Genomic DNA, 144179 nt, shown 5'->3' on the forward strand with positions numbered 1-144179 from the left:
AAAAAAAAATCAATGTAAGTAACCATATACACATAATAAAGAAGAAAAATTATATAATTATTTTAATAAGTGAAGAAAAGTATCTGACAAAATTTAACACTCATTCATGATAAAAACTCAGCAAACTGGGAATAAGAAATTTTATCTTTCTGATAAACAGCATTTACAAAAAAGCCTTCAGTTCATATAACTAATGATGAAAGACTAATACTGAGATGCTTGCCCTCACCATTTTTCTTAAACATTGTACTCTAAGTCCTAGCCATTGGAATATGTCAAGAAAAAGAAAAAGGAAGAAAAGGCATACAAATTGGAAAGGAAAAGTAAAATGTCTATTGTTGTTCATACAATTGTTAATGTAGAAAACTTTAATGAATCTACCAAACAGCTACTAGAACTAGTAAGTAAAGTTAACAAGGTCACAGATTACAAAGTTGTAATTAGTGAAATTGAAATTAAACATATTAATAGTTTGGTATTGGTGAAAACATACACAAATATCTAAATGGATGGAAAGAAGTATCCATAAATAGACCCATCTATGTGATTTTTTTTTTATGTGATTGATTTTTGACAAAGCTGTCAAGGCTATAGAAAGGAGACAGGAAAGTCTTCTAAACGGCATTGAAAATACTCCAAGTTGTTGTGGGTTTTTTTGTTGCTGTTTATTTCTGAGAGAGAGAAAGAGTGTGACAGGGGCAGAGACAGGAAAAGACACAGAATCCGAAGCAGACTCCAGGCTCTGAGCCATCAGCACAGAGCCCTACATGGGGCTCGAACCCACGAACCGCGAGATCATGACCTGAGCCAAAGTCGGACTCTTAACTGAGCCACCCAGGCACCCCTACTGCAAGTTTTATATGTAAAAAAAAATTAGCATCAATTCTTATCTCTCACAGTGTATAATTAACATGAAATAGACACTATACCTAAATGTAAAACGAAACTAAAATTTCTAGCAGAAAACACAGTCTCTTTGCAACGCTTTGCAACCTTTGTGTTTAGTACACAAAGAACACAAACCATAAAAGAAAAAAAATTGATGATTGAACATTAAAATTCAAATATTGTGCTCTTTGAAAGACACCACTAAACAAATTTTAAAAAGCAACCTACAGAATGGGTGAAAATATTCACATGTATAGGATTTGTATTCAGAATATATAAAGAACTTTTAAAACAATGAGAAAGCAAACCAATAAACATATGGACAAAAATGTTCAGAGAGTCACTTCTTAAAACAAGATAGACAAATTACAAATACACATATGAAAAGATGCCTCATCCGTTGCCTATCAGGGGAATGCCAATGAAAACCACTAAGAAATAAATACCAAACACCCACTAAAACAGCTAAAATACAAACACCAGCCTTATTGAGCACGTGGAGAAACAAAATCATGTGCTAAAGGCGAGAATGCAAAAATGGTACCAGTACTTTGGAAACCAGGCTGTTTCTTTAAAAGTTAAATATACACCTGCCATATGACCTAGTTGTTCCATTCTTTGTTTTTTGTTTTTGTTTTACCCAGCAGAAACAACAGCTTCTGTCCACAAGAAATGTGTATCTGAATTTTCATGGCACCTTTGGTTGTGATAGCCAAGAACTAAATACAAATGTCCATTAACAGGTGATACAAAACATAGTACATCCATACTTTGGAAGAGAACTTGACGATAAAAAGAAACAAAGCATAAATATATACAACAGTGGATAAACTTCAAATCATTATACTTAGTGAAAGAATCTAGAGGAAAAAAAGAGGACATACTATGTGATTCCACAGTGAAAGAGAGCAAATCAGTATTTTCCTGGGGAAGGGAGTAGAGGGAAAGTGCGAATAGCAATACAGAGAAATATATGGGGGTAGTAGAAATGTCCAGTGTGTAGATAATGGTTATGTTTTCATGGATGTCTTCCATGCCCAGAACCAATATATTGTACAATTTAAATATTAATTTCAATAAAGTAGTAAAAAATTTTAAGTTAATGCTACGTTATTCTATACCTACTCAGTCAGGTTCTCTATTTGGTGAAAGAAGTGTCCAGGAAGGGGCAAGCCAGGTGCACTAGCTCCAGAGGACAGGCAGACCAGGTGTGTCCCAGAATAGCTGGGACATCAGTGCAGCTGGACTGGCAGGTCAAGAGTGAGTCCTAACATTGTCTCAATCATTTTCCATGCAATATAGTCTTTCATGTTTCCTTTGTATAAATCATTCCTTTTATTTGAAAAGTAAATTATCCTTCTAGTTCTTTGAATTCTGAGCAGTGGTAAACTAACAGTTTTTAGGAATCTGTATCTTAATTCTTGGTTGTCTGTGTTTTCCTAACATACTGAGAAAACCCATGTTTTCTGGAAGGCGCAGTGAAGGGAAAATTGCTCTTGAGAGGCTCAGTTGAGTGGTCTTATTTGGACTTTACACTCTGCCTAGAGGAACTCATGAGGAACTGCTTTTGGAAGTCAGGGGAGGAGAAGAGTGTCCATGAAGCCAGATGATGCGTGTTCACAATCCAATATGCTAACTAGCATGACTCCAAATCATCTTTCTGTTTCATTATTTTTCATCAGTGAATGAGTCACGATACAAATTTCTCTGGAGAATCAAGCAAACAGATTGAAGTTGTTGGCTATTAACCTTGCTGGTGCTTTAATTTTTTAAATTTATTTATTTTGAGGGAGAGAAAGAGAGAGAAAGCCCAAGCAGGCCCCACGCTGTCAGTACACTTAAAGGTAGACTGTCCAACGCGGGGCTCAAACTCGCGAACCGTGAGATCGTGACCTGAAAGAAAACCAAGAGTCAAACATCTAACCAACTGAGCCACCCAGGTGCCCCTATGATATAGCCTTCGTCAAATTGTAATTGTTCTTGGTATAAAGAGCACTGAATAATCCAAACACCTTACATACAGGTTCTAAAAGGTTTTCCCTTTCCGCATTAAAGACATTGAAGGTCAAGATGGTCTTCCCCCACCCCACCCCCAATACGGAGCATGCTATAACTATTTAAAAATCCTATAAAGCCATTAGGGAAAGCAAGTTCCTAATGACGTGTCATGAATTATTTAAGACGAACCCAGGGGCGAAAGATTCTGCCTATGTGAAACAGCATTACTGCTACCAGGGAGTAAAGTTGAAAGAACAGTGCCAAGGATTTATTTTGCTTGCAGTGGGAGAGTTGTTTATCTCTAAATTAAAAACTCATCATTATCTTGGCAAAAACTGACTAAGTAACATATGGAATGAGAGCAACTCTGGGAACAAGGCAGCCTTTGCAAATGAACATTTAAAAGGAAGCTCTTTGGTTGTGGTCTTGAATTGGTCCTTTCACCAGTCTGGGACTAAGGAAGTCACTACCTCCTGCCTCAGCATTTTATTATGGGGAAGAAAAAGGTTGTAATATGTCGAGGTGCTTACGTACCATGGAATACTTCAACACGTTAACTGCTAATTTCACACATGTATAATTCAAAATTATTAGAAAATTTCCCTTGCAAAGCCCAGTCTTTAAACAAATCGTAAATGAAAAAGTTTAGAGAGATGGATAAAAATCACTTGGCTAAATCCAAATCACTTCTTTTTTCCTAGTTCCCAATGGATACCATTTCAAATATGATACAAGTTCCATGTTGATACTGATTTAATGTTCCTCATGCACCACACATTCAGCTGCAACACAGAAATAAGTTTGCTTTGAGTACACAAGATTACTGATAAAAATGCATTTTTATTTGAAAAAATGTGCAGAAACAATCACTGAATACAGTTCTCCACCATAGTATTCAAACCCAGACACCACAAAATCATTGGATGCTATGATTTCTGAAGCCACTAGAACTTTGATACAACAAAATTATGATCTAACAGTGTTTGTCAGGCACCACAGTCTACTCAGGGGTGCATAAAATAAAAACACCGTGTTTAAGGTTTTCATTTACATTCATAGCACTAGACAAAACAGTGGTCTGTGTAGATGACAGACAAAACAATCAAAAGTGCTTAGCCTAACAATGAGAATAATATCACTTAAAGGTAGACTGTCGGAATACAGTGAAGCACTTCAGTGTTATGTTGAACATTATCTATTTTTAATACATTAAGCAGGATAACTTATTTCTCTTAGATAATTTCAGATGCAGTCAGTACCTTTTGCAAGGCTATGGACACAAAAGCCCTATTTGTACAAGGAGGATCTGACCAAGTTGTAATATACTATCTAGAATGTAATTGGACTCCTTGAAAGAAACACAAGATGACATACAAAATGAAATAGAGCTCATAGTTTTTTCAAGAACTCGAGATATATTAAACATTTCCAATCAAATACAATGACTTCAAGTTGCTAACATTTTATGCCTTCCAATACCCACTACTAAAATTGGTGTTTTGTCCCTGCTATGACACTTCTTTTCACAAGTGGTTTAAATTATTACTGTAATTTTTATTACTCTTAGCTTATGATAATAGTGCCTGTTTACGAAAGGGAACATAATTTACAAACCAATTTCTTAGATGTAGTTTCCTTTGATACTGACATGAACTCTATGAGGGACACAGGGTTTATAAGTTCCATATGAAGAGAAGCCACTAAGATATTTAATGGCACACTCATGAGCCCCAAATTGTTCTTTCTGACGAGTCTCCTTTCTACAATACTAGGTTTCCTCTCAAAGAGGATTTAAAAAAATAACCTGGAGAACAGAAAATTATAAGAATACGTTTACTAGGGACAGACACTATTTTGATATTCCAACAGATATAAGGACAAGAGCCTTTGGTTAAATAAGGGATCCATTAGGTTAAGGACAGACATGCCCACTTCTACAAAATTTGCTAATGATTCTTAAAGACTAAGTTAGTTGAGGGAAATTAGCCATGATTTCCGTGACCTGTTGGAAAGAAAAGGAGCCATTAAACAAGTTTGATCGACTCAAAGATGATTTCTTTGTAAGTTTTTTTCTTCAAAAGCTGACACCCTTTTAAATGACCCCACTATTTTGTTACTAATGTTTTTTGCTTGTTTTTTGTTCTATCTATGTATGAAGCTAGAAAATATCTCAACCATACACTGTTGGTAAAAGGAGATCTGCAGAGAAGCATCTTTTTGATTCTATTCCTTGAAAAATTAATCAAAATGCAACTTATGAGAAAATTAAGTTCGGATAGAGCAAACAAAATGTTTCAAAGTTCCCACATTTTGATGCCACTAATGAAACATTTGGCGTTTGAATGTTTTTATTAGCTTAGTTCTAAAGCCATAAACTACTTGGTAGATAAAAATGATGGTTAAATATTTGCCATGGATCTAGTTACAAAAACTCTACCTGTTACTAATTCTCCTTTTGTTTTCTACCTAAAAATCAAACTCAAAGTATGGCCTTCTGTGTGTTCTGCAATATTTAAGAACACTATTCAGACAACATTTAACTCTAACCTCCCTTTACAGCTTTTCCCCAACAATGTCATCACGTTTGGGTCTCCACCTAAGAATTCTAAGGCAACAAATTTATAAAACTCCTTAGACTTCTAACAATGATTTTATCAGTTCTACTTTGAGACAAATATCGTCATGGGTTTATAAAGCATTGAGACAACATTCATCTCAGATAATACTCTATTTCTGCTTTCCATGTCTAAGAGCTCAGCGCTCTCCCCGGAAACAAGTTTATATCATATTGGTCGAGGATCAAGAAGAAAATATAGTGTTTGGTGAATTCTCTGACAACTTTCTCAAGCATCTTGGCATCTTTAAAGATAACAAAGCGTTCCCTAAAATACTCACAGGCACCAGCCTTCTTTTAATGTTTTAAAGCTTGGTGGTACAGGGTGAAAGACAACTTTTCCATCCCTTTGGCTCACACCAGCTCTCAGTTCTCTCTTTTAAAGAGTTCATTCTCTTAGGAAACCAGAAATTTCAATATTATCTCTTTACAGTTTGAGTTGGAGATGATAACCCCAAAATTCTTCATGGATGAGAATTTTCCTTCAGTGTTTTAGTATAATAGACACTGAAGAAAGCATATGTAACCTTTTTAAAAGTGAGCAGAGATACAGAGCAGTGAATAATTTTGTGTCATGGACATAGGTTCCAGGTTCCTACTATACTTAGCTATTCACTATTACACATATTGCTTCTCTTTCTGGCTGATGAGTATGTAGATGAGCTTCATCAAACTTATTGATTTCCACTGGATTCAATTAACACTTTATAGGATATTTTGGCTGTTATTAAATTATTCTTAATGTAGTCATGTAATTCCCTATGGTCAAACTTCTCCCTCTTACAGTGGAGACAAGAAAGATCGGATTAAAACTCTTACCCAGTTCATTTTATTTTATGTGTGCAGGTTGGCAGAGAATAATTTACGCTAGAAGCATAACAAAGACATCCGCTGATACATGGACCGGACTGGCCCATCTGGTTAAGAACAACAGATGAAATGTTTACTTTGCTTTAGAAAATGCTGGTTTTGAATTTTTTTGCAGTGTATAGCTGATAACATGGAAATGATAGCAAATCACTCGAGCGGTTTCAAGAATTCTAAAACTTACGTAGAGACCCACAAGCTCAATTCCTAGCGTTTCGCATTTTCTCTGCCAATTTATGACTTGTGACACCCGTCATACCAAGACGACATGTTTTCTCAGCTATTTTTTGACACGGTTTTCAAAGGATTTTTCTTTTTGTGTATTAGAAGGTAACCTCGTACCTACTCACAGTTGAATCTCAAGCAATGCCCTTTCCGTGAGAAGCTTGGGAGAAAGAGATGGTGGTAATCATCTCCAGATTCCAGTAACATCCTGTACGCTTTGCTGAAGATACCAGGATATCTTTCACTGTATTAGTGTCTCTGTGAGGCCCTCTTCTTTTATGACATCATAGGAACTGTGAGCTATGTGGTTGGAGACAAATTTGGTCACGGAAGTATTCGAGGCACTGTGTTAGAGCAATGTAAACATCAAACTAGTGTAAGCACTCCAGAAGTGGTTTCTATATCAGAAAGAAGTTTCATCTACATTTTAAATATTTCCCCAAAATACAGTATGGGGGTTTACCAAAGCATTTGGGAGATAACAATAACAGGATACATCTGGGCTAAAAATACATGCTGTTTTGGGTTAAAGGAGGTATGCAATTCTTTAAAGCAGTCTGTATACTAACAAGAAATTTCAAACCAATTTGAAATTATAAAACAGATTATACATAATTATTAATTCTGAAATAATTAAGTGAAGGAATTTCCAGTAATGGTGACATAGAATTTGGGATCAGATGTCAAACTTGTCAGAGAAAATATTTTTTTAGATCAAGTACTTATTTATAAGTAGGATGCTATTTTAGTTTCCTTGTCTTCTTTAGATTTCCTTCCTCTTGAGAATGCTACCCAATAATTGTTATTTTTATAGGCATAGTTCTATAATTATGGGCATCATCGCCCTCTGCTTCATGCTACATCTATCAAATAATGATCTTAAAATAGACTCCGAAGAAATTCTTGTGAAATAACTGACAATGACAGAATCTTGGCAAAAATAAGTCAATCATATAACTGGAAAAAGAATAGAAACCAAAAACAAACAGCAAACAAAAACAAAAACAAAAAACCAAATCCAAAATAGAATACCTTTAGGATTTTATAAAGGCTAAACATTCCCTATTACGGAGATGCAGGGGACATCACAATTCGAATCCAAAGAAGAGTTGATAAAATGACCGTAGGAAGTTTGCCAAATTTTGCCACAGCAATGATTATATTGCTTCTTCTCACTTTACTCTCAGTTAAAACATCTTTGAGCTTGGCTAATAGCTTCCTATCCCCATGGCTCAGGCACTGAGGTCACGAAGAGCATCGTAGAGAAAAACACCATTGGAAGGAACACCCAAGCATGATGGATCTTAGAAGCTGGCCTTATGCTGCAGAAGTCAGAGGAACTGAGCAATTAACACTGAAAATTTTGCAAGAACATCTTAGACAATCCTTTGGATCTGTGTTCCTAAAACTGAGTCAATACCAGATGTAGACCTTAGAGAGAGGCTCAAGGGGAGAATGGGGGACTTGGATTTAGGGTTCCTAATGTTTGTAATTTAAAAATATACAGAGTATGGCAAAATGAAATTTAATTAGCAAATTTTATAGGAAGAGGAACCATCCTATCAAAATTATATACTCATGATAAAAAGAGAAAACTTGAAGCGTGATGCCTTTGTTATAGGTAAAACTGACAAGTATTTATTTATTTTTTTTTTAATTTTTTTTTCAACATTTATTTATTTTTGGGACAGAGAGAGACAGAGCATGAACAGGGGAGGGGCAGAGAGAGAGGGAGACACAGAATCAGAAGCAGGCTCCAGGCTCTGAGCCATCAGCCCAGAGCCTGACGCGGGGCTCGAACTCACGGAGCGCGAGATCGTGACCTGGCTGAAGTCGGACGCTTAACCGACTGCGCCACCCAGGCGCCCCAAAACTGACAAGTATTTAAATAATCGTTTAATAGGAGTTCCTTAGGCTTACCATAAAGATAAAAAAAAAACAATGTAATATCAGTTTAGACACAATACTAAGAATAGGACAATGGAAAATATGTTTGTGATGATTTTTTTTTAAAAAAGGCAGTTTTATGTGAAAAAATAAAATGATTAACCAACTTTTTAGAGATAAGATTATAGCTCCACTCTTTCCCTACCCCCAAATATACCTCAAAGGTGGGTAGTTTGCCTGAGGCGAAATGAAAACAAATGTTAAATATATTGTTTTATGGCATGAGGTATCATCAATTGTTATGTGATGAATGACATGAAAATTCAGAGCAAGCATAAAACCATCCATCATTCTGACTTTGTTGCTCTACAAAGTGATACACCTGTATTTTTACAATTGATTCAAAGCCAGGGGTGGGTGTGGAGGGTAGAAAAGTGATTCCAAGTTTCCATTGTTTTTGTAAATTAAAAAGAAACGCACAACTATTAGTCACTTTTTGTTTTCATATTGCTGACATATTTTATCTAAAAAAACCAAGTAAGGCTAAATAGTTTTTCTTGACTGCATTTCTAAAGAAATAAAGAAATTTGGCAACCTTTAATTTCTCCTCATGACCATTTGCTAAGAAAAATGAAACGTGAGACTGAACAATGAACTGATTTCCAAAATTTTGTTTGAAAGGGAAACCTCTGGAGATTCTCTTAATCCCAAGTGATAATGTCAGCTTCTAATTGGCTTGGGTGAAATTTGGCTAAATGACTCTTCCAGACATCTGTAACAGACACATTTAATTTCATTTGTCCAAATGCCATGTTATCATACGTTCATTTTTCTTCCAGGGCATTTCTTTTGTACTTTGTCATTCACAGTCCTGTTCTTGTCTATTTGCCATTTATTAAGAATATAAAAAGGACATTAATATACAATCTCCCATATTTTAGCAGAAGTCTGACTTTCACACTCTCATCAACTTATCAGCAATTAAGCCATCCTAGGAGAGCTTATTGGGTGTACATAGCCATGTCATTCTTAACGGTCGATTTAGATTTCTTTATTGAGTACCCATTTTTAGCTAAATATGTCCCCCCAATGCAAAATTGAAAGGACAAATCAAATTCTATATGAGAAGTAAATCCAGTCTTTAAGAAAAAAATTGTCTTTCTATATTTTCCCTTTACTGGCCTATCCCTTTCCCCCATGTGACATGGTAATTTTTGTTCTGATTTAAAACTCACAGATAATCATCTTGAATACTTTCTAATCTACTCATCTTCTTTATAAAAACACACACACACACAAATTGAGCATCCATCATAGTGAGACCACATTAGGAAATCTCTGATCTTGTCTGGAGGGGCCTCAGAGACAACTGGTCAATCCTTTGAACACTGTTGACTATTCTGGTTTCTTAAAATAGATTTTTCAGGCAGAAAAGCAAGATATGCCAGTATGCATGGTCTACTCAACAACAATTTTGTGGTTTGCCGCTGTTTTGGGAAGTAATATTTGGGTGGGGTTTTTGATGATCAGTTCCTATGCAGGGACTAGCAGCCACATTTCTTCTCTGCTGGTTTCTCCCCATCTAGCTTTCCCGAGTTTCCACCGTTGACGGTGTCAGGGACTTGTGTCTTCTCTACACACTGTTCCATTCGCTTCATTATTAAGTCCAGAAGGGTCTCCACGGCTTTCTCCACATTCTGGCCAGTTGCTGCACTTGTTTCAAAATATGGTATGCTTGAATAGAAGAGATGACAAATATTTTTGAGAGGAAGAAATCAGAAAAGACACAACAAGATATACAAATGAGTCACACATGCAAAAGCATGGCTGGCTGAGAGACTGTGAAATAATCAAGATTTTGCCGGCTGAGTTGGAAAGCATCCTTGTTTTTTCTCAGTGAGTAAAAGCTGGTGGGCTGCTTTTTCCTATGGGTGTCACCAATTTTATGGACAAGGAAATGGATACAGGAGGTACTCAGGAATTTGAAGCTAATGCATTACCACTGTTTCAAAAAAAAATTAAGAGGGTAGAAATACCTAAACTAGTGGTAAATATTACCATTAAAATATCATTTCCCTTTTAATCAATTATCTGGAAATAGGACTTAGAAATTAAGCAGGCACTGAATAGGATATACATGTAAATAAATAAGTCTATATTTATTCGGAATCAAAAGTTTCAAGAAGACATATTTTCAAAGCCCTCAAGGAGAATTAATTCTTCAGTAAAAAATTGGCAGAGAAGATGAAACTGTTTTAAATTTGAAGTCTGTGGTGGAACTCAATTTATAATCACAGGGGGGTATTGAACATTTTTATAATCTGCCATTTAAGCTCAGCTTCGATGAGGATTACATTATGTCCATGTTAGGTATTATTTCTTAGAGTTTTACAACTATTAGTTGAAAGGCAGTAGAATATAGTGTTGAAGATCATGAGCTCTGATCTCAGACTGCCTGAGTCGAATTCAAACTCTGCTACTTAGCAGCTACCGGACCGTCCATTGGTTACTTAATCTTTCCATGCCTCGATTCTTTGTATCTAAAATGGGATGACTCCAGATCTCCTACATATGGTTATGAAGGGTTAAATGAGTTAAAGTCTAGGGACAGTTGTTAGCACATAATAATTACCCAGCAAATGTTAGCTGCTATTACTATTAAGTAATTGGTTTGAAAGATCCCATACATTCCCCTGAAAGATCTTTTTCATTCATGTGCCAGTATTGATTCAAGGAGCGTCCTCCTAGTATCAGCCTCATATCCCTGCTCCATTGCTAAGCAGCAGTGTGCAAGATTAGATGACATCTCCACGTAAGTGACTCACCCGTATTTGTCAGCCAGGTCCCGGGCTTGCCTTTCATTGACTTCCCTCTGGTCTGGCAGGTCTGCCTTGTTGCCAATTAATACTATATCTGGATTTTCACAATAAGCATTTGCTTGCAGTTGGCCTTAGGAAGAAAGCAGATGGACCCAGCACGTTAGTTATAAACAAGTGATGTCTAATGACTGCTCATACTTCAAATTCCTTTTTTTTCTCATACTTCAAATTCCTAAACTAATTGTTCACCTCCAGCTTGGCTGCCTACTGGTTATATTAGCCAAGTTACTCAATGCTTCTCAACTGCAGCTTCCTCGTTGGTAAAATGAATGAAGATAACGTCTCACAAATCGCAGATTGTGATCATTAATAATAATTTATATGAAGCAACTATATGATCACGTATCAGTGCTCTTCTACATCTGGGGAAATGGACACACCACTTCATACTATTTGTTCCTCAAGTAAAAGTAGAGATGACAGAACAGGATTTTTTTAAGTTTATTTATTTATTTTGAGGGGGGTGGTGGGGAGGGACAGAAAGAGAGGGAGAGAGATAATCCCAAGCAGGCTCCATGCTGACAGTGCAGAACCTGACATGGGGCTCGCGCTCACAGTGAGATTATGGCCTAAGCCCAGATGAAGAGTCGGACACTCAGTTGACTGAACCACTCAGGTAAACAGGATTTTTAAATGTGTAAGTTTACTCTTTCCTTTAAGAGACTGCTACATTTCTATCTCCTGAAGTCCAAGGTGATGATCTGTAAGCATAGAATGTTTCTGAACCACCACAAGTTCAAGTTCATGGAGAAATAATTTTAAGACAGGTTTTTCTCTTTTCTCTTTTCTCTGATCAAAAGAGAGAAGAGAGAAGGAGGGAAGGAAAAAAGGATGGACTGGAGGGTTGGGGGAGGAAGGGAGGGAACAAGGAAGAAAGAAGGAAGGAAATAAGAAATCTATCAATCTATGTTTTTAAAATTACAGGGATTACTTTAATTTCTATCTCAAGAGATGCTGTATGAAACTTTGCCAAGGAAGAAGACAAGGCTTACCCTGTAACACTAATTATTTGGGTGATAAAAATTAAAGTGTTACGAGACATGCCAATTAATTATCTTAAATCCCAACAGTATCCTTCAGGATTTTTTTTTTAAATAAGGAAGAATTTTATCTGCCTTGAAAAGGGATGAATAAGTCATTCTCTGAAAAAAATCTAATCTTATTGTTTATCTCCTCAGAATCTAATAATACCATGAAAATTTGGATAAAGAAATACAATAATAAACAGAAACAGAGACAGATTCTAAGATAAACACTCAACTGGAAAAGCAACTAACTAAGTCAGAATTTGTTGGTATTTTCCCCCATGGTAGCAAGTGCATTATTGAATTTGCATTTAAAGCAGTTACATATATTAATTATAAATCATATATAATAAGAAGAAATAGATATTTTTCGAGCATCTATTCTGTACCAAACACTATTCCAGGTTTTGGACTACCGCAATGGAACAGAGCAGACGAAGCACTTTTATAGAGCTCCCATTCTAGTGGAAGAGAGTCAAAATGACAAGTAAAGAAATATATAATATAATGTCGGGTGGTGGAAGTGACAAAAGAAAATAAAACGTACATTGGGGAGATACAAAGTAAGGAGGAGTACTAGTGTAGACGGTGGTCAGGGAAGGCTTCCTCCAAGAGATAAATTAGGTTTGAACAAAACCTTGAAGGTGATGAGAGAGCTAGCACACCCCATAAACAGGAGATGAGAAATCAAGGCAGAAAAAAATCAGAAAGTTCAAAAGCCACAGGTAGGAATGTGCCTTTTGTCCCTGTCAGCAAGAGAGACTTTTGGCTGGAGGCCAACGACCTGGGGGAGAATGAGAGTAAATTACACAGGAATCCAAGGCCTGATATCCATGGCCTTGCAGGTGAGTGAAGGAGTCTGGATTTTATTCTAAGTGATTTGGGAGGTCCCAGAAAAACTTTGAGCAGGGAAATAACATGATCCAATTTTTTAAAAAATATCACTCTGGCCATAGACGGCCCTGACAAATCTAGAAATGATAAGACTATCACTAGTCCCATAGGACAACTTATATATATATATATATATATATATATATATATATATATATATATATATATAAAATATATATATACATTAGGATCAAAATTCATGTTTGTAATAAAAATGCAAATGAAATATTCTCTTTAGTGCTATATCAATTTTTAAAAAAGGAAATCAAATGCTATTTTCCTGGGCTGACATATGTCAATCTGTCTTTAATAACTGATTAGGCTACTTTTAACTTAATGTTATACCTAACTTTCTATTTTTCTATTCAAAGCTTCCTTACATTTGAACATTTTTTCCAAAAATGTAAAATTCCCATGTGAGATGATTGATACACTGTATCTTATCTTCACATGGCTGGTCTGCTCTGGAGCAGTTTCTCACCAAATTCATCCATTGGTTAATTAATCCATTAGTTAACCCATGCACAAGGGCACACATTTTTAGGTGTCAGTGAACCCTCTCAGAAAACATGGCTGCTTTTCCCTGTCTCCTTTCCAGATTAGATGTGGTAGCTTACATAGTTGTAAGAAGTCTTTTAAGACTCATTGGATAAGTGGAATTAATAGCCTTTCAATTGCAATTATAATGACCTTGAATATAGGTGGTGATAGAGCTACATAGGTTTCTTCTAAGATACAATTCCAAGTCACCTTAGGTGAGCCACATTAAGGCCATCACTTTGAAGGTAAGACAGGAAATGCTAAACTCATGAATTCTCAAAGTTAATCTGTGGAACCCAATCTGGTTTCATGTCGCGAAGCAAAGAAGCCGGGGCCCAAAGTGGCCAATGCAAGTTAGTTGACCCCACTTACTCATCCAGTTTCTGACATTCAAGAAGCTCTGTTGACTGGTGAGGTCAAACATTAATAAGAAACCCATGGCATCTCTGAAAAATGCAGTTGTGAGGCTCCGGAATCTGCCAAGAAAACACAGTGGATAGTTCTGGAAGTTAGCCCACAAACATATTACGATGACAATACACACAACACTATTTTCCTTTGAAATGTGAAATCTCCATGGCATCCCTTATGGATTCTCCTACAGAAGGAGAAAGTGGGTAGAAAGAATGCTAAAGGGTCAGGGGAAGGCATCTGGTTGTAGACATTTTTTTAGGACCACATCCTGGCTTTATGGTCTAGAACACTTATATACACTGAGTTTGTAACATTCAATCACATACTGACTTACACAGCCCCTTGGACTTGTTGGGCCCCTTGTTGGCTCATGGATATCTTATGGTCCACAGGTAAAATAGAAGCCACTCGCAAATGGGGACTTTAACTTAAACTTTTCAATCTCCCTTGTCTGCGCCTAGAAGAAAGTTTGGCGCTTGGTAACCTAAAAATGAATGCCCATGATTACATGCAGAAAACCACAACTTGTTAGCAGCCGGAGATGAGGTTCTTTTTCAGGGAAAAAACAATGTTGGTGAGAAAACTCTTTTAGAAGCATTCTGGGGGTAGAGCTGATTTTGAGTCTGACATCCATGTCTCAGGAAGAAGAGGGGAAAAACCACTGAAGAAAGGAGAAAGAGAAAGATGATTAGGGGAAGAAAGGCAAGGTCAGAGGGACATAGTAGGTGGAGACAGAAAGCAAGAACACTCATCTCTAGTAGAGGATTTTGAAGAATATACTCTGTCACGTACAGTATAAAGACTTTTTTCCTCGGCTCCTACCTCCTCCACCCCAAAGCCTTCAGTGAAATTGAAGGTGTGCTGAGATACACTTCAATGTTAAAAATGGGCAAAACCAGAGACCACACAGACGGAGCAGAGAAGGTTTGGGCTATATTGATACAGAATTGAATTTGGAAATAGGGTTTTAGAAAGGCACATAACTTTAAAATACAGAACACCACTTCCTATCCTAAATGTCCTCCTAATTTTTGGACTCCTATGTTAGCCTATTTGTAGATTCTTTAGTTTCCCTGGAGTTCCATTCTCAACCCCTTCCCGCTCTACATACACTCACTGAGTAATCTCATCCATTTCCCTGGCTCAATTACCACCTATGTGTTGGACCCCAAATGAATAGGTCTAGATTTGTCCTGCCCTTCATGCTGCATGCCCAATTACCTGTTGTATGTTTCCAGTTGGAGGAAACTGAGGCAACTCTAACTTCCCATGTCTAAACCCAAACTGGCCCCTCCTCCTGATTTCTTCTTCTGTCGATGCATCATGATCCTTGGTGATGCCACAGCTGTTCTTTCTCCTTCACCCACTGTATACAATCACTAAGCATCTCCTGACCTTCTCATTTCTGTCCACCTGCCCTAGTTTTGAACCTATTATCTTTCCCGTGAATAACTTCAACAGCCTTCTTAACAGGCTTCCTGTCTCCAGTTTTGTTTGGGACCCTCCCCTTCACTGATTCCTTCCCCCTGGTTATATAAATCCTCTGCTGAAAACATCTAAACAATGATGCAATGCTCTTAAGATAATGACTGAACTCTTTCATAAGCTGTCAGGCTCTGCATGAACTGATCCTCGCTCATCTACCCTGCTTCATCTCCTGACTACCCACAGGCATACCAATCTTCTTTTAGTCCTTAGAAAGTTCACTCTCTCCCCTGGGCTCCCACACACGCTGTTCTTCCTGTGGGTAACCTTGCCTTAATGCTTCCTCGATCTCCCACCTCTTTAACCTGCTAAGACTCCCTCACTCATACATTATGTATGAGTGTGTGTATGTGTGTGTGTGTGTGTGTGTGTGTGTGTGTGTGTGTATATGTGTGTATATGTATATATATCTATATATCTATATCTGTATATCTATATATCCATATATATATCAGAAGACGTATCCCTTTTCCAAGCAGCCTTCCTAACACCCACATCTGGCTAATGGGTTTCTCCTGGTGCACCTGCTTATCACCCTTTGTTTTCCTGACACTGCCCTAAGGCTATATTGCAATTGCTCCTTATCTATTCAAATGCTACCCTAGCCTTGTAAGCCCCAACAGGAAAGAAGTCGTATTTCTAACTTGTTATCCATTACATTTTCATGGTCTTGAACATAGTATTTGCTCATAAAATGTTTGTCAAATTAAGAGAAAAGTAAGTAAATAAAGAGAATAGTAAAGGATATAAAATTATTAACGATTTCAATGACTTCAACAGACAACAATCCTTTTAATACCAAAGCAAGGAGAATAGGTATTTTAATGACTTTATTCCCAAATTTGATTTCTTTAATAAGGCATTAATCATGACAACTATGAAATACTAAAAATTTTACTCAATTTTTTTTCTTGTGGAATTGCTCCTACCAGTTGCTGGAAGCTCAGAGATTATAGAGCTTTTATAAAAGTTTTCTTTCTCTTTGGTGACTAGCTGTATTCATAAAATTGTCTCCTACTCAGCCACAATAGTGTGGCTAAGACAACTGCTTTCTGTTCTCTTTGAGAGAGAGAAAGAGAGAGAGAAAGAGTTGTGTATGTGTGTCTCATTTAAGGACAAGACTGTGCCATATCCCCCTCTCATTGCCCATACCACATGACAAAGTTAATTTTAAAACATGTTTGCTGTACAGATTTCATTGGGACAAACATTTCTGCATCCACAGCAACATGGACAGGACACTGTTATTCTGCCACAGGCTCATATCCTGGACCATTCTGCCCAGCACCCTTGTTATTCCCCCCCCCCCATTCTTCCCAGGGTTACTCCAGGGGAAAGGTAATTGACTTCCAGTTTTACTCACCAATCTCATTTTGTCCAGTGAGTCAGTAGGGTGGGGAAAGCTAGACCCACATAAAAAAACAAACAAAAGAAACCGATCCCAGAGTCACATTATTACTCTCTCCCTCACTGGGAACTAAGGCTGTGTCCTGTATCCTTGAGGTTTACATAAGGGGTATGATATTTTCCCTTGTTCCCAGGATACCACTTTTATCAATAAGCATTATCTTATATGTATTATACTGCCAGATGTTTTTAGGCACAGGGTTGAGGTGTGAGACACTGTTTATCTTGTTGTGTAGCTACACCTTATATATATACAGAATGCAACATTCAAGGGATGAAAAACCCCAGTGCTACTAAGACTATCCCTGGTATTCCTCCCTTCCCTCATAGAGCAGCTGTCTTAAGGGGGCAGAGGAGAGAAGCCTACCATCATGCGAGGCTGACATATCATGTGTGAGGACATATGGGAACCACATTTTCTCATAGTACTTCTTCAAAAATGAATTAAATTGGTCTATAAAACATACATCTTTGTGACAACAAAACTGACATATGAACAGAGATTCTTGTGAGGAACGACTTCAGAAGAACTAGCAGTGTTGAAGAATGTGTGTAAATGGAATTCACAGTCAAAAGAGCTAACAGAGAGGGCCCAGCACCTCTCCTGGCGTTTACACCCACGGAAAGCGAGAACACTTTGGACGCATTTCAAAAACGAAAGTGTTTACAAGCATAAACATTCTAAGACATGTGATGCCGGATTTGGAGGTATGTGCCTTCTAAATATCTTCTCTGACAATCCACAGCCATTTTTTATTTAGTCTGATATTGAAAAGCTTCATTAGCTTGTGGTCTTTACCACGTGGAAACCTTGGGTCCCAAAGAAATATATTTTCATCAAATAACGGAACAGTACCTCCAGCTCTAACTAAACAACACTCCTGTCTACTGAGCTTCTCTTGTCTTGGACATTGTACCAGAGAATATGCTAGAAAACCAAGCATGGTCTCTGCCCCGGTAATGCTGACAATTTTGTTGGGGTAAGAAGGCCACAGGTGAATCAATAAAAGATTTACCTTACTACAAGGTGGTGTATAATTAATTAACTTAAGGGACAAAAGGATCAGTGTCAGAGGAGTTCATAACAAGAGGGGATTTGTTTCAAGTGAGTGTTTAGAAAGGCTCCCACAAAGGAGGTGGTACATGAGACAGGCCTGGTGAAAAGAGAGGATCAGGGAAGGTGGGAAGGGAGGAAAATATTCTAGCTAGAGAGCAATGGTGTGACCCAAATTTTAGAAAACTAAGCCAGTCAAGTGGTACAGGACAGAGGAGCTGTGCAGAAGAATGGAAAGAAATGAGAAAGGTCTTACCCCCCTTTCCTTAATTCCCTCTTTAGGTTGCACTTATAATAATGTCAATTGCCCACCTTAATTTAATTAAATGCTAAAGAAGATTTTTTTTTCCTATTAGAAAGTACAAAGACAACACAAGGATCTTCAGAGATTTTTGAAGATCTGATTTTTGAAATCATACCAAATACACAATGCTAGCTATGGCCAAGTAACTATAAACAATTTATTCTCATTTCGTGATATAAATGTCTATTTTGAAACCAGGAGAAGAGTTGTAGATCATCTGACTTTCAAGATCACGTATGGCATTCACTTTAAAGTAAGTTTTCTAAGCTGTTTGTAGCTAGAAACAAAGTAATTTACTATTACCGTTCTTGTCCTGCAGTGTCCCACAGCTGAAGATGCACCTTAAATGCTTTCCCTGATGATCCATTGGGTCCCTGTGCATTATAAACCTAAAAGATACAATTTTCATCAGTTGATATTACTTTGGATTTTGTCAACATTCAAATTCTCTGGGTTCACGCAGTATGTTTTTTCTCAATTACTATAATCAAAGTTCAGAGTGCAGAATAAATATTTGCTCTGTTTTTTTCCAGAAGTATCACATAGACTCTCACTTTTAAATGTCAAGTACAAGTATGATTTTCAACACAATTTAGGCATACTGCAAACTTAAATTAGACACCTTCTGTCACTTCCTCATGGAGGCAGCAAACATTAGATTGAGGACCCAAGTTCTAGGTTCAAGTATCAACTCTTCATTTCACTTCTTTGAATTTTATTGTCTTAGGGCAAATTGAGACCCACAATCTCTTCCTACTTTACAGAGTTCCTGCAAACCTAAATAGCAGATGTAAATGCACTTCTAAAACAGTGAAATGCTTTACAAATACCTGAATATCTTTTACTGTTATGTGGACTTTCAAAATGACCTACCCACAAAATAGGCACAGAATTTCTTAGTAAGTTTACACAAGATATTTCAAGTCTTCCTTTAGTAGCCATTTTTCCAAAGGCCCTTTTTATTAATGTTTAAATTTTCAAAATTATGGCCTTTTGACTTCTTATTTCAGCAAAGCATAACAACTTTAACACCTAATCAGCTCTCCTAAGTATGTGTTAGTAAAAATGTTTAAAGGGAAAACTTTGTAAGGACTTCTACCTATATCAGTGGAGGCATTTGGGAGCGGTGAAGCCACAGGAAGGGAGGGGTTAGAAGCAAGGTTAGAAGCCAAGACTACACTAAAATGTATTGACTTTCAGATCAGGCACAAGATTTATAAGGAACCATGAATTTAACTTCTCAACCACTATTTCCTTCCCCCCACCCCAGTTCTCAAAGAAAAGAGTAGACTTGTGACATCAATTGGAAGCCGCAGCCATGTTGGCAATCACAAATACCTTGGGTGGCAGTAAATCTGGCTAAGCTTATGTGTCTATGCTACATGTCTCACATGTCACAATATCTTTATTCCTGTCATTAGTGTCTAGCATAGGAGCAGAAAGCAGTTGTAATTCTCACTTAAACTCCCTTATCTTGTAAAATAGCATGGACTGGTCTCACATTCTGTTCATAATAAGCTAGTGATTGATAGCTGAGTCTACACATAAATACAAATGCAGCAAGAACTTACAAAGCTCATATTCCAGCTATTTGCCAATCATCCTTTTATTAACTTCTCTCTTAAGAGTGGATAAATGAACATCACTGGTTCTTATTGAGAAACTTAACTCAGATCAAGAGTGAATGCTTTGGCAACCTGGATAGTTCGGGTTTTGAAAGATTCCTAGAGAATTCATAGAATTCACATAGACCCATAAAATATTTATTTGTCCTGTATACTTTTGGAGACAAGTGATAGTGTCACTCAACATTTTTCTTAGCAAAAATGTGATTTATGGTTGACAAAATTAAAAATATTCTAAATTGAATTAAAGTGACAGGTTATGAATTTCCTGCAAAAAAAGACAGACTCCTTGCAATGCAGTAACCATAGCTCCTTAATTCTATTTAATCTGAGAAGGATCAACAACAAGGTTAACATAACAGTATGGGTCAAGACTCACCACACGTTTTTCCCGGAAGTCTATCCCTACAGTGGTGATAAACTTGGGATTGAATTTATTGTCTGTGTATCGGTAAAGAAATGTCGTCTTCCCCACCCCCGAATCTCCAAGGGCCAGGAGTTTGATCAGATAGTCATAGTCCCCATCGGTCATAGTGATGGACTCGGCAGGCCTGCATAGAAGAGGAAAAACAGTAGGTTACGGGAAAAATTGGTTCCCCTTTGCCTTCCTTCAAAACACAACATAAATTTACATTGCAAGCTTAAAATAGTTGATTACTTCCATTCTGCCAATTCTGAATGAGCTTGCACAGAGCAGCTTCAGGAGGAAAAGCACACCTACTACTATCTCACTCAGTGCAAAGCTTTTTACGTCATGTCAGCTAATATGGAACAAAAGGCTATATGATTATATGACACCCACAGTAGCCACTGCCCCAGTGATAGTACAACTTAAAGAGCCACAGCCCTTGTTTTAAAGCCAGTGCCCTTTGGGACCAGGAGTATGGTGCTAGGAAGAGAAGAAGGTCACAGGAAACAGAAAACCCTGCCCAAAATGATGCAGGTAGGCTAGGAAGAGATTGAAATTATATATGGGTAGTGGAAGAGAAAAGCCTAGGGGAACATTTTGCATCTAATCATGCATAATGAGCTTTCTATTATGTGCATGCAAAATATTCCTTTTTAATTTAAAAAATTTAACAACTGAGATGACAACCTTTAAAAACATTGATTTGAAATCATTTCAAAAGCAGCATCTAACAATCTTCTGTTTTGAAATACCAAAGCCTCTGTTCTCCAATGGCAAATCTGTTGTATTTGGCAAATCTGCTGAATGTTTTCCAGACTTTGGAAAAGGAGAAAATCTAGGAAGAAGAATAGCTGTGGTAATTCTGCTAGTATCTCACCTACCTGAAGGAATGTCATTTGCCATTTTTTTCTATTGCCCTAACCTCCTTTGCCTCAGTCTTAATTTCTTCTGTTACAATGGCTATGGGTGATGCCATGAGTAAATGCCAAGAACACCCGTGCTGGTAATACCTTTGAATTACACTACCACCTACCACATACTTACCGACATTTCCACTCCTGAGGTCAGCAAAACGATTTGACATTTATTTGGTAAAACTCTGATTCATGAGTTGCAGAAGGGGTTTATTATAGCCCATGTAAAGGAAGGCCTATAAAGATATTCCTAGAAAAGTATCTCTCCTATTATATGAGACAGAAGAATATTTTCCCACCTTTACAGATCCAGAAAACATACTCTTCAGTTATGGGGTGATTAAAATTAACTTCCAACAACAGGTTACCCCATAGACAAATCTGAAAATTGCTAGATAATTTTAATCATTTCCTACCTGTAAGAAAATGGTGCACATGTTCATCAATTCAAACAAAACTTTATTTTTTGATGGTGTCACTTTAGTTAGTCATCAAAACTAAAAGGTTTCATGTCTTTGGATAAATAATGATAAAGATGATAATTAGGTACTTAGCAAATCAGTATCGTTACATCATTTGGAAGATCGGCAAATTTTTTACATTAGAGTTTTCTAAAATTTGAACCTTACTGCTGCAAAATCCTGCTAAATTTATTATTGATGGATGTTTCTTTAATTAACAAACTGTTTTTGAGTTAAAGTGTTTTGAGAGCTGCCAGCACCTACTTCTATGCTAAAGCTCTCCTCCTCTATAATATGCTTTCTTCACTGAATAGGACTCTCACGGTGAATGTTGGCTGATGGTAAATGTTCTCTCTTTTTTGTTGTTGCTTTTGTTTAGTATCTATACAAAGTATAATCATGGCTCTGGAAGAAATGCTTAGCTTCCATCAACAGCCAGCCTTCCTTAATAAAAGGATACGGGCATCTCAAGTATTGACATGAAATTCTTCATGGGAAAATGTTTTCAGTGACGGTCTATAAAGCAGGGGTTAGTTCTGAGTTTTGTTTTGTTTTTTTTTTTAATTTTTTTTTTCAACGTTTATTTATTTTTGGGACAGAGAGAGACAGAGCACGAATGGGGGAGGGGCAGAGAGAGAGGGAGACACAGAACCGGAAACAGGCTCCAGGCTCTGAGCCATCAGCCCAGAGCCCGACGCGGGGCTCGAACTCACGGACCGCGAGATCGTGACCTGGCTGAAGTCGGACGCTTAACCAACTGCGCCACCCAGGCGCCCCTAGTTCTGAGTTTTGATGGTACTGAATATCTTACCAGGACTTTACAGTTGAAGATGTTGCTGTTCCTAGTCTGAGCCAAATGGGTTGCTAGAGGAGATTGCTGCGAGAGTAGTATAATTTCCCCCTATTTGGGAATATCAACGCCACCATCTCTCTGCGTTCTTCTCTCTTTCTCTCCCAAACTTGCTCATGTGAAACTCCTCTGAAGGATGAAAAAGTCTATCATTTCACCAGTATTACTGGGTGAAACGGTTAATTCTCTTGGGAAAGGTTAAATTTATTCTAACTGAGATATAAGTGACCAATGCTAAATTCTTCCCTGAGCACAAGTCTTGATCAGGGGGAACAAGTTAGAGCTACTGGCTGCCTAAATGCAAGATAAAGTTGGGGGATACTGAAGCTCCTGGAGAAATGAAAATAATAGAGTCAAGAAGATTTAGCAGCATACTATAAAATTTTGCTTAAAGTTAGCTATGTTTTTTTGTAATATTTTCTGTGACACTGTTAGGACAAGCTTCATCTTGAGCAAATCTATCTAAATATATTCAATATACAGTATCAGGCCCAAAGATGAAAACTTCTTCAATGTAATTTATCATCTAGTTTCTGATAAGGCACATGTATACTTAAAACTTAAAGAAGAAACTACAACATAATTTTACAAGATGGGGAACATGCTTAATTGATAAATGAGTCAAATAGTTGTGCTTTTAGTTCACACAAAATGGTAATCTTCATGGATTGCAGTGGTCTGCAAAGATTTTGTAGAGGAAGATGAACTTGTATTTAATCTTATAACAACGGGAGGACCTAGATATAAGGAAGAAGATACCGGAGCACTGCATGGGAGATGCCTTTCCACCTGTAGAATGGGGCTATCATCAGTAGCCAGCTACATGACCTACCACATATTCCTGATATGCAGTCAATTTGTCTCTGTTGTTGGTACATAAACTCACTTGGGGCAATACTGGAGTTGCCTCTCAGCCAGGTTCTAGTCCAGAGTGAACTGGCTAACCATGGATCAATTTCACTGTGGCCTACACTGGCTGTTTTCTATAAGTGAAGGGTTGTGCATATTTTGTGGCATTTAACAAAAATTCCACCCAAAATGAGTGCAAAGCTTGGCACTATGGAAAACCTTTATTTAGTGTCTCCAGCAGACCAGTTAAAGAAACTGACAAAGTAAACTCGGCATGAGATAGTTTGCCTCTTAAGGTTCTTTCGAAAATGAATTTTATTTCTCGTTTTTATATCACTACTCATATATAGTTTGGTTCCTCTTTTATTACCATGTGATTTTCTGAGTCTTAAAATCATATGACCTCAATATTCTATCCTTGGCATGGCAAATATGACACCACAAAGAAAAATTAAAGCCTTGGCAAGGTTTCCTTTTCCAAGAACTGAGCTAAAAAAAAATGATCTGGGAAGGATCAAAAAGCTGACAAGTTTAGCAGTATTTATTCCTGCACAATGATTGATGGTCTTGTCAGTTTTTGGTTCTATGGATCTAAAAGGAAAGAAAAAGCCAGAAGATTGCTGTGCTTCAGGAAACATGTGGACTCTCTACCATTATCACTACATCCCCAGCTATACCACAAGAACCAGGAGGTCTTTTCAGATATAGGAACTGAGGCATCATCCTCAGAGCCCTTCGTGGGATGGTAAGGGGATGGGAAGAGTAGGAAAAAGAATTCAAAACATTTGTGAGGCTCTGCTTAATGAAGAGTCTCAAAGGAAGAGGGAAACCTACCTAAGTAATCCTGTGGTCTAGTCCTCAGTTTACAGATGAGAAGTCACATGCACAGAAGTTAGATGATTTGTGGGATGACAGTTTCTAAAAAGGAAACCCAAGACTGTTTTTTGTTATAATTTGAAATGAAAAGTGAGTTATATAGGTAGAAAGTAGAAATATTTTCATCCTATGGGGGAAGGGAATTTTCTCTGGTTATTGACAGGAACATGATTTTCAGATTTTGACTATCTCAAATGAGGCTGCCCCTAGTTTCTTTCTCTCTTTCTTCCCCTCCATCCCCCAATATGCATCATTCTTGTTCAACATAAATTCCATTTGCTCAGGAACTTAATATTCTTTGTCCACTGCTGGAGCCACAGGGTCCAGTACCATGGTCGGCATGTATTGGGAGCTCAATACATATGTGTTGAGTATCAGAGCCATGCAAATGCCATAATTAATGTAATTAATCTTTGAGCAGTTGGTGGACGTGGTGTCCCTCCAAGTTCAGGACATATTCTCCCTGCTTCCTCAACTGTGAGGTGAATATTTCGATTAAATAATAACTATGGTACCTTCCGGGTCTCACTTCCTGAGCTCATTTTTCTATTTTAACTTGCACAAGAATATAAAAACTTTATCAAAATAGAATATTTATATCTTCAAAGAAGCAGTTTCAAAGAACCCCAGGAAAACAGAAAATACACAGGGACTGTAATTTTTGGAAGTGAGATTTGTATTGGCAGAGAACGTCTAAACTTGTCAGTTGAAGACGTCACAGCTCAGAACTAGGCTTCTCTGTGAATGCATCCATTCACCCATCTGACACACTCCCATTGGCACCTCTTATTTTGCATGATAGTCTATGTGGCTCTGAGGATATACTCTCTTTTCTCTAGAGGGGAGTTTACCAAATGCTACAGAGATGTATGGATGACTATCACACAGACAGACTTACCCATGCAAACTTTGATGTTCTCTGCATGTGTACTGTTCTCTGTACTTCTCCATGTAACAATCTTAAAAATGCCATGACAACCTATGACCCTGTGATTTGAACTTACTAATGAAAACCAACTTAATAGTCTTAAGACACTTTGGAAAGCTTAAAATAGTAGACAAAGTATCAGTGATATCACTTTGTAGGTGCTTTAAATAAAATAATGCTGTCAAACATAAAATGGACAGATGTTTAATATTTCCTCATTCATCTTTATTTGACTGGCTTATATTGGGCTCCAGAAGGAACATCTTGAGATCTGGAATTCTCATAGCAAAAATTTCATTGTGTGAGTGATAGCCCATGGGTGGTTCTCATTGACTGACCTTGAAATTCTGCTTTCCATAACCACACTCCTGTCCTACAGGTTAAATTATAGACGATACTCAAGGACCTATGTATAGCATCTATGCATCAGTAAAACAGAACACATTTTCTGGAGGAAAGAAAGGTAGGGGTAATTTAAAACAAACAAACAAACAGAAAGTTTTCTTTAGTGTATTCTTTAGCATTTTGTTCTTTTAGGAAGGTTTTAATTTTCATTTTGATTCTTCTTAATGACTATTTATAATTAATGGATGTGAGCCTATATGGAAAATTCAAACCCAATTATAAATATAAATCAATATCAACTTGATCAAACTGCCTTTACTTAAGCTGACAATGTGTTTTTTGGAGCAATCACATCTATTTTAAAAGATAAAAGTATCCATTTTTATGATTAAGGGATTCAGTGAAATAGAGATAAACCAAGAAGCTATTGAACTCTGAAGTTCAGCTTACTTACCCTGAAAATAAGGGATAAAAATTCTAACATAAGTCAGCTTTAACTTGATTTGTCTCTATTGATAATATTGATATATTATTCTCACATTCTTTATTATTCTCATATATTAAACCCACTTCTGGGGCAATAAATATTTTATTTGTCTAAATGGTTTTTTTTCTCAAAAGTCACATTTTTTGCCTGTTAGCTTCATTTTGTGGGAACTTTTGAAACTGTGTGGGGTTTTTTTCCCTTTTATTTTCTTTACTTCTTATTACAAGAAATTTCAAACATATATACAATTTGAGGGAATAGTAGTATACCCCCATTTATTGATCAGCCAGCTTAAAAATTACCAATATTCTTAGGTCTATACCCAAAAGAAATGCAAACAGATATCCACACAAAAACTTGTACACAAATGCTCATAATAGTCCTGAACTGGAAACAACCCAAATGTCCATTAATGGGTGACTACATAAACAAAATGTGGCATGGCCACACAGTGGAATATCACTCAGTCACAGAAAGGATGAAGTATGAACACATGCTATGACATGGATGAACCTTGACAATATGCTAGATAGAAGAAGCCAGATGTAAAAGGTCACATAATCCGCGATTCAATACATATGTAATGTCCAGGATAGGCAAACTCATGGAGACAGAATTTCAGTTAGTGTTTGCCAGGGGACAGAGAGGAAGGATGGAGAGTGACTGCTGATGGGAAAGGGATAATGAAAATGTTCTGGATTTAGATAATAGTGGTAGCATATCTTTGTGAATGTGCTAGAAACCACTGAATTGTATATGTTAAAAGGGTAGATTTTATGGTATATGAATTATACTCAGTGGAGTTGTTTTGAAAGCCCAACAAAGTAAGAATGTCGTATTTTAATTTACAAGTCTTATTTTAAATTGGGGTGCCTGGGTGGCTCTATTGGTTGAGCATCTGACTCTTGATTTTGGCTCAAGTCGTGATCCCAGGATCTTGGGATCAAGTCCTGCACTGGGCTCTTCACTGAGCGTGGAGCCTGCTCTCTCTCTCTCTCTCTCTCTCTCTCTCTCTCTCTCTCTCTCCCCCTCTGCCCCTATACCCTACTTGCGTGCTCTCTCTCTAAAAAAAAAAAAAAAAAAATTTAAAAAGATTAATTTAATTAATTTTAAAATCTATTTATTTAATTACATAACACTTATTTAATTTATTTTTAAAATATTTTTTTTAGCCGAGCTCCACTAGCCGGGTGTTAATGAATCCTTGTTTACAATAAAGTCACTTACTAGTAAGAATCATGTGTATTTGGATAATAACATCCTTCTGAATGGAAAGGGCCTGATATGCACTCTATGAGCCTAATTCTCACGTTTACATTAATTTCTTATTTATAAAAATCTTCCTTATTTGACAGGGTCCTGCTAGCCAATCTACTGAGCAAATGTGCTCACAAATCAGGAATGAGTAATCGAGAATCCCCGGGACACAGCAGGGCAGACTGGTTGTCAGGAGCCTGTGAAACAGCACCGCAACAGAAGTTGGGTGTGCAGAGAACCCAGTGGGTCCCAATGCTGGCTGAGCAACAATATGCCCTGGGGTGTTTACAAGTACAAACTCTTAAGGACTTTCCGGAAAGGCTCAATCGGAATCTCTGTAGGCAGGGCCTGGAACTCAGAATTTACATAATCCATTTCGGTATGACAGAAGAGCAGCCAGATCTGGAAACTGTGTTTCTCCCTCTTTTTTCACCCTGAGGTACACCCACAGGAAACTATTCCAGAAGTCTGAGACTCTTAACCTCCTTCAGCAACTCAGTCTAGAGTAGAAAAACCCATTGGTCAAGAAAAGAGTCCGTTTATCTAATTTGATCTTGTTACAGTTGAGAGCAATTTCCTCCTATTGATTGCCATCTGTAAAGCTTGGCACAGAGCTAGCGGATTCCTTCTTCTGCTGATACACACTATTACATGCCCTTACCATGCTTTTCTAGCTACATGTCATTTTGTTCCCTCACATACTGTACAAACTGCTCCCCTGACAATTAGGAGGAGTCCTCAAAACATTATTTACTCACTCAAAACACATATACTACATGCACTGAAGACAATGTATAAATGTTTGAATTAAGTAAATTAAGCTTTACAAATGTTTTGGAAGATTTAGTATTTGACCTGAAAGGGTTTTACGTTTGTCTTCATAAGGGAGCCATAGGGCTTACTTTTTATTAGAGAGTCCTACTTAAAAAAAAAAAAAAAAAAAAATGCTTTTGTGGGTCCTTTCACCCAGGACTTTAACTAGGGGGAAAAAATGTAAATTTCTTGAAATTCAGCAAAGACATTTCATGGAAAGAATCTTTGACCTATATCTCTTCCAGGACTGAGAAAAGCCTTTGAGGCAATACAGCACATTAGGAAGTGTACAAACAGAGGTTGACATCTTCCCTGAAGCCATTCAGTGACACCCAAAAATGGGTTTTCCCAACTTAATGGTCCTCAAACTTGGCTGCCTTTAAAACTCCATGATGACCACACCCTATTTCACGTAAATCTGACTTCTGATGGTGAGACAAAAGCATTAGCCTTTTTTTAATGCTCTCCAGATGATTCCAATGTACAATCAAGTTTGAGAACCACCACACCATCTGTTAGCACTGAGACTCCTCACTGCCAGTGAATGATTCCTAATTTGAACAGCGCGTGTAACCCCTAGTTTCACACTATAGCTAACAGGAGAGCAGAGTGGACCCCATTCATGAAGACATATCATCTCCTGAGACAGTGGCTGGTTGGGAAGATGGTTCCTTTCCCACCATAGGTGCCTGCCTCAGTGGACCCACCAGCTGCAGCCACGGGACAGTTGCTTTCCCTTATTACAAAAAGGGCACACCATCCTCTATGACAGCAGTCAATCTATCTTTTTTCTTTGTAAAGTTATGTGACATATGGAAAACGTTGAGTGTATATATGTAAATTGAAGCTTCAACCCTTCATGTCTCCACATGGAAAAAAGATATGGGTTTAAGCTAAAGAGATGAGCATTTAATAAGACGTTTTCCTAAGTTTTCAGACACTGGCCTAATAATCTTGCAAAATTGTGATCATTTTCCAGCTGGCTGCTGATTTGATGAAGTCTTGCCAAACTTGTACTGCTTTGCTTCATTATCTGAGAAAGGGCATACTAATCAAAATATCTACCCACAAATTCTGCATCTCTGAAATGTGAGGAAGCCAAGTTAGATAGCATCTATGGGCTCACATATCTATAAGAAAGAATGAGTTTCATATTAACACAATTTTCTACTTAAACCTAATGCTAGGTAACTCAGAACCATGTAGTTCCAAAAGTAAAAAAAAAGATTAAAAAATCCAAGGCTTCTTTAGGAAAAGAATGTTGGCTGGTTGTTGTTTTAAATTATATTTAACTGGAAGCATTTTTATGAGCTTAATAAATGCTCAAAAAGATTATATCTACAAAGAATGGAATTAGTCCAAAGAAAGTGCTTATTTATGTCAAACGTTCTTTCTGTATTATGTACCTGGTTATGTTAATTGAAATTTCTAGATTAGAATTTTATTTCTGCAATGTGTATAAAACTTCCATGTGTATAAAGCTTCAATGTGTATAAAGTAGAAAATACAGAATGCTATTACATGTGGTTCTTAACCCTTATGTGGTTGGAAAGAAAACAAATAACTGTTAAGTCTTTATATCTGGTAAGTTATTTGAAATGAGCTCTACAATAGAAAATCTATGGCTCTAAATTTAAAAGGTATTCAGGGGAGAGTGAAAAGCTCAGATAGCCCCCAAAATAAATAATCCAGTTAAAAATGGGTGAAGGCATGAATAGACATTTTTCCAAAGACATACAGATGTCCAGCAGACACATGAAAAGATGCTCATCATCACTCATCATCAGGGAAATACAAATCAAAACCACAATGAGGTATCACCTGACACCTGTAAGAATGGCTAAAATTAACACAGGAAACAACAGGTATTGGCAAGGATACAGAGAAAGAGGAACCCTCTTACACTGTTGTTGGGAATGAAAACTGGTGCAGCCATTCTGGAAAACAGTATGCAGTTTCCTCAAAAAGTTAAAAATAGAACACCCTATGACCCAGAAATTGCATAACTAGGTATTTACCCAGTGGATACAAACATACCAATTCGAAGGGATACATGCACCTCGATTTCTATAGCAGCACTATCTCTGAGAGCCCAGTTATGGAAAGAGCCCAAATGTCCATCGACTGAAGAATGGATAAAGAAGATGTGGTGTGTGTGTGTGTATGTGTGAATGTGTGTGTGTGTGTGTGTATATATATATATATATATATATATATATATATACCAAGCCATCAGAAAGAATGAAATCTTAACCATTTGCAAAGACACGGATGGAGCTCGAGAGTATTATGCTAAGCAAAATAAGTCAGAGAAAGACAAATACCATACGATTTCACTCATATCTGGAATTTAAGAAACAAAGCAAATAAACAGAGGGGGTGAAAAAGAGGCAAATCAAGAAACAGACTCTTAAGTATAGAGAACAAATGAGGGTTACTAGAGGGGAGGTAGGTGGGGGGATGGGTGAAATAAGTGATGGAGATTAAGGAGGGCATTTGTTGTGATGAGCACTGGGTGCTGTAAGTGATGCACCACTAAATTCCACACCCAAAGCTAATATTATACTCTATGTTAACTGACTGGAATTTAAATAAAAATTTGGAGGAAAAAAAAAAGAAAAATTCATAAAGAGATGCAGGAGTGGGGACAGAAATAACCAGGAGGGCTTCGTGGAGGAGAGGAGATGTGGGCTGGACTCTGATGTGGGAAGGGAAGAGACAAAGACTGGGCTGAGCAGGGTGCTCACGTCCTGGAGGCAGCAAGTTTACCCCAAGCCACTGAATCCAGCAAACGTGGCTTAGGTGGAAGCAGAAGCAGCATTCTGGGGGCCTTGGCTGATCAAGTTGGATCCGCAGATCAAGTGTTGACCGTGATGGGATGTAGGACACAGCTGTTGGAGTCCACAGCCCTGTGTTTAGAAGTTCAGTTTCAGCCATTTAGCCACCACGTGGCCGTGAGCAAATTACTTAACCCTGGATTGTTAGGGTCTGTACCCGCAGTTGGTTAAGTATGTAAAAATACCTGGCTTAACGCAGTCAGTCATCACAAATTCCCCTTCTACTCTTGCCAAGAACTAGAGAACTACAAAAAGAAAAAAAGCATTCTGACCAATGACACAGTATAACACAACCACAACGTAATTCATCAATTCATGTAGGTTACTTTGTAACTTAAAATGAAGTCCCCAAATTTCTCAGAACAAAGGTGGTGTAGAAATCTCAGGAAAAAGGCACAGCTACATTTTAAAGAGCTGGTTTTACTTTTACTTGACAAAGCACAAGATTATTTCAGCTACTTTATCCCCTGCTGGAGCTCTGATTAAAAATACAATATGTCAACAATGACTAATTACGGCTTTAATAAGCCTATTGTTTACTTCTTGGCAGTAGCCTAATCAATTGACCACTGTTTTAAACCCACCTAGCATTTTCCGATATAAAACATTTATAATTTTGTCTTTGACAACTTTCACCCCCAGCTGCTCCCAGTGAGAAAAGTCATCATTAGCACAAAGATGTTTACAGCTATGTCCCCCCCCCCCCCCCCCGCCCCGTCCCTGCTATCTGCTATTTAGGTGAATATTCAGGCCTCGTCAGAGCAGAGTAACAGGCAATTCAGTGCCTTGCTCAGAGCCCAGCAGGACAGAGTAGTTCTCCATTCGATAATCCTCTTTAACTTTAGGGCTGGTGAACATTTTTTGGATAATAACAATTTGGGGCTGAAAAAAGTCATGAAATATTCAACAGTGTGAGTGGTTTACCAAAATTATACTTATAAAAAGATTGCTACTCAGAATTCTGCATTCTGCGTTTGCCCATTTTTTTTAACCGAGAAAGGGACTTTCATGTGGGAATATCCTCTCTTGCCTGTTCATATCCATAGTGACTGTTCTCACTGAGAAAGAATCATGACCTCAGCAAAGAAATGCCATGAGTTGGAGTTTTTTTTTTTTTATAAACTAAGAATTGTTATAAGACAGTTCTTATGAAATTAGCTTTGCCTAAGTTTCCCAGATTTGTTCTAAGATGAGAGGAAACCATGCAGCAAGCTGCAGGAACACAGATTGGGTTATGCGATCTCTGCAAAATCACCACCCTGGGTGCCCCCCCCACCCGCCCCCGCCCGAGGAAAAACATGATCACGTTTTCCATTACAGATTGACATTTTACTTTCTGGTATTTTTTAACGAAAGGACAAATATCATAATTCACTACATTAAGTCCAAATACGGAAAGGAAAATGTTAACATTTTAGTGGGAAAAATAATCACAGTAAGCTATCTGTCACCAAGAATACATTTGCTATATCTGACACTTTCCAGTTTATGGAAGGTCTGTGTGTGTCTCAAAGAAATTTGGGGAAATCAATCTACTTCCATAACATCAAAGAATGCTCTTCCTCTAACATTTCTACCAAATTTTAAAAAGGAAAATCCAAATATCTTTCTTTACTGTCTTGTTTCCTGAGGTTCCAGTAACAAGCAAAGGGTTTCTTTTAGCCAGCTATATTATTACGGCTAAAGTGAAAGTTTTCCTGCTGAACTCTGAGCCTATATGGGTAGGTATTATTATTATTACAATAAGGGAAAAATTATGAAAGCTAAGTGCTTTGCATATTAAATTTCAGAAAGCTTCCAGTTACACTTAATAACAAAATAGAGAAGTTTCAGATTTGTTCTATCTCTATATTTCTGTTGACTTCATTAAGGTGAATATACCACTATATATGACTATTAGGGGGTTTATATTTCAGCATAAAGCTGGCTCTGCTCTTCTCTGATAATGGGACTCAGCAGCTAATCTTCTCACTCATATTTACACAATGACAAACACAGACTAGCATTAAGTCCATTGTCTTTCCCCTAATTAAGCCAAAGGTGGGACTAGAATATTATTCACCTTAAAATCCTTCAACATCATGTGAAAGAGTAGACTTTTCCTAGGGTCTAAAACAGAAACTAGTTTCATAAATCCAACTATAGGTAAGGTTTACTTATTGAAGAATCACAAAGATTAGCAAAAATATACTATATCTCATAGCAGATAGGTTTACATTGTCTTAAGCAAAACAAATGAGTAGGATAAAATACGAGGAATGAGTATAAGAATGCAGGCTGGAACATTTTTCTCCAGCATAACAACACTGACTGGGTTGCATCCGTTATTAATTATAAAGGATCAGCAGGGTCATAATGAGCACAAATGTATGCATGCACACATGCACACGCTTGTGCACGCACGCACGCGCACACACACACAGAGGCACACAAGCTCATCAAGCGTGAAAAGATCATGAGGCCTGTGCATACCACTCCCTAAAAGTCAGTCTTACATTTAACCTGATCTCGTCAGAAGATACGTCTGCTTTGAATGTTTATGGAGTAAGCCAGAAATATGTACAATTTACAATACAGATTACATAAAATCACATATTTGCATTTTTCAATACCCATAATTCAAAGCAGGAGAGTGAAGTCATCTTTTTTGTTGAGAGTTTGGTGCAATTTATCCAACATGAAAATCTCCTCTGTCTGTAAAGAGCATGCTGAATACTTTGGAAAGGATTCCTAGGTCTCCTCACCTGGAAGTAAGGTGGTACTGATTTCCTGGAAGGACAGAAGAGGACAGAGGAGGGAGATCTTTGCACAAGGAGCCCGTGGAATATTAAGGCACAGCCTGTCATCAGTCTTGTTAAATCAACCCTGACAGATTCCCCAGGTGAGGGCTTCATGAGCCCAGGCATTAAATGTGACCCAGGGCGCTTCAAAGAAAAGATCAAAAAATTGCCTGGGGACCTGACATGTCAATGGCCTCTCTGATTCCTGCCTTTGATAAAAACTGGGACAGCAAACACATTTACAGAACCTCTGTATGGAGAACACTAAACCCAGAAGAAAGAAGGAAATAAAGGAAGAAAATGGAAATATATATGAGATGATTTAGATACACTGAAAAAGCAACACTGAGGCATGAGGTGAAAATTTGAGAAAAGAATATGGGTTTTATAGTAAAAAACTGGCTTCACCATATATTTGAAGCACAGCTCCATTTATAAAGCAAGGATACTCATCTCCCCCAGGTTCATGCATTCACTCGCCCAACAAACATTTATTGGGCACCTGTCATGTGCTGGGCACACAGAGTTTATTGCAGGAATTAAACAAAACGGCATAAAGGCTCTGCTATGTTACCAAGACAACTATAACGGATCAAGCCACCCCACGTTCTCACCATAGGCCCAGTTGCCACTCCTATTCTGTTAACAGTGGCCCCCTTCACTCTTGAAAGGGTCTCCATTTGAACCAACCGCATGGTCACTACAGCTAATAAGAGTCTCCTAACTTGTCTTCACGCCTCCAGCTTTGCCTTTCCCCCATCCTTCTCCATATAACAAGCAAAATTTCCCTCAAAATTATAGTCAGACATCATTTTCCTGCTTCACATTTTCCAATGGGATTCATCAAACTGAAAATAAAACCCAGAGTTCTTTTTCCTGCCTTACAATGCTGTATGACCTGGATGACTGTTCTCTATTCTCTCTTCTTTCAAGGAGCCACATTTCATCCTGTCTTAGGGTCTTTGCACTGGCTGTTTCCTCTGCCTATACCCTTCCCCACCCCTGTCTCACAAACCGATTTCTTACTATCATTCGGTTCTCAGTTTAAATGCTGCTTCTTCAGAGGGATCTTTAGGGCCCCCAAAACTAAAGAAGGCTCCCATTCACTTTCTGTGGCATCACTCTATTTTAATTTTTTTTTCTAGCCCTTCTTCCCAGCTGGTATCTGTCTTCTTATTATCACTCACTTTCCCATCTAGATTGCAAGCTCTGCGTGGGGAGAATCTGTGCATGCTTTGTTCACTTCGGAGCCTGGCTAAAAATAGGTGTTCAACAAATGTATGCTGGAGACACGAATAAATGCCCTGTTAGATCTAATTTGTGTGGTTCTGTAATAAAGACAGCTGGTCTTGGAGAACTTTGGGTTGTGCAATAAAAACTCTGAACACTCTGTATAAGAAACAGTGTCTTTACCATCAGAGTTACCTTACATGTTGAGTCAAAGAAGAAACAAATCTAAAACTCCTAAGTACAAAGCTATAAAATTAAAGAACGCTGTGGGTGAGTATACAGTTTCCAACTCTACTAATAGTGGTTTTTAAGATAGCAAAGGCCGGGGCGCCTGGGTGGCGCAGTCGGTTAAGCGTCCGACTTCAGCCAGGTCACGATCTCGCGGTCCGTGAGTTCGAGCCCCGCGTCGGGCTCTGGGCTGATGGCTCAGAGCCTGGAGCCTGTTTCCGATTCTGTGTCTCCCTCTCTCTCTGCCCCTCCCCCGTTCATGCTCTGTCTCTCTCTGTCCCAAAAAATAAATAAACGTTGAAAAAAAAAAAAAAAGATAGCAAAGGCCTTAATACCTACCTCTGCTTCGTTGGTTTCAGACCATGTCCAGTTAAAATACATAAGATTTTGAAGAGCTGATAGAAAGGGCTTTATTTAAGTGCTTCAGGGTAAGATTACTGAAGAGGGAACCTCTTTTGGGATCCTGGACCAAGTCCAACGTGTGTGTGTGTGTGTGTGTGTGTAGGTTTCCCCATACCAACAAGCAATTCTCTGACACCAGTAGGGTATCTGAGATTTCAACTCGATTCTGACATTATACCTAGATTCACAGGTAAAGAGCTCAGCCCCACTAGATAGTCCTCTACTTCCGACACCAACTGAAAGCCAAGGTTACCTGTGCTTCTAACTGCCCAGCTACAAACTGGAGGTTCCAATGACCACCCCCTCCCCGGTACAGATGCCAATTGCAAGCTCTCATTGTTACCTGTAGTTCCAGCCAAGTGGCTATAACCCACAATGCCTTCCTTAAGTTTTCTTAATTTGCTCCAACAACTCGGGAAACTTGTTTACTCACTAGATTACTGATTTATTGCAAAGATTATTGAAGGTTACACATCAATAGTAGGATGAAGAGATACATAGGGCACAGCAGCAAGCAAAGAAGCTTCTGTCCTCATGGAGTTGGGGCCTGACATGGTGGCATGTGGAAATGTTCTGGCTCCCCAACCTGGAAACCCTCTGAACCCCCTCCTTTTTGGGTTTTTATGAAGGCTTCATTACTTAGGCATATTGATTAACTCATTGGCCAGTGGTGATTGATTCAGCCTCCAGCTCTTCTCCCCTACCCTGAAATCAGTAGGTGAGACTGAAAGTTCCAACCTTCTATCCATGGTTTGATCCCCTGGCAATAAACCCTCATCCCTTGACACTTTCCAAAAGTCACTTCATTAACATATACCCAGTTGTAATGGAAGGGAGTTTGTTATGAATACCAAGACCCCCATGTCACCTTGATGGCTCTGAAACTAGGACAGGAACTGAGAAGTAGAGACCAAATATTATGCCAAAAGATGCTCCATTGCTCTTACCCCTCAGGAAAGTCCAAGGGGTTTGGGAGCTGTGAGCCAGGAACTGCAGAGGAAGACCAAATATATCTGAGAAATATATTTTGGTCATCTGAATGATCAGATATATATATTTCTTACAAATCACAATATCACAGAATCTCATGCAAGAAAATTTGGGCTCAGATCCTCATTTCTACAATCTCATATGTAAAGGTTTTTTGTTTGTTCACTTGCTTGTTTTGAGAGAGAGGCAGAGAGAGAGCGAAAAAGAGATCATGCACACGGGGAGAGGGGCAGAAGAAGAGAGAAAATCTTAAGCAGGCCCCACACCCAGCACTGAGCCAGACTCACGGGGCTCAATCCTACAGACCATGAGATCATTACCTGAGCTCAAATCACAAGTCAGGGGTTAAGCCACTGAGCCACCACTCAGGAGCCCCTGATCTGTAAAGTTCTTAATGATGCAACACATTATTTAAGATCTCACACGTTCATGATACACAATAAAAAATCTGTACTTCAAGAGAAAAAAATCATATTTTAAATGTAAAAAAATGGCTACTATTTCAAGAAGCCTGAAGAAAACATCACCACAGAATGCAAATACCTTACACTACATGTCACCTGAAGGAGGAAGTTTGCTACTGAGTAACTGTTTGCTACTGTTTTTACCGTGGACTTGATTCTTAGAGGATATAAACTAATTGCTCAGTAAGAAACTGGAATCTGGAGGCAGGTCTGCCTGTGAACAAATTTCAGCTGTGTTGAATTCTCAGAACCTATATTATAAAGATTTTTAAGGAGGATTACAAAGTCTTTTACTCAATTCACCGGCTTTATTTTTCTGCCTCTACATTTTTTTTTAAAGGTTATGGTTAATCTTCCCTTCTGTGGTACAAAGGCAAACTTCCAGAAAACCTCTTATGTTTTCCCGTATATATTTTGTGACAGTTGTTCTATAACAGTAGCATCTGTAGACAGTGTTTTTGAGGTGTACTGAAAGGCCTTCCTGAACCCCACATCTGCCCAGCCATGAAATCCAGCCCTCATGAAATCCTTAGGAAACAGATCCTCCAAAGGATCTAGTGGAAGGATGTTAACAGCTGTATTAGAGCAAGAAATCACCAAGGAGGTAATATATTAACTAGTTCACTCATTAGTATTCATTAGGTCGACTCACTAAACTCACTACCTCCCACAGTCACCTAAACTAAGTCTTCCAAGGCATGATTCCCCCCCGCCCCCTGCAAAGGCAAGTTTTGATTAGCAGAGGACCTGGTAAAAAGAGACACAGCATATTGTGTTGAATGACTAATGAAAAGGAGGTGAAGGCAGAATAAGGCATATTTGTATTAATGAAATTCCTGAATGGGAAAACAGAGAAGAAATTTAGCAAAATAAGGTCAATGGGCTGATGGCAAGTGGGCAGGGCTGGGGTATAAAGCCATGCTCCTCTCTCTCCTCAGAATTTTATTTCCAGCTGGCCCTAAACATGTCAAACCATTCTAAATATCTGTATTGTAACGGTTGAGCTCTTCGGATTCTAAAAGCTGTTATAAATAATTAACTTAAGAAAACCACTCTGCCCTTTACCAGTGGCATTTAATTGAATCAATGATAATCTGTACTTTTGCTAATACATTAAGTCTGAAGCTACGTATTGAAACAAGATGCAATAAAATGGTGAGGAGTAAGGGGAAATTCCAAATTATTCAGCCAGAATTTATAACGACACACTTGTATTACTGGATTCTAGATGTAAAAGAAGCAACAGGCAAAAGGCTACCAAAAAATTCAAATGAATGTCTGAAGAAAGATAAAGGGAGGTGAAAACATTAGAATGAGATAATAAAAGAGCTGGGCTGGACAAAGGGGAATTGTAGAAACTCTAGCAAGAGTTGTATGTCATTCTGAGGTTATAAAGCTAGTCCTTCAGAGGCACCTGAGTGGCTCAGTCAGTTAAGCATCAGACTCTTGGTTTCGGCTCAGCTCACATTCTCATGGTTAGTGAGTTTGAGCCCTGCATTAGAGTCTGTGCTGACAGTGTGGAGCCTGCTTGGGATTCTCTCTCTCTCCCTCTCTCTACCCCTCCCCCCACTCATGCTGTCTCTGTCTCCCTCAAAATAAATAAATAAACTTAAAAAAAAAAAACAAGTAAGTAGGAGCACCTGTGTGGCTCAGTCGGTTGAGCGTCTGACTTTGGCTCAGGTCATGATTTCACAGCTCGTGAGTTCAAGCCCCACATCAGACTCTGTGCTGACAGCTCGGAGCCTGGAGCCTGCTTCAGATTCTGTGCCTCCCTCTCTCTTCCCCAACCCACTCACATTCTGTCTCTGTCTCTCTCAAAAAAAATAAACATTAAAAAAAATTTTTCTTAAAAAAACAAGTAAGTAAAGGCTAGTCTGTCCACCTAGAGCAGGCGCATTACCAGTAATGCACAGGAAGGGAACCCACTATGTAGCAAAGGACACATGATCATCATGCTTCTAAAAAAGACAAAACCAAGATATTTCAGATCAATTCATAAAGTTACCAAAATACTAAGAGAATTAATAAGACATTAAAAAGTTGACCTGGTTTCTATTTTCTTCCCTTCTTTTATAGTCTTTGTAGAAAACTTTACTTATAATTTCCTTGTTGCTGTCACAGCATTATTCTTTGGATGCTGGGCCAAAACCCAATTCCAAACTACTGGAATCACTCAAATTATGGTTTCATGGATTTCTTCTTCTTCTTCTTCTTCTTCTTCTTCTTCTTCTTCTTCTTCTCCTTCTCCTTCTTCTTCTTCTTCTTCTTCTTCTTCTCCCCCTCCTCCTCCTCCTTTTTCCTCCTCCTCTTCCTCCTCTTCCTCTTCTTCTTCTTGTTCCTCTCCTCCTTCTCCTCCTCCTCCTTCTTCTTTCTCTTCTGTTTTTTTTAAGCATTCGCACTTGCCCCAGACTGTCAGGCAGCAAGTGCCTTCTGAACTTCACTGAACCTTAAGGAATTCTCTCTCATCTACTTTTTGCTAAATGTCAAGATTTCAAGGTTGGTTGGTCTTCTAAAGATGCTTCTGGATGAGTTGAAATGATCAAAATTCAGAGAACTTAATACCTCAGTGCAGCTCTGTAGTCTTGGAGTCCATGATAATTGTGCTTGGGTCCAGCTGCACTGATTTCCCTGCACTGCCCAACTACCCAGAACACAGTATATGCTCAGGTGTTTTGTTTTGTTTTTTTGATGTTTGTTTATTTATTTTGAGAGACAGAGAGTGCTAGTGGAGGAGAGGGGAAGAGAGAGAAAGAGAATCCCAAGCAGGATGCATGCTCAGCGTGGAGCCTGATGTGGGGCTCGATTCCACAACCCTGGGATCATGAGCAGAAATCAACAAGTGTCTGACACTTAAAGGACAGAGCCACTCAGGCACACCAGCATACACTCAGGTTTAAATTTTTTAAGTTTATTTATTGAGAGAGAGAGAGAGAGAGCACACAAGCAGGGGAGGGGCAGTGAGAAGGAGAGACAGAATCCCAAGCAGCCTCCATCAGCACAGAGCTGGATGCGGGGCTCAAACTCATAAACTGTCAGATCATGACCTGAACTGAAATCAAGAGTCTGACACTTAACCGACCGTGCCACCCAGGTGCCCCCATGTTCAGTTTTAAAAGAGAATGTCAGGACAGCACAGCAAACATTTGCTGAACATCAGCTATATGCAAGAGACTTTTCTAAGTGCTGTAAACACAGAGACACACACGAGTAGCTACGCTGGGAACAGAATTTGGTTTCATCTCTCCTCCCTGGATCTGTCCCTCAAAAGATACCATTATCAGGAAAAGATCTTGAAACAGATACTCACATTGTGTCCTCTGTGACAGTAACTAGAATGGTTTTGTGGTCTGTCTCTACATCATGCATTCCATAAAACACATCTACAAAGGGGGAGAAAGAAAATATTTGGGATATGCGGGAGTAGACATCCACCCCTCGTTTTAATTCAGTCCTTTCATTTACACATGAAGACATGGGTATGATATACACACACTTCAAGCAGAATAAGATTTCTTAGCAAGAAACACTGCTTCCTTTCCCCCTAAGTCACATAATTATGTCTGTTCAAGTCTTTTTCATAAGCCCTTCATGCTCAGGTGACTCAAGGCAGATGAACCAACAAGCTCAAAATCCAGAACTACCTTGTAAGGGATTTATAGAGATGAAAGAAACTTGAACCCCAAGGAATTTTACCTGTTCAGTTTCTCTCAGCTTGTTCTCTCTAGCAGGCATTTTAGCGGAGATAGTTGTCCGCTGAGAAACAGAAACAGCTGTTCTGAATTGTTTTCCAAATTAAAAATTGGCATTTCTGAATAGTGTTAAGAAAAGTGGAATCTCAAAGTTAGGTCAGATTGAGATGTGACCCTAACAAGACTTTGGGGTCAGACATGGCTCAAATTCCTTTCCTCTAATTACCAGCTGTGTAGTTTGAATAATTATTTAACCTGGCTCTCACATCCCTCCTGTGGAAATGGGGTCATACAGTATGTGTAAAGCACCTGGTTAGCCAATGGGGAGACACTGAGTAGGTGAAAATGATCTCGGTATAAAGCACTATCAGCAACAATTTCTTTGGAATCTTTGCATTTCTTTGTAATTACTGTGGCAATTGCAAACATTAATAATATTTCTCATTTTGCAACTGCGGTAAAGGACTCTGGAATGCCTTGGGCCCTATGAAAAAGTGAAAATATAGCATAAAATGTAATGTTCTAAAGAGTTTACCATTTAAGAACTGCTTTGTGAATGATCACCAAAATATATTAGGTAAAGACACGTGTATGCAGTACATATTTATCAAAACTCATTGAAATGTATACTTGAAATGGGTGCATTTTTCACTGTGGGGTAAATTATCCCTCAGTCAAAAATCACTGGGGGGGAAAAAAGGTGCTGTTGCCTGAGTACAATCCTGAATGATGTTGATGAACTATTCTGGAGTGTGTGATTTGGGGGCAGAGACTTCTAAAACCATCTCAGAGGGTTCTAATGTGAGAAAAAATAAATAAAAAACAAAAAGACAAATAAGCTGCTAAACAGCATGACGAGTAAAGAGCGTGCCAGAGTTAGCAAATACTATTCAGGACACTCAGTTAAATTGGAATTTGGAATTAAAAAATAATGTTTTAGTAGTGTAAGTGCATCACAAATACTGTACATTTAACTAGATGTCATGTGTCTCATCCGGCAACTGAACAGTATGATAAATTTGGTGCAAAAAAAAAGGAGAAAGAAGAAAATATGTATCCAAGTGTTTAATTAGACATGTGTAAAATGGATTTTGAAGTTTTGCTTCTGGGAGGGGGAACTAGATAGGAGGCAAGGAAGGGAAGGATACTTTTCACTGTACACTTTTTGTGCCTTTTAAATTCTGAACCATATGAAAGTATTACATATTTTTAAAACAAATAGAATTATAAAAATTAAAAATAATTTCTAAGGGGAGCGAAGAATCAACATAGGGAGACATAACCAACACATATGATACACTTAGAAAACAAAAGTGATAGGAATCTGTCAAAACACTTTATTCTATTAGACTCTGGTTTTTCAGTGTAGGCATAAATAGAATTCATAGTAACAATCACTTGTTGAGTTGCCAGATTATAATTGGAATTAATATTAGCAGCCTCCTGTTGAGTTGCTGTTCCGCTAAGCACTTTACATACTTTAGCTAATTTAATCCTCAGAATAACCCTCGGGGGTTTTGCAAAGGAAAAGGCTGAAACTCAGAAAGGTTAATTAATTTGCCCAAATCACACAACGAATGATTGGCAGCCCTGGGGTTTGAATCCAGGTCGGTCAGAATCCACAGCTTGTTGCTTTTAAACACAAGACAATTACTGTACTGTCTTCCAGCATGTTGATTCCCAAAGTCAGGAAATTTGCAGTTGGACATGAAAATCAATGCAAAAAGGAAGAGCAATGAATGCACACTTCATATATCAGCGTGAGGCACCAAGCTATGAAACACAACACCCTGGGAACTATTTCCTTTTTTAAGTAAATAGACGGCTACACCTCACTTCAGGCAATGCTTGTGGTCCTGGACGGTCGTTTATAAATGAGATTTATGCAAATGCAATCATATTTAGAGTAAAACTGGAAGTCTGCTTTTTAAACAAAGTGTGTAAAATATGACTGAACTCAATTCCGTTGTTTTGGGGCAGGGCACAAAATTGGATAGCCTAAGAGTTTGCTAATCGTCCTACAGAGTCGGGGTATTAATATAAAACATGACTGACAGTTTACGTGTGGAGAGGCTACTTCGCTAAATTACAAAGGATTTAGTCAGTTAAACTAAATTTCTAACTTGAGGCTACCGTTAGCTACTTTAGTGTTCAGAAAGCATGAGTATGGGGTGCCTGGGTGGCTCAGTTGGTTGAGCGTCCGACTTCAGCTCAGGCCACGACCTCACGGTTCACGAGATCAAGCCCTGCGTCAGGCTCTGTGCTGACGGCTCAGAGCCTAGAGCCTGATTCGGATTCTGTGTCTCCCTCTCTCTCTCTGCCCCTCCCCCACTTGTACTCTATCTCTTTCTCAAAAATAAATAAAAACATTAAAAATTTTTTTTAAAAAAGCATGAGTAAATATTTATTATGGAGAAGCAGAACGCCACTTAACTTATCAAACTAGTACTTTTATCATAGCTTATCAGAGACAGGAATATGCTAGAGGACTATTTAGTTTTCTATTGTGAATTGTTTTTACGAAATTTCCCCCAAATTTATTCTGTACACATCTTACGCGTTCCCATGATCTGCCTTGTTTAGATGGCAATGTGTAGGAAGTGGGGGAGGAAAGGGTTTATCTGCTAGAATTGATGATCAAAGGCAAATTAATATTTCAAGAGTCTTTAAAATTATATAATTTTATAAACAGTTGACCAAAAGCTATCCTTCTTAAGATGAGAGCCTCAGACTTGCCAGGATTTCTGTCAGAGGTTGGGATGGGCGTGGTGTAAGGCAGGTAACTGTCCCCTCCAGCCCAAGGGCAACCAGAGCATCGCCCTGAGGTTAAGGCAACACTTGACTTCCCCATGTTCAAACTTTGCGCTTTCCATATTACATCAACTCTTCTGAGCACCCAGTATTATGATCCTTAATTCAGAAAAAATCAACTCAGGAATGACCATTCAAAGCCGTATCCAGAGATGTTGTTGGCCAGGCAATAGCTCCATTTGTCAATGTTGGTTGCCATCTCGGTAGAGCAGTATTTGTGCCATCATCTAATATTCTATTTTCCTCTTTATTCCCTATAAATGGGAGCACTTTCTTTGAAAGAACAAAATGAAAGAATGTGTATAAAATGCTAGATCTACACCATCAACGATTTTATCTAAATAGCTATGAGTAATTGAAGATTTTATATTACTTTCAGTTCCCTGGAAACAGACAGCTTTCCACCTCCTCAACCCTTACCATCCCATACCATACCATGAAATTTATTTATTTTTTACACTTATACATATTTGATTCAGTACATCTTTTCCAGAATGCATTACATTCTGGTAAGGGACTGCCAGTACTTAATCCGCATAAAACTCATGTTATTTCCAATAAATCAAATTGTTTCTCCATTTGATTATATTTGTTATATGTAATTGAATCAATGGGGTTTTTTTTTGTTTACTCTTCTTCATTTTAAAAATAGGGAAATTGAATTGTTTACATCATTTATAAACTATGAGGGTTAAAAAAATGTTTTCCTTCAGTTTTCCAAACCTCTTGTTTTTCCCCCCTGTAAGTCAACAGCTTATTCTTACCTAAATGTGTCCTTACCTAGAGTCTGGGGAAATACATGTACGTTTATTTATAAATAAGTTTTATTTTAACATTTCTTTACTCACTATTTGAGCCTATACCTTATAACTCTCTCCAAATTTTATCAGAAAAGTCTTAGCACCAGTGGTAAGATGAATTAGTAAGTAAAAGTGAGCACCGATATTTAAAAAAGACAGGCTTACAAGGCCAGTTTCAGGTATATCTAACCTCGTAATCAACGTGATATTTCTAATTAACATCGTGTTCTTAGCTAGAGTAGTCTAGGATGGGTTGGAGGCCATAGCCTTCAACATTTCCATGTTGACTCTCTAATCCACAGGTAAATAAATACATATTGTTCTCTTTCTACAGTGATTTTAGAAGCACAAAAACAACATCCTGCTCAAACATACCTCTTCCTCCAATTTACTAGGAGACTGGGTAATTCTGCCACTACAATAATTTTATCTGAACTTCTTAAAAAATGTAAATGTCAGCAAAACATGTGTGATAGTACCACATCCCAGTAACACACAGAACTTTAGATCCCCAGGGAAATCCTTCAGAGAACGAGATAGGATTAGTGTCTCAGACTTTTTTATTGCCAATATAAAAGCAATCATATAAAATCTATTTCTACATTATTTACAAAGCTACAATTAAAAACATTATCCATAATGGGCTTTGTGCAGTAAAGTTACTATTAGAACAATGATAGAAAAAGACATGTGTCTCTCCCAATAAACTGATACACTTTCTTTAATCCAATAAGAAAAGCTATGGTACTCATTATTTGTGTTTGTTTCTGTTACCTCGAAGATCAGAATTCAGTTTTTTTTTCCTTAATGTTTAAATGATCAAAGGTGCCCTGCTTAAACTACCTTACCTCTCTCTACTTGTCAACTACAGAACTCTGTTCTTGTCTTTTCTATTCCTTTAGCTACTGCACTAAACTTTATTGCAGTAAACTGTTCCTTTAGTGCACTAAACTATTGTACTCCTTCTGTGGGAGGAAGTAAACCCAGCTGATTCTCTTACTTCATGGTAGTTTTATTCTATAAAGTCACCGTAAATACTGATTTAGTGAACACTGAGCCATTTTTCCCAGGGGAAACACAGGATAAACTTCCCGTGAGCCTCTGGTCCCAATATTTCATCACCTGATCAATTTAAACCTCATTTTATGTGTATTTCTGTTAAGGACACCTTACTTAATATTACTGTTGATTCATAAACATTGAACTCAGGACCAATAGCACTATAACTCATGCCTGGGTGAAGCTTATCTGATGCATATATTTTCTTCATAAGGCACATTACAGCCTCCCTGCACTTAAGAGCACTAATCACTTCAGTAATATGCTCGGGGCACATTTTAAACAGAAAAACTACTACCTAAAAGCACAAAAATGGGGAAAATATGGCACTAAATAAACTGTGAAAAGGACACTTGTTTACAGTATGAGAAACTGAAAGGTAGGAAACTGAAACAAGAAAGTAGAGTGTCCACTCGTTTGACCTCAGCTGGGAACAAGCACATCAGGAGACTCAAAATTTTCCCCATGTCTATGCATGCTTGTGAACGACTACAAAAAACACCGGGAGTATTGACATCTCGGAGTTAAAAATAAATTTCAGCTAGCGGGAAAATGGACAAATAGACAACTGGCAAATTGTGAGGATTGGTTATATGACTTCCCCAAATTAACACTATTATATTTTGGCCAATTAGCGCATTAGACACCATTAGAATATCAGATTATGGAGTAGAAAGGAGGGGCCTGAGAGAATGGGGACCAGGGACAGGTACACTTTGATTATCTTGTGGGAATGAGAGAAAGGTTAGAGCAAAGGCAGGAGGAGCAGATCCCAGGGGAGCAGCCAGGGAGCCCCACGAGGGACTCAGGTCCCTGAGACAAGGATAGGAGAAGTATGGTGAGCCTGAAATGAACATAGCATTAACCTATTTCACAACTGTACTTTTTTCCTATCGCAGCGACCCTTTTATTATACCCATAATTGCTTAGCCAGGGGAAGTCATGGGGACTTCTTTTCTCCCCCAATAGATTCCTACCCCAAACTTAGAAAAATGTGTCAGGCCATATGATCAAGTATTGTAATGTGAATATGTCTGAGGGACAAGAGGCCTAATACATAATGTGCTGATTTGGGCCAAATTGTTAGTTAAAGTTGTAATACCTGGTTCTCAGGGGGAGACTCCTCTTTCTAGTTGATATTAAACTCAGAACAGCCACTCCCATCTTCCCCAATGATACCAGTATAAAGACACACACACACATACACACACACTAGGTAAAAACTGGTAGAAAGGCAGGTTGGGAAAGTTCCTTGTGAATTTTGTAGGACTAGCAATAAAGCATATCAGTCTGTCCAATTAGGATGCTGCACACAGTAGGCCCTCCAGGGATCAACTATGTTAGAAGTATCTCTAAATTAAAACTAATTAGCTCACGAAGTGAAAATTCAGTCTGGTTTTCCATCTCTACTTGGCTTATCACCAACAGTAATAAACCCTCTTGGATCTTTCATTCACTGAAAAAATTACTGGGAATATTTGCACCAGCCAGCCCTGTGGATATTTCAACTGCAGCCATCTGTCATGGTTTATGACTAAGTCAGTGTCTTTTTCTATAAGGTTATTTCTTGTGCAAAATATTGATATATATTAAACCTATATTTGTACCTGGGTTTTATTCATGAACTTCGCTTGGTTCTTGCAGTCACACCCTTGTTATTTCAGACCCAGCCCTGATTATTATGACACTGCAGCCATCGCCCGGCTTTCCTTCTAGTTCTGTGGCACTTGCACTTCCTGTCCTTCATTTGGACTGTGGCCCTAAACCTATTTGGATGGGCAATTTACATACAGATTCCAGCATATGAGGGATGGTTGCTCTAATAGTCACAGTTTTAAAAACTATTTTAATCTTGATTATCTGAAAAGGAAGAAACGTGGATAGCTCCAGTTTGGTCAACGTTTATAGACTTTGAAGAAACATTTCAAGGAAGACTTCATCATTTACAACATTTACATTTCAGAAGAACAGAAATAATAGAAATGGAAATAATAGACATGTCGTTACCGTACGGTATTTTAACATGTTGGAATCAAGTACACTGAGCTGAAGCTTAGGATGCGTCTGATTTCCAAATAAGCCATTTTTTTCTGCTTTTTTGCAAGGTAGTTTAACATTGGTCCCCTGGCTCTGCTGATATGCAGCAGGCACACCACTGTGGCTTCAATGTTCCTATTATTCTTCCTGGTCAGCAGGTGTCATGCTAGCTGTTCAATGTGTTCAGCATTATACCTAGTCCCTGGGGAACCAGGAGAGGACACAAGAGAGTGAGTATGACTACATCCCTGATGCTATTTTTAAAACTACTTCACGTGCAAGTTCTCTTATCAGAAGCACATTTTTAATATAAGGTAGCTTAGAGGCACGTGGGTGGCTCAGTCAGTTAAGCGTCCTACTCTTAATTTTGACTCAGGTCATGATCTCATGGTTCCTTGAGTTCAAGTCCCGTGTCTTGATATTCTCTCTCTTTCCCTCTCTCTCTTCCTCTCCTCTGCTCACTCTCTCTCTCTCTCAAAAATAAATAAGTAAACTTAAAAAAAAATTTAATTAAGGTAATTTAGCACTACTAAAACAAATTTCCTTAAAAAACTAAAATTATAGGTATACTATTACCACAAAGCTTTAATAAATACGAAATACAAAATATTTAAATATATTAAATAAATATATTAAATACTAAATAGGAATATTAAAATATAAAATATTTAAACACTGTACATGGTGCTAATTTATTTTAGTGCCTTTCTGAACCTCAATCATCAGAAAAACCTGTAGCACAAATTCCGGGCAGATTAAGCTACTTGCTGACATAATCCCCAGGGACAAATGGTGTAAGTAAATCTGAGGGACAGTGATTGACTTTATAGAGGTTTACAGTTTCTGTTCATTAAAATATAATACAAAAGCATGAACTGAAGATACTTAACAACAAATATTTTTGCCTGAAACTAGCAAATCTAAGGTAAAATTGTTGCAGCAAACCCCCCAGACTAAGAATATATTTTAAATAGGCATTTTTCTCTTAAAAGCAAAAGATAAAACCTAACAGCGATAAATATCTTAAACTAAAAAAAAAAAAAATCTTAAACTATATTGTGATCAGTGGTTGGATTTCGGCTTGGACTCGTACCATAGGAAAAAGAATTTCTACCTATCCTATTTCTATGTTCCCAATGGTTATTTTCTTTGTCTTTATTGGTATTATCATCTGAGCTTAGATGGATTTGGACTGTCCTCATAAATCACATTATACCTAAAAATTAGTTGAAAGTAGCTATCTAAATTTCCATTCAAAGTTTTATAGACCTATTTTTCTGAAAAATAGTTCAAAAACACATGTCATTAAGAAGAGACTGGAAACGAATTCAGTGCACTTGATAAAGTGTTCTAGTAGTTCTGCCAAAAAAAAAAAAATCCCATAAAATCCTTCTAAAAATTCCTGTACTTATCTGACCTAGGTTTTTCTTATGGCGGAATAAATAGAAGACTGCCGGCATAATCCTTTCTACGACAAGTGGGTCAACAACTTCCATGTCAGTTTTCTAAATTTCACTGACTTGAAATTATTATTTGGAGATAAGCCAAGTACAGATAGAACACCAGGTCCAAATTTTCCCACGATGAACTAATTAGTTTACTTTAAGGCTATTTCTTATATAGCTGCCTTTTGCTACCAGGCATCTGACCTATCTTGTTGCTTGACCACACTTCCAAATGTGTTAATGTGGCAAATAAGGGACGCTGTTTTGCTTCCTATAATCAATAGGTGTATTTTTATCTCTAAGGAAAGTCAAATGTTATCTTTGTGGTTCCTGTGAATTGTTTAAATCTTCAATTCTGAACCATTTTATTTTATGTAATAAGTCTGTTTTTCTAGACTGACAGGTTAGAAATTGGACTGAATAGTATACTGGCATCTATTTCTGTGGATAACAACTCAGAGGGCAGTAATGGTTTTAACGGTCACTCTAAAATTACCAAGATGCAATCAACCGAGAGATCTTTGGTATTACGTATCTAAAACGTTGGCCATTTAGTTTGCAGTTGTGGGCCTGGACCTGTTTAGAGATTGTACAGCCGTTCATAAGCCTATCTCTTACACTAGCAGCTGGCTAAGTTTGGCTCATAAAAATGCTATCATTCCTGATGGAAAAATGCTTAGGCTGGTTAATCAATTACAATGACTTTAGTCTGCAGACTAACCACGGTGTCTGCCAGCTTACCACCTGAGTCTACTTACATATATTTGTAATGTTTACCCATGAGACAGGAAACCAAGAACTTACTGTCAAGAATACACAATCGGAGTGTGCAGTCAGTTCAGCATCCGACTCCTAAGCATCTTGGCTCAGGTCATATTCTCAGCTCAGATCGTGATCTCACAGTTAGTGAGTTCAAGCCCTGCATCAGGCTCTGCGATGATGGTGCAGAGCCTGATTGGGATTCTGTCTCTCCTTCTCTCTGTCCTCCCCCACTTGTGCTCTTTCTCTCAAAAATAAATAAATAAACAAATTTTTAAAGAATACACACTCAAGTGTTATGGTCAGCAATGGTGAGCAGGCTTCAAACTCTATTAAAAGAGTTCCCTTCCTGAGGATTGACTTAGGAGACCCTGTAGAAGGACACCAATGACCATTTCTACAAAAGGACGTTGACTGTATTTTCAGAACTGCCGATCTGAACACTTATCTAACCCAGGGTCTGCCCTTAATAATGGAAGATTTTAGGGGCACTTGGGTGGCTCAGTTGGTTAAGTGTCCAACTTCAGCTCAGGTCATGATCTTACAGTTCGTGAGTTCGAGCCCCACATCAGGCTCTGTGCTGACAGCTCAGAGCCTGGAGGCTGCTTTAGATTCTGTGTCTCCCTTTCTCTCTGCCTCTCTCTCTTTCTCTCTTAAAAATAAATAAACATTTAAAAAAATGGTAGCTGCTCCAGGATTTCTAGGCCATAGCATCACCATCCACTTGGGCCACATTAGTTTTTATTTATAAAGTTCTTTTTTGCCCCAAATCATTCTCCTACAATACTATTCTTAAGCCTGCAACTTCTAACATTAGGTTTGCCTTTGGATTTTTGCTACATGAAGTAAATATGCTCACTGGGCAGAGTAATTCATTAGCTGTTTTCGGTCATACCTACATTAACAAAAATTCATTCATCAGAAAGACTGGTCAACAAGCCATTAATTTCCCATCTTGGAAGCAACAAACTATCAAAACAGAGAAAAATGGACTCTGAGATAAAGTTCTGACAAGGAATAATTTTCCCTTGACTTGTACTAAAAAGAAAGTTCTTTGCTCCACTTTCAATGAGTGTCAAAGAAAAAAAGACTCAAGCAGACAATTTTACCTCTATGACAAAATAGACTATGTAATAAAATTTTTTGTCCAGATAGGAGTTTAGGGGCCATAGGGAAAACCTGGCTTTATAAAAAGCTTCCTTATTTCCAATTATATAGGAGAAGCTGAGAATATATCATTTCTCTAAAATGTCTGCAAAAAAGAATCTTTCATTTCTTTCTTAATAAAGCTTCAGGACAAAAGCAACTATTCTTAAGAATGTTATGGATTTACCTTAGACACCTTGCTATAGTGTAAATGTACTTCTGGCAACTCAACACTGGAATGATTTTGATAAAAATATTTACTCTCCTTTTTAATTCTAGCCCCAATTCCTTTCAGATCCAGTTAAACAGGGTAATTTTAAAGTAACAGGAATAAAGTGATATTTGCCGCTTAAAAAAAAAAAGATATGGAAGCAACCCCATGTTCATCATAGATGAATGGCTAAAGAAGATGAACTGTGTATATATAACAAAATATTACCCCATCATTAAAAAGGATGAAATCTTGCCATTTGAGACAACATGGATGGGCCTGGAGGGTACAATACTAAGTAAAAGAAAGAAGTCAGTCAGAGAAAGACAAATACCATATAATTTCACTCAGATGTGGAATTTAAGAAAAAAAAAAAAACCTAATGAACAAAGAAAAAGAAGAGACAAAGAAAACAGATTCTTAAATACGGAGACCGACTAAACTGACAGTTGCCGAGCGGAGGCGGGTGGGGGGGAATGGGTGAAATAGATAAAGGGGATAAAGAATATACTTACCTTGATGAGCTCTGAGTAATGTATAGAACTGTGGGGTCATTACATGACACACCTGAAACTAACAGAACACTGTATATTAAATATATTTGAATAAAAATAAAATTAAAATTGAAAAAAGGTATTATTCAAGAGCCAGTCTACTCTGTAGACTTTTCTTCATGAGTGCTGGATTTGATATATGTTCTTAGCATCTGGGAGCACGAGAGAGTACATCAGGCCAGGAGAAAAACCCTTAATAGATAAAAAAATTCACTTCTGCCTTTATAATACCCTTTTCCATGCCACCCTGTGGTTTGGAGACCTCAAAGTCACCCACATCGAGTTCAATTTTGTCTCTAAATCGTTCATTCCTTGGGCTAATTTTGGCAATTGTGTTAAAAGGAACCAGACTCATAAAGATTATGGCTAGGATGGGAGACATGTTTGTTTACTTTAACCTTCTTTTGTCTTTTTCATATCTTGGCATCTATACTGTCTAAATGCCTGAAATCTTCACACGACATATGTAAAACAATTATCCCAAACAGAAAGCAGTAGTAAGAAAAAAGTAGAATTTGCAAAACTGTGCCCATTAAAATGAAAATGATCAAGCTTTTGATATTCTTACACAGTGACCCAGATTTGAAAACTGGTGCATTCAATGAAGGCATTCCTTACTTAGATGGTAATATTTCAAACTGAAAATGATGGTGGTTGTTGTCAGTCTTTAATCAAGGACTCATTATCAACGCAAATTTTCACCCTTGACGACGGTATCAGAGTTATAATTGATAGTGATCTGCAAAGTGATCTGCATTGTGAGTTACAGCTTTTACGAAAAACACATTTTTCCAGAACTTGGTGTCGGAAACGATTTATCCGTAACAAAGAACGCTTTACATACCTGAAATCCAGAAGGTATGGAGATAACACCTCAACTGGACAAGGGAGCATGAAGAATGCTGTCATACTGATTACTTAATACTCAGAAATACTTGAAATGGAGAGAGGCAGTCATACGGTAGTACAAAGAATGTTTTTAAATGTAATAAAAATATTCCCAGACTTTTTCAAACAGTGAACCGGAAACCCTATTATCATGGGGTTGGAGATGGATGGGAAAGGGGAGGTAGGAGAGAAAGAATAACTCTCCCTAAAACTTGGTCAATCATTTGCCATATATTTACATTTGACAATATTTTGCATACTGTTGCAAATTGCAAGAGTAATCCTAACTAGAGAATTATTCTTTTAGAACATCAGGATGCATTTTATGTTTTGGTAGGTAGATCTTGAGATTAAATGTGTCATAAGTTCAGTCACAGCCGAGCTAAAAGAAAGCTACCTTAAAAAATGAAGAAATGGGAAATAATTTGTTTTAAAATTGCTATTGGCTGGCTATCAGTTATTACAGCATGATGTTAATGAGCCAAAATCAATAGATTCAATCCCTTTAGAGTTCTGTTAAGTCTTCCATTCTCTCTACTAGAACACATTCCTAACGAGACAGGAGTCATTTTTCACAAGGTGGGGCCGGGAGAGAATACAGAACGGAATTACAGAAAAAGGAAGTGTTACTTGAAGCGATTGCCTGACAAAAAGGGATAATGATGCCATCTTCATAAACTAATAGCTAAAGGCAAATTTAATATATTCTTCCGGTTTAACAATGATAAAAATGATGATAAATATATATAATTAGATGTAATCTTACATTTCCCTTAAGTCTTTTCAGAACACACATACCTTTATTAGTCAAAGCTGATGAGTGCTTATGGAAACAGAAGAAAATCACGAGTCCTATGTTATAGCTACTACTTCTCCCTGAGGGATGGCACCTGGTTCTGTGGATTAGCAACATTTTCCAGCCGCTGTCAGCAGCCTGACCTCTCCCAGGAGGTTCAGATTCTGGAAGCCATTTCCTTGAACATATCAAACTGAACGACCACAGCTACCCCAAGTGTAGTATGTCTTTCTCCCCCAACCTGCTTCATCTTTTTTATACTTAATTTCAGTTTGGGGGACCACTATTCATTCTTCTCTTACCTCAAAACCAGCAATTGAGACTTTATAAAAATTTCTCTTCTCTCTCAATGTCTGGTCAGTGCGACTCTTGTTAATTACTTCTCTAGCCTGACATCTCTTCTCCAACCTTACAATTACTGAGCTAACTTCAGTCTTTCTTTATTTCCCACTTCTAACTGATCTCTCTACAGTTTTAACCCTCTTAAATTTACCTTCCTATTTATTATCACAATATTGCATCGAAACCACTAGCTTAAACCTTACCTGGCTACACTAAACTTGTCGTTCATGAATCTCTCTAACATACCAGATTCTAAGTCCTTCAAGAACAGGAATTATCTTATTCATGTTTTACAACCAAAATACCAAATATGCTGCTGACACATAATAGCTACTTTGTGACTTCTTTCAATAAAAAAAATTCAGATATATAAAAATTATGCCAGAGATTAAATTGTTATTATCAGTTTTAACATGGTGAGCAGATCTTTTATTGAAACAAATACCACTGTCAACTTTGACTTAACTAATGGCATTTTCTCCAAAGTTTGTGCTATCCAGGTACAGAACGTCAATAAGTCTTCGTGTTCTCATTTCCATCTTCTGGATCAAGTTATCATGCACAATAACATGTTTACTCTAAAATAATAACAGTAATAATAAAATAAAAAATAAAAAAGACTAATTAGAAAGGAGTTCTCAACTATTTTTTTAATCCTTCTATTCCAATTTCTACACTTTTAAAAAACATAGTTCCTGAAAAATAAGACAGATAAAAATGTTTCTGCTGGTTATACAATATTATGATGCAAACATGGCTTCTTGCTTTAAGGATATAGTCAACATTTATGAATTCAAATTGTTTCTTTTCTCTTTTGTATTAGTTCTCCATCCTTAAGATGCCAAGACTATCCTTGTGTGTGGATATTTACTATACTGATTTTAAGAATCAACATTCTTAAATGTTGATACAACTTTAGACTGATTACAGCAGACTTCAAGGTTTTAGTCACTAAAATCATCCTAATTCAACACTTTCCAAGAACTGATAGGAAACTAGCTTCTGGTTTCCTGGGCCTCATGCATGCGTTTATTTTAAATGTCAAAGTGTACTTTGAAAGAGTGAAAAACCATCAGGAGTCAGAACCATGAAGACCACACTTGGTTAGAAACACTGCTGCGAATTAGAAAGGAGAACATTATGATTCAAGGAAATTCATCTTTGCACCAACTCAGTTATTATCATATAGTTGTTTTACAGGAAAAAAACACAACACAGAATTCAAAGAATTCCTCCCAGTTTGCACAGGAAACAGATGCACACCAGGCCCTCTCCAAGTCTTGAGAGGAGACCAAGTCCAGGGGTTGGTATAGTTTTCCCCATCAGAGGACAACACACAGGTCCTTATCCTCCATTTTTCATCTCACCCTCACTTTTATCTAGGGATGCTCTCATCCCCCAGAAAAAGGTATTAGATATGGGGCACCTGGGTGGTTCAGTTGGTTAAGCGTCCGACTCTTAGCTTCATCTCAGGTCATGATATCACGGTTCATGGGTTTGAGCACTGCGTAGGGCTCCCTCTCTCTCAAAATAATAAATAAACTAGAAAAAGGGATTAAATAAAGGATAAGATACAAGGGGTAATAAATGTCATTTGGCTCAACTTCCCAGTATAGGCCATCTCTGCAACAAATAATTCTTAAAGTGGCACATTCTCTGGTCTTCTTTGGTTTTATCCAGTCTCTGCAATGACTTCCCAAGTGGTCTCTCCAGCCTCACCTTGTGCCCCTCTCCACCCCCTGCCTTCCATTTAAACCCTCTATCAGCTTACTGAATGCACCAAACTCTTACTCAGGTCAAGAACTCAGCAGGTGCTTTTGCTCTATCTGGATTGTTCTCTCTTAACTGTCCATCTGACTGGCATCCAGACATCCTTCAGTTTCAACTGAAACACAATTTCTTCAAACAAGTTTTCTTGACCAATCCCAGCATTATTCTTTCCCATTTAAAGAAGTTACTTGTGATCACAATAACTTCTCGACACCCTTTGACTTTAACTCTCTTTTGGTGTTGTCAATTCCTTCCCATTTTGGAACACTATTTTCTTTTATGTAGAAATAAGAGGGAAGCACAATAGAAACTGAGTAATTCTACTTTCACTCACATCCACTAACTTCCTTATTCACTGCTTTGCTCTAAATTACGCTAGAATCTTTGACTCTCCTCAGCATTTTCCCAGGCTTCAGCCCACTCTGTTTTTATTCTTCTTCTTACTATGTTTACAGCTCATGCAACACCTTTGTGAGCATTTCTAATTATATGTTCCTTTGTTCATCTGTTCTGTGAGCCAGTTTTCAAAATTGATTTGGCTAGAGACTCATAAGTTTCCCTAGTGGTCTCTCTTTAGGGATTAAGTGAAATGCTCTTTCCAGCATTTGTTAAAGTTAGTTTATACGAATGTCTTATTTTTAAGAACTTTGTCTTTTGTCAAAGTTACCAGTGATTCCAAATTGCCACAGGCAATTATCACTCTCTGCTCCTCATCACAATCTGCATTTTAGCAACATCTGACACAAGTGACCATTCCCTTTTTTTTGGAAACACTTCCTGGTTTGGGTTCCATGATGATAATCTTTTCTGGGGGAGGAGGGAGTTTTTTACTGGCTCCTTCAAGATCCCTCAGTGTGAGAATGAGCCAGAGCACAGCCCTTAGGTAATATGCTCAAGACCAGGGCTCTAACCAGCATCCAGAGATTCTTTGTTGCCAAATGTCTATGTTCAGCTGTGACTTCCTCCAAGTGCTCCAAATTCTATGTCCAAAAGCCCAATCTGACATTGCCACGTGGGTGCCTCAAACATACCTCAAAAGGCTAAAAAGGAATTCTGCATTTCCCTTCGGGTTTTGTAATTTCACTTAGTATTATCCACCTTAGGAAACATCCTCACCATCTCTCCAGTGTCTGGTGATCATTTTGGTCCTTCCTTTTCTTCATCCCATCCCTTATCCAATTTGTCAGCAAGGCCTGTTAGCTCTGCGTTCAAACAGTTCCTGAATCTATTTCTCTCCAGGACCACTGTTCCAACTCCGATCTATGCCACTGTCATCTGCTGGAATAGCCTCCTGGCTGGTCTCTCTTCTCCTCTGCTGGCCCTACAGTGTCTTCTCTTCAAGGAGGCCAGGGCTATCTTTTAGAAAGATGGCCTCCTGTGAGGTGCTTCCTTTGAATCGTACAGCATTCTCCTACCCCTCCAGGTCATTCTCATTATTTGATACTAAAATTTTTTAAACAGTACTGAAAGTTGTATAATTGATAATTTGTATATTGACTTACATGTCTGTCTCTCTAAGCAAGAATGTAATTTCCATGATATTAACCTCTATTATCCACCGACTTAGAAGAATATACTAAGGCTCAGAGTATGCTAAGTATCTGTTGAATGAATTTTCAATAGACAATGTCTAAATCATGGTGTCTTCTCACCTCATCCAGAATACAAATCAAAACTTAACATGTCTCTTAGGACTCTCAAAGCCCTCTGTGACCTGGCCCCGTGATCGCCGCTCCCCCATCTCTTGCTACCCCCTCCTCCTCCTCCAGCTGTGCAGGCTTCTTTGGTTCCTGGAAGATGCCACACAAACCCCTGCTAGTTATCCTTTCTGTCTGGAGAACTCTTCCTGCTCACAACCACATGGCTCACCTGCTGACTGCCTTCAGGCCAATATTCAAAGATCATCTTCTCAGGAAGGCTGTCCCTGGGCATCTGATCTAAAGTTTCGACACTCACTGGGCCATGCCACTGACACTTTCTGCATGCCTCCTCTGCTTTATATATTTTCTCCTAGCACTTATCTCTAATAGATTATCTCCTAGCACTATCTCTAATAGCACTTATCTCTAATAGAGTCAACATAGTATTCGATATAATATACTATATCTTATATTACAGGTGTGTATCGTGTTTACTCTCTATTTCCCCAGTGAAAGGCAAGCTCTGTGGGGCCAAAGATGCTTTTGTCTGCTTTGTCCAACCCTGTCCACACAGAGCCCAGACTAGTGCTAGACATCAAGAAATATGTGTTGAATAAATGAATAAGAAATTCCATCCCTTTTCTTAAAACACTGAGCAGTTTTTTTAGTTAGAAAAGACAACTAATTAAAGATTTGCTTGATTATGTGTTAAACAGAGCTTTAATCTCATTATTGGTAACCTAGACAAGTTTCCTTCATTCTATGAGAGAAGGTTAATATTTGGAGAACATGAATAATGATTGTGTGAAACAAATTAAGTAATACTCTCAACTCCATTTATGAGTTTTACAATAGGCTTTTATTATGCTTAGTAATGTTGCTACTTCCTACTACCATATAATGAACTTCATCTCTAGCTACACCTAATAATGAGTAAAAAATCATTCTTCTTTAGGGGCGCCTGAGTGGCTCACTCAGGTAAGCATCGGACATCAGCTCAGGTCATGATCTCATGGTTTTTGGGTTTGAGCCCCGCATCCGTCTCTGTGCCCACAGCTCAGAGCCTGGAGCCTGCTTTAGATTCTGTGTCTCCCTCTCCCTCTGCCCCTCCCCTGCTCGTGTTCTGTCTGTCTCTCTCTCTCTCTCTCAAAAATAAATAAACATTAAATTTTTTTTAAAAAAAGCATTCTCCTTTAGCCACGAACTCTACAAAGTGACATTCTCTTCATGGGAAACACCTGGTTTGTCCTGTCTACTGTAATTGTTTTCCTTCATCTCGATATTACAATTACTTGCTTAACAGCTGAATAATTGGTTAACCGACCCTGATGAATCAACTCAAGAAACTGGATTGATTGTGAGCTGAGCTTTATGTGAAAAGTTGGTCTACGTTTCATGCTGTACTACTAATTTGAAAGACCAAAAACCTAACATGAAACTTCCCAGAGTCAGGAGGGTGGGAAAAGAGCAGATTTCTGCTCTAAACCACCTGGAGTTTGGCATAAATTCCACTTTTCCAGAAAAAAAAAAACAGTTAAATAAATGAAAAGCAATTCAGAAACCAGCAGATCATGTTAGAATAAAGCCCGTGCGCCAAGGAGCTGAGACCAACTTACGAGGGTTACCTTCCCTATCAGGTCAAATATGCCTATTCCAGAAATGGTCGGTGCGAGTTGTCATTTGCTTACATTTGACAGATTCCCTTTATCCCTTCTTGGCAACTATCAGAACAGGCTCATCCAGTTTCATCTGAAATGTTTTGTCTTCCTTTCGAAAGTACTGATGGTAACATTTTATGGCAGGCCATAGTCAGTTCTTAAGCAGAAAGGTCTTATTAATATTAAACTACCTGTCAAGATCACTCTTTTTTGGTCATCCGTAAGAATCTCCTCTTGCCGTAAAGAAGGGCTGATCCCATCCGGGTAGAGGATCGTGCTGAGAAACTATGAAAAATAACTATTTAGGCGGAACGGCACAAGCCAAGCATGACTCTCACTTCATACTACAATGTAGACTTTATAATAACTTGAGAATTCACCAGGCTATAATGCTGAAGTCCATCTTTTCTGTTAACTTCTCAAATCCAGCACTATACAACCATGCATATAAATATATCTACTTATTTATAATATCACTGAATATGCACGACTGTAACTATTAAGAACGGCACACATTTAAAAAAATAGAACTAAATAAAAATTCATAGCTACTGTTACCTTAGATAATAATTTTGTTGCTAATGACCTTGGAACGACATTTATTAATTTGGGCTTAATTTAATAATGTATCATTTAAATGACCTGGAACCTTATACTCTTAATTTTAGCTCTTGAAATAAAAAGCCAGTAAACATGTTCCAGGTGTGGTGACTTTAACCAAACACAGCTTTTCCCCAGGAATGCAGCCTCCAGCTTTCGCTAGTCACCTGCTCCAACAGCTTTCGAATGATCAAATAATGTTGTGTTGGGTGGGAAACTCTCGGAAGCCAAGGTCCTGTGACCACTTGAACAAGCACACACGCCCTAGTAGCTGCCACGCTTGGATCAGGTTTGGAAATAAGTGAGCCAAAACCTGGAAGACAGAAATTGCTTTTGATTTCTCTGCGGCCACCTACACCTGAGGAAGTGCAAGGAAATGTCCTATCACTTACCTGGCTTGCCTCACTAAATGACTTCCCCTTCAATGAAACTCTAAGCATATTATGGTTATGATTACGATTACGATTATGATTATGCTGGCTGGTTTCGAGCTACAAATGGAAAGAAAATGGCATTGCTGTGCCCGGGGTTTTTTTGGGGAGGGGATGCTGTTTGTTCACTCCTAGCCAGCTGTCGGATACGGGAACAGCCAGGGTCAGCCCCCTCGAGTGTCCCCGAGACCCCGGGTCCCCGCGGCGGCTGCAGACCCGCGCGCTGGCGCCCGGCCCCGGCGCGCGCAGGGCGCATACCCTGCAGGCTCGGCTCGCCCCTCTCGGGGCCTGCCGCCTCCCGTCCACGTCTCACTTCCTTTCCCCCGGCCCGCCGCCGCCGAGAACACCCGGACTGGGTGGGATCGCATTCCTGCAAGAACAGCCCGGCTCGCCCAACTCACCAGCCGGCGAAGTTTCCTCGCGAAGAGGGCCGGGTGTCGGGTTTCAGAAACCTCCTTTCCCTTCCCCAAGCCCGTGAGCCCCGGGGCTTGTCCACGCCAGCGGCCGCTCGGGATCCGCTCTACCGGGCGCCACTCATGGGGACGGCTCCCCGCTCTCCAGCCTGTGGCTCGGGATGGGTCCCCGGCCCCTGCCCGTCGGGACTACCGGTGGCAGGACTGGTAGCACCACCCCTGGGTCGGCCGAGCCGCGGGGATCTGCAAGGTCTGGGCGAGAAGAAGGCGTGTCTCCCGGTCCTAACGCGGATGTGCCGGGAGCTCACCTAGGGCAGATCTTGCCGGTGACTCAAAGGCTCTGGGCTTCTGGATACGTTCCCCACACTGCCAGGCTGGAGGCCCTCGCAGCGAGCTCATTTTTATTCCTCTGCGTTCCCGTGTTTTCTCTGATAATCTCTCATTCAAAGCGCCCAGGGCACTGTGAGAACTGCTTCCAACGCATCGCATTTTCTCCTCCCGGGGGAAGTCTCATAACTGCGGGGAGAGCACGGAATTGCGGGTGGAGAACAGAGAAGGGCCCCGGGAAATAAAAGGGGACTTAATGAAATCAGTGTTTTAAAAGCTAGAACCTGTTCATGTGAAGGCATTAATCAGTACGCACCATCCTCCTAACGTCACTTCAGAGATCAGGAGGGTAGTAAATTATAGAGGTCATGTCTATGAGGTCAAAGGAAATCAAGAGCATACCCATTCACTGAACCAATATGGGTTAAGTACCTACTCTGTGGCAGACCCTGCTCTAGAGACTTCCAGCTCCTTCTGTCCACAACAAAGTTCCTGGCTGGCTCTCCTGAGGTCACATTTGAGACAGACTCTGACATCCCTAGGCAACCCACTGGTGGTCAAGAGGGAGAAACCAAGGTTGTATACATATCATAGCAGCTCAGTTAATCCTCTGTGAAGAAACCAAGGTTGTATACATATAATAGCACCTCAATTAGTCCTCTGTGAAGAAAATTTCAAAGTTCCGAACCATTGTTCGTAAACAATGAGATGCTATTTAAATTTTAATTGTTTGACCCAGTTCTGGCAGGGTGCTTTAAGGGGCGGTGTGGGAGGCACAGCCATTACCAGCTGGGGAGCGTCTTGCTGAGAAGCACTGTGGGTGGAGGTGAAGGAAGAGCCCAAACCAAAACCAAATGCAAGTCCAGACTCTTTTTATTTTTTTAATATTTATTTATTTGGAGAGAGCACAAGCAGGGGAGGGACAGAGAGAGGGAGAGAGGAGGAGAGAGAGAGAATCCCAAGCAGGCTCCACACTGTCAGCCCGGAACCCGATGCAGGGCACGAACTCAGAGAACCTGAGCCGAAATCAAGAGTCAGACACTTAACCGACTGAGCCACCCAGGCGCCCCAGAGTCAGACTCTTGATCAGGGCTCAGGTCATGGCCTCACAGTTCGGTTGGTAAGATTGAGCCCCCATATTGAGCTCACTGATAGCTCAGAGGCTGCTTGGGATCCTCTCTTTTCCCTTCCTGCGCACACATGTGTATATGGTCTCTGTCTCGCTCTCAAAATAAGTAAACCGAAAAAAAAAAAAAAGAGAGAGGACGATGGGAGAAATAAGAGGGTGGCACAAGAGTCTATCTATTCTATTAGGAAAACATGGAAGTCCTATTTCCTGTGCCTCAATGTTCTTATCCTGAAAATGGGGATAATAAAATGCCTGACTAGTGTTATTGTGAGTAAATGAGATCATATCAGCAAAGCACATACAATAGTGTCTGGCAAAATAAATTTTATATACATGTTGTCCGTACGTGCTATTTTGTAGCACTCATTTACTCCATTCTCCCAAAGGCCTGATTAATAAAAATTATTCTGATCTACTAGGAGGAAGTATAGGAGGTTTGGGTTGTACATTTTCAAAATATGTATGCTGGGAATATTTATGGTAAATCTGTTTTCCATCCATCAGCAATATCTGAGTATATAACAAGTATGTGTCCCTGGGCCTGGAGAGAGATAAAAGAAAGAACTTTACTCTGAATTTATTCCATTGTATGCAGCATATTAATTTAAAGTGATTCTAAATAAATAAATAATTCTCTGTACTAATCAGTGAAAAATATGAATTCTTCACCCAGTTTATGTATTCACTTACATTAATCCTAATAGTTATTATTTCCCATATGGAGTTTATAAAAGCCTTGCCCAGAGATGATCTCATTTGACTTGCACAACACTGCTTTGTTGCTTTCACAACACAACATGTATTATTTTTATTTTTCCCATGTTAAAAAGGAAGAAAATGAGGGCTGAGAAAGTCCCAACAATGTGCCCAGAATCATGAAGATCCATAAAGGTAGAACTCAGGTTTGCTGGGGCGCCTGGGTGGCTCAGTCGGTTAAGTGTCCAACTTTGGTTCAGGTCATGATCTCCCGGTTCGTGAGTTCAAGCCCCACATCGGGCTGTCTGCAGACAGCATAGAGCCTCCTTCGGATCCTCTGTCCTTCTCTCTCTCTGCACCTCCCCTGCTCTCAAAAAATAAATAAACATTAAAAAAATAAGAAGAAAAAAGAACTCAGGTTTGCTGATCCCAAAGGCAGGGTTCACGGTGGTCACCACACAGTGCTGCCTCCCTAGTATTTCTAGAAAAAGTTCCTGCTGTGAGAAAGTCTAATAGACATTTATCATCTGCTTTTCTTGTCACCCTTCCCCAGATAAGCGTGCCAGCTGCCTGATGGGTCCACTTTTGCAGGGACAGCCCTCCTGGAGTAGCTTGCCGCTTAAGTCCTGTCTTTGGGCTCTGAGGCTCAGAGGCATTAGTGTTACATAGTGATTCTACTCAGCCACTTGAGAGTGGTGGAACTTTTCTTCCCTGTGGGAAGACAGGTTCCAAGGAGGAGACGGTGGTGGGAAAACAAAAGAAATGATTCTGGGCCATCTCATGAAGGCCACTTTGACTAGAGGTAGAGCAGAATAAAAGACCCTGCAAAACCAGTGAAAACAAAGTGACAGCATTATGTGTCATAATCAAAAATAACTGCCGGGGTGGGTGGGTGGCTCAGTCAGTTAAGCATCTCACTTCAGCTCAGGTCATGATCTTGCAGTTAATGAACTCAAGCCCCATATCTGGCTCTGTGCTGTCAGCTCAGAGCCTGGAGCCTGCTTCAGATTCTAGGTCTCCCTCTCTCTCTGCCCCTTCATCTCTCCCTCTGTCTCAAAAATAAATAAACATTTTTAAAAAATAATTGCCTTCCTGTACCTTAAGTTTATGTACCACAAATTAAATAGACATAAATTGTCAATAGGTTTATCAATCAATAAATACAGCCCTAAGGCAAACAGATACATAATGTACATGTACATTTCTAGTTAGAAATGGCAGGGGCGCCTGGGTTGCTCATTCAGTTAAGCATCCAACTCTGGATTTCCGTTCAGGTCATGATGTCACAGTTCATGAATCCAAGCCCTGCATTGGGCTCTGTGCTGACAGTGCAGAGCCCGCTTGGGATCCCCTCTCTCTCTGCCCCTCCCCCTGCTTGCTCGCATGCGGTCTGTCTCTCAAAATAAATAAACTAAAAAAATTTTTTTTAATTATAAACGGAGGGCATCTGGATGGCTTAGTCAGTTAAGGGTCTGACTCTTGATTTCCATCCAGGTCCTGATCTACAGTTGTAAGATCGAGCCCCACATTGAGCTCCACATTGTGGAGCCTGCTTGGGATTATCTCACTCCCTCTACCGCTCATGCTTTCTCTCCTGCTCTCTAAAAAATAAAAAATAAAAAATTTTTAATGGCAAATTGATCGCATGTGTTTCATCCCGTCTTCCCCAAACTCCTCTAACATGAGAATAAATGGATTTTTAAATGTTATGGAGTCATAAAGACAAATACAAGGGAGAGAAGACCTCAAAAGACAAAATAAACTGCAGTAGATGGTTGAAAGAACCTAAATCAGATGCAGACTCGTAACTGACCTGGAAGAGAAGAGTTTACACACTGCTTGCCTGGAGGAGAGATTATGGATAAGAAACAAGACAATTTTCTGTGCGTTAGCCTGGGCGACTCAGGCCTAAGAGGCAGAAATACCACCATAGAAGGAGGCCAGGTGGCAGGGTGAACACAGGGGTTTGCTTAGACGTCTGTATACTGAATGCTTGGACCCAAAGCTTCCTTCCCCATTGCCGTGCAATCAACCAACCATAAGTTCCTCCATCTGTTCAACCCAGCCTCCAGGAGATGAGAAGTTTGTTTTCTGGAGAAAGTAAACCAGAGTAATTTGTGGTTTATCAGATGAACACGTATTTTCACTCTGCTCCTATAGAAGATGAATTAAAAAGAAATTTACATGCAAGACAGGAAAAAAACCCTCAAAATTGAAAATACACCCAAAAAGTTTTTGAATTTGACAGACAGGTTATAAGATTATGTTGAAAAATCTTCAGGAAAACAGAACAAAAAGCCTAGGGAAATAGAACAATTGGAGAAAGGGGAAATTTTTCTGACTAATGGGAATCCCAGAGAGTTCCAGAAAAGAGTTCTTTGTACCCAGAAAGAGTATTTGAAACATTGTTGATAAATGTGTGTGCAGTGGAGACTGGAAGTGTTCATCTGATTCCTTGTCCTCTTTTTGCTGAGCACCCAACTAGATTTCACTTCCTAGCCCTTTTCAGGGAGAGAGGCATGTAATTGAGTTCTAGCCAGTGGTATGCGGGCAGCCGTGATGTATGCTACTTCTAGGCCATTCCCAGGATTGGCCTATGAGACCCTCCATGCTTTCCCTTTTTCCTTATTAGTATCCAGACACAACGCTCAGTAAAGAACTCTGCAGCCTTAGAAGACAGAGCCCTGAGATGAAAGGAAAGTATGGCTCTGAATGATCCATACTGTGCCATCCCTGATGGCACAGAAGCCCCAGCCAGCTACCACACACATTGGACGTGACAGGGGCGAGAAATACACTTACACCATATAAAGCCACTGAGATTTTTGGACTTATTTGCAACAGCAGTTAGACTATTCTGACTGTTACTGTTTGAAAGATCATTTGTGAATAACTTAAAATAGATACAAAGTTTACAAAACAGATTGGAAAAAGACTATAACTAACTCCAGGGGGAGAAACGGCTCTGAGAGGAAAGATACATAATGATAACATACCACTTTGTCCCAATGTAGATATGATCAGAATCATGGGAACAGTGACAAGAGAGTAACCATGAACCACGATGTGAATAATAATTAACAATTAAATTTTGGGGTGCCTGGGTGGCTCAGTTGGTTAAACATCTGACTTCAGCTCAGGTCATGATCTCATGGTTCATTTGTGCCCCATATTGGGCTCTGCATTGAGTGTGGAGCCTGCTTGGGATTCCCTCCCCCACACCACCCTTTCCCCACTTGTTCTCTCTCTCTCAAAATAAATATAGAAACTTTAGAAAAGAAACGTTAAATCTTTCTTGAATTTCTTTGCCTGCCTTTTAACCAATTATCAGGTAATTTTCCAAGCATCCAAACTAACATTGATTGATGTAAATTCAGGTAAATAATGTCTTTTCTCCCAAAATATGTGTACAAAGTGGAGATAAGGAAAGGCGGTTTATGTACATGTGTAAGGCAATTAAATCCTCAACTATGATAATGGTCAATAAACAATGTGCAAAATTGCTAAGGAAAGAAATAGAATAAGCAAACCATTTAGAAATATATAAGTACAATGAAAATTAATAAGAGTCAAATTTTTACTATGGGGATTGAGACCGGGACTTAGGAGGAGATCTGTGCTGGTTTATAAGGATTTTAACACCACTTTTTAGAAACTATGAGATGTATTACCTCAATAAAAATAAAATTAGTATTAAAGTAGTCTTAAAATATAGAGAGGGAAACAATATTTTAATAGAGAAAACATTACAATTTATTGAAGTGTTTGTATATATTTTTGCATAATAACCCAGTAGTAGTGGAGAGAGTGAATTTGGGGTGCAGCCTGGTAATGGAGGTGAGAGGTCTGCTCACTCATTTATTCATTCAGCAAACATTTATTCCATAAGGTATGCCTGGCACTGTGCCAGGCAGGGGGGATAAAGTGGAGACCGCAAAAGAAAAAGATAAGGTACTCTATGAGAAAATGATTTTAAAGCTGTAAACACCAAACATATGTGGTTTCATCTCTCTTATCCTTGGTGACATGAGCCACTGATTTAACTTTCTGGGCAACAGACTGCCTCCCCATCCTTCCAAACATTCTTACAAATTGCCATGTTGTCTATCAACTCGAACCTCACACTGATGAGATCAGAGGTTTCCTAACTCACCCTTCTCCCGGGATGACAGGGAAGGCTTTGCCAAGTAGTCATGCACGGGTCTGCCTTCAACCTCCGCTGATGTTTAGTTCGTTTAAGTCTGTCTAATCACAAATAAAAATCAACCCCTCCCCAGTTTGAGGAAATTCCGCAGCATGACTAAAAGTCACAAGACTGGACACCCAGGTCATGCCAGTTTTTCCAACTACTTTTAAACATGTAAGTTCGAGAAATATATATGCTTAAGTGACTTTCTACTCACAAAATACTCTAAACATGTAACACGTCAAGACCCATTTTAGGCATCAAAGTGGACTTGTTCACATAATTGTACATAGAGCATCTGCTCTTTATGGTGTTTTCTTTTTTCTTTTTCTTTTTTAAATTTATTTACTTTTGAGAGACACAGAGAGACAGTGTGAGCAGGGGAGGGACAGAGAGAGAAGGAGACACAGAATCACAGGCAGGATCCAGGCTCTGAGCCGTCAGCACAGAGCCTGATGCGGGGCTTAAACCCACGAGCCGAGCCGTGAGATCATGACCTGAGCCGAAGTCAGACTCCCAACCGACTGAGCCACCCAGGTGCCCCTCTTTATGGTGTGCTCTTAACCTCTGACTTCTAACTTCATTTTGCATCAATTTCTTAGAATGTGAAATGAACATACACTGGGACCTTATGTGGAAATTACTGTAACTCCATCTAATTCTTTCTTTCTATGCTAAAGGAATATTTTATGGGAAAAGACCAAATGGTTTCATGTGTAATGTTTTCATCTAGCCTTTATGCAAGCCCTGACTTGCACAGAAGCCACAGTAGGCTGAGTAAGCCATGTTTCTATATATAAATAGTACTGAACCCCTTTATAAACCAAAAAAAATGTTGTAAGTATAATTATGAACATAATTACGAAATTTAATTTAATTCGTTTAATTCGTTTATCAAATTAAGGACAAATAAATCAATTTTAATAAAACTAAACAGATAGGAAAGAATATAACAACACATATCCATGCGCATAAATATAGTCATATATCAACACGTGCAATCGTGCAAATGTAAGTATAGTCTTATACAAGCACATGTAAAGTATATACATATATTTGCTTAATGCTAGCTTTATAATGAGCCACAAAATAAAATGCTATATGTGCCTACTATGTAAGTATAAACAAAGATGTGCTTATTTCTTTATTTTCCCAGAACATGTTACCAAAAAACAGTGTTCTTGTTCACAACTTCTGCTACTTTTTACCTGCAAACACTTCAAATTGTGATCCCATACACTCAGGAGTAATTAATTATTTATTAAATTTTTTTAACCAATGTTCAGGTAATTTTCCCAAGCTTCTAGACTAACATTGATTGATGTAATTTCAGGCAAATACGTGTTTCCTCCTAAAATGCTTTTTTGAGCAAAGTACTTTCCTAAATGTTCCATTGAAAGAGACCTATAATGACACCAGTGTAAGATAAACATATGTTTTCCAAGGCATAATTTGGGAAATGATGTTCCCTTATGCTTGATCATATATATTAAAAGATAATTCCCCAAAACAACAATTAGTAAATGAAGATTGGTCTTTGCAAAGAATCCCCTGCTAAGTGATTACTTTTCAAAAGTATGTTTTCAAGACTATCTTAAGAAATAATCTTACATTATAATTAAATGAAACATGATCTATTTTTATCAATATGGTAAAGTTTCTAAGACCATAACAAATTTTTATTATATTCATAATATATATTTAAATGTTCTATTTCCAAAATGACTTGAAAATGCTAAGTACCACAGCTATACAATACCTCCTGAAATATGCATCACTGCCATAAAAACTAAGTTGTTCCAGTTCTGTGGAATTTTGAGCTACGAATTTCTTTTTTTAATTTTTTTAATGTTTATTTATTTTTGACACAGAGAGAGAGACAGGGCATGAGTGGAGGAGGAGTAGAGAGAAAGAGAGGGAGACACAGAACCCGAAGCAGGCTCCAGGCTCTGAGCTCTGAGCTGCCAGCACAGAGCCCGATGTGGGGCTCGAACTCACGGACCGCGAGATCATGACCCAAGCTGAAGTCAGACGCTTAACCGACTGAGCCACCCAGGCGCCCCTTGAGCTAAGGATTTCACTACTGCAGATTGACAGAATGGAAGAAACTCTGTGCATACTTCATATAAAATATAGGCTTTGTTAGAAATATTTAGCCTATCTTAAATAAACTATACACAATTATTTTTACAGTCATGTATTTGGTATGTCTTGAGAGAGAAGATGTTTTAAAGGAACCGATAGGGGGCACCTGGGTGGCTCAGTCGGTTAAGCGTCTGCAACTCTTGATTTCCGCTCAGGTCAGATCTCACGATTTGTGGGTTCGAGCCCTGCATCTGGCAATGTGCTGGCAGTGCAGAGCCTGCTTGAGATTCTCTCTCTCCTTGTCTCTCCGTCCCTCACCTACTCTCCCTTTCTTTCTCAAAAATAAATAAATAAACATTAAAAAAAAATAAAGGAACCAATAAATAAATAAATAAATACACAATCAGAATGAAGATACAAAATTAATAAGAACTCATTTTCTTGCATTTCTCCACTTATAAATGGTGGTAAATATTTAGTCAACTTCTTGATAGAAGGCATTCAAACCAATGCATGTCTTGGTGAGAGTCCAAAAAAGTCAAAGGGGTCAGATACTCATGACAGGATATAGGGTCTGTGTGCAATAGCCTAGAGTGGTTCTAATGGTAACATTCTAATCACATGACTGAATGTGGTTAGGCTGGTAACTCTAGTCCTAAACCAGCTTGCCCTACAGTGGGCAACAAAATATCAAACCTAAGAAAAGCAATCTTACAAGTAAAAGAAATGGGGAACTTGCTAATTTATAGAAGCAAAAAACTGAGAAAATATGTATAGGAATGGACTCTAAGGGTGATGGCACCACAGAAGAAGCAGCACAAGTTTAGAACAGAATAAATCGATGAATATAAATGCCCAGGATAAAATGTAGTAATTTGATTGAGAGGGCTTATAATTGTTTTCTCAGTTTTATGAAATTCAAACCTAGAGTAAGCCCTATCTTAATTCAAAGAACCACCCTTGCTCGCTAGGAAGGAAACTGCAATATTACGAATACGTTCAGAAATGGTTTTTTCCTACATTTTCCCAAAAGATCAGGTAGTTATTTTCCATGATAATTGGCACTGGGGAATAGGAACCTTTCTGGAATAGAGCATTGACTCTGAGGTGTCACTAATGACTGAAAAACAAAAAGTCAGTGCATGTCAAAGATTAGAGTCCAGGTTTATGGCTTAATCACATTCTACTTCACAGTAGGCTCAATAGGAATCTCAAATCCGTCCTGTGTTTATTTTGCCAATTTTCCCTTAACCTCTAGATTAAAGGTCAAAGTGATGAAAGGTTAGTTTCTGAATTCCTGATGCTGAAACTGCGCAACACAAACCTAGAGAATATATCCAAAGAGATAGTTGTTCTTGGAACAAATTGCAGATATTAGTGTCACTTTGCTATTATGGATTTGAATGATGTAAATAAAGAAGATAATTCGTATCGCATTTCCACCTGATTCTCTACATTGACCTATGTAGAGGGTAAATGGATCTTCAATAATGACAATGAACATGTATACGCTTAATCAGATGGTGACCTCCATTTTGCTTAATGCAACTGATCAAAGGGGTACAGATTCTAATATACTCGGTATACTTGGCAGGTGGCTCTAAGTCATTTACATACTGAATTGCCTGCAAGGATCCCCATTTGATTCAGTTTTAGACAAAGTGGTTCTGCTTCTTGTCCTGTCTGCCCAGTGGATTTATATGGTAAAAGATTTATCTGGAGTAGAATAGGGTGCTCTTAGACTCTTTGGCATTTCTGAGCACAGGGATCATTTTGGAAGTCTCTATGTATAAAATTATACAAGTGGGGCTTTCCCCATGTTCTGGATAGAGTAATATGAGCAAGAATTCTAAATCAAAAGGCTTAGGTTTTACTTCAAGATCTGCCGAAAGACATTTGTAATGGAGGTGTGTTGGATCTTACATGTTGAATACACAGCGTCTTAAAATAATTTCTTTTGCGTATGAAAATTTCACACGTCTGATATCCCTATAGGTGTCCAAAGAATGAATGTTTGCTGAATGTGTCAATAAATAAAGGAATCTGTTCACTCCCTTGACATCCTTAGCAAGGAACTTGTCAATGAAAGGGATAGGAGTCTCTTATCCATTCTGTGCTGTATACTTCAGCAAATCCGATTTTTCATAATTGAAATGTTAAAAGTTGGAAAAAATATTTGTGAAAATGACTCAAAGCACTATATACCAGACTCTCAAAGTAAATGTGCTTTGCAATAAAATTGCCAGTAGCAAATTAAGGAAACTCCTTGAGGCATAATGCTATACATGTGTGTATTTTTCCTCAACGAAAATTACAATGAGAAACTTTGACTCTCTCACGATACTTACTATAACCTTATGTCACAATTCAAGGTAAACATATTGGCAACTCTCTCTCCTACTACTAAACGAGATAAATAAGTCACAGAAATGCCTTGTCTATTGCGGAGCACCCTCAGCCTTGCCTCAACTCACGAGTGGCAAAACCGGATTTGTAACAATCAGAAAATACACTGCCCAAACTTGCACGTAGGGATCTAAGATCTTTTAATAACAAGCAGATGGGATATAGAAAGGAGTAAAGAAAAGCCTTCCAAGGCCATTCTCATCACAGAGACAGACAAGGGCCACAGAGGCTTAGAGGAAGGAGCCACCACTGACAGCAACATGAGAACGAGGTATTAGCATATTCCTATGCCATGACATCTGGTTTCTTCTCCGAATTATGCCAATTAAAGGCATAATTGCAGAGAATGACAGAGGACCTAGACTTCTTTACTCATTCTATTCCCCATGCTGAGACTTAGAATTACCATTTGCAGCAAGAAGATGGTAAATAAATATGTCATATTTGTTAGTTGTATTTGCCATTATTTCATATGAGTTTATTGTGTGTATGTATATATGTATACATATGTGTATAGATGTATATGCACCTTTCCCTTATACCAAAGGTTCAACTCTTCTTCGTTTTATTTTTAAACCACTAGAAATAAGAAAATTAATAACAAAAGTAATTCCTAAAATGTCTTTGTCAGTTAATTCAGAATCACAGAAACTCAAATTTTAAAAGCAGTCATCTAGGTCAGAATTTCCCAAACTCTCTTCCAAGGAACACTACATCTAGAGATATTAACTACGTGTGCATAAGAAAGGTTCCATGGTCAGACTACTTTGGGACATGTTGCTTCTGATACCACCTCTTAAAATTCACAATGAGTGAGGCCCCTGGATGGTTTACCTGGTGAATCATGCAACTCTTGATCTCAGAGTCATGAGTTTAAGCCCCACGTTAGGTATGGAGCCTACTTTAAAAAAAAAAAAAAAAAGTTCACAAAGTGAGTGCTAACATACTGAAGTCTCTGTAGTAATGCAACTTCTTCAGTCTAATTTAGCCTGTCTTATCCAAAGTAATTTGGCAATAAAATTTCTTTACTCATAAAACTCCTATTGAACATCTCCTAGAAGTATTATTGCCAGAACATCTGCAAGTTTTCAACTAGTTTAATTCACTCATTCTGTAGATGAGGAAATGTAATTGAGTATGACAAAACAGTGAACTCCACAACTCCTATCTTCAATTTGTTTTTGTTTGCTAACCATTGATCAAAATGTTATCCTAGATCCCAAAGTCCTGTTGAGTACATGTTTACTTCCTCTTCATCCCAAAACTCAAAAACACAGCAATGAAGGAATTAGAATGGCATTAATTCGTAAAGACAACAGCAAGACAAAGGTACAGCAGTTGTTCTGACATTGACAAACAGATGGAAATGTGCCTTAGCAGGGTGGAGGAAACACCCACTAAGACCCTGAAATGGGTGGGGGTGGAGGGGTGCCTGGGTGCCTGAGTTAATTAAGCGTATGACTTTGGCTCAGGTCACGATCTCATTGTTTGTGAGTTGGAGCCCCTCATTGGGTTCTGTGCTGAGTTGTGCACAGCCTGCCTGGGATTCTCTCTCTCTCCCTCTCTCTCTGCCCTTCCCCCACTTGCGCATGCACTCATGCTCTCTCTTTCTCTCAAAATAAATAAATAAACTTAAAAAAATAAAAAAGAAAAGACCATGCATGGGGACACGGAGAAGAGTGACCCATTCTCTGGAGACACGAAGTACTACAAAAGAGTAGGGGGTGGCTATGAAGCTGAAATATAAGGATTGAATAAACTCTCCATGTAGAGTACCTCCTCTACCACCAAACTTTAGGAAATAACTATTTCTAAGTGACTCAGTGGGTAATGAAGCACAGAAAGGCTCACGGAAAAGTAATAAAACAATTTAGATTCTTCTGATGATTCATTTTTTTTTTCATAGGAAATCCATTAATTTCAGCTAATACGTATTGAGCACTGACTATATAAAAACAATGGATTAGACCCTGGGGATACAAAGATTACTTAACAGCAAAATTTAAGGAAAGCCATGATTCCTGGTCTTAAGGGATTAACAACTACAGTCAAAGGGCTCACAAGGTTTTTCTGATTTTTTTTTAATTTTTTTTTCAACGTTTATTTATTTTTGGGACAGAGAGAGACAGAGCATGAACGGGGGAGGGGCAGAGAGAGAGGGAGACACAGAATCGGAAACAGGCTCCAGGCTCTGAGCCATCAGCCCAGAGCCCGACTCGGGGCTCGAACTCACGGACCGCGAGATCGTGACCTGGCTGAAGTCGGACGCTTAACCGACTGCGCCACCCAGGCGCCCCATGATTTTTAAACCATTCATTGAAGAGGTATTGAGTGAGCGCTAACAAACTTTATGAGGTCTTATGTTTAACTTTCAGAACCAATTCCATAACCTCTCCAATCCCTCATTTCCTCTTTTATATAAAAAGGCTATGGGGTGCCTGGGTGGCTCAGTCAGTTAAGCATCTGACTTTGGCTCAGGTCATGATCTCACTGTCTGGGAGTTCGAGCCCCACATTGGGCTCTGTGCTGACAGCTCAGAGCCTGGAGCCTGCTTCGGATTCTGTGTCTCCCTCTCTCTCTGCCCCACCCCCCACTCGCGCTCTGTATCCCTCTGTCTCAAAAATAAACATTAAATTTTTTTTTCTTTTTTAAAAAGGCTAATAATAACAGTAACCACTTTATAGAGTTGCATACATGGAAAAAACCTTTGATAGATATTTCTGGTAAATATATATGTAAGAAAGCACAGTATTCCCTAGAATTAAGTATTGTTTAACCAAATTTATTGGGAGCCTGCTAAGTGAGAGACCTGAGATTTTACAATGGAACCTAAAAGCTTCACTTTACCAAAAGTGAACAGGGTATCTGAAAGGGCTTATACCTAGGCAGGAGGAAGCCTTCGAGATGATAGATGTGGTCACTGTCTTAACTGCGGGGATGCTTTCATCAGTATATTCACATGTCAAAACATATCATACTGTGCACTTTAATTACGTGCGGCTTATTTTATGTCAATTAAAATTCAATAAAGCCATCTAAAAAAGGAACATAAAAATCACACTGGACGTATTTATCAATCCTTTAAAGACATGCAGCTGTTGTCTTATTTAACTCCTCCCCCTCCAAATCTAACCACTCAATATGGGGTACACTGTGGGCACTTGATCTTCAATTCAGCTTGGGCAGTAAAGACCTGTATTATTAATCATGAATTAATATATTTTAAAAACATAATTTACTAGTATATTGGCTGTATTTGAACAGGTTGACATATGGCATTATTTGTGGATGACTGGTGGAGATTTGTTTTGTTTGCTTGTTTGTTTGTGTTTTGAGAGAAAGAGAGCAGGGGCAGGGCAGAGAGAGAGGGAGAGAGAGAATCCCGAGCAGGCTCCTCTCTGTCAGCACAGAGCCCGATGTGGGGTTCAAACTCACAAACCATGAGGTCATGACCGGAGCCAAAATCAAGAGTCAGATGCTTAGCTGACAGAGCCACCCAGGCACCCACCATGTTCCCAAATATCCAGGTCTCTACTTCTGTGTCAATGAAAGTTTGCACTTTCTCGTCCTCTGAAGTTGCTTTGGTTAGATGACTGGTTTTGGCAAATGAAATATAAACATAAGTGATGTGTGTCACTTCCAGAGTGAAACATTTCTGAGCTGGTACATGCTCACCTCAGTGCTCTTGGAACCATGGGTCAAAATGGAGACGTCTGAGACTTTAGGAGGCTAGAACCCTAGGCCCCCACACAGACGACAGCTGCCCTGCAGGGTCACCTAGACTATAGGTGACCAGGAAATAAGCTACTTAGATAAGATTTCTTGTTGCCATAGCGTTACTGAGCTCATCCAAATGTGTACAGAAGATGAACAGTACCTTATGTAGTAAACAGTGAACAAAATTTTTGTAATTTAAATATTAAATTTAAATATAAAATGGCATAATATGTAACCAATTTTGTTCGTTATCATAAGATACTATCTTAATTATAATGGAAACTCCTCCGACTTTTGGCTAATTTTTTTTTTAATCACTGCTTAGCACTGCTTAACTAGTGCAAAAGATACAAACAGACTGGGGTCAAAAAAAATATCTCAAAGACCAAGATCAAGTACCATGTATTCCTGTATTCAGAGACAGTTGATACACCCCTGAGATAAGAAAGTAATAAAGCAAATTTTAAGGTCTCATTTATCTTCTGAACATCTTTCCCCTTGGGTAAGATATGGGTTGTTTTTTGCCAGCATGGAGCTATCCGATTTTCAGAACTCACCTGTGAGTACAGGTGTACATGCACTTGGTCAGTTCCCCACTGAATGTTCAGGAGCAAAACTATTAAAACATACTAACAAGCATTACAGGCGGTACTTAAACCCAGCAAAGATACCATTACTGACACACATTCACCATCAATGAGACAGCTTGTTTCCATAGCTGCTGTCAAACGATGCGTGTATTGATTGAGTTAAGCAATTAGCTGGTCTTGTCAAAGGTCAGGGGCTTCGAGGGGGTAAGTCAGGTTGTTGCGGTCACCCCTATAAAGCTTCAGGTTCCTGAGGGGGTTATGTTCGTAGGCAAAAGGTGAGGACTTCTACAAAACTTGGCCAACAGCCCTGCCCCTTGCCAACTCCTACAAGAAAAGTTTAGCCCTCAGGAAATGCCTAGCCTCAAATTCAGTAGCCATAAAAACATTCAGAGCCTTTTTTTCTAAATACTGGGACTGCCCGTGATGGGTGATATCTCAAAGCAGGAAAAGAAAAGCTAAACTAAAACTAAATGTCAGTTAATTTAACCAAACCCCATAAAAGGGTCCAACATTTCAGAATGGGCTCAGTATCTTCTCGTCAATCTAACTGGCTCAAACCTACTCATGTTTGCTTTTAAGAGATTTAGAATATTTCTGATATTGAGCACGTTGGTATTGATATAATTCTTTAATTTTTCAAAAGTTATTTTTGCTGATTGTTAACAGTTTAAACATGCTGTTAATGAGTCATGTTTCCTATCCAACTAACCATCCCAGCTTAACAGTAGCTAACAGAATATCCTGAATGCTAATCTAACTAGGCCATTACACTTCTGAAAGATGCTGTAAAATTACATTTATATAGTCCTCAGACATGTGATTCCATATGTTATCTCCTTGGATAAGTTTGAAACTTCAAAGTTTTTGATTAATATACTGAGGCATTACATTTTAACAATTCTTCCTTTGATTTGTTCTTGTCAACATTCGTTCCCATTTTTAACCCATCTTTGCCCTTAAGGTTTTTTTCTATATTTTAAAAGAATAATGTGGAGACAGCAAAATTCCCACTTTTAGTGTCTAATTCTGCAAGTTCGGTAGATGCATAAAGTCATTAATCAGTATCATGATCAAATTAGAGAACAGTTCCTGGGGCACCTGGGTGGCTCAGTCGGTTGAGCATCTGACTTCGGCTCAGGTCATGATTTCATGGCTCATGGGTTCAAGCCCCGTGTGGGGTTCTGTGCTGACAGCTCAGAACCTGGAGCCTGCTTCAGATTCTGTGTCTCCCTCTCTCTCTGCCCCTCCCCCACTCATGCTCTGTCTGTCTCTCAAGAATGAATAAACATTTTAAAAAATGTAAATTAGAGAACAGTTCCATCATCTCAAAAAATTCCTCCACTTCCCCCCTCCCCTGCCCTGAGTCCAACCTCCCAGAAACTACTGATCTGTTTTCTGTTTTTCTAGGGTTTTTTTTCTAGTTTTGCCTTTTTAAGAATGGCAAATAAATGGAATCATACAGTGTCTAAACTTTCCAGTATAGTTTCTTTCAGTTATAGCTTAATGTAGAAGTAAGTGAGGGTTTTCTAACATGTCCTGCCCTTTCTCAAAATTGGGTTTATTAATTCCTATAGCACTAAATATACATTTCTGCCTCACTTCCATAATCTAACATTTCATATTTAGTAATTTCGAATGTAAGTTCTTCATACCAATCAAATCAATTTCCTCAAAGTCTGTTAGAGAAAATTCCTTTCCACTTCAATGCCTTTGTTCAAATTGCTTTCCTCTCCTGAAATACCAAACCTGTCACTTTGTTTGACTAATTCAAATCCTTCACATATTCCTATAACCTCAGATCAAGTCCTGCCTTCTCAAATAGTTTTCTCTGAAAAATATATCTAACAACATACCTTATGTTGGATTGATCTCATTGAATTTATTGGGCATATAATACCTGAATTGTTTCAGGTTTATTCGTGTTTCCTCACCTTCCAGATTGTAAGGTCCTCAAAAGCAAGATAAGGTCCTAGCATGAGAAGGGTTATATATAGATATTCACAGAGGTAACTTGGGAATTCCTACAAACAGGTACTGGGAGAAGAGTAGGGGACTTGTATGCCCTCATAAACTTGATTATTGGTGTGCAGGTAGAGTGAGATATTCAACCAACTCCTTGATGAGCTGCAAAATAAAGATGCTTGGGTTTTGTTGTTGTTGTAATAGAGGGTATGTATAATTGGCATGGCCTCAGGGAACTCACAGAGATTGGTTTCACCACTGTTCGTGGGTTCATTGATTGCAAGAGCCATCCTGGTGACTTCTTGTTTTCCCTAGAGTTAGCGACTGGAAGGAGAATGCCAAGTTCCTAACTGAGGAATAGATGAAAGCAAAAAAGTTGTTAAATGAATACCATTTCTTGAGGTAATGACTGCAAAATGGAACTTGGAATTTCCTTTGAGACACATGAGATTCAAGAGCCTGATGTAGCTAACCTGAGAAAAAGTCACAGATCGGTATTAGTTGTCAATGGTTCCCTCAGACTCCAGGGATATTCACAGTTGCTTCATAGTGGCTAAGAGCCAAGGGTATTCAAAATGAAGTACGTTGACATGGCTATGTGAGAGTCACACATTTCTTATTTTAAGAATTTTCCATCTGCAGGTACTTTGCATTAGTAATCAGCAGTCTTATCATTAAGCCACCATTAAGGAACCACAGATTCTTAAATATTTTAACGCCTTGTATTTCAGCAGAAAAATTGTTTTCTAGAAACAGAAACAACCAGTGGTGCTTTATGCTATTTTATTAAGTAAGCAGTTTTAGAAACAGTTAAGGTAAACAGACTTTGACTATTTTTCACAATACATTGAATAAGCAGAGACTGTCAGATAGTGATAACAGTATACCCCATCAGCCACTGCTTTGGTCCCTCATAACTTTCCCCTCTTTGATAGAAGTCTCAGAGATGTGTTTATACTTCCTCAGGTCTGTGCGGATAAATGCAACCTTGTCTCTAACACATTGTCTCCATGCTTAGGCCACATTGGAAGTGAGAAACATTTCAAGTGACTGATGAAAAGAAAGTATGCTTTTTTCACATCTGAATTATTTGAACCTAACAAAAAAGAAAGAGCTTAAACTAAAGAACCATTATTATGATAATTTTCATTGTGATAATTCCTATAATAATAGCTTTTAAGTTAGGCAAACATTTAAGCTTTTGGAAATATGCACGGGAAAGAAATGGTATCTAGGAGTGTTGGGAAGTGTTTTTCATTTATCCTTTGGATACTTATACTTGTATACACTTGATATCAAAGTGAATATCAAAGCAAGGAGATAAAAAGAGAATCAAAGTCTTATAAGCCCCCCCACAGGGTAACACACAATAGCCTCCATGTTATACCTAGCTTCATCTCCCTAAGAGGTGGGTTCTGAGTTAAGCAGATGATTCAGATACCAGCACAGTTTCTAGTCATTGACCTAAGGCTAAGTACCTTGCTTATCTGTGACGGCAGTCAACCTATTTCAAAAACTGACTCTCCACAGAGCACAGAATATAGGCGTCAGAAACAAGAGGAATCAGCAGTAAAGTGTCTCATATTTCTCAAGGAAACCCCACAACCTGGAAGCAAATCAAGTGAAATCAATACAACATTCACTTTCATTACAATGAGTCACAATCAAGCAGTGAAATCAGAGGTTCATAACAGAACAATTTGGGGAAAATGAGCATGTGGTTTCCTAGGAAATGGGTCTGTCCCAACTTATGAGTAATATAAGGTCTAGGGACCTCATTATATTTTCCAGTAAAGAAAAAAGTAAACAGTTTTCTGAAGCATTACTACTTACTACTCAACATGAAATCCAGGCTCTTGAAACCTGATCTTTGATTTAGGAGCTTAAGTTTCAAACAACTTAAGGATACCTGCTCGGTGATTATTGAGTTAGGTTTGAGATTGCTTTCAACTCTATTAATATTTTCTAAGAATTGTCTGCCCTTCATTTCAGGGCATGATAACACACTGTCTCTAAAGTTACAAATTGCCTACGCTGGGATCCTCAAGTCAACACTACTGGATTGCCATTTTTTCAAAAGGGGAAGACTTCAACAACCTCGGGATAAAGACAAACCAGCTCATGGATTCTCCATGTAAACGGAGCAAATCATTACCATTTATGGTTGTGACAATTGTATTTGTGCTTTGGAGACAGAACGAACATAGTACCCTGACAATTTTAAATAAAAAGACATAAATTGCTACAAGTACAGGAGGAGACAAGTATAAAGTTTTGAACATTACACACTCATTGATGGAAAAAATGAACCAGAAGAAAAAAGGACCTAGAGTTACAAATATTTCTACGACGTTTTCTCACAGCCTTTTCAGGACTGAAGGCCATGGTGACCTCCAGGTTTACCTGAGCTTTTTGTCTTGGTACCTCTCAGAGACTTGATGAGACTCCCCCTTCTCTGCCCGTGACATCACTCAGAACAAAATGTGTGAGACGCCCGCAGAGTGCCTTGTGCACTTGGTAAGGCTTCACCATCCACTAGCTGAGATTTGAAGGAAGGCACTCTTGGTTTAAGTGAGGCTGCCAGAACCACCCCCTGCCCTTCCTCACCAACCAAGCTCCACTGCATCTATCCCAACACCAGAAATCCCAACCTTTCAGAACCTTTCAGAACTACTGATTTCCCCCATCCCTAAATGAATCCCAAACCTTCCTGATCACCATCTTAGTGAATAGCTCTATCAGCCACATAGTTGAACTCCAAAACCCGGGAGACACCCTTGATTCTTCTGTCTTGCTCAGCTCCCAGTCTAATTCCAACATTCACTTCTATTTCTCTTCTCCTCCCAATGCATTACCTCTTCTTTGAACCACTTAACGTTATTTCCTAACTGGTCTCACTGCTTGCATTCTTGTCACCCTACGCAGAGCTACCAGGGACATCTTTTCAAAATAATGTAAGCCAGGTTCCTCTGTTTAAAAACCTCTAATGTCTACTTATCACAGTAAGGGAACAAAATCCACACTCCTTTCAGTGTTCACAAGGACTTGTGTGACTTTTTTACATCCCACTCTTGCATCCATACTGGTTCTTTGTTTTTTCTCTGATGGCCAAGCTCCATGGTCCTTCCATCTTGGATATGCTTCATCCTGAACTTTGCATAGCTTGCTACTTCCCATCATTAGACCTCTGCTCAAAAGCCATCCACTGTGAGGACCTCCAATTGCCTTATCTGAAGTAGCCTCCTTCCCCAGTTTCTGTACTTCTCTACTGCTTTCTTTATTTTCATCATAAGCATCATCACTATGTAAAGTTGTTACTTAATTATTTTCTTGCTTGCTCTGTGTTTCTTTCCCCTTGTAGATGTAAGTTCATAAAATAAGGAACACTGTATTTTTTATCGATGTATTTCAGCTACAGTGTCAAGTATAACATATACACTCAATAAATATTAACTTAATAAGTAAATGAAAAAGTGAATAAGTGAGTGCCCTCCTAAATCAAAATGTTTATGTAAGCCAGTGAGGAATTAGTAAAGCTACCACTTCTCACATGATTGCTCACCACCAACAACTCCTTTCCAAATCTGCAAATTCTCAATCAACATAGAATTTAGACGGGAATAACACTGAATGATGTGTAGCCCTTGGACTATTCCTCTTGCTAGGTTTAGGATCTTCATGAAAGTTTTGCAGAATCGTACTAGTCCAACCAGATTTTATAATCTTCAGAGGAGGCATCCCACTGTCCCCCACCAGTCAGGGAATTTCTCCTGGCAAATTGAGCCTATATATTTAAACTTCTTTTGCCCCATATTCCATTGAAATAACTAAAGAATTTAAAAGTAAGAAAATATCTATAGCAGCTTAGAATAAACAGAAAAGGGTAAAATAGCTCAATAAGAAACTTGAAAAATGTCATGAGAATATTAAAATAATGGATTTGGCCCAAGAGAAAATTTGATCCACGCTGACCAGTTTATACAACCAGTCAAGAAAAGAAAGGACACACCTGGAACATACATGAAGAGGTTTCCTTCAAGTCAAGTCTTGAATTACCCACATACCAGATGCAAAAGCAGGCACTGAGACCCTGGGTAAAGGCCAGCAGAAAGCCTAAGGGAACAATGACAATGCCCATAGCACCAGCTAACTTCAGTCTGCCAAAGCAGAGAAACAAAGGAAGAAACTTAGCCCAGGAGTAAAACCTTAGTGTTCTACCTCTCTGGGAATATCTTCCCTACCACTTACCAGTAAGTATTGCCGAAGGGAAAGCACACTCTTCCAATGATATGGCTGGAAAAGGCAATGATAGGCTGCTGTGAACAGTGCTAGGGCTTGGCTTACCTTCACCTTCAATAACTGACCCCTGGCTTTACTCATTATGGTCATGCAGCTGACAGAAATGGAGGCTTTGCTGTTGAGGAAATCCAGCGATCAGTGTCTTAGTGGGAAGACAGAGGGGCCAGGACACCCAATTATGGACGGCTCTTGGCATATGTATTCTGAAGGATAGTCTACTAACTTTCCATCTCCTTGTGCCCGCAGGTCCCAGATTCAAGCTGACTCTCCATTCTCTGCAGCCATTCTCTACACTCAGTAAAAGGGGGGATCATTTCAGTAGGGATGGAGTAAAGTGACCATTTGCTGCCTGAACCCACATCTTCAACATGTTTTAAACAGTCTAGATTAGAGGTCCTAAACTCAGGCTGTGGTTCTCACATAGGGCCTATGTTTGATCTTTTCTATGTGAGTGATCCTGGAGTGATGGCATGAAACTTTGAAAAACTGTACAATTTGATCTTTGCTTTCATCTCCACTCCTCTTGGTGAATTTAACTTTTTTTTTAATTTACAAGACTTGGAGATACATTACATTACTCTCTGATACCATGAGTGAAGACAATGGTCATAAATAATATTAATTAGGATTCAAACAACTAGTAACTCTTTGATAATAAGTTTGGATCATAGAATATGATCTAACATATAACTGAAGGTTAGCAACTTAGAAGTTTCAAAACTTACCAGGTCTATCCTTTTCAAAGCAAGTAGTGCTTTGAAATGTTGCCACTCTTGGCCATGTTTTTTCCTATTTGCTTTGAAGGTCTAACACATAGAGGAACTTCACAAGTGTAGGTTGACTTAGAACGTGACTTTCTTCTTCTGTGACACTTATCTGGAGGGACTCATTATTCTCCTACAACAGGGATGGCATCAGGATGGAGTGGAGACAGAGTGAGCCTACATGCCCCATGACCTCAGTTCTCATCTAGGCTCTGCTATCACTAGTTCTTTGATCCCAGCATCTTCATGCTTCTGTTTCATTGTCAGAAAAATGAACAGCTCTGAAACATGATAGTTAAGGTCCCTTCAAGCCCTAACCCTCCATGATTCTACGAGCAGATCCAGGAATATGCTTTAATCCTGGATTTCTTAGGTTTTTCTCTCAACGCTTCTCGGCCTTTGAGGAGAGGTGTCCCTAGGTTCACCTGCTCTGTGGTGGGTAGTCAGGCTTCCCAGGAGATGAATTGCTGAACAATAAGGAGGAGAAATGAGCTCTCAGTATGAAGCATTAAAGGGAAAAAGAAGAGACAGAAGAGAGAAATGGGAAGATAAGTCAATTAGGTTACAGAATAGGCCAGTGATTTTCACATTAGAGCCACCTACAGAGTTTTGAACAAAATACTCAGCCTCATTGCAATCAATTAAATCAGAATCTTTCAGGCTAGGACTGGATATTTAAGGAAGAACTAAAATAATAAAACTCCTGGTACTTCTTTTGCATAGCCAGAATTGAGAATCACAAGACAAGATGATGGTGAAAGTATCATTTGAGAAAGAGAGGAAATAAATACATTCAGAAATATCCTTATGCAGATGGAAATTATTTTTTTTTAATCTACAAACCTAAAAAATGTTAACTGTTCTCGGTTTATAAAGAAACCACACATCACTCCTTTTAATGAGTCTGTTGGGCAGCCAGAGTGGAGAGCCACCAGAGCATATTTTAATATGTGCTCCTTATTATATCATTGGAAACTTAGGTCATCGGGAAATAGGGACAGAGAGTTGTTATTTAATCTGTCACCATAAATGAGAAAGGCTATAATTTAGACTCAACTATTCTGAATAAAGAAGAAATGAGTGGAAGTTTTTGCATTTTTTGAAAAGCTGTGGATCCCTATAACTCATTATGAATTCTTAAAGGCCTGCACACGTACACACTCAAATGCGTGATTGCCTTTCTGTATACACAATTCATGTGCACTACGTGGATAGGGTTGGGAATGTATTTTCTTGATGTCAATAGAGTGCAATGTTAGACACATCAGAAATGAACAGGATAGATAAAACTCTACCTCCTTATTTCTGACATGGAGCAAAGACTGTAACGTTTCCTCTTAACCTCTAATGTTTTAGAACATTATCTGTCTCTGTGTCTACTCAGAGCCAACTTCTTTGTGATGCAGCTGCTATTACAACCACCACATGGTTATTCTGTATTTTAGATCTACTGGAAGGACTCAGATCTACTAAGGACTTCCTTCATGAGTACAGTTTGTCTAAACTGTTGGTGTAACCTGGAAGAGTATATGAAGATAACTTATTCTCACAGAGTTCTAATCGCTGATTATTTAAAATAACTGGAAAAAAAGATTAGACCTCAAACTTACTACATTTCATCTATCAATAGATCAATCAATCTCCATATTTTTTCCTTTAGAAGTATGGCCACATTTGGATGATGATGATGATGATGATGATGATGATGATATGAACAGTAATAAAGCAACAATTTAATTAACAATTTTGAATTTAGGACCAGATTTGGAAGCATTAGTCTCAGAACAAGGGATCTTGAAGCTGTACTTCAATTTTACTGACTCAGGCCTGTAATGAGCAAGTGACAGCATGGCCAGCATCACAAATTCTGCAACATTAGCCTGAAGTGGAAAATTAAAAATCACTCTAAAGCTCAACTTCCCCTCTGATAGAAGAATGGGAAATTTGGGAAGCTGGTGACAGTCTCAGTCTGCCATGCTGCCATTAGGAGCCAAGGGCCTCATTTTGAAATAATTGCCTATAGTCTCTGCAGAGAATAGCCAAAAAAGCAACAAACACGTGTAGTGGTGCACCGTGAAAATTAGAGCAAAATCTCAGGTGGAGTGCATTCCTGTGATGCATTATATAGGATGAATCTGTAACTGTTCTTTACCTGCATGGACTATTCCAGTGTGCCATCTTCTGAATTTCTTTATATACCTCCTTAAAACATAATTTAAAAATACTACAAATAGCTATTATGCAATAAGAAATATTACAGCCATCTCTAGGTAGCGTTTTAAGACTGTGGGCACATTACACAAAAACATCTCCAAGAAAAGTTGAATTTTTCTCTTTGTTGAAAAATACACCTGTAAGAATATATGCTAATTACCCGGCTCTGTGATAATCTAGCTGTTCATTTTCCCCCTCTATATGTTAACATGAAAGACAATCTTAATGTGCTTGTCTTCTAGCATCCTGTGTGATTAAATCACTGATAGTCTTTATATAGTCAACATCCAAAATAAATACAGACATAGTAATGGCAGTGGCCAATGAAGATCATTCAGAGTAATTGGGAAGGAATAATTTGTCACAGATATGCTTATCTTTTTTGAAAACAGTTTCAAATGTTTCTTAGAGACTGCCTTTAAACACCATAGCCAAGTTTCACTCTGGTTTATATGCGTACCTGTCTTTTGATTTTTTCTTTTAAATAAGCCATACTTCATACTTAGTTTAATGTAGTTCATTTATGGAGATAAGCCTTTATAATACCAACAAATAGTGTGTTTCTTTAACAAAGTGAAGATATATTTAAATACTATCTTTCCTTTCCTGACAAACATGAAATGACCAGATGTCAATGGTTCATTTCTCTACTTCATTACTTTTCCTTCAATAAGAAGTTGATCTCGTGGTAAGCTATGTCTAAAAAGAGCTATGAAATCCATCACTTTGAATGAATTGATGGGTCAATTAAAACAACTAGACAATTTAGTCGAAGAACAATTTACAGCAATAGATCTCAAATTTAATCAAAATGGTCCACTGCTTGAATGTAAAACCAAATCTTAGTAAACGTAAAATAGACTGGGGTGGGATTGGAATGTCAACATGAAAAAATCCTAGTAACAGATTGTATCGTTGTATTTAATTTCAATTCTGCTAATGAAATAGGAAGCAAGCAGAAGGTAATTTGAATTTAAACATGGCCAGTCCTTCTGATATGTTAATTACAACACAGAAACTATTTGATCTAAAAATCCGTGCAAAAGATATGAAAAACCACTTGTAGTGTTTTGTTTTGTTTTTAAGTTCAAATGTAAAACTTTACTATAGCATCCTACTAAGTTCAAATCTAAAACATCATTCCTTGGTAGAAAACAGAAAAAGAGTTTCAAGATAGGATATCTGAAAACTATATCTGTGCAATAATATAATCAGATGAATATTTATACATAGCACAATGAAATTATTGTGACTTTTCAAATATCCATCATTTATAAATTATTGAGGAATAATACCTAAACGGCATTCTGTATTTTACTTACCTATAATTTAAAAAATAATTGCTATATTTTTCAATATAGAATATGTATATGTGCTATATTTTTCAATATAGAAAAATATTGATGGGTTTCACTGAAAGCATACCAAAATATGCCCAAATTAATGATATTGATACATTAACATGAAATAAAGTAATTGGTATGAAGATAAACATAAAATGTTTCAAAGTTGATGTGCTCTTCTAGTTCATAATAGTATTTTATTTATTTTTTAAATGTTTATTTATTTTTGAGAGAGAAGGCAGAAGGACACAGAGAATCCCAAGCAGGCTCCATGCTGTTGGCACAGACACGGATATGGGGCTCAAACTCACTAACCATGAGATCATGACCTGAGCTGAAATACAGTCAGACGCTTAACCAACTGAGCCACCCAGGCCCCCCCCCCATAATATTATTTTAAAGATGTTACAGATATCACCACAAATAGGAGTTGAAAAAGTTCTAGTCCAGATGGTCTATATTTCTTTAACCTCAAAGTTGGAATTAAAATCAACATTTTTTTTTGTCAACTGACTAAAATTTCCCTATTGGCACTATAATCATGGCCAATATCTAAAATAAAAAATGTTAGGAAAAAAAGTCACAATTACTTAGAAACATGAATTAAACCAAAGTTGTAGATTTCATACTTTGCAGTTTCAGTGACCTCTTGTAGGTACTCTGAAAAACTAGGACACACTCTTTCAGGGACCTTTCCTGGGTTACTAAGTTCTTTGGGATGTAAACTCAAGCAAAGGGGCAAGAAGCTGATCAACTCTATGTTTTATTCCCTGATACATAGGGGATAAAACAGAGGCCACTGCTGAAAAATAGCTCCTTTCCAGATGACACCATTGGGAGATACCATTGAGTGACTGAACTCTTGAATGCGAATTTCCTTGTGAAGTTTATTCCTTTTATTTGGTCTCCATTTGCTGTTAATTCCAAGAGGGGGAAAAAAACTAATTGGGATAGGATTTTTTTTTTTTGAATTGTGAGGATGCTAAAGATCAGAGCTGGAAAGAGAAGAAACTGTGGACAGCTGCCAGAATAGTAAGAAACATCTAAGAGTCAGGGTAGGAGGCCAGAAGGAAAAAAATGTGTTGTGTTTTCTGGGGTTTGTTCCTTCATAATTTTGTTTTAAGGATAAGAAAGATAGCCTGAGGTGAAATTATCAGACTCTGAAGGGCCATGGTTATAATCTCAATGCTCTTAAAAAATCAGCTGAACCACCACATTTTAACGCTATGAAGAATCAGCAATGATGCATACAAGGAGAACTATTTGGAGAGTTTAAAAGTCTCTCTCAATCTGCATTTCTTCCACTTAACCCAGGAACAGATATACCAAATATACAGATGTGCACAGCTGGTTCTAGACACTCAAAGTTGGTCTCTTATGACTTCTAGCGTAGTGACTTCTGGGTGAAAATTGGGGACCGTTTAGATTAATATCTTTTTAGTTCAACATTGCTTGAATGGAATCTTTCAACTAGAACTTTAGACCAATTAGATAGATTTTTAAAGAATCAATGTGGATAGGTTATATGGCACAAATTAAGACTTAACTCAGGCATGTAGATATAGGGGTAAAGCCATTACTTAGTTATGAACCTGATTTTCATCAACTCATTAGGGAGTGACAAGTTGTTAGCAATTTTTTAGCCAATTGATATTTTCTTCTGGAATCTTATACTGATCTTTATAGACTTTTCTACCTTTTATTGTGTCTCTTTAAGTTTAATCTGCTACTGCTATTTCTTAGATTTTACCTTCTTTTTATCCTACCTCTGTCTCCATTTGTGTGCATGTATGTGTGTGTACGTGTGTGTGTGTGTGTGTGTGTGCGCGCAAGTCAAAATTTCTACCTGCTAAACAAGAGATAATGCTTTTTCTCTGAACAGGAAGCAATGTGATCCTCACCGTTTCTTCTCACCAAGGAGTTACTTAGAAGTACCCATATGGTAGTAAGGTGAATGTCTGTTGCTTTTGTTTACTCAGAGTTCCCTCCCCTTCTGAAAATAACAACCCTGCAGTTATATTTGGAGAATCACCCTTTGCCCACTCTTAGATCACACACCTCTTGTGGAAAGAGAACCTTACCCAGAATCAAGAATGGGCACATGATCCAGTGCCAAAGGATTATAGGAAATGAGAGACAGCTCTAAAATAATTTTGTGTTAGTAAGTGATAAACCTGGAACAGCTAGCAACCACTTTGCCCCCCCCCCAAGCCAGAAAACTGCTCATCAATAGAACCAACCTAGGAGAACTGAGCAGATATGGAGAGAGACTGAGTAAGCCCTAATGACAATTTCAGATGGTGAATCCATCCTCTTTGCAATTCACTCTGTTCCCAAATCTTTCAGAACTCTTGCTTTTGTGAGAAATGCAAGACTATTAAAGCAATATTTTGATGTTATCTAAAGAAGGCAACTCTTGTTTTCACTTTCAGATTGTAAAGTTAATGGGAAGATTTTTTTCTGGGGTGTCCTAACACAGGACTAGAGAACTTTTACCTCTTTTCTTCTCTTTTTCTATTAAGAATTTATTTTACATACCTCCTACTCCATCTTCAATTTTGGAACCAAGTTCTTGGGCTTCGCTATTGAACATATTCATTGTATCTTAAAATATTAATTTCCATGGATATGATAAATTAAGCAAAGTAAATAACGAGTCAATTTCTAATTAATCAATGTGTATTAGCACAACAGAATTGTACTAATCTGTGTTCATACAGAGAGATGTGCTTAAATACTATTATTCAGCATACAAACAGCTTGCAATAAATCATAAGACCACTTTGTCATAGTTTAATAACTTCATTTAATTTACTTATGAACATACTTCCTCCACTTGTTGTTGTCAAACTTCAAATATAGTAAAACCTTGGTTGGCAAGCATAATTCGTTCAGAAACATACTTGTAATCCAAAGCATTCGTATATCAAAGCGAATTTCAAGAACCATTGGCTCAGTTGTAATCATGTGACATTTGGCATCACATACTACTCATGTTGCAAGGCATCGTTTGTTTATCAAGTTAAAATTATTAGAAATGCTTGCTCACCTTGTGGAACGCTTACAGAACAAGGGGCTCACCATCTAAGGTTTTTCTGTACTTCACTTCTAGATAAATATATTTCAAGAATGTTAAAAAAACTAATTGAAATATTCAGTTTTAAATCTTTCAAACTTTTATTACATTAATATTTCAAATGGCATTGGTCTGTAGAATAACTTAAAGACTATTCTCACACGCTTTCATGGCATATGTTAAAGATGCGATATGTGTTTCTAGGTGTTTTTTAATCAAGTTTTGAAAGACATTATCTAATATCAGCTAGTATTTCTTTTTCTTTTTTTTTTTTATTTATTTATTTTGAGAGAGAACATGTGAGCCGGGATGGGACAGAGAGAGAAGGAATTCCAAGCTGGCTCCTCATTGTCACCTCAGAACTTGACATGGTGCTCAATCCCATGAACAGTGACATCACGACATGAGCTGAAATCAAGAGTTGGATGCTCGACCAACTGAGCCACCTAGGCACCCCTAATATAACCTGGTATTTCAATGGTGTTTCATCTGGGACATTCTTCAGATAGATATATCATATTTCTGACTTGTATACAAAACCAAGTAATGTGTTAGAGCATCACCAGGGATTCAAGCAGAAATGAAGGTTGGGTCCTGGCTGCTCTCAGTAGACTTCTGTTATTACTAAGCTGAGATTTATACAAAGAAAGACAAGTGAGAACAGGTTTGGGGAGGGAGGAAATGTTGTCAGAGGCATGTTGCTGTTGATACTATTTTTTTTGCAAGAACTTTGAATTGGTTGGAGTAATTCTGAAAAGACTCAAGGAAAGAAATTTTGTCTTTTTTTGTAAAGTAGAGAGAAAAGATCATGTCGTCTGAGGAAGGAAGAACTATTTTGCAGAAGACAAAATGATGAAAAAGTGGAGGAAGGTAAGTGGGAAATATAAAGGGAGAAGAGAAAGTAGAAGAAGAAGAGAAGGAAGAAAAAAAAGAAGAGAAGGAAGAGGCAGATGAGCCACACACACACACAAATGTAGAAAGAGAATGTGTTTTTGGAAAATGTCAGTCCAATTGGCATAGGTTATACCCATTATGGATAACTGATCCAGTACGCTGGTTGCTGGGAACTGGCCCCCTGCCTTCTTTCTTTCTCATATTTTCATGGGTAAGCATATTTAGATAATGTGACTCCGCCTTTGGTCACAAAAGCCTGGTTCAGGGCTAGGCACAAGATCAAGATGGACCAATGGGCTTCTCCCCAAGAGTATGTATAATTCAGAGAGCTTAAACAGAGTCTGGCTGTTCTCTTGAGGAGTACAGGTGTAGGCTTGGAAGGTGTTGTTGGCATCCATTTTCCATCATGGAGACTTGAAGTGGGAAAATTTGGTTTCAAGAGAAAAGGAAGAAGAAAACCCAGGTCCAGAGGGAAGCAAGGCAATGAGAGATGGAGAGAGAAGGCATACTTGCTTCCAGGAGGTTTTTGTAGTCCAGCTTCCTTGATTTCCATTAGACACCTTTGTACCGTCACAATACATTACCTTTCCCTCACCGTGAGCTAGAGTCAGTTACAACCATATGTAATAAAAAATTTTAATCTAAGAACCTGGTGTAAGAACTAAAGATCTAAAAGTACAATAATCACTGTGTGTATATATGCATATGTAAATATGTAAATATCTATTTATATATCTCCACCAGCTCCACAATTAACATTTTAAAGCTGAAAGCAAAATATTTACTAATTCAGCCACCCCATTCAAAATACGTTTTAAAAATGGATATCAGAGTTGCAAAATCACAGTAGGGGAGATGATAAAACACATTCTTGAAACTCTGAAGGAATTGTGATAATGATAGTCATCAGCTTGGTGTGCTCCCAGAAGCAATTTAAAATGTTATCCTAAGAATCTTGTCAATGTTATCCTAAGAAATCCACAATGACCCTATCATTGTGTCAGCTGCACATTTAGTTCTGGTTTTCATACAGGATTCTGATACTTTCTACTTACCTCAACAATGGAACCACATTAAGTACCGCACAGCATGTTTCCAGTTTTAAAAAATATGCTTCCCTAACTATTATTTACTGATTTGTTTCTATGGTTTTCTGAAGTTGCATAAGAGTCAACATCACTACTATTCAGAAAGTAGGGCATGTATTAACAGTCTATATTTTACAATCAAATTTAAAGAATCATTGGAGATTTAATAATAATTTTGAAAATTAAATTGGAATTTATGTGACCATCAATGATAAATATATGTCAGAATAGCCATGACATTATGCCTTAGTGTTGTTTTATATAAGAGAAGAAGGAAAGGACAAGGGTAGGAAGAGAAGTTTCTTAGAGCATTTAAAACACACTAAATTGCTGTTGCAAAAAGCATCTTACATCTCTTAGCAGGGAGGATGAAGAAAGGCTGTACACGCCATTGCTTGTGAGTCTGTACATTTAGACTGAATTTGTATTTGCTCTATCAGTATGGTAAATGAGTGAAGAAAAAATGTCAATGTACAAATGGATTTTTTCTTTCTTTTTTTTTTGAGTTAGTGTGTATAAGGGCTGAAAGATCTATGTTCATTATAGTGAAGATGTTTTAATGTCTACAATTTTTCTAAAAAGGATGTTGTTGAAAGACTTTTAAAAAATAAGAGAAACTAATGAGCGTTCAATTCTGATGCATCAGGAAATGGGGAAACAGTGAGGATTTTGAGCAGGGGCAGCTGGGGTTCAGGCTAAATAACCATTTTGGAGAAAGGTGATGAATAGGGCTTTCAGGGTGTTTGGTTCTAGGTGGTGGCAGGATGCCCACGTGCAAACTCTAGAAGCACCTAGAAAAAAAGCAATGGCAATGATAGCATTTGTGAGGTATTTAGAGACAGATCGTATGACTTATTGGCCAGAGGGAAATTGCCACACCTTTCAACATTGATCAGAAAGTTTTTGAGAGAAAAACTACACACAAGTTTATGATGCTGAAAAGTTGTAAATTGCCATAGCAAACTGGTGGGAGAGGGACCTCGCCTGTACACTGACTTTTGTGGTAAGCTGACTCTTTTTAAAAGTTTTCCTTGTCTGACACAGTCTTGTTATTTTATATATTTTTGCCAGACTCAATAATAGAAGCGAGAGCTAGGCTGGGAGCAATAGAGAAGGGGGCGGGGGAGGAAGGGGAACAAATATCGCTCTATTACAGCCAAAGAAGTACATTCAGACCAAATAGTCAATTCTTAATTACATTTATGAGGAATCTTGTTCTTTTTATTATATCATGAAGGAAATAAGGAAATACAGTTTGCAATTTAAATCAATCTTTAAGGAGGCAAAAGGGAAAATTAAGACAAATAGCAAACAAACTAAAGGTAATACTTCATGTTGAATGTAGTCACCCTAAAGAACTAGAGCTAAGAACACAAATAATATACTTCTTGTACACAAACCACATCAGTATATCTTTTCTCTGATTAATTAAACAATAGGTAAGCTATCTCCATGCTGCTTACGAAATTTCTCCTATATCCTTCCAGTTTTTATTGGAAGACTTTCCACTGACTTTTAAGTGTAGCTAAAGCACAATCAGACTGTGCAGGCATGCTGGATTGCTGAAATACTGCCCTCATTTCTCACTTTGTAAAAATCAGTTTTCACAGCAATGCATTTCTATAACACTTCCTCATTCGCTGCCAGCCCCCAGCCCCAGCCCCAGCTGGTCGGCAAGTATTTTGAACACCATTTCTCTTCTTTCTCCTGATTCACCGTCTATCATTCTTGCCTCCTTAACATCTACGGACCAAAGCTCAAATTCCTCATTGCTGTAACGACTCCTTCACCGTATGAAAAATACTGTGAATGGAAGCAATGCTCTCACTTCTTACAAAATGTATGAAAAAAGACCTCCCCAAAACACTTCTCCCTCCAAACTGAATAAAAAATGCTTCCAAATACCCCATTTGTATATGTAAATCTATGTTAGGGTAATTAGTTTCATTCATTCATCAAATATGCCTTATATGTGGACCGCCTGGGTGGCTCAGTCAGTTGAGCATCTGACTCGATTTCAGCTCAGGTCATGATCTCACGATTCGTGAGATGAAGCCCCACATTGAGCTCTCTCTATGCTGACAGCTTGGATCCTGCATGGAATTCTCTCTCTCCCTCTCTCCCTCTCTGCCTCTCCCCTTGTGCTCTCTCTCCCCAAATAAATAAATAAACTTAAAAAAAAATAGACTTGTGTGACTAATTGGGAGCTGGAGTTATTCTAGGCACTGTGGACACAAATGAGTAAGACTCCAGAGCTTTCGCAGTCCCAGACAGGCATATAAATCAACAATTGCAGACCTATATTGAAGACGTCTACATAGAAATCTGCACAGAGCATCATGGCAACACTCACTGGAATGTTTCCTCCAGGAGTGTAAGGAAGTCATCTGTTTTGCTCATTGCTGGTCTTACAATCTCCCAAAAGGAACAATGACACCTCTCTTCTGAGTTGCCCTTCCTGTGATTCACTCAACCACAGGAGAAGGAGGTTTCAGGAAACTAAGGATGGAAAGCAGCCATTTGAGCTTTATCAACTCCTATTGTCTAAAAATTGCAGGGCCCAGTAATTCTCACATAGGACCCAGGCTGCCCCTGCTCTCTGAAGGGGAGGGACCTGATTTTACGAATGTTCCAGGCCACTGAGAATCGCCAGTTCACTTGCTCTTTGGGGTGAAATACAAGGTGTGTGGAGAGTAGTGGGTGAGGGGCTCTGCCTGTAGCCAGGAATGGCTTGTCTGAGAAGGAAACCGTTCCAAGATGGAGACGGGTCCTAACCTTCTTTCCTCAAAGCTGAGATTATGAGCAACTTTCTTTCTTCATTGGAAACACTGTAGGGCCATTTTCTTTTTTTTTTTTTTAATGCTCCAGTCAGGTAATTTCAGTTTGCAAATAAACAGGATTTATGCCAAGAGATTTGCAAATACTACCTGTTCTGTCTTTGTGCCACATACAGCCTATTTTCTGATGAAAGGGCGCCTAAATCTTGGAGTAACTTCCTTAAGCGCTATGATCACAGTATATTAACTCCAGTATTGTTTCCACAAGAAGCCACCTGTGGAAATGCTGGAAGGTCATAGCATTTTCCTACAGTTACCTTACAATATCACCATGCTCCTCAGTATTTGGCATTCTGCCAAGTATGTGATGATGAGGGATGACACTGCTCCTATGGGGGTTCATGTGAGGGTGGGGGAGGAGGTTGGGAACACTGGGAACTGGCTGGGTCACAAAGAGGGGGGCAGTATGGGCTTTCAGAAAAGAGACAGCATGATCAAAGGCGGAGTGGAGGCAGCATGGCTAACACAAAGCAGCTACATCAGGGGGTGGCAGGAGATGAAGATAAAGAAATAGACGAGGGTTAGACTTCAGGGGACACCGTGTCAGATTCAATTCACCAGAACAGTTATTCTGGGGTCAGACTCCATGTGGCTGACATATATTAGTGGCATCCCAAAGGTCAGGATACAAAACTTGGCAGTTGAAAGAGATGGGGAGAGTTTCTGGATGCTGGAAGAACCATATCATTGCCTGGGGCAGCAGCTTGTTGGAGACAAATCCCTAGATACTCTTTCCTTGGCAATGTGATTCCAGGATGACAAACATTAGGCCAAGAAATTCAGCCTGTTCTCTGGAAGAGTTATGGATGGAATATTGTTAATTTGGCATTAATTCCAGACTCAAGGAAAAGGTCTAAAGTGCAGCTGCTATGTTCCATCATTTAGCTAATGGGAGCTTGAAAATTTGCCAGACGTCATTTCTGGGCTTTACAGGATTTCAGAGCTGCCTTTTGTTGACACTGTGATCATTGCCTCCTCTAGGCCAGAGCTATATAAAAGGGGAATGACAGACACATTCCCAGGTTGAGGCTGGGTGAAAAGCTGAACCACCTGCTCCAAGGTCAGGTCTTTGGAAGAAGCAACGGGAAGGACAAAGGCCAAGTTCCTCCCAGGATGCAAGAGCAACAACTGACAGCCTGAAAGGCACATAGGTGTCTTTTGTATTTATTTCTTCAACCACTGGGCAGATATTTGGTATGGGCCTAGTGTCTCTAAGCACAGCGCTAGGCTCTGGGGATGCAGTATACAAAACACAAAGAGCCACTGATGGAGGGAGGGGAGACTGACAACATACAAACGAATATAACACTGTCAGATGGAAGTAGGTTCAATCAGAAAAATAATAAAGCAGGCTAGTGAGATAGAGAATGACAACAAAAGATGCCATTTTAGAGTCGTGAGCAATTATTGAACAGCATTTCTCTGCTGTAAATTAGAACTGAATAGTCTCAATCTCTCTAGGCTGTAACAAGAATTAAATGCAATGTAGTTACAAAAGACTCTGGAATATAGCAAGTAGCCAATAATCAGTAGCTTATGTTACGATGGGGGGGAGGGTAAGACCATTATAGAAATTAAGTTCTATTAGAATTTGGAATGCTGTCAACTTTCCTGGTTCAATTTTGGTTTCATTCCTCAAAATCCATATAGGCTTTGCCACTTACTTTTCTCTCCAGGTCTGTTTTCTTGTCTGTAAAATGGAATAATAGAAGTCCCTTCTTGTTAACCCTTGGAAGAGTTAATGAGACAATACATACAAAGTGCTTAGCTCTGAGCCAGTCACATAAAATAGATGTTCAGTACAAGTTATCTATTAATACGGCAACCTCGTCAGTGAAGTTTTTCCCAGCATGAAAATCAGCCTTCCGAGGTTATAATTATTTCTGAAGAGTAATACATGATTGGTTTTTCTTGTAGCATTCACTTTTTAGGGGAGAAAGTAAAGTTTTGGTTGAAAGCACAGATAGGTGGAGATACCATGTGTATGTTTTAGCTATTCACACACAATTTCTTAAAGACATTTCTGGTTAGCATTGGAAGGCAATTATATGTTAGAAAAAAATAGATATATTTCCTACTATTCAGAAGTCCAATTAATTGGCACTTTCTGGCCTTAGGAAGTAGCATCTATCTTGCATCATGTGTCTGTATCCCCTGCTAGAATGTGCATTCTTATGTAAGAAAATCTTCCTAATTGATGCTTCCTTGTTCACCTAAGTTAGAGCCTGGCAGAGTTAAGTGCTTGGAAGATAAGGTTAATTTGTCTTGAGCAGCATGATGGAAAGGAATACATAAACAATAGCCACAGTGATAGAACAGAGGCCATTATACTAGGCCACACTTGTATGGAATGGAACCTGGGCTCACCATCATGGCCATACCCCCTTTTCCTTCCTCTTCAGAGCCTCCATGGTATGTTTCCTTTGGGGAAAATCAGGCCCAAGTCATCTCCCCCTTTGGGTCCCCACCTCCCCTGCCTCTTTAGCTACTTCTCTAGCGCAGCCTGCCACAGAAGCTGAGCTTCAATTTAGAAAGTCCACCCAGGGGGCGCCTGGGTGGCGCAGTCGGTTAAGCGTCCGACTTCAGCCAGGTCACGATCTCGCACTCCGTGAGTTCGAGCCCCGCGTCAGGCTCTGGGCTGATGGCTTGGAGCCTGGAGCCTGTTTCCGATTCTGTGTCTCCCTCTCTCTCTGCCCCTCCCCCGTTCATGCTCTGTCTCTCTCTGTCCCAAAAAAATAAAATAAACGTTGAAAAAAAAAAAAATTTAGAAAGTCCACCCAGGAACATTTGAGGATGGGCATTGCTACACTGAATCATGGCCTTTGGGACAGGGAAGTATTGATCCCTCTGCTTGCTTGACTCATAAAAACATTCATTTTCTTTTGTGGTTTAGAGAATGAAGTTTCAAAGCCAATGTCTACTCAATCCAATTAAATTCAGGACAAAATATGACATGATCTTTGGCAAGTGAACCAAATAGGATTGGTGAAGATAAAGAAGGAGATACAGGCATGACAACTGGGCCACAGATTTTTTTTTTAATTCTGAAAATACATTGGATTTGCAGTTGCACATAAAAAAGTAATCAAGTACAAAATGCATGAAAAGAGCATGGAATCAAATTATGAAGAAAACCAGTATTATTCTGCCAGACAGCAAAGGGAAAGTTGTATGAAGAAATGAGCAAACAAACGAAAGCAGTGAGAAGCAAATGTAATAAAGCACATACAGTGGGATAGCATCTAGCCTGGTGATCGTATATAGTATATCTCTAACAACAGTGTGTTAAATAGGTTAATGAGTAAGAAGCATTGCTCGTTAAATATGCAACAAATTCATTATAAAATATATCTTAAATATCTTAAGTATTGCTTTGCAATAACTAGGAAAGGACTGGGTGTAGAGTAAGGATTTTAACTGTCCTTTAGTGTAATTAGTTCAATGCAAAATATCTCTTATTCTCACACTGGGTGTCTATTTGAAATTTGGAGGCACACAACTTTTAAAATGAAAGATCTCACATTTTGATTCAAATTGCTGCATGGAAATGTGGGAGCAATCAATACGGATAAGCCTAGAGGCCAATGCAGAATTAAGGATGAGACACCAAAACATTCTCTTTTCTCCAGCAGAGGAAGGAGAGCCCTTATTCCCAGGCTTCATTTGCACATGCTGTTATTCACAGATGAATAAAGCGTGCCACTTTGTTAGTCACCCCCTGGGTCCAGAGCACGTAAGCACAGAGAGGAAATAGGCCAAGAACCATTGGCATCCAACCCATGATACATTATGCTACTAAATATCTGGCATGGCAATTGGCTAAACCTCATCAGCCAGCTGCCAAATGTCATTTAACAAAGCAGTCCCCATCCAGGACCTCTATGTGACTATACTGATAATATTATCATTGGAGGTGAAGAGACACATTCCTTAAAGAAACTCATCATTAGAAACAAACATGGCAGCTTATCAAAAGCAAAAGCAACATGAAGAAATTAAAAAGGAGATTTTAAATAAACCAGGGTGTGGGTTTGCATGTGTGTTAAGTGCAAATGTGGGCCTTTATTTCACCAAGTAATATAGATGATATATTTTTCTCTTAATTGCCTAAATTCATGACTAGACCTCCCCAACACCATAAATAAAGCAAATATTTATTCTTGCCAGCAGCCTTCAGATCACAGTGTCCAAGACTGCTTGGGTTTTCATGCTTCCTTCTAACTATTTTGGGAAAACTGAGTGAAGATTTCTCCTCAGTCTGGCTCCTGTACAAAAAGAAATATCCTTTGTAACTATGCCAAGCATGAAGTCAAATATGATGTTTCAAATTGAGAGTGGAAGAGTTCCTTTAATGAACTTTTATCTTATTTTGCATGGTCTTATTGGGCAATATCACCCCTAAACACACACACACGCACACACACACACACACTCCTCAACTATCATCTTCACCCCTATCATACTCCTCTTCTATTTGTAACCCAGATCTCTCACCTCAGCTCTAAATTCATATCTATTATTAGGCACTTCAAAATGAAATGTGTCCAAGATTGAGCTCATCGCCTCTCTACTGTTAGAAATGTTTCCCTTACTCTGACTTCTCTTTATGAGTGGTACACACATGAATCTAGTCTCAACCCAGTCAAGATTCTGAGTCATTGAATACTCCTATGTCTCCTTAAATTTCTGAATCAGTTCCATTGAAAAATAATGTTGAATTTTACCTGCAGAAAACTTTTTTCAGTACCCAATTGACCAACCAGACTGTCACTGCCTTAGCCTGGACTCAGCATTTTCTGGATGGTGGCAACCACTACACAATGGTCCCCTTCTCCGTTCTAACTGCTGTCTGAACTGTCCTTCATTCTGCACTAAACCTTTAAAATATCCATCTGAGGGGCACCTGGGTGGCTGAGTCAGTTAAGCATCTGACTTTGGACTTTGGCTTAGGTCATGATCTCACAGTTTGTGAATTTGAGCCCCACACTGGGCTCTGTACTGGTAGCACAAGGCCTGCTTGTGATTCTCTCTCATCCTCTCTCTCTGCCCCTCCCCCACTTGTTCTCTCTCTCTCTCTCTCTCAAAAATAAACATTAAAAAATATATATCCATATGATCATGTCCAGCCATTGCTGAAGATCCTTCCATTTAACAGAAAAGGGACAGAACTTAAATGAGGAAAACTATATTCTCTGCCCCAAAATTAACATATAAATTATAATGCAATTCTCATTAGAACCCCAATAAGATTATTTGAATTGGATCAAATGATGCCAATATTTATATGGAATAATAAATGCTAGAGAAAACTTTGGAAAAGAGTGTCAAGGGAAGGATAAGCCTTACCAAATCAAATAGTAGAAAGTAGCATGTGGCTACTATGAAAACACGTGGTATTGGTATAGGGATAGAAAAATAGATTAAGGAAACAGAAAATCCAAAAATAGATCCCAGAATATAGAATCACTTAGGATATGATAAAGGTATTTTATTTCAAGGCAGTGAGGGAAACAGTAATTTATTTAATACATAGTGTTGGCCCAATGGGCGATTAACTAGAAAGAAATGAAATTTGACCACTAACACACATTGTATACAAAAATAAATACCACATGGATTAAAGACTTAACTGTAATATATAAAACCACAAAATTGTCCAAGAATGTCCCAGTGAATGCATATATAACATAGGAGAAACAAAGACCCTCTTAACCACAGCTAGAAATCCAACGCTATAAATTAAAAGATACTACATAAAAGTTAAATCCTTTGTGTGGCAAAACACACTACTAACAAAGTCACTAGACAAACAATAGATTTTGAATAAATATTATTATTGCAGAGGAGAGACAAAGAACTCTCAAAAAATAATAGAAAAAAAAGGAGAGAGAATAGAAAGAAGTTACTTTGAAAAAGGCAAACCTAAAAGGTAGATGAATATAAGAGTTAGTGCTCTTATGTAGTAATGTGATGCAGTTGGGTACATAATGGATTGTCAAAGCAAAAAAGAACTCTATTGCCCAGTGCTGGAAGAGTTGTGGAGCAAAGTACTCTCACATGCTGTCAGCAGACATGTGTGTTGTTACAGTCTTCGGGGAATGTAATCTGGCAGTTTATTAAAACTAGGTCTTTACTCTAGAAAAAGAAACACCAGTTTGTAAGGATATATATGCATATGTATGGGAGTATCTATCCTAGAAACAAAGAAAAACATACAAATAGATGAAGAGGCAAACTATTAAATAACTTGGGAATGTGGTGCCTTGACATTTTATGAAGACATAAAAATGTAAGCTTACTTGAAAGAATTTTAAAGAGGCATTAAGAAAAGCAAGATGCAGAAAAATGTATACGATATGAGCAAATTTTTATAAAACAGTGGCAGCCCCATCTATGTACGTCTGTGTGTTTTTACAAATTTGTATATGACTGTATGAACCATGAGAAAAACCAAAAAGGTTAGATTAGATTGTCGACGCTGATTGTCCCAAGTGCAGTTTGGTGATGAGAATGTAAGAGGAAAGGAAAAATCAAATACAGAAAGACTGTATGTGTTCTCTTGCAGCATAGATGAAAATTATGTGTATTTTGAATGTAGGAAAGAGAATTTAAAGTTCTCGATGGCTCTTTATTGGTTCAGGCAGTTTTTTTTTAAGTTTATTTATTTATTTTGAGAGAGACAGAGACAGCACAAGTGGGGGAGGGGTACAAAGAGAAACCCAAGCAGGCTCTGTGCTGCCAGCGCAGAGCCCCAGGTGGGGCTGGAAACCACAAAGCTACAAGAACATGACCTGAGCAGAAACCAAGAGTTGGACGCTCAACTGACTGAGTCACCCAGGCACCCCAAGGCAATTTTTTTAAAAAAACATTTAAAAATTGTTTGCCATTCAAGGCTCTTCACTATTTCACCATTGCCTATTATTCCAGCGTCATATCTCTACATTTTCACAAACACCTTCATGCTCTCTCCATAGGGAACATTTTTCCATTCCCATATATGCTCCATTCTCTAACCCTATCTTTTCTTTGGATTTTCTTTTAAAAGGATTTCTTCTTTAATTCCCCATTGAATTTCTACTTATCCTACAATATGAGCTCATTTCACCTCTTCCAGGATGTCCATCCACTCCCTCTATACCTTCCTTGTCTTCACTCTGCAGGCTACTACTCAATAGTATGATGATTACTATTTACCTGTCTTACATCTCTATCAGCCTGGGGATTCTCAGAAGAAAGGATTATCTCTTAGTTAACATTATATTCCTGATCATCATTTCATCTTCCCACCAGCTCCCTCAACATAGGCATTCTCTGAAATGATTCTAGCAAAACATTCCCTTACAATCTGATTACTCTATTGGAGATAAGGCTGAACTTGCTGTGTCCACACAATAAGTAAAGTTCAATCAGACAATAATAGCAACATTCTACATGCAGAGGGTGGTACTTGTGGTTATCTTGTGTGCTCTTAGGTGATCTGTGGGAAACAAATTTGCAAAAGAACCAAGGTCTGACTTCAGCTGTTTTGAGGATTGACTACATGAAATGAAATAAATGTATATTAAATAAAACAAAAACAGGAAGATAAACAATTTTCATGGACTTTGTAGTATTCTGGGTCAGTGTCTAAAATATAGAAGCAAAGTGATTGCCTAATTGTGTTTGTGGACTCCTTGATACAAATATTTTTAGGTGTATGTTGTTTTCAAGAAAGACCACTAGTCAGTCACCATCTACTTTCAGAAATTCTTTCAGAAATACAAGGAGCTAAATGACTATTGCAATTAAATGCCCTTATGGTTGTTATCTTTCCAGGGCACCATACTATGAATTCTAACCATTTAGCTGTTGGAACAGCTGGACAACTCCTGAAAAATCAATACTACGTATTGCACATCAGTGTGAGCCACTGAGTAAACCTTGGTTATGTGTGGAGTTATTTACTCTTCCAGGCTATTTACCCATGTGAAAACCTGCTTGGGGAGTATTAGAGCAAACATTTCAGAGAGGAAATGAAGAAAGTAGTTTAGTGTTTCATTTCCTTTTAGCAATATGTTAAAAGTACAGGATAAAAGAAAAAATCTCTGGTTTCCAGTGGGGAAAACCTTGTCATAGGCTAAAGTTTTCCCACTTTCTCTGAGTCTAGCATCCAACTTTGTATTCATTCACAAATTAAGTGAATTGGACGTGTGTCAGCTGTGGCCAAATGCTTCTTTTCTTGTCATTTGGCACAATTAAAGGAAGAGCCAAAAATGAACTACTAACAACCTTCTGAAGAAGCCATTAGAAAAGTCACATCATGATGCATTAGAGATGATTTAGCTCCGTGATTTACATTGAAAATTCCCTAGGCGGTCATTGCTTCTTTACTTCAGAATGCATAACTGGAATGACATTTCAAAACTAACAAACTGAGTACTTTATCTCTGGGAAACCAGCACACAAACTACCAGCGAGGATGTGAAACATAAGCCAGTCACCTGCACGTTATCTTACATAGATCTCTAGTACTTCATGCACTTTGTGATGCCTTTTGGCATATTTCATGGATTTGTATGCACAGGTAAGACACAAATGAAATATAAAGAGCATGCATTACACCAACATAGACATTTAGGTCTGGGAGGTATTTTAGCACTTATTTAATCTAATCAATTCATTTTATAAATGGGGGTGAAATGAGACCTGAACACATTAAATTACCTACTGAAATCATAAGGCAGTTGAGGGCAAAGTCAGGAATGAAACCCTAGTGTCCTAAATCCTAATCTGGTGCTCTTTGCATATGCCTACCTGCTTCTACTCAACCCATTAAACACCCTCTCTAAGCTAAATGTATAAAGTCATCACTCCCCTTTTATTCATCAGTAATGACCACATTTATAATGTTCCATGCTTGCTTTGCTTTATATTTCTTTTTATTATTTGCTGCTTTTGATACTCCCTGGAAATTACATCATGTAGATTACAAAATGGTGCAATGGAATAAAGCCATGTGTTACTTCGTGCAGCTATTACAAATCTGGAGCTGAACTCTGGTCATTCTTAGATGTACTGAGGTCTAAAATTGGCAATTCCAGAGGTATGATTGTTGAACACTAATTCTAAAAATGAGCCACAACAAAAACATTTGAGTTTTATCGTAAATTAATTTCAAAGAGTACAGTTCCCACTAGAAGAACTCAATGTCTATTACTAGTACGTTAAAGGATCTGAGAAGTCCTGCTGTAAATAAATGAGTTCAACTTTACTTAACCCATTATTTATCAAACATATTTGAATATGGAAGCTCTTTCTATGTGTGTACCTAACACCAGTTTCTGTCAGAACTAATCTTCCACAGAACAAACATTAGTAAGTTGCCTTTATCACGGTGAGCAATGGGGTGTAGAGTTATATTTCATCTTTCGATATTTCATTTTATTGGAAAGTATCAACAAATGTTCCTGCAGGTAGCCCATTATATGGCAGAAGTAGGTAAACGGAGAGGCAGGGAGAAGGTATAAGAAGCTAACAATGACTCTAGACCTCTTGAGTCTATAATCTCATTGTGTATACATAAGACAAACATACAAATAAGCAAAATCATAAGGCGGTGAATAGTTCAGCATCCAGTATCTCCATAAAGCACAGATGAAGGTGTTAGGATTTTAGACTTGGAACACAACTGGGTCAAAGTACATTTTAAATTAGACCCTGATATATACATATGTATATATGTACACACACACATACACAGAAAGGAGAGTGCTTTCCACTACAGTGATCAATACATGTTTGCTTAACAAATGAAGGACTTTCTGGACTGGGAAGCAGCATGAGCAATACCTTAAATTCAAATGGAATGTAAAATGTTAGTCATGAAGAAGCATCTACGTTGCCTGGAGTGGGCCAGAGGTGGGCACTGTGCTGAAGCATAAAGGAAATTGAGACTGGAGTGGCAGAATACCAGCAGAATTGAAAAATCTTTATTCTCATGAGAATTCAAGAGTCTTCCTGAAGTTGCATGCCTTTCCTTATTCACCCTTAGCATCTCGCGCACAGCCTGGGCATGAAATAGGCATTTAAAAGATGTTGGTTTGTTAAAAGAACAGACGAATGTGCACGAGGGAAAGAAGTACAACAGAGAACACCTGAAGGATCTGTCTTTGGAAAGTAAGATGACATAAGCAGCTGCTTTTGAAAATAAATCTGATTGGTGACGTTTGGGGTAAGTGGGGGTAGTGAGATACCACAGACAGTCTATGTCGGTTAGAGGACAAAGGTAGGAGTTTTAGGACAAACTTCTACCCTAGAATGGACAAATTTGAAATGCACTTAGAAGGAAGAATCAATAAGCCTGAAGAGCAACTAAATAAAGAACAGAGACAGTAGAAAATAGCAACCAACTTTAAACCTAAGAGATTGACAGTGTCATTAATAGACAAAGAAAAATTCCAAAGAGGAATAGACCTTGTAGAAGAATTAAGTGCTGAGGCATTATGGCAAAAGTCCAGCAGGAGATGTCCCATCACTATGACAGTGACATAGGAGAACAGAACTGCTTGCAACACACTCATCCAACTTAGCTCATTTTCCAGTGAGGTGTGGATATGATTCTTACCACCCCTATTTTGCAGATGAGAAAAATGAGTAGCAGAAACATCAGATTTTGTTCTAAAAACATACTCTCAGCAGGGAGTATAGCCAAGACGTTAATCCCTATTTCCTGATTTTATGTTCCATGTTCTTTTACACTATTACATTTCAGTATATAGAATTGAAAGAAACTGTCCAGACAGAGATAAAGATTTAAAATTTGCTCACATAGATATGGGCATTGGAATAGCAAAATAGCATTTACTCTGTGAGATCTGAGTTCTATTGGATAAACTTTAACTGGTGCCTTGAATATGCATGGCTCTGTGACCTCAATGAGGGAATGGAAAGATGACAAGCATAGGTTCAAGAATATACATCTAGGAAAGGTGAAGAAGTGAGAGAAACCAATAAACAAGCCAAATTAAGTAGAAACCAAGTTACCTACTGTTTCATGATACCTACTACATGCAAAGACAGGGCATAGTTACCAAAGAAGAAGGTACAAACAAGAAAGTACCATGTTTCAGATGTCAGTACTGGCAAAGAGGATGGTTTAATTAGAGGTGACAAGTGCCACAACCAGGGAGTGAGAACTCAGAAAATGTTCCCTTCTCAATAATTCTTCCCTTTGGGCAAACCAAGAATGGAAAACATGCTCAACTAATACCTCTTATTCGTCCATGTTTTCAGTTTTTACTAGGACCAGACTCTTCCTGGAGTCCTGGATTGAGTGTGGGGCTTTAGTACTTAAAACGGATGGGGCCGAGGGAGAAGAAACAAATGATGCATAGGGATTTAAGGGCAAAAGACTGAATCATAAAATGTTTCAAATATATTTGAATGACAGACTCCTCCTATTCCTTTTTCTCCCTCTGCCAAACACAATTAGAGGAATCAAATAAAAATATTATGATATGCAGGGTATTCCAGCTTATCACTTGCCTCCCAGCATTCTCTCCCACAAAAGCCAGACACACTGCACATTTGTGATCATTTGTGACCATCACACAATGATCAGTGTATCATTACACCATGTATTACAGTATTATATGCTCTTGGGAGTGCATTCTAGTGCATTACGATAATCTCCATCAACCAAAATCAAGCATACCTTCATAGTTTTGTTCAAATACTACCTTCCCCAGGACACCTTCCCTGAACACCTTTGCCTAAAATGATCTCTGCCTTTCTGAGCTCTTTGGCTCTTTGTGTTCAGAAAAAAACTGACACTCACAGGTCTGTACTGTGACTTTTCAAAAAAACATCATCCATAAAAATATGAATTATGAAAACAATTTAAATGCCCCAAATAATGGCAGATAAATATTTGAACCATGGTACTTTCACTTCAGAGCTTTTCCCTTACCCTCATTTATTCTTTTTTGTATATATTATTTACCCTTTTAACTTTTAAGTTCCATGATGGCAAGGGCCAAGTTCGATGGATCATAATATTCATCAAAGCATTGAGCATTGAGACTTAATAAATATTTGATTAATTAATTAATTAATCAGAAAAATAAATGTGAAGTAAGATAACCTTTAGTTTAAGCATTTATTCTTCTACGCCTGGACATGCTGTGACACACTATTATAGGTGTTGGGGACATGGGTGTGAGAGAAACAGTAAAAATCCCCACCCACACCGCCTACAGACTAGAAGAAGGAGCCATAAAATATGCAAATAAAGGAGTGAAATATTTGCCAAAGAGTGATAAGTGCTAGGAAGAATAATAAAGGAAGGAGGAAGGATAAGCAGTGGACAGGGGGAAGAGGGAGATGCATAATTTTAATTTTTGTTAAGATTTTCTTTCTCCTCTGGGTCTTTATTTTTTTAATTTTAATTCCAGTTAACATGAAGAGTCATGTTAGTTTCAGGTGTACAATATAGTGATTCAACAATCCTGTACACTACTCAGTGCTCATCATAAGTGTACCCTTAATCCCATTTACCTATTTCACCCATCTCCTCTCTGGTAACCATCTATTTGTTCTCGAAGGTACGAGTCTGTTTTTTTGGTTTGTCTCTCTTTTGTTTCCTCTGCTTGTTTGTTTTGTGTCTTAAATCCCATATATGAGTGAAATCATAAGGTACTTGTCTTTCTGATTTATTTCATTTAGCAATATACTTTCTAGCTGTATCCATGTTGTTGCAAATGGCAAGATTTCATTCCTTTCACAGTTAATATTCCATTACACACACACACACACACACACACACACACACGCTACCTCTTCTTTATCCATTCATCTATCAATGGATATGTGGGCTGCTTCCATAATTTTGCAAATAATACTGCAATAAACATAGGGGTGGGTATATCTTTCCAAATTAGTGTTTTCTTATTCTTTCCAGTAGTGGAATTACTGGATCATATGGTAATTCTTTTTAATTTTTTGAGAAACCTGCATACTGTTTCCCAGAGTGGCTGCACTAGTTTTCAGAGTGCTTGCACTAACAGTGCATGAGTGTTCCTTTTTCTCCACATGCTTGACAACACTTGTTGTTTGTTGTTTTTTTTTTTATTTTAGCCATTCTGACAGGTATGAGTGATATCTCATTGTGGTTACAACTGATACTTCCTTTTCGACGAATGATGTTAAGTATCTTTGCATGTGTCTGTTGGCTATCTGTATGTTTTCTTTGGAGAAATGTCTATTCATGTCTTCTGCCCATTTTTAATTGGATTATGTGTTTTTTTGGTACTGAGTTGTACAAGTTCTTTATATATTTTGGATACTAATCTTTATTGGATGGATATGTCATTTGCAAATATCTTTTCCCATTCAGTAGGTTGTCTTTTAATTTTGTTGACTGTTTCCTTTGCTGTTCAGAAGCTTTTTATTTTGATGTAGTCTCAAAAATTTTTGCTTTTGTTTCCCTTGCCTCAGGAAATATATCTTTAAAAAAATTGCTATGGCCAATGTTAGAGAAATTATTGCCTGTGATCTCTTCTAGGATCTTTATGGTTTTAGGTCTCATAGTAGATCCTTGGGAAATGAGCAATTTTAAATAAGACAATCAAGGAAGACCTCAACAATAAAGTAATCTTTGACTCAAGTATTTAAGGAAATCACTGGATAAGCCATGCACATATCTGAGGGAAGACTATTCCCAAGAAACAGAACAGCAAGTGTAAAGGCTCAAAACAGAACTGCCCTTTGGTTGTTAAAGGATGAGCAAAGAGACCAATGAGGCTAAAGCAGAGTGAGCAACAGAAGGGAATAATGATAGACTGTAAGGGAGTATATTAGTTTCCCAGGGCAGCCATAACCAATTATCAAAAACTGGGTGGCTTAAAACAACAGAGATTTATCAGAAGTCCAAAATCAAGATGTCACCATCCCATGGCTCTCTCCTAGCTTCTGGTGATCAGTGGCAATCCTTGGCACTCCTTAGCTTGTAGACACATGGTGCCAATGTCTACATTCATCTTCACATTTCCTTCTCTGCGTTTCTGTCTTCTCCTTTGGATTGGATCTAGGATTCACCCTAATCCAGTAGAATCTCATCTCAATCCTTACCTTAATTAATTCTGTGAAGACCTTAAAGGTCACCTTCTGAGGTTCTAGGTGGACATAAATTGGTGGAGACAATATTTAACCTATCGTGGGAAGCAAGCAAGAAGTACCAAGAGCAGGTGGGAGGCCATTCAGGTGTCAATAATCCATTTGTAGGATCATGTGGCTTGAGTTGGTGAGTGGAGGTGGTAAGAAGATATATTTTTAATACAGCCAATGGGATTTATTGACACATAGAATTATGATTTACTGGGTTTTTCTTCTTCACTGATTTGTAAATAAGAGAAACATTGATGCTTGGATTGAAAGAGTTATGTGGCAGCCCAGTAGTTACTGCCTGTTTGAGTCTGCTGTAAATAATGGATAAACCCAAATTATGGTTTACAAACAATTGTATGTAGGCAGAGGAAGTTTTCCAGATTTAGTATTCAGTGTTTCTTATTTCGTGTTTCTTATTAAGTATGTTTATGACAATATATTTTGTTGCAATTCAAATAAAGCAAAATTTTAAAGATAAACACAGTTGACTCTTAAGGAACACAGGGATTAGGGGTGCTGATCCCTATCCAGTTGAAAATCCAGGTATAACTTTTGACTCCCCCCAAAATTATTAATAGCCCACTGTTGACCAGAAGTCCTTATTGATTACATAAACAGTTGACTAACACTATTTTCCATGTTATATGTATTATATACTGTGTTCTTACAATAAAGCAAGCTAGAGGAAAGAAAATATTATTTAAAAAATCATAAGGAAGAGATCATAAGGAAGGATGCATCTATAGTACTGTATTTATTGAAAAAGGATCCACGTACAAGTGGACTGCACACAGTTCAAACAACATGGGTTTGAACTGACAAAGATTAACCTTAAATTGTTCTAAGGACAGGAAATACAGTCACATGGCAGGGATAGATAAATGTATTATATTTCTTATGCAAACCCTAGAACCAAAACAACTCTATATTCTGATTCACTGCATCTATTTGCATGGAAATATTTCTCTTTAGGGAAGAAAATTGATCCCACCCATCTAAGAAAGCAGGCTTGTAACTAAAAGAGCCTTAGGAGTTGGGCTTAGCTGGAAAAATAATAATGAGAATCAATATGAACTTCTAAGTGCTTTGGTAACAGTTACAGCTGAAATCTTGATTTACTTCCCAAGCTATAACCTCAGGGAGATAGGACATGCAGGAAGAATGAAGGAAATGAAATACTATAAATTATCCCCATTGTGGTATCAGATCCTCAAGCAAATTTCTCAGTATTCAGTACAAAATAAAGACCAAGCAAGTCCCTTATTTAACGATTGCCTCTCTATGGACCTTTCCTATTGATTCAACAATGGTCTCTTGTTATTTATTATCTAAGGAATATTCTTCCATTTTTTAAGATTGGCATTCAAAGACCTCTTATCTAACTTTCAGACTTTGTCCTCTTTTCAAAAGAGAACTCAGGGGGCTCCAGTTAAAGACATTCAATGTCCCTCCAAACATGGCATCCTCTTAATACTTCACTACAGGCATTACAGTATGGATATCACTTCCTTTCACTTAAAAAAAACACTGGTCTGAAAGCAGCTTGCAAGTAGCTAATTGGAAACATCTTTATTATAAGTATTTTTCTTTTAATTGAAGTATAATTGATTATGACAATATATTAATTTCAGGTGTATAACATAATGATTCAATATTTGCATATGTTGTGAAGCAATCACCATAAGTCTAGTTACAATCCATTTCCTTACATAGAACATTTTTTTTCCTTGTAACGAGAATGTTTAAGATACTATCTTGGCAACTTTCAAATATGCACTACAATATTATTAACTGTTGTCACCATGCAGTACATTACAACCACATGACTTACTAATTTTATAATTTGAATTTGTACCTCTTGACCCCATTCAGCCATTTTTCTAGCTCCCCTAACCACATCCCCTCTGCAACCACCATTCTGTTCTTGGTATCTGTGAGTTTTGCTCTATTTGTTCATTTATCTTGTTTTTTAGATTCCACATGTAAGTGAAATCATGGTATTTGTCTCCTCTGTATAATTTATTTCACTTAGCATAATACCCTCAAGTTTGACCCATGTTGTTGCAAATGGCAAGATTTTGTTATTTTTTATGGCTGAGTAGAATTCCATTATATATATATTATATAATATATATATAATGGGCATTTGAGTTATTCCCATATTTTGGCTATTGTAAATAATGGTGCAATGAACATAGGAGTGTATATATATTTTTGAATTCGTGTTTTCATTTTTCTTCAGATAAATACCCAGAAGTGGAATTTCTGGATCATATGGTAGTTCTATTTTTAATTTTGTGAGAAACCTCCATATTGTCTTCTATAGTGGCTACACCAATTTACATTTCCACCAAGAGTACACAAGGGTTCTTTTTCTTGATAACCTTGCCAATACTTATTATTTGTTATCTTTTTGATAATAGCCATTCTAACAGGTATGAGGTGATGCTTCATTGTGGTTTTTCATTTGCACTCCCTGATGACAGTGACATTGAACATCCTTTCATGTACTCACTGAACATTTGTATGTCCTTTCTGGAAAAATATCTATTCAGATCCCCTACCCATTTTTAAATCAGACTGCCTTTTTTTTGTTTTTTGCTATTGAATTGTATGAGTTATTTATATATTTTTGATATTAACCCCTTATCGAATATATGATTTGCAAATATTTTCTCCCGTTCAGTACATTGCCTTTTCATTTCATCGATGGTTTTCTTTGCTGTGTAGAAGCTTTTTAGTTTGATGTAGTCCTACTTGTTTATCTTTGTTTTTGTTGTCTTTGCTTTTGGAGTCAGACCCAAAAATTCATCACCAATATCATGTCAAATAAATTATTTTCTATGTTTTCCTCTAAACTTTTTATGTCTCAGTTTTTACATTCAAGTTTTTAATCCATTCTGACTTAATTTTTGTGTATGGTGTAAAATAATAGTCTAGTTTCATTCTTTTGCATGTGACTCTCCAGTTTTCTCAACATAATTTATTGAAGAAACTGCCTTTTCCCCATTGCATAATCTTGCCTACTTTGTCATAAATTAATTGGCCATATATGCACGGCTTTATTTCAGGGCTCTCTGTTCTGTTCCATTGATCTATATATCTGTTTTTTTTTTAATTTTTAATGTTTATTCATTTTTGAGAGACAGAGAGAGACAGAGCATGAGTGAGGGAGGGGCAGAGATAGAGGGAGACACAGAATCCGAAGCAGGCTCTAGGCTCCAAGCTGTCAGCACAGAGCCTGACGCGGGGCTTGAACTCACGAGCTGTGAGATCATGACCTGAGATGAAGTTGAATGCTCAAGCGACTGAGCCACACAGGCACCCCTATTGATCTACATATCAGTTTTTATGCCAATACCATACTGTTTTGATTATTTAGCTTTGTAATATGGTTTGCAATCAGGGAGCATGATGCCTTTACGTTTGTTATTCTTTCTCAAGGTTGCTTTAGCTATTTGAGGTCTTTTGTGACTTCAAATTTTAGAATTATTTGATCTATTTCTGGGGAAAATGCCACTGGAATTTTTATAGAGATTGCACTGAATCTGTAAATTGCTTTGAGTAAGAGGGACATTTTAACATTATGAATTCTTCCAATTCATGACCATGGGATATCTTCCCATTTTTGTGTCTTCAATTTCTTTCATCAATGTCTTTATACTTTTCAGTGTACAGGTCTTTCATCTCCTTGGTTTATTTTATTCCTAGGTATTATTTTTATGCAACTCTAAATGGGATAGTTCTCTTAATTTCTCTGATAGTTCATTGTTAGAGTATAGAAGCACAATAGATTTTGTATACTGATTTTATACACTGCAACTTAGTAAATTTGTTTATTAGTTCTAACAATTTTTGCACAGCGTCTTAGGGGCTTTCTCTCCATATAAAATCATGTCTGCAAATAGTGACAGTTTTACTTCTTCTTTTCCAACTTGGATGATTTTTATTTCTTTTTCTTGCCTAACTCCTCTGACTAGGACTTACAATACTTTGCTGAATAAAAGTGGCAAGAGTGGTCATTCTGGTTGTGTTCCTGATCTTAAAGGAAGAGCTTTCAGCTTTGATGAGTATGATGTTGAGTGTGATGTTAGCTGTGGGCTTGTCATATCTGGGCTTTATTGAGTTACATTCCCTCTATACCCCTCTGTTGAGAGTTTTTATCATGAACGGATGTTAAATTTTGTCAAATCCTTTTCCCACATCTATAAAGATGATTATATGAAATTCATCCTTTGTTTTGTTAATATACTGCATCATGTTGATGAATTTGCAAATGTTGAACCATCCTTTTATCTCTGGAATAAATCCCACTTGATCATATTGTATGATCCCTGTACTGTATCACCAAATTCAGCTAGCTAAAATATCGATGAGGATTTTTACATTTATCTTAATCAGGGATATTGGCCTATAATTTTCTTTTGTGGTGTTCTTGTCTGGCTTGGTATCAGGGTAATACTGGCTTTGTGAAATGACTTTAGAAGTGTAATCTTTCTTGGGGCACCTGGGTGACTCAGTTGGTTAAGCATCCGACTTCAGCTCAGGTCACAACCTCACAGTTTGTGAGTTCGAGCCATGCGTCAGGCTGTATGCTGATAGCTCAGAGCCTGGAGCCTGCTTCAGATTCTGTGTCTCCCTCTCTCTCTGCCCCTCCACCACTTGCACTGTCTTTCTAAAAAAAAAAAAAAAAAGTGTAACTTTTGAATGATTGGCAGAATTGATCAGTGAAAGCATCTAGTCCAGGACTTTTGTTTGTTGGGAAGTTTTTGATTAGTGTTTTCATATCCTTATTAGCAATCAGTCTAATCAGATTTTCTATTTGTTTATAATTCAGTCCTGGAAGATTGTATATTTCTAGGAATTTATCCATTTCTTCTAGGTTGTCCCATTTATTGGTGTATAATTGTTCATAGTAGTCTCTTATGATCCTTTCTATTTCTGTGATATTAGTTGTAACTTCTCTTAACTACAGTTTTACTTACTTGAGCCCTCTTTTTATTTCTTGGTAAGTCTAGCTGAAGATTTGTCAATTTTGTCCATCTCTTCAAAGAACAAGCTCTTACTGGGTGTTGAATATAAATGAGGAATCACTGAATTCTACTCCTAAAACCAATATTGCACTGCATGCTAACTAGAATTTAAATAAAAATTTGAAAAGGAAAACAAAAACAAAAACAAAAACAAAAACACAAAGAACCAGTACTTAGTTTCATTGGTTTTTTTTTTTTAAACATTTATTCATTTTTGAGAGTGAGAGACACAGAGTGTGAGCAGGGGAGGGGCAGAGAGAGGGAACTGAAGCATGCTCAGGCTCTGAGCTGTCAGCACAGAGCCTGATGCGGGGCTCAAACTCACAGACCACAAGATCATGACCTGAGCTGAAGTCGGGCGCTTAAACGACTGAGCTACCCGGGCAGCCCTCATTGGTCTTTTTTATTGTCTATTTAGTCTCTATTTCATTTATTTCTATTCTGATCTTTTTTTTCCTTTCTTCTACTAAATATGAACTTAATTTGTTATTCTTTTTCTAGTTCCTTTAGGTTAAAGTGAAACCGTTTATGTGAGATTTTTCTTATTTCTTGGTGTAGGACTGCATCTTCCCTATTAGAACTGCTTCTCCTGTATCCTATACATTTTTATATGTTGTATTTCCATTTTCATTTGTCTCAAGGTGTTTTTATTTCTCCTTTGATTTTTTTGTTGACCCATTGGCATGTTGTTAAATCTCCACATATCTGTGCCTAGAGGGCATCTCCAAAGCAGGTGGTTTACAGTTCAGCAGGGTCAGCAGAATTTACCATTATAGTCCCACAGGACTGTACATATTTGCAGACTTTAAAAGCTGCTGTTGGAGGATCAGGCTTCCAATCAGCCTAAAACTAGGTGCTGACTGAGATGCCTCCTTTTGGAATATTGGCAGGTCTTGGCATACCCTTCAACGGCTGTGATCTATCAAGAATAAATCAAGCTGATTCAATAATCACAAATGTTTGAGAGAAAACCAGGAACTAGGGCAAGGTTGAACTGTAAGCTTCATCTCCTACACAAGGCCACTTCTCCAAGACTGAGAGAGGTAGTGATTTTGAATAACATAGGCAAATAAACCCAGAGAGTTAAGCAAAAGGAGGAAACAGAGGAATATGTTTCAAATGAAAGCCAAAGATAAAACCTTAGGGAAGAATCTTAATGATAAGTAATTTGTCTGATAAAGAACTTATTGACCAACTACAGTGTGCCAATATCCGTGTTACTCATTGATGGAATGTTTACTTTCCTCTGTTCAAAATATGATAATAGAAACTGGTGCTGAGTTTGTATTAAGTTATACACTTCCAGAGCTATACACAGAATTTTGAAGTCTTCTGACCCCCTCAGACTCACTTCAAAATGAGTCATCAAGGCCTGAGCAGTTGAAGTGTCACAAAGCTAATTAGTGACCGCTCACTAACTCCTGTTTGCTGGTTTGATATTTGTCCATACTTCAGCACACTACAGAGCACATTAGAATCATCAGTCCAATATCTTTGTTTTAGGGACAAGGTAAATGAGAATAAATTGTTTGTCCTGAGTGACATAGAGTGAACTTATGGCAAAAATTAGTATTAGAATCCAACAGGGTCCCTTGGCTATACTGTCTTCCTCTGTTTTGTTTTTTTTTAATTTGTTTTTGGTCATTTGCAAGCTCAAGAGAGGTTCTTTGGTCTACCGAACCCCCAACCTTTGAGACCCAGCTCAGATGATCCTTCATTCATGAAGTCTTTCCTGATTCTTCCCAAACTTGACATATATTTTCCCTCTTGACTCTTAATATTTGTTTATAACACATTTTAGTTATTTCTCTTGTTGAATTTTGTATTGTATTTATTAGGGTGTTTATTTAATTTCCTTCATTGAGTTGTCAGTTCCTTGAAAGTAAAACATTTATCTGTTCTATTTTCATATCATCCACAGTTATTAACACAATACCATACACATAATGATCTTCTTAAGTATTTGGTAAATTGAATGGAACTCATGAGAAATTATCCACATAAATTATAAATTACAGTGAAGGAAGTTTCTGAATCAAAGGCCAGGGAATTGATAACAATCTTAATTATCATGCTTCCAACTAGAAATTGGACTTAAGAATACGTGGCCTAATAGAGGCCAAAGAATTGTCTAGAAAACACAAGAAAAGAACTTAGGTTATAAGATATCCATTAATCTTATACCTAATAACTATTCTTGCAAAATGGTTCTTTTGTTCTAACCCAAATCCTTCTCATTCCCCAGAGAAAGGAAAGATTCCACACTCACTGAGTCACAACTTGTTTCACAGAAGGATTTCTCTCTGTTCCAAAGGAATGACAAGATTAGTTACAGAAAAGTGCAATTCTCGATTTGTATTGGTTTTCCTAAAGCATGCTGTCTTTTCTGAAGGAATTGGCATGGTTATTTCTTTGGAGGGGTAGGGAAGGGAGTAAGAGAATTTGGTATATAATCAAACTGACACTCGAGTGAGAACATTCAATAAAACCAACTTGATGGGTTAGGGAAAGAAATGAATCAAAAGTATAAAAATATTTTTAAAGGATCATACATGTTTGATTAACTAAAATAACCAGAGCTTTTAATGCATAAATTTTGTTTTGGATCAAATCATTCAAACAAGTGAGCTTTTGCATTTATTTGGGGAACAATTTGAGTTAACACAAAATTTAAATTTCTTTCTGGCAGGTACAATAATTTGATTTAAATGTCCAACAGCTTTTAATGTACTGAACATTATAAAAAAGAATCATTCCTCAGTTCAGATGTGCTTTATGCTTTATTCTTCGCTTTAGATGATATCAATAACCTTTACTGATTTCACATAAATTGGAAGCAATTCAATTAGAAGTGTGGGAAAAGAGGGGCGCCTGAGTGACTCTGTCGGTTGAGCGTCCAACTTCGGCTCAGGTCATGATCTCACTGTCTGTGAATTCGAGCCCCACGTCAGGCTCTGTGCTGACAGCTCAGAGCCTGGAGCCTGCTTCAGATTCTGTGTTTCCCTCTCTCTTTCTGCCCCTCCCCCACTCATGCTCTGTCTCTCTCTCTCTCTCTCTCTCTCTCTCTGTCAAAAATAAACATTAAAAAACAAAATGAAAAAAAAAAAAAAGAAGTGTGGAAAAAGAGTAAGACCAGAACTTGAGAGTTTAGTGATAGGGGTCAAGTTTATGGACACAAGATTTGGGCAAATTGAGTGTCTAAGAGTCAGATTGCTAAACAATGACACAATGGCTGCACTTAAAAATAGATAGTAGTCCCTAAAATAAGTATTAATTCAATAAAAATCAGCCAATGTTTATTGAGATTCTGCTCTGTTTAAGGTATAATCTGTATAGCTATTTGCCAGGGATAGAGCCCAAGGGATAATCATTCACTCTTTTTGCTTCATATTCCAAATTAGAGTGGACCTTCCTAGGTATAATATGGTAAGCATGCATGGCAAGTTTTAGAAAAATGCCAAATCTGGGGTTAAGAGACATCAAATTATGGTTGGCTAGTACTTCTTCATAATATTCCAAAGCAGGTCACATTATTGGTATTTTAAACCTGTTCTGTGTCACTCTGTGTATATGCATGTGAGGTATAAATAGCTTTTATTTCATTGTTCTTCAAGTATCTTACTGTTTCTTCCCTAGTTCTTATATCAATATATTTATAAGCACCAATGCAAATATAATTGCTTGCAAAAAAAATTTTAGAAGACCACGTCTTTCTCAACTGGAAATTAGGATTTTTTGTGTGTATTACCTAGTGTCATCCAGATTATTAAATAATTGGGTCATACTTCATAATTTCATACACAAACTGTATACGTGTATATTAAGCGTCATCTAAAAGAAGACTTGCCACAAAGCCAATGGAGCATAAATTTCAGGCCCCCTTACTTGCCTGGGATAATCAAAACATCATTTTTTTGCTAAATATATAAAAATATGATATTTTAGCTGCCATTGGTTAAAAACACTGTCAATTTCCATGATGACTTTTCCTCTGTCACATTTCCTCTTATATCAGACATATAGAGGTGGCCATGAGTATTTTGGGCCCATGATAAGGGAATGTTGAGTTGAAAATTGGCCATTTTAACCACAATTTACATGGTCTGAGTATTTGCATAGTCCTGATTTTATACATGAAAAGCAGCTTCTTTTATCTCCTTCACAGCATTTGTTAAAGATCTGAGATAATATTCAGATAAAAAATTAACTGAAAATTAAACAAAAGTGATAATGATCATGATGAAATAAATCAAGAAGAGGATTGTAACAAAATGTCAAATGAAAAAACTTATCTGCCAAAAGCAATAATTTATTAAGAGAAAATACCTTTTAGAGAAAAATAATGAATCAACCCTCTTCATAGTTTGATAGTTTAATTAATGAAGAAGTATAAATCCATGAATATTGGAAAAAGATTTAAATTTCATTTTTAGATTTCATACAAAATATGGATTACAATAAGTATAACATAAAATGCAGTGTATATCATTACAACTGGTAAATGAGTATCATCAATCTATTTTTTTTTAATTTTATTTATTTTTGAGAGAGAGAGAGAGCACAAGCAGGGGAGAAGCAGAGAGATGAAAACACAGAATCTGAAGCAGACTCCAGGCTCTGAGCTGTCAGCACAGAGCCTGATGCAAAGCTCGAACTCACGGACCGTGAGATCATGACCTGAGCTGAAGTCAGACACTTAACCGACTGAGCCACCCAGGTGCCCCGTGAGTATCATCAATTTAAGCAGCACTTAAGATTAGATACTGCACAAGAAAACCTAAAATATCTTTAAAACTCTAGTTCATAAATAAGAGAAATCTGATAGAGGTTTGCAAATTTGTCTACAATTCTGTAAATTTCTATCACGCTACCAATAAGGTATGAAGCTGAAAAAAACCTTTTCTGAATAATCAATAAATTAAATGCATGTGTATATACATGCCAGTGTGTGCACACATATAGATTCTGACCAATTGTGCTAAAACAGATGAATTATATTTCTATTCTTTTCATAAAAAAAGATCTTACAAATCTTTATCATGTAAAGAACATGAAGCCAAAAAAAACTCATAGAAAAACAAGGTATTTTAGAAGTATGTGAAACAATTTATTAATAAAAATATTTCCAGGTTTTCTGTTTCTTGTATTTTTCAGATTTTAGAAGAATATGTAATTTCTTGTGATTTTTTTTCAGATAATTATTTGCTTCCGTATTGAATTTTGTATTCATCATTAATTAATTTATAATCAAATCAAAGAGGCTCTCCCTCAGAATTACAAGCTTCAGGACCCACAAAACCTATTACTTTCTTTTATTACAAGGATTATTTCAACTATAACTAACTTGTTCTTATATATTTGCAAAGAAAAATAAATACATAACCCTTTTCAGTCTCTATGCCATCAAAACACTCTTCCTCAGTAATAGTTACATTGTCCCTGCTACAATTTACACAGTTGGTTCATATTCAGCTTTTAGTGGACATATATAAGGATTTTTTTAAATTATTTTTTATGTTTATTTTTGAGAAAGAGAGAGAGAGCATAATTTGTGGAGGGGCAGAGAGGAGAGACAGAATCCCAAGCACGCTCCACACCATCAGTGAAGAGCCCCATGTGGAGCTTGACCTCACCAACCTGGAGATCATGACCTGAGCCAAGACCAAGAGTCAGACGCCTAACTGACTGTGCCACCCAAGTGTCCCATCAGGATTTTTTGTATGCACAACAAAAGATACTGGAATTCATAAAATTATATAATTCACAACTTTCTCAGGAAAAAGTGGATTGAATTTCATACTACCTTTTTTATTATTATACTATCCATCACTGTCTTTCAAATTAAGATGAAAAATCTTATGGTCAAAAGGTATGACTAACCACAAATGTTATAAGGAAATAATCCTTTAATTAATAACCAACAGACAAGTTGTAGTGGTTAGAACTCACTCAGATGTTGCTAGAGCAATAGCCCCTTTCCTATCCCCACAAAGTTCTAATTTTGTCTCCAAATTTTGGTTCCGAACTTCCCTGACGCTAGTTTGGGTATCCATGGGTTTCCAGGATCTCTGTTTTATTCCAACTCTGATGTCCTTTTTAATACTTGTGACTGGCCTGCTTTCCTATTCTGTTCTTGCTTCATGTGTTGATATTTGTAGATGTGTCCTGAGATTTTGCCTGTCCCTGCTCTGAAACTGGGACTGCTGGGTATTGGCTCCCCCAAAAGCTGGCCACGTGGAGACTAATGGCCCTCTGCCCATCTGATTCTTGGCTCTATCCTGACCCCTAGCGACTACTGCAGAAACCACCATATTGGAAATCCTTACCATGGGCGGGCCATATCTGGTAGGTAGACAGGGCTGAACTGTCTCAATGAGGATTACCCTAGTAATTTTTTACTTATACAAAGTATGAATCATTAGTTAGAAATAAAGAAATTTATGAAAATTAAGGTGATGAGGACAAGAAATTGATCCTCTCTTAAGCAAAATGAAGTTTCTCAAACTGACCTTAGTAATTTATTTCTCTTTCACCTTCATTACTCATTCATTCAAGCTAACGTGAGCATCTAGCAAAGTGCTGAGATCAACTGGACAAATTTACATCACAGTTTGGCCTGAAGCTAGCCTTTGTCCAGACTTGTAAATACATTCAGCCCACAATGGAGCAGAGCACCAGTTCTGGAGTGAAGACCCACCTCATCTCCTTACTTGCCACACTGAACAAGTAAATCTGAATAACAGAGTGGCTGATTTCCATGCTTAAAAAAAAAAAAAAAAAAGCAACATTTTAGGGTCCGGAAAAACTGAACCAGCATTCAGTGTTCTGAAAGAACATATGATGTAGAGTCACTTAAAATAATGTGAGAGACCTAATCAAGTGCAATGTGGAATAGAAAGGAAACACTTTCAGCTGACAGAAAAACAGACAGTAGACATAAAGAAAAAGCAGAAATAGTATCAGTGACTGCAAGGAAATACAAAATGGTGCTTTCATGTTATACCTCTGCTATTTAAATAGATATATATATATATATAAATTACTAGAGGTTGGTAACTTCTTGATCTTTCTTGTTGAATCCTGTACAATAGACGTCATGTTAAATAGAATTATTTAGCCGAGAGATCAATTATCATCTCACACTTTTTTCAGTGGATTGTTAACACTACTCAGTTGTCATTCTTACTACTCAATGACAGATGTTTTCACTTTCCTATAGAGACAAACCACAGATAGATAATACTACCAAATGAGCCTTGAAATGGCCAACCAAAGCAAAGTCTGTATTCATGGACTGAGGTCTCCATGAGTTCATTGTTTTTGATTTCATGCAGGGCTCTGGACAAAGAACAGATTATAGTGACACTGTTAATTGCTTTCTATGTAATATTCAGTGTCCTCTTCAACCATTACCCATGGACATCTAGATTACTTTTCTACAGACTCATTTGGTGCATGGAACTCTGATGGCTATGTTGGACTAGGGACATTTGCTATTATTGGCTTTCCCTACCAGGACTCAAACGAAATGTTAATAAAGTTGGGGAGGTGGGGTCAGACCAGGCATTTGCACAATAAAACTATGGCTCAGTGAGGGATTGCAGTCCATACCCTTGGCCTGTTTTATCTGCGCTCTCCTTAGCTCTGAAGAACGTAGATGCCAAAGTGCTTAGCAGGATGGAGACACCTGTGAAAGCCTATAGAAATGCTTTTTGTTTTAGGCGAAAACCTAGGGGAGGCTATGATAAATAAATAAACAATAAAATGTATTACAAATAACTGCAGTATGGCTTTACCCAGTTTTTCAGGAGCTTACAATCTGTCTAGCACCATGCTAAGCACTTCAGATGTATTACCTCATTCAACTTTCACAACCAACTTGGGCACAGACGAAGAAACAGTTGCCAGAGGAATTAAAATACCCAAAGCCAAGTAGTTATTAAGTAGCCAAGGTTACGATGAGTCTTGGAATGTGCTGCCTGGAGATACATACAGAAAGTAGGAAGGCAAGTGGATCGCTTGGAAAAACCAGGAAAAGAGTACAAAAATCACAAGATAAGTGATTATAAATACACATCTAGCATAGCTTTTCCATCCATGTGGGTGGAGCTGAGTAAAATGTCTAGTACAGCAGGCATCTCTGTTCCAGTCTGCAAGAGGGCTTTCGCAGACATCTGGCTGCTAGAAGGAGCATAGAAATGTCTAGATCTCTATGCCTGAGCCATTTCCTACCCTAGCACAGGGATCTTTTAAGGTTAAAAACAACAAACAAACAAAACAAACAACCATTTAATTCTGCTTTCTTAGGACTCTGCTAGTTCGTTCCTCAACACCCTCTTACGATGTGATTATACATGCAGATCCATGATGTCTCTTATTTGGTTCCTTCCCCACTACTCTGATTTGGCAAAGCAGGTGTTTCCCTACTTGAGGGCAGTGATTCTCGATGTTGTCTGCACATTAGAATCACCTGGGGGACTTTGAAAATATACGAATCCTTGGGTCCCACCCACCACAATTAAATCGTCATGTCTGAGGGAGTGGGTCAATGCATCTGGCGTCATTAAAGTTGCCCAGATGATTCCAGTGGGTAGCCACGGCCCAGAGGTGATATGAAGCCTGAATGAAGAGAGGTTCATGGTTTAAGTTTAAAGAATTATTGTCAGAAGCGGGCCCATCACTCACTAGGTTCCCCTGCCATTTACACATGAATTGAGCACAGAAAAATATACAATGGCAAGTTATGAGGTGTTGAATGAATGGTTGTAAGCAATAATAACTTCTTTGACTAGAACCATGTTCTCATCCTAACCTCACAATTTAAGCTTTAGAATGTGAGCCATATGGGACCACTGAGGACTAAAAACCCCCAACTAGTCTGAGCTCTTACGTGGAAGCCCCAGGAAAGTGACAACCAGAAAAATGTCCACTTTAGGAATGATTTTCCCAGCTCAGCATTTTCTCTAATTACTGTGCCACTTCCCCAGTTGCCTTCTCACAAACCTGATGGATGTGATGCTCAGTTTTTATGGATCTTCTTTATTCTGTGCTTTGTTAATTTGCTTTCATCTTTTACATCTTCCCTTTAGCACTTGGGTAGATTTAACCACATCATTAATCATATTTTGTGTAACCAGAGAGAAATACAATCCACACACAAGTTGCTGGTTTCAAAACATGTGTCTCACTCAATCTCACTTCTGAAGTTTTAGACTTACATTGCCACAATCCAGTGGGTCCTTAAATTCATTGTGCCCAAAACTGAACTCAGCATTTTTCAACTGCCCTTAGAGTCTGGTGAGCCCCAAATCTATATTCCCTGCCTAGATCCCTCTCAAATATCTAATTACCTGTGGTGGCTCCTCCAAGAGTAATCCAGGCACCTCAAAATCAAGGTGTCCAAAACCAAGTTGATCATCTTCCTCTTCATGCCTATTTCTGTCCCCCTAAATTCTCATTTAGCGTCATAACCATTGATCCAGTTAACTAAGCTAGAACTCTGGGCGTCATTCTTGATTTTCCTAGTATCACTACTTCCTACATCAATTGGTCACTAAGTCTTACTGATCTCATCTCCTCTGTATTTCTCCTGCCATTCTCTTCAAGGCTCCCACCTCAGCCCCAGGTAAGGGTTCTTATCTCTTGTGAAAAGTACTACTACAATGGCTGAAGCTTCTAGTATTGTCTTTCTCAGATGCATCACCATGAAACAGCCAGAGTATAAACACGGAAACCTGGCCATTCCATTGACCTCGTAACTTACAGTGTATCCCCAGGACAGGATAAAGTCCTGTGTCTTCAACTGGCCTTGGATCCTTCTGTGGACTGGCACCTGTGTCTCCCTCCACTCAGCTTCTGTTGGCCTCTGTCTAGGACTCAACTCTCCAGAGATGATAAATCCCTCCAACTTGCTTTGTAACTGTGCCTTTAGCCCTCTACCTTTTGTTTAGCTAACTCCTGCCTATCACCTAAGACTCTGAAAAGAACAGCTTTAAATCCAAATGACAGCCCTGCCTTAGTTTAAAGCTAAAGTTCTCTTTTCTGCTTATTATGGATCTTTGATAAGAAATACAATTGCTGAGAAGTCTGTTTTGCTTGCTGTTTGCTACGAGCATTGTGAGGCCTTTCCTGAATGTAACCCGCTGTGTAGTAGAATGGGTTGTAAACCTTCCTAAATGTAGTCTGATATGTAATGGAATGAGTGATTATACATAAACTAACCAGCATTTCTCGCTTCTGTAAACCTGCTTGCTTAGCACATTCCCCACCTACCCTACCCCCTTCCCCCTTCCCCCTTTTTTCCTCCCGCCACAAGTAAAGGACAAAGCCTTCCCGCCAAAGGACAGACAAAGGACGCCCAATCAGAGAACAACAAATGTCCTTACTTTAAAATCAACTAATCAGGCCCCTCATAATTTGAAACCTCCCCTGTGCTATTTGTCTCTGTCTATAAAAACGCTGTACCAACCCTGATCGTGGCCTCTTGCGTCACCGGCGACGAGTGCGCAGAGGACCAGGTTCGAACCTGCAATAAACGACCCTTGCCGCTTGGCTTTGACTTACGACTCTGGTGGACTTTTGTGGGAGGTTTCGGAACTTCGGGCATTACAACTCACATATGTTACATGCTCTTCCAGGAAAGTGCATGTGTCTGCATTGCCTCCCAGGTTCTTCTTTGCTTTCATAATATTCTGTGCAATTTTCTGTCACTGAAATTAATCCTCCTCCTGCTCCTTCTGTACAATGTAAGTTCCTTGAATTCAGTGACTGTACTCTATCATCAGCAGCTGGACAGAGTCTAGCACTCAAAGAAACATTGTGAATTATGAATACCTCCATGTTACTCAGTATATACCTCTTCCACAGTCTGTATTGTCTTGTATAGTATTTATTCTGTTCTTCCTCTCCCTTTTCAACCAGACTGTTACCTCCAGGAGAGTTGTCAAGGACAGTTCTGTATTCATCTTTATTTCTTTGGTGTTAACCGTATGGCCTGAATGTGAATAGGTGCTTAATCAGTGATGACTGAGAGAAAGGAGGAAGGAAAAGAAGGTTCAATCCTTCTTTTGGAATCATGTAATGATTCAAAACAATTTGAAAACTTTTAACATTAAAAATCTAAGCAAAATGTGTGATAATATCCTTCACTTCTCTACTAAAACAAATGAAACAAATCTTCCTGAAGCTTTGAGTAATAGTATCTTCACCTATCTGATTATAAATAGAATATTTGTCTTATAGTATTCCAGAGTTAAATCATCATAAGATTCTGAAAGGGATCGTCAATTTCATTGATAGAAAATTGAAGGAAATAGTTCCCTGGACATGTATGAATGGACAGAGACATACTTGAAAGAATGGCTAAGGGAAAAAAAATGGAACTTCCATTGTATATAAATGCAGCATGAGTCATTTATCTTCACTGATTAGGGATTGAAGAATAGGTATTTTTAAAAGGCTTGTCAGTAGGTATTTTAGAATAGTTTTTTTTATACTTTTAAATGTTTATTTATTAAGAGAAAGAGAGAGTATGGGAGAGGCAGAGAAAGAGAGAGACAGACAGAGAATCCAAAGCAGGCTCTGCGCTGACAGTGGAGAGCTAGATGTGGGGCGCAAACCCACAAACCATGAGATTATGACCTGAGCTGAAGTTGGACACTTAACCAAGCCATACAAGTGCCCCAAATGACTTTTTTTAAAGCTCAAAGCAAAGAGAATAATTAATAATAAGTATTAGTTGGTAAGAAAATACTAGCTAACATTGTTATAACTAGCAGGAAAAAAACTTCTATTATTGTTTGTAGCATTGCTGTTGAATGCTATAAATACTTAGAAACTCTTGTTCTTTTCTTCCTTCCCTGTCATCTCTCTCCACATCCAGATAAGTCACTCATAATTTTAGCTTTTTTGGACTCTCTAATCTCACCCATTTAGTGACTTTTTACCTATTAACAATTTTTTTTAAATGAAAAAAAAATGTTTTCCAGTTTTTTGTGCTATTATTTGTAGGTGGAAGCGAACTATCTTTACAGAAGCCCTTTACAATCTCTGTTAGTGGATTGGAGGAGGAGGGTGACTCATATTAGGAATTGGCGGCTGTCAGCACCTGTCATAGGAAGTTAGGGTCTGTGAGCGGGAAACCCTGGTGACTGAGAACATACCAGCAAGTCTTAGACTGTGAGCTAGGACAAGGCACTCAGGCTGGAAGAAAGTCATGAGATCTGTTTGAGACTGACTGCCTTTGGTGAAGTCTAGCTGCTGTTTGTGAAAATGTCATCTCTACCCACCAGTGTCAGATTCACCTGGACTGCTTGTTAAAGATGCTAATTTGTGCCTCAACCCGGACCTGTGACATTAGATTATTCGGAAGGAGGGCCCAGGAGTCTGAATTTGACTCATCTTCCCAGAAGATTCAGAGGCATGCTGGAGTCTAGAAATATCTGTTTCAAATAATTTACCAAATGTCTGTACCTACAGCCCCTTTCCTTCCCACTGAAAAGAACCACATTATTTTAGCAAGAGCCTTCAATCTGCTTACATTAGGTAATGCGTTTGGGAACTTTTGCATTTTACTAACATGAAACTACTTGTGACATTCCACATAGTGAATCTCAACGTGTGTTGAGACACAGACGTGAGAACTGCCAGGAAGTTCTGGGAGAATCCAGATTCCCCAGAATCCATTGGATTCCCACACGGTTCCTCTGACGTTTCCAGAGAGCACACAAAAGACTTACCCTCAGAGCCGGCCTCACAGAAAATATGTGAATCCTTATGAGAACGGAGACGATTTTGTGGATGTAATACATTATAACTTTAAAGAGGATAAGGTCAACCACTGACAAAGTCTTAATAAAGAGAATATAAAATAGTCAAGCTGGAAATTCTAATTTCACAGCTAATAACTAGCATTGGCTATGAAATCCATGCATTATTTTGGAATGTCACAATTATTTGGTAGGCAGGGTGTGGGAAGCAAAAAGAACTTAAATGAACTCATACATGGGTGTATGCATACACACTACACACACACACACTGAAACACCAAGAACTGTCATTCAGTTTTGTTTAAAAATCCTCCTACATTCTTTAGACTGCGTCATCCATTGTGGTCATCTATAAAGCACCACAAGCTATCATTCTCAATACATAGTTCACATTCATGGCAACATGGCATTGGTCTTATCCATTTTGATAAGGATTTTATTTTATTTTATTTTTACTCTGTATTTAAGACTAAAACTGAAATCTATGTATTAAAAGGCTTTTGCTGGGAGCACCTGGGTGGCTCAGTCGGTTAAGCATCTGACTCTTGATTTTGGCTAAGGTCATGATCTTAGAGTTTGTGGGATCGAGCCCCACATTGGGCTCTGTGCCTTCAGCACTTGGGATTCTCTCTCCACCCCCTCTCTCTGCCTCTTCCCCTCTCTCTCTCTCTCCAAATAAATAAATAAACATTTTTAGAAAGGCTTTTTGCTGCTTTTAACTATATTACCTGGAAGGAGGAATTCATGAATATTAACTACCTGTATTATATTAATTTGTATTTGTTTATAAGGTAATAAGAAGACCGAGAGACATTGGGCTAGCAAACCTTGGTCATTGGTATTAGAAAAACAAATCTACAGGGTTCAGTCTCCCTCTTACAAGTAAAAATAGAGTCAACTCAGGCGTAGCTTGAGGCTTAAAGGATTTGTGATTGTGGAGAGGTGGGTGCTATGAAATAGGAAGTAGGTTGGGAACACCATAGCCAAACATGAAAATTCTGTCTCGACTGGTCTGATAGAATGTAACATGGGAATATGAAGCAGACACACATTTCTCATCTCCATGGGGACCTGAGAAGTGGGCAGCTCAAGGAGAGACTGATTTTATTTTACTCCTAGGTAAACACTGAATCTCTGTACTGTTTCCCTTTGCTATTAGGAAGCCATTTTCCTCCTGTCCTCCAAGCTAGGATTCTTAGATAAGGGTTGGTTTATTTTATAACATTGAGAATAAGTTACCTGGAACAAAACCATCATGGAAATAGAGACGTACAAAAAACAAATTGGGGATTGAGTATAATAGTAACTGTTATGCAGTAAACAACATATGTTACCCATTTTGCTAAGTGTTTTACATATACTAACTTCTCTTTCACTATAACCCTGTGATGATGGTATTGTTATTCTCAGTTGTTCAGATGTCAAAAGAAAGGCTAATTCATATAAGCAAGGCTAGCAGGTCGGTGAGAGAACAAAAGTTTACACTCAAGTCTGATTTCTCCAGTCCCCTCTGTCTTCATTGCATGTTAGAATGCCTCCCCAAACTAAGAACGTTAGGGTGTTAACTACATACGGGGCGCCTGGGTGGCTCAGTTGGTTAAATGTCGACTCTTGATTTCAGCTCAGGTAAAGATCCCACGGTCCTGAAATTGAGCCCTGGTCAGGCTCTGTGTTGAGCATGGAGCCTGCTTAGGATTCTCTCTCCCTGTTTCTCTCTCTCTCTCTCTCTCTCTCTCTCTCTCTGTCCGTCTCCCCCACCTGTGCTCTCTAACAAATAAATATTTTTAAAAATTTAAAAATTCTTAATACTTGGGACCTAAATAAAAGTTATTCTTGCCACCTAATAACCAGGGTGTAATATTTCTTTAAGTTTTCTCCTAGTTGGGGACTATATTTTTTTTTAGAATGGGCCCTACTAATTTCACTCTTCTCCAAGACAAAAATTAGTCAACGGACTTCCTCATCCACCTAACAGTCTCCTTATAGCTTCATTTCATACATCAACAACTTCTGACACGCGTTTCCCACATACAGTGAGATACCTCCCCTCGCTATGCTCCCGCAGCGTTCTGCACATATGCATCCTGTGGACCGTGCACCACCATCCTTCTATACAGTGGTAGAGTATGTGCCATTGCACCAAGCCGACGGCAGTATCTATCTTTGTAGCTGTCTTCAGCAGCATGGTGGTCAACTCACTGCTGTGTCTCAATAAATATTTGCAAACCAACTGAATGAATGGTTCTAATGACTCCTTTTGAAGTATTATGTTTCATCAGAGGACATGGGCCCTGACATTCTATACATCTTCCAGTAAAAGGAGATAAGTAATAAGTCTAGATTGCGGGTGATAAGATACAGGGTCACCTAGGATCTGTGCCTCATGACTCTAATATTATCAGTAGAGCTCAAATCGTAAAGGAAAAAGTGGGTTTTTTAAATCTTCTCTTAGATGATTACTTTACCACGTTTTGAAATAAAAATAACTAAAAACTTTTCCCTGAAATGAGGTAGGAAAAGGAATATTAAAGATCCATATCTACTGATCTTCCTGTCTGGGTCCAATATGAGCTGCAAAAAGATGTACATGTATCCATGGCTCAAAACCCTTCAACAGAATGAAATCAATCTATTTCATTAACATAACACACATTCACTGTTTTAAGAGAGGCAGTACAATGGTTAAAAGCATAGACTCAGGCACACTTCTTGGCACAAATTCTCTCAAGAGATGTTTACCATAACAATTAGGTTGAAGTTACTCCTCCAGCTACTGATTTTAACCACTATAATCTCTTGTCTGGAATCTCTCATCTGGACTATTTTGACAGCCTTGGAATTGGTGTCCCTGCTTCTCCTCTTACTCCCTTGCCCTCACCACCTCCCCTAATGACTTCCCATCTTCCTGGGCATAAAGACCAGAGTTCCATAAGATTATTCATGCTGTCCACTATGGCTCTCTTGTGTATCTGATCTCACCTCCTATTATCCCCTTTGCTCTTTTTTCTATAGTTACCTCCTTGCTCTTCTTGAACATGGCAAACACAGTCCCATGCAAGGGCCAGGGCACCTACCATCTACAGTTACAATTCTTCTGCTTTATATGCTCTTTTCTGCATTTGTTAGCTGTGTGGCTCATTGAACCATTGAACTCAAGTCTCTGCCTAAGGTCCATGTGGTCAGAGTTTCCTTCCCTCACCACTCGATCTAAATCAGCCCAGGCTGTCTCAGCCCTTGGTCTTCCTTAATTATCCCCATTCAACATACCATAGATGCATTTGTATATTTTTGGTGTTCTATCCAGAACTCCAGGATAACAGGGATTCTATCACCAGTCCCTAATAGAGCATCTGGTCCATAGTAGGCACTCAATAAATATCTACTGAATAAATAATGGGATACCTCTTCTAAAAAAACCAAAAAGCTTACAATTCAGTTATGTTGAGGATATAAAATGTTGAAAACTATAGCATATGAAAGCTAAATAGCACAATGCTTGAGTGATATGCCATGTGGTAATAATGTAGAACTAAGGTTCAGATGTGCCATAACCAGCATCAAAAATAAGTTTGATGTCTTTGCATACTTAAAATTATGTTATATAGGGCCTGGAAGGAAAATTATTCTGTTTCTCTGCTTCTGTCTAGATTGCTGAGAATCCCTTCCCATATTGGGAGATGCTCTTTCGAGGATAGCCCGTTCTCACAGGCTTCCAAAAGTAGTCCAGGGTTTGAACATCCTGTGAAATCTTGTTCCCACAATTTGATTTGGCATGGATGCAAAATTTATAGGGTGGTCTTGCACATTTTTGAGATGAGACCTACCATTGATGTCCTGGGATATGGCCACCATCTGCAGAGGAAACCAGAATGTTATACAACTGGAGCCTTTGGCCTTGATATTCAAGTCGTCAGTCTCCTCCTTTGGCTTGACTCCAGGACTAGCTGTGTTCTCTCTCACAGTCTAGAAACACAGAAAATGGGCAAGCCAGATTGGCTTCCACCTACCACTGAGCTGTCTTCAGGACACCTGTTCTCCTAATTACTTGCTTTGTACTCAGAAAATGCAAATACACTTGATTATTAGCAGTAGCAAAACACAGAAATGAAGGTGCCTCTTTTGCAGAAATAGCAAGTGAATTCTTAGCAAATAAATTATGAACAAATTAAGTGACTTTATACTTTTTAATATTTGTATATTTGATTGACCCTAATGTCTTCCTGCCTTCCATTCTTATAAATTCAGATAACTCTATACATGTTCTTTTAGTTTTAAAAAAAAAACAAGCTGGGATGCTTATAAACTCAGAAAGATGAAACTACATCCAGAAATTTTAGCTACAAGATAAACTGCTTTCATGACAGTGACTCCAACACTGTGCTCCACCCACCATTATGACTCAGAGAAGGGCCTCTCCTGTTCTTTCTTGGGAGGTAGTGTTCCAAGTTTATAGTTTCCTCCAGGGTGACAATTAAGTCACCTTTATAAGCAATTGCCTGACAAAGGTTTCTTCCTGGATCATTTGCCCTACTCAGAAAATAAGACTGCTTTAGATCCCTTTGTCCTTTTAAGCTTTACATGTGAAAACATTCACTCTTCAATGAAAAGCTGCATGAACTTTGATGTTGCAACATACCTTTATTTGTATCACAAACCTTCAGGCTTAAATCAGTCCCTCAAGACTGATTTTGCCAGAAGGAAGAATGTCAGAATACCCAGAGCTTATTTTCATGACTGGTTAAAAACGCTAGAATATGTCTTCAAAATTTATAGAGGCCTTGAGTCCTTACCAACTGCCACCTTCTGCCTGTAGGCAAGAGGAGAACCAAGCCATCAAGGCTGAGAGGTGGGTCACTTTTTAATTTAGCAAAAGGGCTTGCTTCAGTGTATTCACTAAGGCTGGCATTCTGCATAGAAGGTTAGCATGGCCACTCTGTAGAGGTGATATGCTAATTCATAAGGCTCCATGCTAAGCTGCTATGCAGAATGCCAGCCATATATGTGTGTGTGTGTGTGTGTATGTATATATATATATATATATATGCGCCAGATGGACAGCAGTGCATGTAGTATATAAACTTTTGTGTAACAAAAAGGGAAAAAAGACTTTACATTTATATTTGTCTGAATTGGCACAGAGAAATACTGAGAAGGTAATAGAATCAATTAGCTTTAGAAAGCAGAAGTATGGGGAACTTGATAGGTGAGGAGGGTAAAGTAGGTGAGTCTTCTTGGTGTAGCTTTATTGTTTGAGTTTTGAACCATGAAAATTTATTACTTATTCAAAACAAGGTGCCATAGGGAGATAGAGCCTCCCTTAATATTTGTTTTATCTTTGCAAATAATTATAATAGCACTTGGTTCTTTGGTTTTGTATGCCAAGGATATTATTCAATATCCATTACTTCCAAGGACATGCTTCTTAAGAAAGTAGACCACAATTAGATAATTATCGTGACCAAAACCCTAGGTAGGATTTATGGAAAATAAAGTCCAAGTTTTAATCTTATCACTTTTTTTCTTGCTGAATTTCTCAGTTCTCTTTCTTCTATTAATAAAACTGCACCAGAAATAATATTTCTCTCTCTGCATTTCATCATCTCTATCACTAATCATTTTCTTTAAATTACCATTTAGTGAAAGGCACATGTTCTGGTGTATATGTCCTAACCTTTACACTTTACAGATGAGGTAAGATGTGGCCAGGGACATTTAAGTGACTTGCCCACATTGCTAAATCAGCGTTATGTGCCTAGTTCTGCCTGATTAGAAAGCTCTCACTCTGTCCATAGCATCTTTTTAGCCACTCCCAAGGCATGGAAAGTAAGTGATTCAGGGCACCTGGGTGGCTCAGTCAGTTAAGGTTCCGACTTCGGCTCAGGCCATGATCTCACAGTTCATGAGTTCGAGCCCCACGTCGGGCTCAGTGCTGACAGATCAGAGCCTGGACCCTGATTCAGATTCTGTGTCTCCCTCTCTCTCTGCCACCACCCACTCACTCTCTCTCTCTCTCTCTCTCTCTCTCTCTCAAAATAAACATTTTTTAAAAACAAACAAACAAAAAAAAGTAAGCAATACGTTGACCGGAGATGTTTGACTGCTAAGCTGAGAAAATTCAGGCAGGCATCTTATAGATAAAAAATTAAACAAGTTTCTTTTTCCTTTCCTGTTTAACATCCAGATGAGTTATGCTACATTGCTGCCTATAATGAAAATAGGTTCTGGAAATGTGCGTTAGAAAAATGATCTGTTAGAATGTTTATCCAATGGATGGAAAGAATGTCTTATCATTTCCTTCCCAACCCTGAGGCTCTATAATTCTTTCTATTTAGACATCAATGTCTATGAATCATTTCATTATTCAGGGGACTAGTTAATAAAAAGCATAAGATAAAATCACTCTTATAAAGATCCTCAGTAATAGTGCCTTCTGTAGAATCAATCAAGTAATGGAACTTTAACAATATGAGCCATAGGATGAATGCTTCCTTCAGTCACATGAACTTGTCACCAGGCCATGCAGAAACCATAAAAGACAAAAAAAAAAGTGTTAGAGAAGTTGGAGATGGTCGTCAAGAGGATGTGACCACTGGTTGACCCAAGAGCTGAACCCAGGCAATTGGAGGCTCCTCACCACCTCCCCTGTCCTGGGAACGTATGTTCTATCCGCCATTCTCACACTAGAAGCCAGTTTCAAGGAGGCCACCTTGCGAGAGCAACATGTTGTTGAGACTCTCTAGACATGACTGAACACAGTTAAGACCTCGATGGAAACTTCTGGTATTCTGGCAGGTGGGTGCGGACATCTACTTGTTTTAAGACAAGCCTCATGTGTAAGTTCCCTCGCTTGTAGAAACCTGGAGTGGCCCGCCTGCGGTCTCATTGCCCTCTGTGTGCAGGAGCTGGCTTCAGATCTCACCTGGGAACTCTCAAGGTTACAAACTAACAAAAGGTAAATGGGACTATATCAAAAGCCAAGCCTATTGCTCTCAGTAACTTATAAAAATGAAAAAGAAACTAAACACATTCTCTCTATACAATTGAGCAATCGTAGTCCTTGGTATTTATGCCTGTGAACTGAAACTTTATGTTCACACAAAAACTGCACAAGGATGTTTATAGGAGCTTTCTTCATAATGGCTAAAACCTGGAAGCAATCAAGATGTCCTTCAAGTAGATGAATAGATAAATAAACTGTGGCCACATCCAGAAAATGCAATACTATTCACTTAAAAAAAAAAAAGAGCTATCGGGGCACCTGGGTGTCTCATTCGGTTGAGCGTCCAGCTTCAGCTCAGGTCATGATCTCATGGTTCGTGAGTTCAAGCCCCATATCAGGCTCACTGCCATCAACCTGTCAGTGCAGAGCCTGCTTCAGATCCTCTGTCTCCCTCTCTCTGCCCCTCCCCCACTTGTGCTCTCCCAGAAATAAATAAAATATTTTTTTAAAAAAGAGCTATCAAGCGACGGAAAGACATGGAGGAAACTTAAATGCATTTTACTAAGTGAAAGAAGCCAATCTGAAAAGTCTACAGACTATTTTATTCCAACTGTATGACATTCTGGAAAAGACGATACTATGCAGAAAGTAAAAATATCAGGGGTTGGAGTGAGGAGGGAGGGATGAATAGATAAAGCACAGAGAATTTTAGGGCAAATACTGTGTATGAAACCATAGTGGTGGGTACATGTCATTATACATTTGTCCAAGCCCACAGAATGTACACGCCGAGAGCAAACCCTAAGGTAAATTAGGGACTTTGGGTGATTATGATGTGTCAGTGTAGGTGCATCAATTGTAACAAATGTACTAATTTGGAGGCAGATGACACTCCTGGGGGAGGCTGTGCATGTGTCAGGCATGGACTATATGGGAAATCTCTGTACCTTCTTCTCAATTTTAAACTGTTCTAAAAAAATAAAGGCTTTAAGAAAAAAGACAAGTTGGGGCGCCTGGGTGGCGCAGTCGGTTGAGCGTCCGACTTCAGCCAGGTCACGATCTCACGGTCCGTGAGTTCGAGCCCCGCGTCGGGCTCTGGGCTGATGGCTCGGAGCCTGGAGCCTGTTTCCGATTCTGTGTCTCCCTCTCTCTCTGCCCTTCCCCCGTTCATGCTCTGTCTCTCTCTGTCCCAAAAATAAATAAACGTTGAAAAAAGACAAGTTGTCAAATGAGAGAACATATTTGTAATACAAGTATCTTACCAAGGATTTGTATCCAGAATATATAGAGAACTCTCACAATTCTATGAGAAGTAACTCAATACAAAAGTGGGCAAAAGATTTGAACCTCTCAAAAGATACACGCATGTGTAATAAGCCCACATAAAGATGCTCAAACCGTTAGTCTAGTGGGAGAAATGAAAATTAAAATCATAATGAGATCCCACTACACACCCACTGGAAGAAACAAACTTAAAAACACTAACAATATCGGGTGCAGGTGAGAATCTGGAGAAATTAGAACTCTCCTGTATTTCTTCTGGGGAAAGTATTAAGCAGAAAATACTTTGGAAAACTATGTGGCACCTTCTTACAAAGCTAAATGTACACTTGCATAGCTCAACGATTCCACTCTTAGGTATTCACCAAGAGAAATAAAAACATACCTCTACACAAAGACTTGAAAAATCAAGGTTCAAAGCAACTTTATTCTTAGTAACCAAAGAAATGGAAAACTACCTATCAGTAGGAGAATGGATAAACAAGTTGTAGTATATCCATAAAATAGAATACCACTCAAATTTTTAAAATAAAATCTTGAACTACTGATACATGCAAGGTCATGGGTGAATATCAGAAACATTACACTGAGTGAAAGAAGCCATACACAAAATAGTATGTACTGTATGATTCCATTTACATGTGATGCCAGAGAAGGCAAATAAATTTACAGTGACAGCATATTGGAGGCAGCCTAAAGCTAGGGTTTATTGCAAAGGGACATCAAGGGACTTTTTGGAGGTGATAATATTCTCTATCTTGATTGTACCCATGATTATATAGGAGTACACAGTTTGTTGTGTGCAGAGTATGGCACAACAAGGTTGTTTAATGAAAAAATATTCTGATTCAGATCAAGATTTGTCCCTCTAACAGCAGAAGATGCAGATATAAATTTTTAAAAATCTCGTGAATGTGTTCATGTTCTAAAAAGTATTTAAGGTATATATACATTATGTGGCGCCTGGGTGGCTCAGTTGGTTGAGCGTCTGACTCTTGATTTCAGCTCAGGTCATAATCCCAGGGTCGTGGGATCGAGTCCCGCTTCAGGCTCTGCACTGAGCATGGAGCTTCCTTAAGATTCTCTGTCTCTCTCTGCCTCTTTCCCCAGTTTGCTCTCTCTCTAAAATAAAACAATAAAAAATAAAAAAAATAAAAAGGTATATATACATTATGTAAAATCTGCTTTTAATGTCTGGGATATGGTAGGTGATCAACAATATTAATTTCAATCCTAAAATTTGTATGGAACCAGAAAAGACCCCAAACAGCCAAAGCAATCTTGAAAAAGAAAACCAAAGCAGGAAGCATCACAATCCCAGACTTCAAGCTATACTACAAAGCTGTAATCATCAAGACATTATGGTACTGGCACAAGAACAGACACTTAGATCAATGGAATGGAATACAAACCCAAAAATGGACCCACAAGCGTATGGCCAACTAATCTTTGACAAAGCAGGAAAGAATATCCAATGGGATAAAGACCGTCTCTTCAGTAAGTGGTGCTGGGAAAACTGGACAGCGACATGCAGAAGAATGAACCTGGACCACTTTCTTACACCAGACACAAAAATAAACTCAAAATGGATGAAAGACCTCAATGTAAGACAGGAAGCCATCAAAATCCTCAAGGAGAAAGCTGGCAAAAACCTCTTTGATCTTGGCCACAGCAACTTCTTACTCAACACGTCTCCAGAGGCAAGGGAAACAAAAGCAAAAATGAACTACTGGGACCTCATCAAAATAAAAAGCTTCTGCACAGCAAAGGAAACAATCAGCAAAACTAAAAGGCAACCAACAGAATGGGAGAAGATATTTGTAAATGACATATCAGATAAAGGGTTAGTATCCAAAAATCTATAAAGAACTTACCAAACTCAACACCCAAAAAACAAATAATCCAGTGAAGAAACAGGCAAAAGACATGAATAGACACTTCTCCAAAGAAGACAACCAGATGGCCAACTGACACATGAAAAAAAATGCTCAACATCACTCATCATCAGGGAAATACAAATCAAAACCACAATGAGATACCACCTTACCCCTGTCAGAATGGCTAACATTAACAACTCAGGCAACAACAGATGTTGGCGAGGATGCGGAGAAAGAGGATCTCTTGCATTGTTGGTGGGAATGGAAGCTGGTGCAGCCACTCTGGAAAACAGTATGGAGGTTCCTCAAAAAACCAAAAATATAACTACCCTACGACCCAGCAATTACACTACTAGGCATTATCCAGGGGATACAGGTGTGCTGTTTCGAAGGGGCACATGCACCCCAATGTTTACAGCAGCACTATCAACAATAGCCAAAGTATGGAAAGAGCCCAAATGTCCATTGATGGATGAGTGAATAAAGAAGATGTGGTATATATATATATATGTATGTATGTATATACATACATACAATGGGAGTATTCCTCGGCAATCAAAAAGAATGAAATCTTGCCATTTGCCACTATGTGGATGGAACTGGAGGGTATTATGCTAAGTGAAATTAGTCAGAGAAAGACAAAAATCATATGACTTTACTCATATGAGGACTTTAAGAGACAAAACAGGTGAACATAAGGGAAGGGAAACAAAAATAATATAAAAACAGGAAGGGGGACAAAACAGAAGAGACTCATAAATATGGAGAACAAACTGAGGGTTACTGGAGGGGTTGTGGGCAGGGGGATGGGCTAAATGAGTAAGGGGCACTAAGGAATCTATTCCTGAAATCAGTATTGCACTGTATGCTAACTAATTTGGATGTAAATTTTAAAAAATAAAAAATAAAATTAAAAATTTTTAAAAATTAAAAAATTTAAAAAACAAAATAAAAGAAAAAGAAAACAATATTAATTTCACTCTTTTCTTTCCAGTTGTTCTTATGTGAAAAGTATAAGTAATGTCCTCAAAGGCAGTCAGCTAAAAAAAAAAAAAATCTGAGAAATATACACAGAAGGACAAAATTAGAAGTCAATGTTTAGTCATCTAAGAACGATGAAAGGGATCTGGTATTACATGGAAATCTTCCTTCATTTGTGGTTTATTATATGATCAGGGTTTTAGAATACCCTTGTGGTTTACTTTCCCAGTTCTGGTATTTGTTATTTTTTATTGTACCCATGTGGTACCTAGCACACATTTCCTGTATTAGTCATTGCATTTTTAAGCATACATTCTTGTTTTTTAAATTTATCTCAAATTCCTAGAAGGCAACAATTATATCTGTTCTTTTTTTTTTTTTAATTTTTTTAACATTTATTTATTTTTGAGACAGAGAGAGACAGAGCATGAATGGGGGAGGGGCAGAGAGAGAGGGAGACACAGAATTGGAAGCAGGCTCCAGGCTCTGGGCCATCAGCCCAGAGCCTGACGCGGGGCTCAAACTCACGGACCGCAAGATCGTGACCTGAGCTGAAGTCGGATGCTCAACCGACTGAGCCACCCAGGCGCCCCAATATCTGTTCTTTTTTTAATGGTTGATTTGTTTAGAGGAAACATTCAATAAAAGTTCAAAATATTGTTGATAATATTGATGTCCTCATCTTTGAAAATTTCTTGCCTCGTCAATATTATTTAGTCAAATAATTTAGATATTATCAAGTTACTTCCATATAAAACGAAAAAAGAATTATTTAAGAGATTCAGCCAGGTAATTTAAGGTCCTTTTCTTTCTCTTGATACATTCATAAATCTAGGATCATTCATGTATTCACTTGCTTAGTCTCTCAATGAACACATAAGGAACATTTCCCTTTGCCAAGTTTAAGTGTTGCAGACAAGACGTTATTATAGGTTCAGATTCTAGAAAGAAAATCAAATATAGCAAAACAAATTTATAATGGTAGGATAAATACATCATGAGAGGTGTGGAAAGGGTGAAAGATGATGCCAAGATAAAGTACCAGATAACATTCAAAAATAAAATTTTGATCCTTCTATTCATTAGCTAATCTAATTTTTACAGTCAGATTTAATGTCATTAATGTCAGAATGTAGATGATCTGCAGTTGATACTATAGATAAAGGTTGGGTCATTTGGGCATTAAAACTGTGGTGATTTTGGCACAAAAACAGACACACAGACCAATGGAATAGAATAGAAACCCCAGAACTAGACCCACAAACATATGGCCAACTCATCTTTGACAAAGCAGGAAAGAACATCCAATGGAAAAAAGACAGCCTCTTTAACAAATGGTGCTGGGAGAACTGGACAGCAACATGCAGAAGGTTGAAACTAGACCACTTTCTCACACCATTTACAAAAATAAACTCAAAATGGATAAAGGACCTAAATGTGAGACAGGAAACCATCAGAACCTTAGAGGAGAAAGCAGGAAAAGACCTCTCTGACCTCAGCCGTAGCAATCTCTTACTCGACACATCCCCAAAGGCAAGGGAATTAAAAGCAAAAGTGAATTACTGGGACCTTATGAAGATAAAAAGCTTCTGCACAGCAAAGGAAACAACCAACAAAACTAAAAGGCAACCAACGGAATGGGAAAAGATATTTGCAAATGACATATCGGACAAAGGGCTAGTATCTAAAATCTATAAAGAGCTCACCAAACTCCACACACGAAAAACAAATAACCCAGTGAAGAAATGGGCAGAAAACATGAATAGACACTTCTCTAAAGAAGACATCCAGATGGCCAACAGGCACATGAAAAGATGTTCAGCGTCGCTCCTTATCAGGGAAATACAAATCAAAACCACACTCAGGTATCACCTCACGCCAGTCAGAGTGGCCAAAATGAACAAATCAGGAGACTATAGATGCTGGAGAGGATGTGGAGAAACGGGAACCCTCTTGCACTGTTGGTGGGAATGCAAATTGGTGCAGCCGCTCTGGAAAGCAGTGTGGAGGTTCCTCAGAAAATTAAAAATAGACCTACCCTATGACCCAGCAATAGCACTGCTAGGAATCTACCCAAGGGATACAGGAGTACTGATGCATAGGGGCACTTGTACCCCAATGTTCATAGCAGCACTCTCAACAATAGCCAAATTGTGGAAAGAGCCTAAATGTCCATCAACTGATGAATGGATAAAGAAATTGTGGTTTATATACACAATGGAATACTACGTGGCAATGAGAAAAAATGAAATATGGCCTCTTGTAGCAACGTGGATGGAACTGGAGAGTGTGATGCTAAGTGAAATAAGCCATACAGAGAAAGACAGATACCATATGGTTTCACTCTTATGTGGATCCTGAGAAACTTAACAGGAACCCATGGGGGAGGGGAAGGTAAAAAAAAAAAAAAAAGAGGTTAGAGTGGGAGAGAGCCAAAGCATAAGAGACTGTTAAAAACTGAGAACAAACTGAGGGTTGATGGGGGGTGGGAGGGAGGGGCGGGTGGGTGATGGGTATTGAGGAGGGCACCTTTTGGGATGAGCACTGGGTGTTGTATGGAAACCAATTTGTCAATAAACTTCATATAAAAAAAAAATCCCTTATCCCCACCAAAAGGAAAGCAGAAATATTTTTCATGTACTTTTAGGAAAAGCAAACACATGTGTTCTAGATCAAAGAAGCAATGGTCAGTTGTCACCAAGCTGGGCAGGCCATGAAGCACATCAGGACAAGTCCCTCCGTTTTACGGATAAGGGAACTGAGGCCCAAGGAGCATGGTTAGTTACTGGCAGAGCTCAAACCAATGTTGGGACCAAGACTTTTGTCGTTGTTCGGCAGTAGCCACTGGCTTAAATGATGTATCTTTTCCCTTTTGCCCACATGTAATGGATGAACATTTTCCTGGGCAACTAGACTGTTTCCTTATATCACTGAAAGGGGACCAATTAATTAAATAATTTAACAAAAAAAAAAAAAAAAAAAAACTGTGGTGATTTTCCCAGCCAAGGAGAGTAACCCTCTCTTTCTGATTACTTAGGTACCTGCAGCTATGCCTGAAGTCAGTCAACCCATCCAAGTCTTTTCTCTTGTTTACAAGAAAGAAACTTTGTTTGCATTAACAGCCTAGAGAGGTAATGGTGAACCAGAAAATTAAAAGGTGAACTAGGAAATTATATTAGAAACTGACCTCTTCCATTTCAGACCTTGGTGGAAATTCAGGGTAACTATATGGGCAACTTTCTTCCACAGAAACATGTTTGGCAATTCTGAATGAGAACTTGGGCACTAGGATTATGTCCACTTATATAATTTGTTTGATAAAAGAAAGTACCCTGTGCCAATATGCTCCCTTTCTTTTTGCCAAAAAAAAAGGAAATGATAACATTAAAACACAATTCTTTCAAGTATAAGCATTATGTAGTCAAAACCTCAAACGTTCGTGCTGCCTCCTTTGTCAAGACCTCCTTCCTGGATGATGGATGATGTTTCCTTTCCAAAGTTTCCCACCCCACTCCCTCCATGACCCTCCCTTACCTAGGAAATCTCTACATACCTTCTAGATCCTTATTTAAATGCCAGTTTCTTGGAAATGCCATTCTTGACTCTATTCTGCCCTAAACACACCCAGCTTAGATCCCAACAGACTAGGAAAGGATTCCTGTCATAAGCACTTTTTCATAAAACTTGTAATGAATTAGTTACATGTTTATTTTCTGCCTTCCTTTCCAGTCTGCACCCTCCATATGGGCAGACACTGCTTCTAACTTGTTTGTATTCTAGGCACCTCAGAGCTATTTAATAAATGGTGAAATTTACAAGCAATAAGTAAATCCAGGGAAATAATCCTTTCATTTTGTTAATGAGAAATCCCAGATAAAGCAGTTCTCTACTATAAAATTCATTCTCGTAATTTTTAAATAGCATCCTATTTGATACATGTCCTATTTCCTCGCTGCACTATTGAGTGTTATTATAAAACATAGGTTCTGTTTAACATGGAAGTTACTTTTACATTAATATGTTCAATTCCAATTTATCATAATTGAGCTCAGAACAATGAAATTCTACGTGAAGCAAAAAGCTATAGACATTTCCTTAGATACCCTGGTTGCCCTGACTCACATCTTTTCTGTTTTGAGCCTACTGTTTGACCAAAACCACTCACTATATCCCAACTTCTATGGTTTTTTAAGGGAGTTGATTGAATCAATTTGAGTAAACTAAATGATACATAATATATTTTGGTAGTTATACTTTTAAAAAACTGCACTTGCTCTAAAGCCTTTTTAAAAATAATAATACCAAAGTATACCATGCATCATTTGCTTTACTCATATAGTTTTCCATTTGGGCATGATCACGATACATGTAAAGCCTACTCAAATAGTAGGCATTTACTAATTTTAACTATTAGATGGTTATAAATTCTATCACAATTAAAACTATCAGAATAATTCTCTGCCACTTGGAAGTGAGGCAAAAATGTGGGCAATACACCCTAATATCGTACAGGATCAATGGCCACCTGAGGATTGTGTAGGTAGGTACAACGCTGTTCAGAAGAATTTTCTGCGAAGATGGAAGTGTTGCCCAATATGGTAGCCACTGGGCAAGTGTAGCCACTGAGCATGTATAAAGTGGGCAGTGTGACTGAGAGACTAAAGTCTTTGTTGTATTTAATTTTAATTAATTTAAGTTTAAATAACCACATTTAAATAACTAGTGGCTACCTTACCAGACAGCACAGGTCCAGATAAATATACTACTTGGTTTGCCTCATTTTTTGTTATTAATTAAAAATCCCAGCTTGAGTAAAATTACTTGTTAATTTGTAGAATTTTTCCACTAAATATGCAAAAAAAAATTTCACCCGGTGGGACAAATATCTCTAAATATTTATGGTCTGCTGGATATTAGGAAGTTTTAAAATCTGTGATCTTATCCAAACACATCTTTGTTAAATTGCCTATATATACATATTTCTAATATTTTCTCTGTAGCAGTCATAACATCTAGTTCCCTTATTCATTAATAAGTTATGGAAAATTGTTTACATATGTGCACTGTATATTCACCAGAGAGTCATGATTTGAAAATCAGACTTTAGCATTTTTGGAGGCGACCCCCAATAGCCCTCAAAATTAACTCATAAAATTATTTTTCAAAAAAAATTTTAATGTTTATTTTTGAGAGAGAGACAAAGAGACAGAGCACAAGCAGGGGAGGGGCAGAGGGAGAGGGAGACACAGAATCCGAAGCAGGCTCCAGGCTCTGAGCTGTCAGCACAGAGCCTGATATGGAGCTTGAACTCACGAGCCATAAGATCATGACCTAAGCTGAAGCTGGACCCTTAACTGAATGAGCCACCCAGGCTCCCCATAAAATTATTTTTGAGATTTCTCAGACAGCGCCTGAGAAATCACAAAGATTTGCTATTTTACTTCATTTAAAAAAAAGAGAGACAGAGAGAGAAAAGATGCAAGAAACAATTAGGTTTGGTGGCTCCATAGTTACTCATTAGTTCAATACTATTGTAGGAGCTACATGGGAAGAATTATAAAATCAGGAGGCTCAGACTTCCTTAGGCTAATTTACATAGTAAAAGATAATTAATATAAATATTTCAGAAATTAGAGGCTTTTGGGGAAGGCCCTGGAGATTCTTCAATGCCTTCCATAATATGTTCTTACCCTCAGGGAAAACATTGGTTAAACCATTATGAGAACCTATTAGAAAACTTCACTCCCCTCAATTGTGACATCGTTGGGTATTGTTCTAAATTAACCACAGCCAGTTTTATCATCAAACAGTTCTCTGTGGATGCTGCCTGCGAGCTCTGCTGTAAACTGTAGGCCAGAATTGGTGTTTTTAACAAAGTACAGCCCCAGAGCCTTATCAAACAGACACACCAAGTTCTCTCCAAAGAGCGGACTCCTGGGGATAGCTTCTAAAACTAACAAGGCTTGGACAACTTTCAGGCTGGACCAGCGGAATGAGACAGGGATTTGCTGAACCCTCTGTAGTCCAGGGGTAGACACACTACATGAAAGCAGAATGCTGGCCCCTATGTCCAGGGCAACAAGTATTTATCATCAGGATGGAATGAGTTCATGAGGAATATTTAATTGTTATTTGTCTGGAATATGGCTGGCATTATTTGAACTATTTTTTAATAAATGCATAAGGAACCCCTTTCTCTTTCTTCTTTAACTATCTCTAGTCCTAACCTTAGATTATTAAATTAATGTCATGATATCTGAGTCTCACTGACCCACTAGGAATTCAAAAGCAAATATTTCACTTCATCTCTTTACTTTCCATGGCAATAGGTTATTTGCATAGGATCAATACCAGTGTGTCCACATTTTTTACCAGGATGTAACAGCACAAATCTGTGTTGCAACCAAGTCTATGCTTGGAGCGTCATTTCCGGGAAAAATTCTGGTTTCATAAAGTACGGCATTTCATCAGTAAGGAACATATATGGAGTGGATGCCCACGAAACCCTTTTAGGAAATTGGTCTAGTACCTAAGTCCCTGCCTTTCAGGTAGTACAAAGGTTATTTCCAAAAGGACGATAGGAATCTCTAGAAGGGAAGGAAAAATTTCACCTAAATTCATAGGTAAAGCAGGTGAAATCTAGTGGAGAAGGTGTTTGGGGCTTGGTTTCCCAGACTTAGGATAGGAGAGGTACTAAAAGAATTTAAACGTCCAACTCGAGACTATGAAAATTTCAGACAGACGTAAATTTTGTGGTTGTAGCAGTTAATCAATACTGTAAGATCCTAGATTTGCAAACTCCAGAGAGTTTACCTGATTAATTTATGCACCTGTGGAAACAATCAGGTCAAACCTGTGCTCCCATAAGACTTCACTTACAGAACAGGTGATGGGCTGGATTTGAGACACAGGCTTAGTTGGTCAAGCCCTGATCTAGACTGCAAAAATAAGGCAAAAACAGGGCAGAAAGTACTTTCAGTAACACATGGGGACAAAGACCATCCAAGGATGTCTAAGAGAAGAGATTTAGTTCATCTCATTGTCTACTATTGATTAAAAGTCCCAGATTTAGTGAAGTTACTTGTTAACTTGCAGGCTTTCATCCTGCAGAAATGCAAACAATTTTTGCCTGATAGAACAGATAACCCCAAAGATAAACCCTTTTTAAAATTAATTCCACAATCATATCCTAACCCTTCTTTTGAAAATTTCCTACATATGCATATATAGTTTCTTAAAGTGCTTTTCAAACTGTTCATTCCTGCTTACT

General features: G+C 38.2%; 1 protein-coding gene and 1 long non-coding RNA gene across 4 annotated transcripts; both read right to left on the reverse strand.

The window, feature by feature from the left end:
* Positions 1 to 3706: 3706 nt before the first annotated feature.
* On the reverse strand, positions 3707 to 8218 carry LOC124517099 (uncharacterized). The gene is made up of 2 exons (XR_006963301.1): positions 6710 to 8218; positions 3707 to 4888 (listed from the first exon to the last, which is right to left on the reverse strand). It is a non-coding gene; the product is annotated as an uncharacterized LOC124517099 (long non-coding RNA).
* Positions 8219 to 8419: 201 nt separating this feature from the next.
* On the reverse strand, positions 8420 to 60724 carry RAB27B (RAB27B, member RAS oncogene family). 3 transcript variants are annotated; one of them, XM_047086341.1, is made up of 7 exons: positions 60264 to 60724; positions 40534 to 40606; positions 20486 to 20657; positions 18785 to 18870; positions 14190 to 14293; positions 11305 to 11428; positions 8420 to 10213 (listed from the first exon to the last, which is right to left on the reverse strand). In XM_047086341.1, the coding sequence occupies exons 2-7, from the start codon at positions 40590 to 40592 to the stop codon at positions 10024 to 10026; spliced, it is 735 nt and encodes a 244-aa protein (XP_046942297.1). In that variant the 5' UTR covers positions 40593 to 40606; positions 60264 to 60724; the 3' UTR covers positions 8420 to 10023. The 3 variants fall into 3 exon arrangements, with proteins under 3 accessions (XP_046942297.1, XP_046942299.1, XP_046942298.1); XM_047086343.1 differs by lacking the exon at positions 40534 to 40606 and having other exon boundaries at positions 60584 to 60724; XM_047086342.1 differs by lacking the exon at positions 40534 to 40606 and having other exon boundaries at positions 60264 to 60723.
* Between the last annotated feature and the right edge of the window lie 83455 nt (positions 60725 to 144179).

Source organism: Lynx rufus, unplaced genomic scaffold (assembly GCF_022079265.1).
Source record: "Lynx rufus isolate CCGP_SWC_20201006 ecotype Redwood Valley unplaced genomic scaffold, mLynRuf1.p SCAF_20, whole genome shotgun sequence".
NCBI lineage: Eukaryota > Metazoa > Chordata > Mammalia > Carnivora > Felidae > Lynx > Lynx rufus.

Coding starts and splice junctions, on each gene's coding strand:
- RAB27B (XM_047086341.1), bottom strand. CDS start 40,592: ATGCATGATGTAGAGACAGACCACAAAACCATTCTAGTTACTGTCACA. Junction 20,658..40,533: donor ACTGTCACAGAGGACACAAT/GTGAGTATCTGT, acceptor TCTTCTATGCAG/GCCTGCCGAGTCCATCACTA. Junction 11,429..14,189: donor GAATGTCAGAAACTGGATGA/GTAAGTGGGGTC, acceptor TTTCTTCCTAAG/GCCAACTGCAAGCAAATGCT.